The sequence below is a fragment of the Cheilinus undulatus genome, linkage group 12, assembly GCF_018320785.1.
Source record: "Cheilinus undulatus linkage group 12, ASM1832078v1, whole genome shotgun sequence".
Taxonomy (NCBI): Eukaryota; Metazoa; Chordata; class Actinopteri; order Labriformes; family Labridae; genus Cheilinus; species Cheilinus undulatus.
The window spans coordinates 26,426,910-26,571,088 of record NC_054876.1 but is presented as its reverse complement, the minus strand read 5'-3'; the positions used below and the strand labels follow the sequence as shown (position 1 = coordinate 26,571,088).

The 144,179-nt window shown below is 38.2% G+C and overlaps 1 protein-coding gene across 4 annotated transcripts; it reads left to right on the top strand.

Moving 5' to 3' along the window:
* The first annotated feature begins 28,432 nt into the window (after window positions 1–28,432).
* gabrg2 (gamma-aminobutyric acid type A receptor subunit gamma2) lies at window positions 28,433–108,897 on the top strand. Of its 4 annotated transcripts, none has more exons than XM_041802138.1 (10): window positions 28,433–28,859; window positions 44,447–44,586; window positions 54,024–54,091; window positions 56,832–57,052; window positions 60,209–60,291; window positions 62,296–62,433; window positions 92,817–92,969; window positions 98,064–98,269; window positions 101,049–101,072; window positions 103,709–108,897. In XM_041802138.1, the coding sequence occupies exons 1-10, from the start codon at window positions 28,744–28,746 to the stop codon at window positions 103,985–103,987; spliced, it is 1,428 nt and encodes a 475-aa protein (XP_041658072.1). In that variant the 5' UTR covers window positions 28,433–28,743; the 3' UTR covers window positions 103,988–108,897. The 4 variants fall into 4 exon arrangements, with proteins under 4 accessions (XP_041658072.1, XP_041658071.1, XP_041658074.1 ...); XM_041802137.1 differs by having other exon boundaries at window positions 103,706–108,897; XM_041802140.1 differs by lacking the exon at window positions 101,049–101,072.
* Window positions 108,898–144,179: the final 35,282 nt, after the last annotated feature.

Below are 144,179 nucleotides of genomic sequence, written 5' to 3'. Positions count from 1 at the left end.
CACTGGGGGCCCCTGCAAACAAGTATATCATGCATAACACATATTTCTAGATCAATAGAGAGTTTGTTCATACATTTGTTTCTTACTGAATGATGAAAAACTCTTACAGAAATTATGTAACACGCATGCACACAAATCAGAAATTACTACACACTGCAGGCCGACCACATTAGTCCTCATTCGTTCTGCTGTAAGTAAGAAAAATGAGGGTGCCACAGCAAATGAATTACTCAAACCTTCAATGTGTGAAGCCCAAATTGACCTTTACATGGCACCTATCAAAGGGGTGCATTGTATAATTGAAAATCTTTAAAATATAAATGGACACTGAATCTCATCAACTTTCTATCAACAGGATGGCACTCATGTAGCGTCTCTGGGGTTTGAGCTCAGACCAGCTCTTTGGCATCCCAGGTTTTTGTACTTTGCCCAAAAAATTGATAATTTCCCTATCAATTACTCCCCCACTGAACACAGGCTCACTCTGCCCACCTACTTCCTCTTTGGCCAGGAGACTTTAGAGTGTCAGTTTTTGGCTGAATTACTCCTCTTTGTGCTAGAATTGCTAACAGCTGCAAAATAAGTTAAATGAATCACTCCCTCTTTTTCTAAAATATGGTGCCCATCCATTATCTTCAACATTATAGGAAATTCCAATTATGGATTTTTACAACCCTTTTTCAGATTATTACCACCGTTTCCTCTCAAAGTTTCCTGTTGGTCTATTTTTTACCCTAAAGCAAACAAAACCATCAGCAACACGCTTTTTTCTCTATAGCTGTGTTTTTTTATGCCTGAAATTGCTGCTTTCAGGTTTGGTGTCAGACAAGTTGGGTAATGGCACACTGTCAATATAGCCCTTCTTTAACAGCAGAAATTCTTGGGTTGTACTGTGTTAAACATTACAAGGCTCACTATGTGACTGTCAGAACAGTTTTTTTCCTTTTTTTGAACCAAAACAAACTGTCTTTGTATGCGTCTCCTTCATTGCTCAGATCCCCTCTTCACTCCTGTCTCCACACTTCCTCCTGCTCTCTTCCTGAGAGATGGACGGCAGCAGATAAGTGCAAAACTGTTTTAAAACGATTCAGCGATACATTTCAATTGGAAATATGCATTTCAAAGTTGCTTCTGTTGTTATCTGTCTTTTTAGACCACAGGAATATTTTCTTTGGTTTTGAAGGTCTGTTTGTTCGCTCTGAAGTGTACTCATTTGACTAATCGCCACCATTGTGCATCATGCAGCATCCCCAGGTAAGCAGGTCTGTCTTGCCACATTTGGTGGTAGGGCTGATGTTTGGAAACATCAGGAAAGGTCATGAAAAGGTCATGAAAAACGATATACTTAGGCCTCTAAATGACACATTAAAAAGCTGAATCAATCAGTGCCATCAGTGTGAACACAGAGGAGAGGACAACAAACCAAGGTGGAGTTTGATTTAGTGTTAAATAGTGTTAAAAAGTGTTAAATATTTTACAATAGGACAAAGCTAAAACAACACTTAAAAATCTGAGGTAAGATGGGTCTCCTCTGGCAAACAATGCAGACTCAATCTCATGGCAAGGCAATGCATACTGATGAAGAATAAGCATTATGTGTCCTTTAGGAAAACCTAAAGTCACAGTGGATAACTTCACTCATGGTGCAAATGTGTCACACATCAAACACAACAAAAATCCACCAGAAACATGAGTAAAAGAATCCTAGTAAGAATAACTTTCCAACAGGCAGCATCCAAACACATCTAAAACCATATAAAATGCATATAAACACTCTGCCCAAGGGCATGATGGGAAACTTTGCCCACACATACCTCCAGATTTGAAATCACAGTGGGCAGGGCTTAGATCACTTGACTCTTTGGAACTGAACAAAGACTGATAGAGAACTGAAGGCCATTTTACTCAGAATGGAGTTAAGATTTCACATTTTTAGAGTTAAAATCAACTTCTAAATGTTTAATATGAGATAAAACACTCCAGTTTTTGCTGTTTACAACAGCTGTTTGGGGATGTGTTGTGGAATCATTCTCTTGTTATGCACTATTTGGTCAACAGAGGTGGAAAAAGAGTGTTGTTCTCAAGTAAAAGCACAGTTACTATGATTAAAATTTATTTAAGTAGAAGTAAAATAACTGATTTCAAAATTTACTCAAAAAGTATATTAAAAAAACATCTTAATTACAGTGATTTGAGTAATTGTAATTAGTAACTTTCTACCTCTGGTTTGTATGACCTTTTATTATTCACCACCACAGCAGAGACATGAAAATCTGCCCGGGGGTCAAACACTAGAGAGAGAATCATGACTAATCTTTGAACAAATCGAGCGACTCCTCCCAAGGCTGTTCACTGTTGATGGGCCAACTTTGAGAAAACGGGGACGATGCTCAAGGCTGTTTTATGGGGATATAGGCCCACTTTGGGTTAAGAGCATTTATGAAATTAAACCCATTAAAGCCTCAGGGTTATTCTAGGATAGCATGGCAGAGTCACACCCCTCCCACTCCCTTCCTTATTTGACTTGAGAGCAGCTGAGGAAACGGGATGCTGATCACATAGTCATGACTGTCTGGATTTTAGCTTTGGGGTTTACTTGTTCATGTTCATAAATATTAATTGGACTGTCCAATATGATTAGAGTCTGGATGTCCTCTCGCAGTTTAATATTATGGTTACTCACAACTGAAATTAGCATATGATTCAGAGTGTAATAATAATGGAAAGATTACACAGATTAGCTGTTCCTACCTCATGGCAGCATGAAAAGTGTGCTGGATATAAACGTTTGTGGTATTTTGATGTCATTCAAGATAGAGAATAAGAATTTATAACATTATCTAAGTTTAATAATATAATTTTATGATTAGTGGTGTTTAACATTGGCTTGACCTTGATATATGAACAAGTTTTAAAAAAGGACAACAAATGCTTGATAATTTTTAACAAAAGCACTGATACTGTGGATAAAAAGGGCAACGATTTTAATACTGTAAATTTGAAGCTAGAAAGAAATATGGCATGCAGAGGAGCAATAAATTTGAGACATAACTGGCTTTCATATTTGATGTGAAACTCTTTTATATGTATCTTTAAATTCATTTGTAACAGAAGAGGAAGATATGTAAGTAAAATATATTACAACAACCAGTTAATATTATTTCATTGCATTGGAAGCAGCATTACTATCTGCATTTAAACCTTAAAGGGATACTTCAACATTTTGGCAAATTCGTCCATTGCCATAATTCCTATAGGCTTAGTAATAGGTTCGTTACCTTCAGGCTTCAGGAGTAAATTGTATACGGTGCTTAGGAGGAACTTTATCCAATGCCCATTTTGTATTTATTTCCATTTATATTTATTTTTTGTATTTATTTTTTGAATTTTATTTTTGTTTTTATTTTTACTTTTATTTATTTATTTATTTTTAATTTTGGCAGGTTTGGTCCTCCATACACACCTGCCACAGGGTAGGTGTCCAAATAAAATGCAGCCTGGTGCAGCCCATAATGATAACAAACTGCAAGGACAATCACTCTTGGACTTTAATGTGTTGATGGTTTAAGTTCAATTTAAGACCGCGATCTGAAAGGAATGATGTTCCTAGAAAACTCAACCTAAGAACGTGGTCTTTGTAATCATTTTTACAGCAAGAAAGACCAGCAAGAGAAAAGCTGACGATGAAGATGGCCCCCCATCTACAGAACATATGGGGATGGAAACAAAAAAAAAAACACGTCCCTGAGAGGGAACCGCCGAGGAAGAAATGTCGCCCTGGCCCTAAAAAGAAGAGTTCATCAAACACTGGTACCCCACCAGAGGAAAAAGACCATGCCACCCTCAAGAAGAACCGGTGCATGGTTAACAGAATGTTCAAAACAAGAAGACGGCCAACACTTGTTCAGAGAGGTCTACAGAGATGATGAACTCCATGATTCAACTGTGGTCCTCTTCTTCATCTTCTTCTGCTTCTTCATATGTGTGACCAAGGTTTAATTAAACATTTGAACACAGTTTAATACCTGTAACTAAATGAATATTTGTATTCCAGTGGCAGATTTTGAAGAAAAGTACTCCTAGCTAAAAAAGATCGGACAAGGTTTCGGATTGGTTTATGATGGATTCTGTAAAGAAGATTGCGTACCAGTAAGTATCTCGAACATATTTTAACTGCCCCACATACACAGTTTTTGTGGCCAGGAATCTATGCATATTTCTAACAATATATGAAAATTACAGTGATGACAACGGCTTACTTTGGATACTAAAACTAAAAATATGGTGGCCATTCTTACTTCTGTAATAGAGACACCTGCTGTCCTGGTTAGGGCTATGCAAAACAACTATGTGTCTTTTAGGTGGCCATGAAATGCATTCATCTTAAGCCATCAGAAGTCCAAGAAGAGGGAAAAGTAAGTAAACTCATCTTGTATCAAAACTGGCACTGCTGTCTGTTAATTGCACTTATCTTAAACATCCATATTTCTCTTTCAATGACCACACTGACAGCTTATTTTATATTTGCTTTGTGTTTCTCTATTCCCGAGCCATGAATGTACCTGAAGAGTTTGCTGTCATGGGGCTTTTTGAAGAGGTAGTAATGGTAATGGAACGACCAACTCCATGTAATGACCTCCTGACCTACCTCAAGAGCTGCACTGGTATTTTGAAGGAAGACGAAGTGAAGGTACTGAGACTGGACATTACATTTTAAGTCATTCTTTCCGTGCAAATCGTGATTTATTCATAGAATTTTATTAGATTGTTCAAATACGCAAGAAAACAGTTTTTCTAATTAAATACAAGCATAAAAAGAAGTGTGCCTCTCTCTTCTTCTCATGACCCTGCCCCAGGATAATTGACTTTGGCTGTGGGACATCCCAAAAGAAGACAACTGTCTATTCTTACAGTGGTATGACATCTATGCTTGAGCAGTGATGACTTCTGTTAGCTTTACACTCATATTTGAACACAGCTCTCACTTTCTTCTGTTTTTCTTTGTCCTCTAGGCCCCCGCTCACTCGCCCCACCTGAGTGACATTCATACGGATTCAGACTGTGCCATAAGTCTGACATTTGTAAACCCCGGCGTGTGTGAACATACGAGGGCCTGTCGAGTGCTGCTTGCAGTGTTTATTTGCATTTCTGTCCAAAAAGCACTTTGGGCAGCCCATGCTATTTATATTGTTCAATATTAAAAAAAAATGACCTGATATGTGTTTAAAGCATATTGTTGTTATCTGACAGATTAACACATGGGGACTTGCATTTTACAGAAATAACAGAAATGTTGGTCAAGCTTATCCAATGGGTAACGGCTTCAGAGTGGTCTTGAGTTGAAATATTGAAACCCTTTGAACAGAGCACAGATCTTTTTCCTGGAATTCATCAAGCAATGTAACACAAACTCCAAATTTTTACCCCTTTCTATTAAAACATGCTTGACTTATGAAAAGTTGGTTGTCGGTGCAGAGGCTAATCTTCAAAACCTGTCAAAATAAAACAATCAAGGTTACTTTTGTGAACTTAAGAGCACTCCCAAAGCAAAATCCAGCAAACTAAATTTCCATCAAATGCATTGCTTCAAGCCTGAGGCACGCCATTTCTTGCTTAAATTAGACACAAAGCATGTTTCAGCTCCCCATAGGAGCAAATGGCCTTGGGTTAGTCAGCAGGCATGGAGAAAACTCCCACTAATCTAGAGCACATTTTGCTGTTTTATAAACAAAGCACTCCTGGTAAACTCTGTGATGTGTCAGAGGAGCCTCAGTTTGAAATCTGTAGTAATTCCTGATGTGATCTCGTATTATCAGGAGGGCTCTGTCAGCGAGGGCTCTTATTTATTTACACTTCCAGCTGGCTCTCGCTTTCATTTTTTTCAGGTGTGATCGTTGCTGCTGGCAAGATCTCCTGTTTTTCATATCTTAAAAACCACAGGCACTTTGCTTGCTGTTCCTCCAAGCATGATCCCAGCAGTGCACTTCACCTCTGGTAGCTCTGCGGGTGGTATTTTTTATTTTTCTAGCTTAAGGAGCCCAGGGATTTGAACTTGTAGAGACATATAACACAGGGTTATTGCTCTGCTGTCCAGGTTGGCACTGAGGCCCCCACCAGGCCCTCTAAAGACCACTGTTCAGAGGAGCACAGAGGGATAAGTTTCTACTGACTCCCCGCTGAGAAGTCGAGAGGGATAAAAAATAAAGACGACCTGCATTTATCAGGTATACAGGCAATTTTCATGGCACAGAAATACAGCTGGGAACAGACAAACTGGAGGGATTTCTAAATTCTGTAGGCTATATAATACAGTTAAAGCCTACAAAGAGAAACAGCAATGGCACCTGAAGACATATATTATATTTAGAGTATTGGAAATTACATATGTCCCAACTGGAATTGTGCCCTTAGCTGTATGGAGCATTTTAATGTCCTTCATTTTTGTTTGATGGGAAGGAGCCTTACATTTGCTTCAATCTCAGCAATCTAAAATAATCTGATGTTATATCTTTAAAAATCCACCTGACCAGGTCAACTATCCACTCACTACCAATCAGCATCAACAGGACAGGTATTTTGGACAGGTGGACATGCTTTGTGGCCTCTCTTTTCTCACCTGTTCTACATTCAGAGTGGGTGTTATGGTTTGATTGGTGCTAAATTAACTAGTGATGCTCCATTGAACATTCTATGCTGCATTAATGCTGTGAGAAAATGATTCATAAAGCCACAACATACATTTTAAGGGATTATTGTGAAAAAGAAAAACTGACTGACTGACTGACTATGCAGGTGTCTGTTGAAACAAAACAAATGTGTTGGCTTCTCATTTGTACTTAATGACTATGCCAACACTTTCTTGTGGTGTTAATGTCTTAAAACCAGGCATCTGTATTCAAACACTCTGGTTATGAAATAAAATAAACAGCGGGATACTTTGAATCCCATGTTATTGTTGAATAAAGGTTTTGATGGTCACCAGAGGATTTTCTTCTCTCAAACTGGCCCCGGGGTACTGACACGGAAAGCAACTTTTTATATTCAGTCTCTCTTAGGTGACTGTGGAAACAAACTGATGCTATTATCTGTTAGGTTTCCATGGCTGGTAATACACATGCAAACAAGCAAGAAAAGGAAACAGCAGGCGCTGATCTGAATCATCAATAGAAATGAGTTGGACTGATGTGAAAATGTGCAAAAAAAACCATACCAGTTCCCCCCAAAATAATGATGGATAACAATTTCGATGTCAGTGTGCAAACATAATTTGAACAAAATGAGATTTTCTTTATTAATATGTGAAAGATTTGGGTAAACAGTTAAACAGTTAACCAATTAAACCAATGTCAATGAAGATGGAGTCATGGTAAGGTTTCTCTTGTTTACTGAAACTTCATCTACATTAACATAACGGTGAAACGTGCAAATAAAGATATAGACATTCAGTTTTTTCTATGTTAAACAAGAAGTGCATCTCACATGTAGATGAAACAAAACTACAAATTACACAAATTCTAACAACACCTCATAAAATAAATTGTCTAACATCTCTGTAACTTGAAATACTCAGCTTTGTCTTGTCTTCTGCCTCTCATCAAATTGTTCCCAGCTAAGTATGAAAATTTGGTGCAACTGTCAACTGATTCCCCAACAAGTGAGGCCCGCCCAGGAAAGTTAAGTAAGCCAATCCACGACAGTTAGGAAATCCAACCCCTGAAAGTGATGAATGCCACTAGGCAGGACAGTAAAATAGCTGGCACCCTACTAGTGATGAGTAAAGTGGCTCTTTTCAGTGATCCAGATTATTTGGCTCAGCTCAGCAAAAAGAGCCAGCTCTTTCAGCTCCCAAATGGCTCTTTATTCGGGTACAAGTTTGGCTTTATTTGACCTGCCAATTTTAGCAATGTCACAACATATGACTGATATTTTGGCAGGTATTTACTCCAACTATGCTCAATTTTTAAAATTGATGAAAATATCATGTAATTATTTTTCAGAATGTGTTGTCTCCCCAAAACACCTAGCAGATCAGATGAAATCTGCTCATTGGCTGGGCTGTATGACACGCCTGAAAAACATGTTACACGATCAAACAGTAATCCTTAATGCATGGTGTGCCTGTGATGGAGGACAAAAGATCAGCAATACTTATCAATCAAATAACACACAGACACACACACTCTATCTAAAAATAAAATTGGTAATAGTAATAATGATATGAAATGGCTCTCAAATGGGATCCGGCCTTTATCCTTCACATAGAAGAGCTGGCTCTTTGAACCACACCTTTTACTTCTTTCCTGTTTTCCTTCGTTATGATGCAGTTGTGGCAACTCAAAGTCCTGGGCTGGTCTAAACTGAACTGTAATAGTATGTTGGATGAGTGAATAGAACATGGACATAGTTTCAGTGATGTCACTTGTTGGTTTCTGAAGCTATGTTGTGAAGCCTAATGATCATGGTCACTATCATGTAGGTGCCGACTCAACCAAACTTTGTCATTCTTGTAACAAAGCTAGTAACAGAGCTTATTTAGATTTTTGGAGAGGCTTTCATTTTTCATTGCCTCTCTCATTCTAGCGATAAAATCTCAGTTGTTCAAACCTTTACAGTTTTACATGGGAAAATTACAAGCACACAGTGCAATATAAGAGGTTTACAGGTAGTTTGTCTGTTTTTGCAGATACAATTTTAGAAATTCTCTGCTGATAAATTTTACATATATTTAAATATATATATATATATATATATATATATATATATATATATATATATATAATTTATTTTAAATTCATTTTTAAATGTAGTGTCTAGAGCTAAGAACAGGAGTGTCAGCATATTTAGACATTTTTCAGAGAGTTGAGGGTATGCCATTCCTAGCTAATACTATCCTCTTCATCATAGCCGAAATGGTAAAATGAGAGCCCACCCCCACCCCTTCCTCAACCATGAGCACAACAAGGCTGAATAAATAATCATCTGTCGTTGTGAGTAACCAATATGCCTGCTCTGCACAATGGGACAGAGTGCTATGGCCTTGGGTTGAATAAGATGTTATGTAAGCATCCTGATGGAGGCGCAGAAAGGAGTGATGAGCTTTGGATAAAGCCATCTCCTACGCAGTGAATTTAAATCAAAGGCATTAAAAACCACTGAGGTGTGTGAAGATGTACTGTGCTGATTAGGTGAGGAAAGGCCCCATATTCATAAAAATAAAACGGCTGTGCTGAATTTGAGATTTTTCTTTCTTCTGTGCTCCTTTTGAATGTCATCGTAAAGTGAAAGTGATGTGTTGCTCCACCCCAGGAAAATAATGTTTCAAGTGAGAGCCACAGGAATGCTTTCATCTGTATTCCTCTCAGGTAACACTGTATAATGATAAACAGTTTTTCATAGCTGATATTATAAAGTCATTTTGTTTGGTCTGTTTCTGCTGCTCATAGTAATCTCATGGTGTGTCTTATTCATTCTCATTTTCCTATAGTTATTGCCTATTCCAGTTGGCATTTTCCATAACACAGCAATGCTGCAGAAACATAACAAATGTGCAGCTGGGCTCTGCTCTCCATGTGCACTGGTAAGAGTCTTGAAATAATACTGAAGTGAGACATGAAAAATATTCCTTCGAATTTGCTGGCTATTTTCTTAATGACTCAGGTGGCATGCTCACCATCTGAAGGATTGCTGAATGGATAGAGGAGCAGCCTGCAGAAATTGGCTGGAAATGAACTTAATGCCCTTCTCTGTCCGCATTTTTTTTTTTCTTTGAGGGTATTTTTGTTTTAAGTGATGTTCTTTTGTGCCATTTTGTCAACCATATAAGTAGATATCATTTGATTTGATAATGTTTATTTTGCCAATAAAGTGTTTTTTATGCTTTCAAATTAAACAGGCAGTGATATAGTAAGATGGCAGTTTGCAAAGAGGCAGTGCCTTTGCATATTCAAACAAATATGAACATGTATTGTAAAGTAACCTGCTTTACCCTTCACTAATCTCACAACTAATCTGCTGCTGCCCTTAATTCATTTATGTACTTATATATTTAGGATATACTTCACCTTCACTGATTTTTCCGGATTATCTTGTCTTTGATTTTCCCTTAAAAAATTTCAATTGGACCTTAAATGAACAATCTCAGTTTCAGTGAGGTGAAAGGCCTGATAAAGTCGCTGAATATAACACGAGTGAGAAAAAAAATTACCCACACTGACAATGGGGCATTGAATGAGGGCAATAAAATGTTAACTGATGTTGAAAATGTTCAAGACTGGCTGTAGAATGTAGGTTTTAGATGACCCCTCTCAGACGGTTACTGTGAGACGCCATCTCTACTGGAAAAGAAGTGCGGTTATCGGCTGGTACAACGTATTTGTTCATTTTATTTCAACTTTATTCATAAACAGCATCTGGCAGTTACATTCATGATATAACTACATCACAGACTAAGCAGCATTTCATAAAATAGAACAAAAGGTCAGAGGCATAACCCAGGGGTAAATTAAGTACAGAACCATTTTGGAAGAAGATAACATGAATGGTAGCTCACTTTAGTTTTGTTCGCTTTAGCTACAGCTAACACTGACCAGGAGGTCAGTGCCGTTTAGTTTTGCTGCTTAATTCACTGCACCAGCCAAGTTTGTAAGAGGAGGGACCCACTTTTCATTCATTGTATGTTAAATATTATCAATAATAGTAATAAGGGCGCAGCTGAGATTCGCTGTTACTGTTAACTCCCATACACCGATTGGCTCACCTGTTTGTAAGGGTATTGCAGTATTTTATTATCATATAGCACTTCTTGCAAACCTCATGTGTCATGTCCGTCTTGTGCCTTGCTTGCATTCCTAATGTCCTTCCCCTGGTGCTGCCATATTGGTTGTACTAACATTCTCCTGCTCTAACATCACCTCTGCTGACTTCACTGGACAAACAGTTGTCCAAACAATTGAATTTATTTTTCATTATCATAGACTTCAGTTCATTTTAGCGATTTATTTGAAAAAAATCAATACTTGGTGGATGAGATGATACGATATATGACCAGACAAAATATAGCGTTACTATGCTGTATCGATATTTTTTCCCCCACCCCTACCTGTTTATGTCACAGACTGGTCAGAGGAGTAATTTCAGTGAGCTGATTGATCCAGCGCATTTTTAAGTCTTGTATCTGAGGTCAGAGGAAACTGTAATGTTAAATATTTCACTGGACTAAAGTCCTGTTAGGCTGGAAACAGCTCCAGCTGTGTGAGTAGTGCTTTTACGCTCACATGGACATGTCGGGCTGCCTGCTGCCAGTCAGCCAACAAGCACTGGCAACAGACAGATATGAGAAGATGACAAACATCAGGTGGTGTAGAAAGAAGGGCATTTTTGTTCCTCTGTCTGCCTTAAAACTCGGCACCAGCGAGTGTTTTGATGTGTGTTGGTTGGAACAAATCTTTGCAAAAATATCTGCTGCAATTTCGCGCTATGAAATTATGTTGTAGGAAGCTTGCATTGACTTGCTACAGGTTTGAAAAAATAAATATTTTGTGTGAATAATTTGCATGAAAGAAATTGCATCTTGAGTGTAAGGACCTAAAGTTTATAAACTGGAGTTTATATTTTGTAGGCTGTTTAATTTAATTACCCTAAAACCCCCCTTAGCCTCCTCCATGTCAGGATGGTTTGACCCACACTGGCACATGCCTGTCAAATCACTGTATTCACAATCACTTCATTCATAAATGGGTCTGTGTTTTTTTTTTTTTTTTGTGAAGAGATGTTTATAACTAAGTTCATGATTTCAGTTTGAGAAGAGGTCTTCATTATGATCTCAAAAAGGGGCACTAAGCTGTCTTTTATATAATGACTTAATAATTTTTTACAGGTTTTTAGTTCTTTCTAGTTATGTGTTTTTATTTTCAAATATTTCCAGAGAGACTGCTGCAACTGAGCAGTGCTTTGCCCACTTATGGGTTTAAATGTTTTAATGCCTGTCAACTCAGCTGTTTTCACTATGAGTTTGAATATCCACATTTAGTGATGAGAAGATCTGCCATGAATTTAGTCATGCATTAACATTTAAAATGTTTGAAAAAATCTAATATTTATCATTTGAAAGTGTTTATCAGTTAAAAAGTTTGATAAATCAGACGGCTGTCACAGCGCTGCTGTTTAATGTCTTTTTTTTTGGCCAAAAAAGCTTTGGCTGTTTAGGGGTACTTGGCTGAAAAAATACTTCACAGGGGGTTTATCACTGAAAAAACATTGAGAACCACTGGTCTAGCACATGCTTCATGCTCTGTTGAGGGCCATATTTCATTTAATTTAAAGGATTTTTGGGGGGCCAATTAAAAATGGGCTGCGGGCCATAGTTTGAACCCCCCTGTCCTAACCTAACCGAAAGCTTAATCCAATTTTATTTTGAAAGTTTAAGTGTGTATTTTGTTCTTACAAGAACAGTCTGCGAGAGGGGGCTACATCCTCTCAAAATGTTTGAGATTCCACAAATGCTGAAAAATTATGAATGATTAAACAGTTTTTTTTCCAAAGGGTGAAGAGCAGCAATCGGAGCAAAAAGCATGCCACACACTAACATATTCCAATCTCAACACTAAGAGTGTAGACTCTAAAAACTGAAAATCTGCTAAATTTCTTGCAGAAAAATATACATTTAGAGTAAACAAACAAGTGGGCCTACAGGCAGAAAGGTTTTGGACTATTTTTTACTGATTGTTCACACTGATCGTGATTGTTCTAATTTTAATTTTGGTTTGTCCGAAATAAATAAAATAAATTAAGAAAAAAAAAAAACTGTAGAAGGGAATAAAATGCAGGTAAAGTAATGGAGATGGTGTAAACATGGCCTATACATAATACATGTATGAGCTGGAAGTGAGTAAAAATCAATTGGCTGTATTTGTCACGCTTTCTTCTCCAGTCAGTTTGCTTCCTGACTGATTATTGTTAACATATTGGACTTCTCTGGGCTTCCCCCAAAATAACAGGATATTGGATCTTAAATATTGAACCTCCTCAACATTTGGGATTTGAAAATGATGCAGCTTTAATATTATTCCAAGCAGATCCTATCATTCTTATCACACTCAAAACCACAGCAAAATCTGGCAAGAGAATCATAAGAACATTGGCATTGGGGCCTCTTTGCTTATTTTGGTCAGAAGGGGGAATCAGGTCCAAAATAGACCCTATTATCTATAGTGTGAGCTTCCTTTTATATTCTTAACTGGTCTCATGGGACTGTCCCCTTAATTAAAGTGGTTTCTATCAGCTATAGGCTCTTGGTTCTCAACTGGTGGGCTGGGACCCAAAGCTGGTCTTATTTTTTTTTTTCTTTGGCAGCATTGTTTGTTCCATCTTAAGTCCAATTCTCAATTTTTCATCAAAACCTTTGTTTTGATTTAAAAAGTTTGGAGGTGGTGGTGGGTCTTGACTCTAGGTCAATCGAAACCACTGCTATAGGCTAACGAGCTTTATTTTAAATTTATCTGTCATTAAACTATATTAGACTCATTAAGACTATTCTAAAGTTCTGACAAAATAAAACCCACCTTTCTGAATAGGGACAAGATGATTGGGCTCTTAAGCAGCCTTTAACTTGTCTTTGTGCTGCCTTGAACTTAAAATTACCATAAGCACTTATAGAGAATAGCCTCATTTGTGAACTATCAGGGTTTTTTGAGGGGCAAGAGGTGAATGTGTTTGTTTTTGACAATATAGTCACCTTCTCCAAATTGGTGGTCTGAAAGAAACTGTTGTGTGATGATGCAGGGATTGACTTTTTGATATTTTTTTGGAAACTACATCCTACGGAAACAAAGAGGCTTTAGAAATGAATAAACACACTCCTGAGAGTTAAACCCTGAAATGATCTTAAAACGCTCTGCATAAAACAGTATCCCCCCATTTTACAATACTCCTATTTTGGCATTTTTCCCCCTCATATGTAATCAGTAGTATCTGCATCAGTGACTTTGGGCACAATTGTGCTTTGTGTTTGGTAAAGCCTTGACCCTGAAGAGAACATAAAAGCCTCCAAAATAATACCAGAGCTGAAAGCAGAAACTCCCTGTGATCTACCTTTGGGAGTGGAGATTATACCTGCTTAACGTCAAGCAGACCAAATACCCTATAAAGAGGCTACAAAGTCAGCCAGCTAAATTTCCCCCTTACTCACAGTGGAGAGGTTGGATGCTGGCAGGCGCCCTGCATGCTACAGCTCAGAAGCAAGAGCAAGCCTCATGGAAAGCAGACGATGGAGCTAGACTGTAACAGGCTTAGAGCAAACGGCAGTTCGAACTAATCCTAATGGTTTGTTCAATCTGTATACAGTGGGTGGGTTACTGGATCAGAACAGTTTAGAAAGTGCAAGATGCATTGTCTCTGAACTTCCTGTGACCTCAGTAGTATGCATTCAAAAATTTAATGGAATCACAGATGTTTTCATACATCTTCAATGCAATCATCGGCTAAAATACATTTCAGTCAGCACCACTTTGTCAAGACACACACATAATTTGCAGTTTGCAGTTATGAAATTGCTGTTATTTATATTTGGTAGAGTGGCTGTTCTGGGATCCCCCTTCCCTTCCACAAGCCTATGTGGAAAGCATCATGCAGGAACAGCACATGTTCTTGCTCCTCCTGTGCAAAGAAAGCCAGAGACAGGGAAAGAAGCTGCAATTGAAGAGAAGCTGGGAGGGAGGAAGGTTGCAAAAGCTGCTTGCAGAGGGGGCAGCAAAGTATAGCCAGGCTAGAGCAGATTAGATGTGGAAGCATGAGAGCCACATCTAACTTGCTTTTTTAAATTTTTGTTAGGTTGCAGCCTAATGCTGTAATCATTTATATTCATTTTTTTCTCTCATCCATCTACACTCATAATTAAAATAAAGAAATGTCTTTTAATTTTGGGTATTTTTGAACTGTTTGCAAATTATATTAGATACTCATTATTACATAATTATATTACACATAAAACACTGAAATATCACAATATTCAGACCCTTTATTCAGTACCTAGTTGAAGCATCTTTGGCAGCAATTACAGCCTTGAGTCTTTTTGAATGGTCACATATTACGTTAAAATACACTTTATTCAGGCTTTTCTAACAAACATATGTACACCTGGTCTATCCACAATCCCCCCAGGAATCTGAAAAATCCCCCCACCCTCATACTTCACCTTTCAGAAAATGTATGCTAAAAGAAGCCGTTCTCAGATTTTCCCCTCATGTTGTCATGTGGGGAGTCAGCACCACCTCCAGGTTCAGTTGGCCCTCCCCACTTTGAAGAGGATCCCCCCCCGGGATCCTGGACCCCAGGTTTGGAACCGATGCATTAAGCCACATCATTTCCTGAGAGGGGTGTAGTCAGGGGCGGAGTCAGACAGCTCATTATCATTTAAAGCGACAGACACAGAAACTGCTTGTTCTGAGCAGGGCTGAAACAGAGGGTTTTTTTAGACATACAAAAGCCCAATACTGGAACTTTTTTTTTTTCCAACAAACTTTGCAGGCATGTTTTGGGGACCTCTGAGACCAACATAAACTTGTCTTAAAAAGGGTCAAATATGTGACCTTTAAAGGGATACTTCAACATTTTGGCAAATTCGCTCATTGCCATAATTCCTATAGTCTTAGTGATAGGTTTGTTTCCTTTAGTCGTTGGTGCAAGCTGTTTCTAGATCTGGGGGGACCGTTAAACCAGCTGCACCGCTAACGCGATGTTAACAAATGGAATTTTTGCTTTCCCTCATCAAACTCATCAAATACACAATCCAACAACTCCAAAATGCTCTTGTGGACAAGTTGTGACCTGCACATTCACAACGCTATGAAATAATAACATAGTATTATGTAACATTACGACACATGAAGCAAATACTGGGAACTATTTCTTGAGAGAACCACTGGGCGGAGTGACACAGTACAGCAGCCATGTCTGGAGTGTAGTTCCGGCTTTGCATTTAGCTTTAAAACATCTCCATCTCGTAATGTTCCATGATTATTTCATAGTGTGGTGATTGTGCAGGTCACAACTTGTCCACGAGAGTGTTTTGGAGTTGTTGGATTGTGTATTTGATGAGTTTGATGAGGGAAAGCAAAAATTCCATTTGTTAACATCGCGTTAGCGGTGCAGCTGGTTTAACGGTCCCCCCAGATCTAGAAACAGCTTGCACCAACGACTAAAGGAAACAAACCTATCACTAAGACTATAGGAATTATGGCAATGAGCGAATTTGCCAAAATGTTGAAGTATCCCTTTAAAGGTCACATATTTGACCCTTTTTAAGACAAGTTTATGTTGGTCTCAGAGGTCCCCAAAACATGCCTGCAAAGTTTGTTGGAAAAAAAAAAAGTTCCAGTATTGGGCTTTTGTATGTGTATGTACTAAGATTATAGGAATTATGGAAATGAGCGAATTTGCCAAAATGTTGAATTATCCCTTTAATATGATGGAGCAAGCTTCGCATACCTTCATTGGGAGATTTTCTGCCACTCTTCTCCAAAAAAACCATGTCCAATTAATTTAATGTACTACGGGTGAACCCCAATCAAGGTGTAGAAACATCTCAGCAACAATCAAGTGGAATTAGGAGGCACCTGAGCTATAAGTGTTGTCACAAAGGGTCTGAATACTTAATGGGATATTTCAGTATTTTCTTTTTAATAACTGAGGGCAGGTGGCCAAGTGCTTTATGGAAATGGGATGGACGCCACTTGACCTGTTGAAAGTTATATAACAACTATTCTAAATATGAGTAAATATTTTTTTTTTAAAGTACTTTATAAATGATGTCTATCAGACTGCCCAAACAAACTCTTATTCAAAAATTTAATTACATTTTCTATAAATAGAATTTTCCAAAATTTCCAATTCAAAAATAATCTTTATGGTTATAACTCTGATTACTGAAAGCCTTTCCCTTCCAGATTCCTGGAGGAATTGTCTTACTGTGAATATAAAGTATATTTATATGCAGTCCATGGGGAAAATAACAACGTAATAAACAACATTTTTATATTTCTATGACAGAAAAATACTGCCTTACACTAAATACAACATTCTGCCTAACTGCACCTTCCTTGGCCTAGAATATTACTCCCCCATCACATCTGCCTGCTAACGGATTAATTTCCTTCTAATGCCCATATTTAAAGTGAGATCCACCTACGGTCCAAACACAATCCAAAGAGTTTGTCAGGTTAAATGCAAACAGCACGAGGGTAAAAACCTGTTAAGGCATGCCATCATCCCTGAGAGAGAAGTGATTGATTTTGTGGTGTGTACCCCCTTCAGGTTGATGGAGCTGAATGCCCACAGATCTGAAACACTGCAGCTGGCTATTCATAACAAGACTGCTGTCGTACCTAGTAGAAAGACAATAGCTGTGTTTTCCTTACCAATGATAACACTGTGTTTTTAAGATGCAAACTACCAGCCTCTAGGGAGGCAAGAAGGCCCAATTGGGGGGATTTTGTAACTAAAATTAGTCCAAAGTAATGTCTTAGTTGACATTGTCCAACAATGTCTAATGATTGAATATATGAGACTTAAATATATATCTACAGATAAAGCCAGCTTGCTAATGTAATGTTGTAGAAACTTTGTTTTTCTATTTTAAATTAAAAAAAAAAAAAGTTCCAAGGTCAGTTGACATATTCATAGCAACTGGCATGCACAAGGATCCAAAAATTACCAAAGATGCTGCAGTATACATGCCAGGCTAGTAGCTGGCAGTGTGACTGTGTAATGAAACAGGATGCACACTTCCCTCCATGGAGTGGTGAGGCATAAACATGCATAAAATGGCTTACATATGAATGTTTGTATAGATGGATGTTGAGGCAGGTTTTCTGCTTCAGGTAACCCTAAACTACAGAGCGAGTAATACCGGGAGTGAGCATCATTGCAAGAAAGATGTTGTTGTTGTTGTCCACCTTCTCACGCACGGCTTTGGCTGGAACCATGATGTGCATGTTTGAAGGTCAGAGGGAATTCTGTGATACCAGTTAACATTGCGACATTCTGGAATTCATATTCAATACGACTTTTTTTTCAGGCACCAAAAAAATTGTGTGAACAAACAGTCATGATGCAGAAAAGGCTTACATTTACGCTGCAGGCTTACTGCTCAATTCTGATATTTTCTAAGATCTGTTTTTTTTTTGTTTGTTTTTTTAGTGGAATTCCAAAAGATCAGATACGTATATGATTTAGAACCTCATATAAAAGTTGCTTTAATCTGATTCAAAAAGATCAGATTCAACATGACATGTACTGTTCACGCTGTCAAAAAAAATCAGATAAGAGTCACGTGAGAACAAAATAAAATCAGATTTGGCCACTTTTAACTGCAGTGTGAATGTAGCCAAAAGGTTGCCGCTGTCAGATGAAACTGTCATGTAAACATGGCCTTAGTGTAGGACCAATGCTGTTAGTGTAATGGACAGCTGGTTGTAAACAGACATAGGGCAGCTCTGATCTACTGCTGTAACTCCCAGTGCCCCAGGTCACTGTGGGGCAGTGTCACTTCTTGTCCATGTTTTTTTAAGACCTGCTGATTGAGGACTTGTACAGAATGTGGGCATTCACAGCAGTGGAAGGGCTGTTATCAGTAGTCCATGAGGGACAAGGCACTGCTCTGAGGTGACTGTGGCTCAGTATGTATAGTTGGTCTCACAATCAGAAGGTTGTAAGTTTGATGCCCAGCTCCAGTCAGAGGACACTTAACCCCAATTTGCTCCCACTGCTTTGTAGGTGGTGTGTAATTGGGCAGTGATGCATTTGATTGGGATTAGGCCTATTCTCCAGCAAACTCCTTCAATAGTGTGTAACTGTAGAGTGAATGGATAGAAAGGGTATAAGGGGGCAGGTGTAACTTGTGGTGTAAATGTGCTTTGAGTGGTCAGACAACTAGAAAAGTGCTATACAAGCTCAAGTCCATTTACCTTTTAGTCCATTACTCTGACATCTTACTGGTGATGCCAGTGACAGTGTAACTTTTTTGGATTCTGGCACTACTGTGCTCGTCTTATCTGCACCAGTTCAGCACAGCATGTTTTAAACTCTTTACTAAGGTTCCACCTTTCTCCACCAAAAATTACACCTGAATGAAACAAACCAGACCAAGCTGGTTGCTCATGGGAACAGAAGACTATGCTTGTCAGGTCGCCGAGGGAGGACATTGCAATTGAGGTCCAGACTCTTGTGCCCAGGCATAGTTGCATTGTTAATCACCTCTGGTTTCCTATCCAGCTCCAAGTTCTGTATCTCTTGGTTTTCTTATGTTGTAGTGCAGTGACTGAAACTCAAAGATTTGGGGTTTGTCTAACTTGCACCCTAGGGTTAGCTATAAATTGACTGAATGCTAGCCTTGGCATTAGTGACTTACATTTTACAATCAAATTACTTATCTAATATGTTGTTTTACTTAAGAATGGGGTTGTCCAAATACTTCCTGGATTTCCAGAACCAGGTATTTTCTGGTGCTAATCAAGTAAGAGGTATTAAATAGTCTCATGTGTCAGATTTGATATGTTTATATGGTTTGCAAATCTGAAATAAAGCAATACGTATGAGATTAGCATCTGATCCTCTCAACCTGAGCACAAGCTGTGTGAATCTGGTGATTAGGGTTCAACAAGAACAGCCTGGTAATACAGCTGACAAAATGTAAGGGAAACCCTTTTTGGTATTTCACATAACAGTGAATAAATATCCTCAGAGATTTTGGTCCCATTTGTAGTCGTCATTAAATCAGAAAAAAAAAAAAAAAAACCACACACACACAAAAATGACGAAGCAGGGTATGAAAGGAGCAATAATTTCTCAATGGAGTCAAATAAAGACAGATCTTTTCAAAAGACTGAGTTATATAACAGGCAAGAAGATTAAAAAATAGTCTTTTGGCCTGAGAGCTTATAGGAGACAAGATAGAAAGCAGTCCTCTTAATTTTTAGTTGTGGTTTAAAAATGTAAGAAATCTTGTGCTGCAGAGAGTGCTTTCACATGGTCATACCCTCACTTTCTGTAAGGAGGGGTGTGTTTGCAGATTGGTGAGCTTAATAAACACACACCTGGCCACAGCATACTTTTATTTTAGATTTTTAGTCACCGCTGCAGAAAGAAATCTTTCTTGAACCTATTCCAAAATGTGTTGTGTATGTTTTTTTTTTTCCATCTGCTTTTTGGATTTTCCTTCTGATGTTACATCACTTTGGTCCGAATGCCAGATTTCTTCTCATATCCAATAGTGCTTACAGTAGATCATTCTGCTCCCACAGCTTGATGCTAACAGAGTGGGGCTGTGACAGCATATGTGTGGGCTGGAAAACTGGGATGATAGTGGAACTGGGCATCTGTGTGCTCAATGATGCCATTATAGAAGACTATACCTCCCCCATCTCTCATCTAAAGGTGACACAACCTATCATCACAGCCCGGCTCACACATGCCACCCTACTTGCAGAGAGAATAGGTGCCATAAAAGATGAAATTATTATTGAATTGTGTGTTTTTTTCAGATGAAGTGTCACTAAACTTGGACCTCACATGCCAGTGCTGCCATTACCCAAAATGTATCTTTTTCTTTTTGATCACCAGTCTCCTTTCAAACACTGCTGTTGTTTATATGGTGTTTTTTCTGATAATATACTAAATATATTTTGACATGCATTTCTGCTTTTGTATAATTTCTATGTGAGACAAATGTTAAGGGACCAAATAAAATTAATTGAATAGAAAAAAGTGACTATTTAGCTGAATCTTGATAATAAACACACACACACACACGCCCCCACACACACCCACACACACGGAGATAAACAGGTTTGCAGGTAAGTCAGTTTATGGAGCCCAGGTGCATCCATGATATGGGAATCTGCCAGTTTGGCCCAAAATTGCACCATGACTATTGAACCAGGTGAATTTAACCTGACAGTTCTTGCTCTCTCTTGGTAAGTGTTCAAGTGTGTGTATGTGCCTGGCATAAAGTATAAAATTGAGGCTCTTTAACTGGCTGATACATACAGTGCCTTTAAAAAGTATTCACCCCATTGGAAGCTTTCCCCTTTAATTGATTTTATGAATCAATCATGGTCAATAAAATTTGACTTTTTGAGCAAAAAAAAAAAAAAAAAAAAAAAGAAAAAAAGAAAAAGCTCTTTAATGTCAAAATGAAAACAGATTTCTACAAAGTAATGTAAATTGAACAAAGATATGTCATGTTAAATGAGTGGCTGCATAAATGTTCACCCTCTTCATGTCAGTATTTAGTAAATGCACCTTTGGCTGCAATCACAGCATTGAGCCTGTGTAGAAAGGTCCCAGTCAGGCTTGTACATCTGGACACTGCAATTTTACTCCATTCTTCTTTGTAAAACTGTTCAAGCTCTGTCAGGTTGTCTGGGGATTGGGTGTAAACAGGCCTTTTCAAGTCCAGCCATAAATTCTCTAGTGGATTGAGGTCTGGGCTTTGATTTGGCATTCACCTTGTTGTCTTTAAACCATTACTGTGTATCCTTCTCTGTATGCTTGGGGTCATTGTCTTTCTTGAAAATAAATAATCTCCCAAACTGTAGTTCTCTTGTAGACTGAATTGTGTTGTCTTCCAGGGTTTTCTTCTAATTTGCCACATTCATTTTGCTCCCTACATTTGCAAGCCTTCCATGGCCAGCTTGCCAAGAAGCATCCCCACAGCATGGTGCTTCCAACACCATGCTTACATTGTGTCTTGTCTTATGGCCTAAAAGCACCATTTTGATATCATCAAGCAAAACTTTCTTCCACTTGACCATGGAGTCTCCCAAATGCCTTTTGGTGAACTCTAGATTTAATTTGAGATTGCCTCAATCACAGCTTTCTCTTTGCCACTCTCCCATAAAGCTTTGACTGGTGAACTGGGGCAACAGTTGTATGCAGTCTATGCAGTCTGCTGAAGTTTGTAACTCCCTCAGAGTTGTCATCACTCTCACTAGTCCTTCTTGCACAGTCTTTCAGTCTGTGAGGACAGCCTAATCTAGGCAGATTTACACATGTGCCATTTTCCTTCCATTTCTTGATGATGGATTTAACTGCACTCCGTGGAATGTTCAGTGCCTTATCATTTTTTTATCCATCCCCTGACTTATTCTTTTCAATAACCTTTTCCCTTGCTTAGAGTGTTCTTTTGTCTTCATGGTGTAATGGTGGCCAGGAATACTGATTTACCAGTGACTTGACCTTCCAGACACAGGTGTCTTTATACAGCAATCACTTGAGATATGTTCACTGCACTCAGATTATCCCCATTTCACTAATTCTGAGACTACTTGCACCAGTTGGCTGGACCTCTGATGAATTAGGTCAGTCACTTTTAAGGGGGTGAAAATTTTTCAGTCATTGATTTTACCTTACATATTTTTGTTTAATTGCCATTAATTTATAGAAATTAGTTTTCTCTTCGCCAAATTTTTTAATCGAAAAAAAAAAAAAAAAGCCAAATCATGTTGACCATGATTTTTTAATAAAATCAATAAAAGGGTAAAACATCCAAGGGATGAAGGCTTTTTATAGACACCGTACAGTTTAGTTTGATAAGATATTAAGAAAAAAAACATATATAGTAGATGTAAGTAAATATGGAGTCACATAATGTAATAGCAAATAAGTAAACAAACAACTACTACATTATCCTTTCATTCATATATCCAGATCTCAATAAACTGTGTATGTCTCTCTCTAACAAAGCACATCCACATGGGTTAATTAACTGTTACATTTTAGCAGCCATTGGAAGCATTAGCATTTATCTAAATTACCTCTTCCATCTCAGCCAGATCAATACCGCGCCCACCACTAACCGCAATCTCTGATGCTGACGTATGGGTCATGACCTGCATGGCTGGACTCTCTGACAGCTGTGGTGACATGGCTGCAGGGAAGAGAGAGATATCTTGCCCTAGGGACTAAATGATACTTCCCTAGTGTTTGTGTGTGTGTGTGTGTGTGTGTGTTTGTGCCTGTGTTTATACAGGTTTAATTTACAGTACAGGATAAATAAGGGCTAAATTTCCATTTCCAAAGCTATAGGGATATAAATATTTAATAAGGATGTGAGTGCAGCACTAATTACCTTCTGCAGTTAATTGAGCAAATAATAGCAGTGTTTCAAGTGTTGTTTTGAAAGTATTTTTGCTATAATAATCTTAATTGATACTTGCACAGTGTCCATTTTCCTCTGACATCATGCACATGTTTGGAAGCTAAATGCTGCCAATAATGTGCAGCTGTGTACTAGTTTGGATATTGCATTAAAACATGGAATCAGATGAATTGTTATAGAGTTATCAGCACCAGAAAAGACAGCAGAAATTGGAAAATCAAAGCTCACTTTGGACATAAAAACTAAATAAATTATCACACTTAATTAGGCAAGGTTGGACAAAAGCCAATGTAGCATTTAACCACTTTTCTTTGAACATTACTGTCTACTCGTGTTAAACTATTCAACTAGGGAAAAACAGAAATTCTGAACGAATGAGGATTTTTGCACACTAACAGTACTTCAAGCTTTGATTTGCTTAAAAGCCAAAGTAAGTTCATATGACTAAGCCGTTGGAAGCAAAGGGATAACCAAATGTGTGCTTTTTTCCTGGAAATATTTGATTTTCTTTCAAATTCTTCAAATCCAAATCTTTTTGGCTGCTCTGCTACGGACAGTCTTATTGCTATTTATATAATATCACTTTTTTTTTTTTTTTTTCTGACATCACACACAGGGTTGGACGCTTAAAATACCTTTGTAATAATATTCTATCATATAAAATGGTTTTTCGTAATGTGATCTCATATAAATCTATGAGGAATCTGAAAAATTGTTATCATTTCAGTACTTTCTGATGTATCAGCTCTTTTAAAGGCAAAGTAAAGTAAAAATTTGGTTGTCCTTTGGAACTTATGCTGAGAACAACAGTTTATTACCCTTTACCTAAGACAAAAGCTAATGTGACAGGAAAATTCACCCACTCACCAGCTAATGTCACTGTCGAATAGCGTGAAGTTTGTCTCAATACACTTAACTGCAGTTAACTCCAATATTCACAGCTCTAAGTTCTTTCTACATGGTTGTGTTGTCCCGAATCTTGTGCGGCCATTTTACAGTGACAACAGTAACTGCAACCTTTTCTTCTTTCCTTACGTTTTTAACGTTTTAATGTGGCTGGGCATTCTGGCTCTTTTTAGTGATCAGATCATTTAGCTCCGACCACCACAAAGGGTCTCAAATGGTTCTACAAGTGAGTACCAGTTTGGCTTCATTTGACCTGCCAAATTTAGCAATGCTTTGACACATTATTGATATTTGTGCTGGTGTTTTACTCCAATTCTGCTTATTTTTTTTTAATAAATGAAAATATCATGCAATTATTTTTCAAAATATACTCTCACCTGAAAATACATTGTGGGCCAGATGAAATCTGCTCACTGGATGGGCTTTATGACACACCTGATTTAAAACATTGTTAGACCATTAAGCTTGTGTACCTAATGTGTGGTGTGCCTGTGGAAGGGATAGAGTGGGGAAAAGATCATCCCTACTGAATAATTAAATAATACACAGACAACAAAAGAAATATAACAACAACAACAACAACAACAATAATAATAATAATAATAATAATAATAATAATAATAATAATAGGACCGGATTCAGATCTATTGTTAATGTACAAGAGCTGGCTCTCTGTATCAGCTTGTCCCTCGAACTACACATCACTAGGTTGTTGTCAGCTATTCATCCTACTAGCTAACACTATCTGCTGCAATACTACATCACCCAAAACATTTTGGGGGTTGTTTAGGCTTGGAAGTGTCCATTGTTGGAAATGTGATCATTGAAAGTTTTTGAGTGTGCCAGTAGAAGAGTGCATTCTCACCTTGATCTCAGTGTGTTTACTCTTTGTGCACTTATGCACTCAAAATATTCAGTGTTTAGTAGAAAAGCAGGCTTGCCCACAGATTTGACTGGGCCCCTAAAAAACCTAGAAAATGGGCCCTACCCAGCTGTAATTTATTGATGATTTCAATGTGTGTTTGAATACGCAGAGGAACATGCACACAAGCAGAACTTCAAGCAGAACTTGGAGTTGGTTGAGCACCAAGTTCACTTGATATTATTTAGCTGTTGATAGAAAAATAAGTTAGCAAATATCGTTTTTTTTTTTTTTTTCATTAAGTACTGCTTGTGGTTTCTCCTGAATTTTACCATGTTGGTCTTTTTGGCTGCTTTGCAATTGACAAGCAATAAGATAAAATACTAGTCAGAGTAACTTTGTTTCAGAAACATGTAACAATTCAAGTGATTACCATGAAAGAGACAGATCCACATAAGAAAATGATGTACATAGTACTGTACAAACTGGATGTAGAAGTTCATATAAAATATAACAACAACCCTCCTCTCTCTATCTCTACTTTATTCAGGAGTGTATGCCAGTTAACTTTGCTTTGAGGAGTGCTGCATGGCTGATGAAGCATCCATCAATTTCCCTAAGATGATTAACCTGCACCAAGCCTCACTTGCCTCTAATAAACACAGGAGGGTGTTTTCAAATCAGACACACCTCATCCTCCTCGTGTGTCACACTCAGGCGGCAACAGCTGCAATCAACTCTGATTGTTGCGGTAAATTCTGAATAACTTAAGTTTAAAAACAGAAACAAGACAATGGTTGCGTATCATATTGGGTGAGTGACTTTATGAGACCCCTGTGATGTAAGAAAATGGTGAAACATTACTGCGGCCTCATGGGACCATTGAAGTGGTAGTGCAGAATGTTGGTTACATGTATGCCTGTGGAATAAACATTCAGAGGGGAATTTGGGCTAATGCACCATGACAAGACGATGTCTCTGCAGGCACCTGCTTGTTTTCACTGCACCTGCTGCTCTCTCTGCTATGTGCTTGCTGTTTCCTTCCTTCTGCTTTTGTGCTTGTGTTGATTTTAAATAAATCATTTTCATCAATTAACTGCATTTCTGTGTTTACTTGTTTGTTTTTGTTGTGTGTCAATGGAGGAAAAATGTCTTTATCATGACAAAATAAACAAACATAATATTTAAAAGATAAGTTTGGACAAGTGAACACTGTATGCTGTTTGCTCAGAAACGTGACTTTCGTCTCAGCTTATTAACCCTCACATCACAAGCAAGAAGCATATCCAAATAAGAACCGCTTAAGTTACACTGAAAATCACAGTGTAAGATCATAGTCCAAATAAGAAAATTCTAGGAAGAATATGGCTTGTTTTGCCTCCTAATTTTGTTTTAGTTTATTCTAACACACTCTGCTAATACACGACTGATGATGTCAAACAGCTGCTTCCATGCGTACATCTTAACAACAGCCTTGATGATCTTCAAAACCTGAAAACTTAATAAACTTAGCAGATCTGAAGACCTCCTGGTTCAAAACACAAGACAGAAAATGCTGCTAATAACACGTGACCTACTTTACTCATATCACTTACGTCACATACACAGCCCTCAAACGGCACTAACAAGCACTGGTTTTAATTAGATTTATCAATTTTTCTCTTTTTTCTTACTGCTGTATTATGAGGTAAGCCAAAAGAGATTTTAAAACCACCATTAAAGCTCTATGCCTGGGGGAAAAAAGAGAGGGAAAAAGAGAGGCGAGCGGAGGAGATGAGAGAGAGGGAGGGAGAAAGAAGGGTGTAACAGCAGTATAAAAGTAATTTATAAGACAGTGTGGGACAGGTTACCATTTTGTATTTCAGATTATGAACACATATTTTTCTCCTCAAACTTCCCCTCAAGGAGTCCTTGGAAGTAAGTTACAGCCCACCACCAAAGCAGGAGAATTAGCATACTTACATAAGGATATCAGAACGGGAACCAGAGCACCAAAGGACAACAGAGTCCACAGGATACTAGCCCCTGGATTGTTTTCAAAATTTGACAAAAGACTAAGAAAGCCATATGTACTTTGTATGACTCTATCTGATATTCATAATTATGATACAGTGCGTCCTGTTCTGTAGTTTTTACAGTGTTTGTGATATTTTATGTCTGCTACCTTAGCCAGGCCTTTGCTTCTTCTGTTCGGCTTTTATCCCCCCTGACTTTGCTTTATGCTAAAAAAAAAAAAAAAAAAAAAAAAAAAAAACACATTACACTGTTATGTAAAAAAATGTTTAAGACAGAGCACAACATAATGATTTAGACAAATATTTTGAAGCTTTCCTTTAAATCCTATAATGTACATAATAAAGGTTAAACATTAGATGTTTTAATAATGTGAAGTAGCTATATCAGACAGGTGGGAATGGACTGATATATGTGGACAATGCAGTTTCTAAACTTGCAGATTTAAAATAATGATAATAATACTATTACTGTTATATCCTGCAGTAACTGACACTAATGTACAATAATACATTACCATTTGGCATAATAGGAGATGCATAATTGACAGTATTTTATTTGTTATTTACCTATTATTTACTGTTTGGAATTGCTGTCAATATAACACCTTTATGTCTTGATATATTATGTAAATGTAAAAGCTGCATCTTCTGGTGCTAACATTTGAATTGAAAAATTTATTGAGAATAAAAAAAAAAAACATAATTGGCTTCATTCAGTCAAACTGTCAAACATACAGAACAGTCAACTAAACAGATTCCTGATCTCCATTTTGAGGATGACAGCATTTCTTTAAATATTTACAGTTTAATCAGCTGTGCTGTGTGAGCAACTCATCCTGTGATTTAAGCAGCAGCATGCTGTCTGGAGCTGTCCTTGGTGCTGATTGGTGGTTTGTAATGCAGATGAAACTAATAGAGCTGTCCAAGGTGCTGAAAGCGTGACTGGACTGGACTCATGGCTGCAGCTCATTTAGGATTCAAAATGGATCTGTGTGGCATTGAGAAACACACAAACAGCAACACTGGCTACTCTCGAAAAGATTTACATAATCACTTATAAAGTTTCTTACTTTACTCTAAGTAGAAAAAGTGTGGTCACTCACACTACATTAAATAGTGGCTCTGCTTCTTATTAGCCTGTAAAGTACCCCAGAGTGTCACCTTGGATCTCATTTTCTTAGATACTGCACTGAATTCTGTTAATTGCTCTCTCGCATTGATTTCTAGTAATAATTGAAGTTTCAGGCACACCAGTGCCCAGCTCCTCAAGCTATTAAATCACATTTTATAGGCTATGAACAAAAATCACGTGGTGCACAACGAGAGTGTGCTGCGAAAATGAAATTCACAATTTCTTTATTGTAGCACCAAGCTAAGTATTTTCCCTAATATTCTATGCTCCCCTGCTTCCGCTCGGTGAAACCACGCATGTGTTGATCCGTGCTGCTGCAACGTGCATCAGTTCCTCTCTGACCCCAGCGCTAATCTGCATTCAGACTGAGGCTCCACTGCTTTTCTCAGCTGCTCGGTTTCACTGTAGCTTATTACGGGGGGGCTTTGCCGTCTGAAGCAGTTTTTAGGGCCCTGCTAGGCTGTCAATTCGGTAAGAGAGACGCCAGAAACGAACGAGCGATACGAAATCAAGCTTTCGACACGCATCGATTTTGTTTTGGCTGATTTCACTCCACCGCACGTCCGCCTCGGGTCTAGATTTGCAGACCCGCTACTGCTAACGTGCGTAATGTATCGTACAGAGGAAACACAGTAAATAGACGGACACGTCCATCTGCAATAAAGAGGAAACGAAGATGGTGATGATGGCTTCACCAAATTTAGCCTACAAAAGCTCGACAGCAATGGCGAAGCCTTCTCTCCCTCTGAAGCTGTTTCTCTGGGTGTTTATCGTCGTTAACCTGCCTACAAGGTAAGAAATGACCGCCTGATGTTTCAGCTGAAAAGAATATATGCTGGCTCTCTCTGTTACCATTTTTCTTATTTTAACATATCCTTTCGCGTTGCCTCCCATAATGGCAACACAACCCCGCTTTCAGTGTGCTCATGAAAGGTTATATTGCCATAAGGAATTTAATTTTAGAAAGCGATGTAGTTTAGCTTAATAGGACATATTATTCAGATTCGACGGGGAAGTGTGATATAGCCAAAATATTTTCACATAGCCACAGCGACAAATGCATCGCACAACTGGGAGAATCCGTGTATGTTTCCCACAAGAAACAAAGGCGATGGATACATTAATACAACATATTCAGGGGTTACGTTGTTGAATATCGAGCATTTTCAGTGATGAAACATCCTAGTGTGTCACACAATCTGTCCCGTGTTAGAAATAGCATAGTTGCAAGCTAATTTGCTTGAAGCTAAAGCTACACTGAGTCTGTGCTAAGCTATCTTTAAGGATCAGGTCTATTCTAGGAGCCAAAGCCTCTTTATTGAACGTGTCGTATGTGGCAGAAGCCGAACATTCAAACAGTCGTTTATGTTAAAGCCAACTTGAGCATGAATGAGGGTAGGTTTTATCCCACGTATTGGAAATAAAAAAGCATTTCAAAATGGCAGACAATCACAAAGAGGATACAAGTGTAAAGGCACAATAAGGACAAGAATAACACATATGGACTGATTCTCGTCTGCGCGAGCATGCAGGCTACAGGGCTGCCATTTCAGCTTAACGTGAGGTAAAGATGTGAGTTTGTTTAGAGAAGCTGTTTGGTTGTCCCTGTCAAGACGACATTACACCCGAGTTCTTAGATAAGAATAGTCAAGAAGGGGACGGATGGTTAGGCTCTTCTTGCCGCTTTCGTCTTGTGCTGCTGGAGGGTGAAAAATGGAGGCAGATAAATCAGTCGACGTTCAATCACCGTCATGCTCATGGCAACCACAGGGCTCCCTGCCCAGCCTACATAGTCAGGCCTGTGCATCTCTTAATTATATGCACAAGTAGTGCTCACAATATGCCTGAGTAAACATCACTTCTTGTCCCTTTAAATCCAGGGTTAAGTATATTGACGGGCATTGGATTTTAGAAGTTGTGAGTGACACAAAAAAGCTGTGTTGGATTATGTTGGTGACATTTCAGTGCTTCTTAAGTAATAACAACAAAGCAAATTATGAGTTTTAAGAATAAGTAAAGTAAGTGGAGGTAATATGTTGCTCAAACCTATAAAAGCATAAATTCTGTCAGATTATCACTTTAAAGTCCAAAATAGGCTATCAAATACAACAATTAAAAGACAGCCATTGCTTTTTAAATTTTATTAAAGTAATTGTGATTCCTGTATGGGACCCCTTACATAAGACATTTCTCAAGGCCTCTGGCATGGTTTCTGTGATGGTTGCTGCTTTCTGACTCATTGTGACACTATGTGTGGTGATGTCTGATGTCTATCAACATACATTAACCCCTGTGCATGGTCTAATCACTGCTTCACATCAGAATTCTAACCACATACCAGTCTGGCTTAACACCCTTGAGTGTGGAGGAACTTTATTGTTGGCCAGGATGAAGGGTTCATATGTAGGCCCAAAATAAGTTAAGGATGACGTGGTGTCATGGGGATATTTTTTTAAGAATCACCAAGGGGTATTAGTTGCTATTTTTTGAACTTTGTAAAGATGAAATACATTTCCTTCACATGGCAGCTGGCAGCAAGACGGTGTTGAGTGAGATATGTCCCTCAGCAACCTAACAAACAAACTACCCCTTTACAAACAACTGAAGTAAACATGCATTACAGTACATCTTGCCAAAAACATACACCTACTCACTTAGATGCATTTGACATTGTATTTCATTCAACAGAATATAAAGTGATTTGGATTTAACCTATCATTGTTTAAACCTCTAAACCAGAGAAAATTGTATGGTTGATTGGCTTATATGTTTGCATGCTAGCAAATAAAGGCTATTCACATGGTACATGAAATTAAGATGTTACTTTATGTTAGTTTAAAACAAAACTTGCTACTGTCGAGTATGTAGGACATTTTTCACAGAAAAAAAGTATGGTTTTGCTTTGTTAGAGTACACTTTGCCACTTGTTGCATTCCATACATTCCCATCCATCTCATTAAAGGACATTGTCACTAAGTGAGTGACATTCATTTAAAAATCTATCCCTTTAAATGGGATTCCTACTGTGCACTGGACTCAATGAAGCCATCATAGAGTGTCTGTCTCTCATTACCACTTATAATGAGCTAGAAATGTGCAATTTTGACAACCTGTCAATGTGTCATGTATCCCATCATGATTTTCATGTATATTTGCATTGTAGAATAAAAAAAAAATGTAGCTGATATCACACAGATGCCAATCCTTTCACTTCCAGCGTTGATTTAAGACACTGTGACAAGCCAGTGTAAGACGGCAAAGCACATTGCTACCTTTCGCTTGTTATATCTGTCAAATATCTCAGAGGGGGTAATAAGGTTTCAGATTCATGAGAAAGATTTTGGGAGGTGTGGATTAATAAATAGTAGTTAATATCTTTATTCAGTGACTCTGTAGTTATTAAAAAACGTAAAGAGTCATGGCTACATAACCTGCCCCAGTCATTGTCCTGTAGAAAAATCTTTTCACTAAGGTCATCTTTGGTGTCTCAGCCCCTTTTTATTTCTAATTTTAAAAAGTGGATAAATATAGAACTTTTTTGACTGCCCTCCCTCCAAAAAGGTTCATTGTTTTCTATTTTAAGGAAACAGGTCCACAAAAGGTGAATCTAGGATACTTTTAAAACTAGTTTGAAAATGTTTTCTTTGTGGTTGAATGCCTTGCACTCCTCTCTCATTAAAATATTGCATTGCATTTGGACACATTGACATATCCTGCACATAAAAGGCTAATAAAATGGTTTAAAGCCAGCCCATTTACATTATATTTGAAAGCTCATGCTACCATAAAACTTTACAACACAGAATTGGCCCTTGTTATCACTGTTTCATTGGTTCGGCAATTAGTCTGGTGTTGTCAGTTGTCTTAATGAGTTGAGAATGTTCATTGTATCTGTTAAGGGCTTGTTTACATCATATTCAAGGCAAACATTTCGGTCACATTTGACAGTGTAGACCGACTTTAAATAGTCAACAAACTTTTGATTGATCTATCTTAATAAAAAAAATATTGGCAGCTACTGAGTAATGTTACTTCTGCATACCATGGTGAGAAAAATCTGTGTGCTTGTTTTTAGACTGACCAAGTGGGGCCTGTATAGGCCAGGCTAACATAGGCCAGGTATGTTTTGTATTAGAGAGCCATAGGATGTTAATTACTAGTAAATCAACTGATCAATTACATAAGATGTTAAATGAATACTGTCTGGTAATTAGTCAAACATTGCTACTGTGGTGTATTCTTGCTTCATTAATGGTAGTCCTTGTGAGAAGAGGATTGCAGAAAAAAAAAACAGGATGTGCAGGAGTGGTTTGTTGTGTTGTTGCCATGGGTGCAGGACCAATTACATGTGAATAATCAGCATGTGGGTTCATTAGAGTCTGGTTCCTTTATTAGCTTCAATTTCAAACATGCAAAGATAATAGCTCAAGGGAACTTGTTGTGGATGCTAATGGTAGGCACATGGCTGTTTTCTTTGCTGATGCTGCTTTAGTTGCCTTCCTTAGATATTCTTTTGAACAAGTTAAGCTGTAGTGAAGGGACCGTCCTCTGCTGCTTTACAAGTAATCTGAGATCTATTTAATATTGTGGACAGGTTCTGACTGCTGCATAAAGAGGGTGCTTTATGATGAAGGTGCAATGAGAGAAGGGTTAGAATGGATGAAACTCACAGGTTGTCCTCAATGTGAAGAGTTGTGAACACACTTCTTAACTCTTGACTCTCCCTCATTAAATACACTGGCGGACATACATATGCATGAAAAACAAACACTAATACGCATGAACACAGAGCGGCATGCACACACAAACACATCGGAGAAGACGTCTCTGAAGATCTTCAGGTACTAAATTAGCAGGCAAAACATCAGATCTGCCTGCAGTGGAGAACACATGGCTCTTCCTTTGATGTGCTCATCTTTGGAGCATTTCCAAACACACAGATATATACTCTGCAAGATGAATATAGATGATAGCATTGCAGCAACCCCAAAAACACCAGAGTTCTCACACATCTCTCCCCCTTGTTTATCATAACCCATATATCCAACCACAGCCTATCTTAGTGTTAATCTACTCATCTATCTGCTTATCTATCTGTGGATTACCGTCCAAATTATTAGTCTTATGCATTTACGTATCAATATCCATTCTTCAGTGCATCAACCCATCCATCTATACATCCTTCTATCTACCAATAAGAATATAGCTGTCCACATATGCATCTATGTTTCTATCAAACCATTCATCTTCCAGTCTGTCACTTCATAGACATGTTATGGCTCAGGCCATAATATGTCTCACGGCTCAGGCTCGTTCTGTATAAAGCTGAATGAATGACTGGAGCCGTCTACTTCACTGCTGACTCTGTGCATGTCTACCTGCCTTGTGGAGATACTGATAATATTTTGTAAAATTCTCGTAGTTCTCCTAGTTAATACTGTATTTATACCAGAGCCAAATTTGCCCCATGGATAGTAATAAATGCCAGGAAGTTCTAGTTTAGTATGAAAAGTAAGAATGCACGATATTGGATTTTTGCAGATATCCGATATGCCGATATTGTAAAACGCATTTTGGCCGATATCGATACCAATATTTACTTACATTTTTTTTTACGGTAAAAAACACCAATTCCATCCTGTACTACAATTTATATATATTTATTTTTTTATCAGAAATGAAGGATTTTTATCAGAAATGAAGGATGTATAGTTTTTTTGTTTTTTTTTTCAAATACAGCCATACATTAATGAAAAACTTACAGTGCTTCATGTATTTTTAACAGGACAGCCAAAGTCATCTGCATCTTTAAGAGTAGTAAAAAGTAACCTGCTGACACTGTCAGCAGGTTACTTTGTTATCAAAAGCGGCTGCAATTGCGGCTGCTGAGTGAGCACTCCTGTGAGTGTAGGAGAGGCTTTTTAAGAGTGAAATCCTCATCTTTCCACTGAGGCAGTGAGGCTCAACATACTAACAGGATGAACACTTGATGTCCATATATCTGTGGTGAAGCTAATATGTTTAGCTTTAACGAGGAGCTTCTCTACGTGACTGGAAACAAAGATTTGCAGTTCAGGTAAGGCTACGAGCACCTGCTAGGTATAACATATCAGGGCTTTAAATGCATCATTAGCTGGTGGAAGCCCGTATATTCCACCATGCTGAAAGGCTGATTATAAAGAGCTGTAAATTCAATGATTTTCCTGTTCAGCTCCTTACCTTTGGCTGGTCGCTGCTTTATTTTTTAGCTTTGTCGAATGACTTTAGTAGAGGCTGCTGGCAAGTTTTCCCTGGCACGAAGTTTTGTCATTCTTTATCTTAAGAAAGTCCTTGTAGTGATCAGGGTGACGTTTTTTTAGATGCAAAATTAAACTGGTGGTGTTAAAGGTGTGCTCCTCCTCGCATCACATGTACTTTACAAGCAATGCAAACAGCTACTTTGCTGTCTTGTTCCCACACCTCAAACTTCTTCTACACAGCCGACATGTTATGTTTAGTTGTTGGCGAACATCCGGTGTCATCGCGTGTGTTTAATTATGATGTCACATTATCGGCCGTAAAGATCAGTGTAAACTTTATTATCGGCTGATACTGATAATTATCTTTGTTAGCTATTATCTGCTGATACCGATATACTGCCGATAATATCATGCATCCCTAATAAAAAGTTCAGAAGAAGTACCAAAATTTCAGAGTATTGTGCAACACTAGTACACTTGTTAGGTAGCAAGTATACTAGTGTACTGTGCAACACTAGTACACTTGCTACCTAACAAGGTATTGTTCGATGTTCATCCAGCTATGAATTAATGCATCACTCATCAATCCTTCTGTCTTTCCATAGTTCTATCATCTGCATCAACCTGGCCACCTTGAGTCCATCTATTTAAATACTGTTCATCTATCTGTCCATCTTTCTCTCTGTCCATTATGTCAGTGCTAGATGATGCTCTCTAGATATTTTTTTCATAACACCCAGTTAGTCATATCTAAAATGGTGCACTTGAGTAAATAATAAAGATTTAAAGTTTAAGGCGCCAGTGTTCTAGTGGAGATGGATGCCACTTATTGGCACTTAATGCAGCCCAAGGCAGAGTGCTGGTCAAAACATTCGTTCTCACACCCAGCAGCTGAACATGAGAAAGCTATCAGGGCTTCTGTTCTTGTGCTTTACCATGGAAACAGTGTCTTCTTTTCTCACAATCTCTGATTCTTTATTATTTCATTCAGACCCATCTTTTTTCTCTCATTGCTCCACAGCCTTTTTTGAAAGCTCACAAATGTTTCAAGGTTGCATCTGAACTCTACTTTTTTAATGGTAACTGGAGGTTGCATAATTTATCAAAAGCGCTGACAGCTTGAAGCTCTGACAGTGCTTAAAAAACTGGTACATCTCTGTTTTTGATTCTGTCTATCAAGCTATCACTTTCCCAATTTGTTCCTGTCTTATTTCTGAAGCTTTGTGCAGTGAAACAAATCTGTTTTTAATGAAAGAGCCTTAAATGTTAGCTTTCTATTATCAGAGGTTCAACTTCAATGTAATTACTAAATTAGGCGTGTATGCATGTGCATAAATGAAAGATGGCACAAACAGCCAAGACAGCAGGAGATATGAATATATGCTTGATTGCACTTTCCCTATTTAGAAGGGGGGCGTTTTTATGCATCAGAAAATCAGCTCTCTCTAGAGAGCACAAATTTACACTGGTGGGTTTCAGTAAAAGATAATGGGTAATGCAAGGAGGATGTTGATTATATAGTGTATCCTGTGTTCTAAAGAAATCTTGATCATTAGCATAAAACATCAGAGTTTGTACAGAAATAGAGACGAAAAGACGGCATGTTTTAATTTCTAAGGGGTGGTTTAGCTATTTATAAAAAGTTGAACTTAACCTTCCATAAGGTTCTGCAGCAGAGACCTTTTACGTGACATGAGGCAAGCAAGGCTGGGTAAAATTACTTTGGTGTTTAGTGGTACCTTGCAAATCAGAGTTTTTCCTCTAAACATTTATGTTTTTATTTTAAAATATATTTAGATATTTAAAACATTTTAATAAGAAAAAATAGATAGCTTTAAAGACATATTCCATATAGGGGTTGGGAAAACTTCAGTATCACAGCTTTTGCTATGCGAGATGCATAAGATGATGGAACATCAAATATAAACTACATGGAAGTTGTCATCATGCTCTCTTATTAGATTTGATTCTACCATTGTCTCTGAACACTTTTCCCACACAGCAGGAAGCTCGATCCCCTGCCCATCCAGGAAACTCTCTGGATCCGTTATCTGGCAGTGGTTCAGATCTCAATAGAAAGATGTCAAACTAAACAGTAATTTTTGAAATACGTTGCAAGATTATGCTGAGATTAAGACAGCAGTTGACAGTCGACATGGCCCTAGTAAGTGTTGTTTAAAAGCCAGGATTTAAAAATCTCATAAAGATACTTGATCCAAAGTATAATTTTCCTGCGTGTAATTTTTTTTTTTCTTTGCTGAAAACTCCCTTCTAGAGTTTTACATGTCAGTAAGAGAAAAGCTGGAAAAGTTCGTTTATCACAGTATTACTTTTAGGCCTCATCGCTCAGCCCTAATTCCATATGTACTGTATGAATAAAACCACAAAGGTTTTAGCGGAGGGCATGTTTTGAAAAAAAAAAAAAAAAAAAAATATATATATATATATATATATATATATATATATATATATAATTTTATATCAAGTGGGCTAACATGACAATCAAGCCTAGGAAGTCCAGGAGTATCTCAGTATCCAGGGGGAAGATTGTTGAAAGGTAGTTTTGTGTAGATGAAGAATAAATACTGTCGATTAAGGAGAAGCCAGTAAAGAGCTTAGGGAGATGTTACAATGAAGACCTTAATGACAGTGAACAGGTGGAGCAGTTTAGAAAAGATGTAGTGGAGGGATTAGGGAGGATTGATAAATCAGGGCTCCCAGGGAGGTTGAAGTTATGGTGTTTGCAGTTTGGGCTGTTTCCTAGACTGATGTGGCCCATGTCAGTTTATGAGATACCAATATCGAAGATAGGGAAGCTGGAGAGAGTAATTAACTCATATGTAAAGAAGTGGTTGGGCGTTCCTCTGTGTCTTGGCAGTGTGGCACTATATGGCAAAGAGATACTCCAACTCCCGATCACTAGCTTGGAAGAAGAGTTCAAGTGCTCAAAGGTTAGGGCAGAGTTGCTGTTAGAAGGGAGCAAAGATAGAATAGTTAGCAGTGTTGTTCCAAATCCAACTAAAGGAAGGAAATGGAGCCCAAGACAGGCAGTAGAGGAGGCAGAGGCAGCTCTTAGACAGGCTGAGATTGTAGGCAATGTCCAGATAGGCCGGGGCTCAGGCTAAGCAGGGACAGTGGATGAACTGGGAGAGTGTAGAGAAGAGGAAGCTGAGTCGGAGAGACCTATGGAGTCTGGAAGATAGGCGGATCAAATTCCTGCTAGGGTCCACCTATGACGTCCTACCATCACCCCAGAACCTAAAGTGCTGGGTTGACGGGGACCCATCATGTCCTTTGTGCTCCGAGACAGCAACCTTGAGGCACATTTTAGCAGGATGTAAGATCAGTCTGTCACAAGGTAGATATACATAGAGACATGACGGGGTTTTGAAAAGTCTAGCAGCAGGAATTGAAAACAGAATGCGACAGGTGAATGCAGGACAGAATCAGGGAACAAGTACGGTTCAGTTTGTCCAAGAAGGACAGAAGGTTAAAGGAGGCAGGTTTTTAGGAAGATACCAGTTAGGCCAGTTAAAGGATGCTAAGGACTGGGAGATGCAGGTAGATTTAGGAGGGAAACTTGTTGTACCACAGGAAATAGTTTGCACCAATCGGAGGCCTGACAGTGCTATGGTCTACCAGTCAGCGTGTAGTTTATTTTATAGAGCTGATGGTTCCGTGGGAGGATTCTGTGGAAGAGGCCAATGAAAGGAAGAAGCTGAGATATGCAGAGTTAGGAGCAGAAGCTGACCAGCAAGGATGGAAAGTTAGGACTCGTCCAGTAGAAGTGGGATGTAGAGGGTTTGTAGCGAGATCAGCTGTTTCATTACTTGGAGAGCTCAGAGTGCAGGGACAGAATTTGTGAAAGACAGTTAAGGAGATGTCAGATGATGCAGCTCAGGCCAGCCAGTGGATTTGGATGAGGAGGAGTAATGCCAGCTGGGGCAAATGAAGGTTGAAGGTTGACGAAACCCCTTAACTTCTCTATCTGTTAGTTTTGCTTAATCTGCTCTCTTCTCTCTCTTCCCTCATGAAAATGTTGCCGGGGTGTGTGTTAGCCCACGACAGCGTACCACACCCTTAGCCCTGCCTTCCAGACCCTATTGCTAAACTTGCTCTCTCTCTCTCTCTCTATTCTAATCTGTCTCATTCACCCTTTTTTTACTCTTAGTTATGTGTAATGTCTGTACTATAACTGTTGCACTGTAATCATGAGTGGTGTTAAGGAAGGTAGAATCGGCATTGCCACTACCTGGAGCTTGCATGTACGGAGCCTGGGTCTGTTGTAGGTGGCATGTTGTTGAGGCTGTGTGTTCCATGTGGTACGATAGGTAAGATGATGTCTCCGTGCTGGCATGGTGGGTGGTGAGGGCTGGCATGGAGAGGGGTGAGGGCTGGCATGGAGGGGGGTGGCTCTGGGATGCTGGAGATCACTGTTCAGCCCTCTGGAGGTGTCGTGGGACTAACTGGACGAAACACTGATGAAGGAGGGCTCCCACTTGACAATCCTGGTGAAGTGCGGGTTTCCTACTACCCATCGGTCTGCACGGTTGACTTGTGGAGGCAAACAGTAATGGATTAGGGATTTCTTCACTGAGCGCTGATCCTCTTTATAGGGCACAAGTATCGCGTTTTATTCAGTATCAATGGCAAGGTTAGAAGTTAAAGCTAAGGGTGTTTGCAGACATTTATTTTCCCTACTTAATACCCATTTCAACTGCATTTGACTGACTATTCTGAAGAATAGAATATACTTACTAAACAATCAGATTCATCACCGGGTCATTAAGTCAGCAGGTATGATATGAGTCTGATATGCTGTGTAGACTGAAGCAAACATTAGCAGCTAGCTCTGCCAGCCTTCATTCCTTCATTTTGCAGATTGATATTGTGATTTGAAATGTGGCCTGTTTTCACTTCAGTTGAGTAATTATTTGTGACTATAACCCTCAACAGACTAAGTACCTGTCAAAAACCTACCATACTGTGCTGTTCCTATAACATATCAACCACTAAGCTTCTCATGTTTATGTCCAGTGAAGTGCTGGAGCGCTCTGGCGAGAAGACAGTGGCCATTAGCTGAAGCCACTGTGGCTACTAGTGGGAGGCTTCGTTACAGTTTTAGGCCAGTGACTAAGCCTTTTCCCTTTCATAGAAAACTTAATTGTCTTAATTGTCTAATTGTCTTTATTTACAGACATGTTTACATTTTCTCTTATTTTTGTCCTGTGACTTGTTTTGTGCCATTAAGAGAAAGGTCTCATCAAACTTTTAGTCCTCCTTAGTGCAAAAAAAGTGTTAGAGATCTAGAAGCTAATCTCAGGCACCGATTGTGTAATGAACCGCTCAGTCAATCAATAAATCAAACATTAATTACAGACAGAAACTGCCACTGTTAGTACAAACCTTCTCTCTTATAGCATTGTGCTCGTGCTTAGTCTCTGACATGCATTCATTTGCCCTCACACTTTCTCATTCCAGCGCATGCTTCCATTTTCTGCTCACCTTTCAATTCTGAAGGTGATGTATTGTGAGAATACCTCAAAGTTTGTTTCAAGTGTGTTATTTACCAAGATCAAGCAAGTCTCTTAAAAACAAGAGCAACATTTACAGCTCTGTCAGTGTGGTATTTGTGGTCAGGGGCTCTTGAGACATCATTATCCTTTTCGTTTTTGAGGTTTGAGGGGAAGTAAACTCAATAGATTGGCTTTTCTGCCCTCATAAAAAAAACTCACTCTAAAATACCACAAACTGTTTCTACATCAAGTTTTTCAACTTTGCCATTATGTAGTTTATTTATTCTTTCTGTTAGATTAGTAAAAATAGAACTTCAGAAGTGCTTAAGCTGTTACTGAAGGTGTGTTTGGAGGTGAAAAATAACTATACAACCAGGACTGCACAGCTAGACTATATGTTATCGATCTTTTTATTTTGTATTTTCATAATAACCATAGTGAGAAATGGCTGGAAGACCTTGAAATTATTTTTTAAAGGTCCATTGTATGGAATTTCCTACACTAAAATGTCTACAATGAAGATAACTATTCTTGTTTTACATTTATAGTTGTAGTTTTTATCTCACTTTACTTCGCCAAAGAATTTCTCCACATCTATAACTGTAAGGGTTCATGTTTTGTCATGGAGATTTCTGTTACAGAGCTGCTCTAATACACATCAAATGTTTAGCATTGCTGTGGAAATGCTGTAACATAAAACACTGCGTAAGTAGATATAAACAGCTACTTTAAGCTGACAGTCTGTAGCTGTAGATTACCCATGTTTTGTGCTGATTACTTAATAATATTAATAATAATAATAATAATAATAATAATAATAATAACAATAGTAACTTTATATAGCACTTTTAAAAAAAAGGGTTTACAAAGTGCTTTGACATGCAGAAAAACAAATCAGCAGAACCCAACGAGATAAAGACAGCAAAACATTAACATAAGAGAACACTCAAGGTAAGATAACCAAAACAAGATCAAACCCCAGGCTGTTACATTATTACTGAGGCAACATGAGACATTTTTAGAACTAAAAATCCAAAGAAATCATATGAGTTTTGATATCCTATAACATCATCAGAACTGAGAAACCTAAGACGTCATTAGAATAAGACATCCTGAGATATCACAAGAAGTAAGATATCACCAACACCCAACCACAAACACATGAGACCAAGGGGACTGGAGTTTTAAAAGGCAAATAAAAAAGAAGCAATAAGAACTATAAACAATACGAGAGGCAAAATTGTAAAGGAAAAATAAATGTAAAAGAAAAAGTCTGAGGAAGGAAAATGCTAAAATGATACAAGCATCAAGAGGGTAAAAGCAAAAACCAGTAAGAACTGCCTAAATAAAAACTCAAGATAACGGATATAGGAAATGAAAAAGATAAGAACACAAATAAGAAGAGTAAAATATATTAAAACAAGCTAAAGATCAGAAGTGGGAATGAAATAGTAATAAGAATAATAATAACAGTAAAACAGCAAAAGTAGTAGTAATGGTAATAATAATAAAAGTAGAGATTAAAAGGCAGAAAGATTAATAAAGGAATAAAAAGGAGCAGAAAATAACGTTACATAAAAGCAAGTCTATATCCATGAGATTTAAGAAGTGATCTAAAAGCAGTGACTGTTTCTGCTAGTCGTACCTCCTCGGGTAGGTCATTCCAAAGTTGAGGGGCCCTGACAGAAAAGGCCCTGTCATCTTTAGTTACAAGTCTCGACTTTGGATCGACCAGGAGGCCCCCACCCAAGGATCTCAGGGTGTGGGCTGGCTCACAGAGGGTTAAAAGTTCTGTCACATATATTGAAGCCACACCCTTTGGTGCTTTAAAAGTAATAAGTTAAATCTTAAAATCAATTCTAAAACTAACTGGAATCCAGTGTAAAGATGGTAAAATTGGGGTGATGTGATGTCATCTGTTAAAACCAGTTAGAAGCCTAGCTGCTGCATTCTGGACAAGGTGGAGGCAAGAAAAAGATTTTTGGGTAAAACTTTTTCCATGTCTGACTTGTCTTGAACAACAGTTAACTCTCTGCTATTGGCTGCATGTTGTCCCCCCTGTGAACTTCAACTCCATCTCCCCATCCCTGACGATTATTTTGGTCTTAGTGAACATTTCCAAGGTACGTAAAGATTAGCAGAGACACACTGCTCAGCTCCGAACACCTTCACAGATGACTCGTTATTTTAAATCAAAAAGTCTGTGAAATGAAAACTGATTTCCATAAAGTGTATTGACAAACAAACAGTCAACCATTGTTTTACACTTATTATATAATGAGGGAGAAAAGCTGTTAAATGTGGCCTTGCTGGATAACACTGCAAGTGTTACTAAATACTACTAATTTCCCTCTCCTAGAATGGCAAAGGTAAAACAACATAAGTGAAATATACTAGTGCACTGCTTTGTATCTCATTACCCTCAAAACTGCAAAGCATTATGGAAAAGTTCATTCAAAACGCATAAGTATGTATTTGTCACACTGATAAGTACCAGTGTTGATCATAACATCTGCTTTTCTTTTTCTGTTATGTTCATAATGATCTTGACTCCTTGAAGACAAGCAGAAGAAGTCAAGTGACAATGTGCAAATACTAGAGGTTCATTTAAGGTAGTTATCCTTTACTGGATGGCTCTCTTCAAACATGTTGGTTAAATTACAGGTATAATTTTTACTCCAAAACACTACTACCATATTGAGCTTGCAGAAAAAAAAACAGGAGGCCCAATGGGCCAAAATGGGAGTTTCATCAGAACTCTTTTAGTGCAAAAGAAAACCCCTTAAAAACCTTAGGGCCCACTGGCAGGCCAGCAGATTTTTTTTTAGTTATTTACAAAGTGACTGTTATAAGTCTACCACATGTTATTCACAACCAGAAAGCTCTGATTCTCAGGATTCTGACCAAGTAAACTAGGGGTGTTAGAAATTATCATTACACTAAAATATTGCAATGTTTCATGGCACAGTATTTTTTTCAATATTCTAGAAGGCTGTATTGATGTTTTATTGAATAATCATTTTCCATGTTAATGCTGTATTTTTTGATGCAATAAAACCTCCAACCACTAGCTGGCAGCAGGCATCCCGCTGTTTGATTCTCCCCTCTGCTCAGTTTAGACAACGAGATCACTCAAGCCTTCTGGCCTGAGTGAGCCATTCCCTCGTGCCTATCTAGCAGAGTGATTTCTGCTGCATTCAGAGTGGATGTGTGGATTTATTTTGGCTTCCAAAAACATTAATGGCAGAGCAGACTTGGACAAGAGTCAGGCTGTTTGCAAGATATGCCACGCCAGGGTAGAATACTCCCACACACGATAAATCTGCAAGCTCACAGTTAGACATCATAATGATAGCACAGTGGACAGCTAACGTGAAACGAGTGGATGACTCTCAACTAACTCTGGAACTAGGCAGTGTGTTGAAGCTACCACTAGCCTCTACTCATGCAACCAAATCTCACAGTCAATACTTTGTTTTATATGTAAAGACCTTAGCGTTGTTAGGAATGAAAGTGTCATTTTATACTATATCAAATAAATCTTAATATATTGTATTGGCACCCCTGTGTCATATTGTGATACATATTGTTTCACCAGATTCTTGCCAATACACAGCCCTAATAATCACTGCAGAATAAAACCAACACAGTAGCCACATTTAATGCATTTGTTAGGCTGTGAACAAACAGTAATAAAAGTGATTCAGCTCACCATTAGAGGCTCTCCTGTACTATCCTGATCATAATATTCTATCAAAAACAGTCCTGTTGCATCAGGAAGAGTCCCCACAATCTAGTCGCAGTCTGTTTTTTTTGCCCAAAAGCATGACGACATCCACCAAGATCCATGGACCGGTTTTGTATGATTTCAAATTTACTCCTGTTGTTCTCAATAGTCCACTGTATTTGCTGCAATAATGTCTTTTCCAGGCAATGATTAACACTGCTATATAGAAAAATGTTTACCAACCTTGATCCTTTTTGGAATCTCCAATTTGAAAACACCTTATCTTTTTCTCATAAAACAGCTGTAAAACACTAATTTTCTGTTCTATTGTTATCAGCTTTGAACCTGAACTAGCTAAGACTTTATGCTTCAGTCCAGCTGAGATGTACCAGTAGCAGCTACAGCAAATCTGATAGTTTGGGAACGAAATCCAGGGTGTTACTTTGCTAATGACAACTTGTTTGTGCTTGTACAAATGGTTTAAACATCGCATTGAATTTATTTTGGTTATTCCTGGATAGGCATTTTTGTCTAATATTACCCAGAATTTTAAGGGGTTGCATACGTTTAAAGTAGTTTTTGAATATTATTATTTTCATTATACATGTCTTTGTTTGCAAATGACTATCTGAAAATATCACACCCTACAGGAATTAAGTTTTCTGTTGCAAAAATAAACTACACTTTAGACACAGTATGACTAAAGTAGCTTTGCTAGGTGATGAAAAGTTCTGGTAATATCCCCAAATTCATCCCCCGACTCTGTCATTTATGTTGGTCTATCTCTACATCATTCTCTGCAGAGAAAGATTAGCAGAGTAAGAGAGAGAGAGAGAGACAATTTGTGCTTTAAAAGGAATTATTGATTTAATGCTTTCCTCCATCTTCTCCCTGCAGCACCTTCCAGACTGATGATGATGATGAGGTGTCCAACAAGACGTGGGTGCTGACTCCAAAAGTGTATGAGAGTGACGTCACGCACATCCTGAACAGCTTACTAGATGGATATGACAACAAGCTCAGACCTGACATCGGAGGTGGGTGCTGATTTTTCACAGATGAGCTGATTTGTCAAAGAAATATATATCAAGGTTAAGGAGCCAAATCAAATGCATAAGCTCCAGGAGAAACATTGCTCCTACTTTTAACAGGAAAATGGCTTGGGCCTACAAACATGTTTATATGTGTTCAAGACAGATAGTCCATGACATAGCAATGCTATTGAGCCGGACACTTGTAAATGCATGTAGACCAACCCCAAGGTATACAGCAATTCCTACAGGCATAATTCTCAATGGTGTCACTATGAAATGATTCAAAAGAACTGCTCTCTTAGAAATCACTTCTCCTTTTTTGGAGCAACAATAAAGCCACAATCAGGGATAGTGCATATTGAAGCACTTTCGGGAAGCAAGAGGAGACACTTTCACACTCTAAACACACACACTTTGTTACTCTTTTAGTGCACTTGAAAGCAAAAGGTTTCCTTTACATAAAGAAAAAGAGAGACATCAGCATTAGAGGAGCTGAGAAAACAATCTTGTCTATTTTATGAGTGATGACAATGGTCTGTGTCATTATTGTTTAAAAGGATTTTATATGCATATAGGTTACATCTGTATCGAAACAAAAAAAAGATTTAGTTATGGCAGTTTTTGAAGTGAACATGGAGTTTAAGTGAGGATTCTGTTGACTGTTAAAAAGATTTTACACTAAGGAATCTGTTTTTCTCTGAACTCTAGATTGGCAGCTTTAGATCCCTTCCTCCAAAGTCTAAATGTCATAAAACTGAATTTTTAAATGACAACAAAAAACATTTTGAATCAGTCAGAAAGCAAGCCACTTTGCACCAACACACTAAAAGGTGTAGGCGCTGCCTCTTGTGTGTAATCTTGCCTTTGATGGTTTAGCACATTGCTGTTGCAGAGAATGAGTCTCACCTGTTGCTAACAATCAATTTCATTAGCCACTGTTGATAAGACAATCATTAAACATGTATGGATGCCTGTTTAAATGCTATTCAGTAGAATTCCCTGTTAAAGGAATAATGAATCCTACATGATATATGTGTGCTGAAGTAGGAAAATGATTCATTGTGGTAAATCCACTTCTTTCAATTTCTCAAAGCTTGGACTTCAAACTGACTTGTGAGTCTGACCTTTGCCTCACCAGGTGGTTGCTAGTAATAACATTGGTCCTTCCACCTGATACATTTTCAAATGTCTCTGCTCCAAATTGCAATATGATAAGAAATAATGACTTTTTAATGGCATGAAATGAAAATGGTGGTGCAGCTGGAGCTGGTTTTTCTGCTCATACTTACTGTGTTTGGACTGTAGAAATTGAACCCGGAGAGGCTTCAACATTCACAGAATTCACAGTTTATTATTACTGCCCACTGGGCCATACAAAGTGTCCTTGTGTGTCTGCCATTTAGAATGTGTGTTTTGTTGTGTTTTGACAGACTGCCAGGCTGACTTTTAAGTACATGTTTATGAACATGTATGTGTTATGGCCTTGATAGCTGTCCGTCATTGCCCTGCAGAAAGCCTCGTCTTGCCAATGTGAGAGCTAGACAAGTAGCTTACTGCTTTCACTTTGACAGACAGCTGGGCAGGCCTTCCTTGTCTACACAAGTGCACATATATCCCAAAGCCTGTCATGTCCATCGGCAAGAGCAGAACAGGGAGATATTCAGTACCCTTGAAAACTTGATTCATGGGGCAGTATTGTACTGAAAACTAGCTGTAGTCAGTATCTGTCACATACTCCTAAGGAATAATAAAGATATGCTCTTCTATAGGATAGCAGTAGATTGCTTTTTCAGTCACTGTAGGGGCACTGAGAAGTGCTGCATTAATGCTGCAAACAGCAAGACTACATTTAGAAAATCCCCCATTTTAATCTGTCTGTGTCACAGAGTTACAGTTGAGTCATTTTACATTCTTCCTTGCTTTCCTGGAGGTGGCTTTGTGTATTATAGAGGAGGTCAAAAACTGAAGAGGGAAACAGATTGAAGAGGGAAATGAAATATGCAACCTGCAACTACAAAAATAGCAACAAAGGGCTCCTTCTGGCTCAGAAGACACCAAAACATTTTTTTTATCTACCAAAACAGTAAAACTAATTTATCATTCTCTCAACATTGCCTGTATAGGTGGGAGAAAATATTGATGAGACAACATATTGTAATTCTGACTTGTGCAATCCGAATGTTGATGTGCTGATGCCAACACCAATGCTTTAACTTTAAAAAGATCCTTTGTTAATTTGATTTGTTGCATTGAGACTTCATGACAACTCAAGGTGGCGCCATTGAGACAAATCAGCTTACTGTAAGTGGAAGTTAAATGTCTACAGATTAAGCAGGATTTAAAAACAAGAAGAATATGTAGAAATGGAACTCCTGGGTTTCCATGATTATAAAAACAAGATAACCGTGACCAAATAATAACTAGTGGTATACTGATAAACTAATCTGGATTGGTTCACTGATCTGTATGTCGAAGATCTGAGTGCATCAGCCTTACCCCGAATTTCCATATACAGCGTGCACGCCACACACTGAAGCGCCACGGGTTTGCTCTGACCGAAAGGCAAGCGACCTCATCCACTGGAAGCGAGTATACAGCACTGCACTGCGGCGCGCAAGCCCTGATCAGCAGGAAGAAATCACAGGAGAACTGCGAGTTCACGCAGGAATAGCATGTCAATAGTGGACTATTTTACCTTTTGGGGTTAATTTATCATCCTTTCCAGTATAAGTCCATGATATTATTGCTTCCACCATTGAGTGAGTACATTAGGAAGTTAAAAGGTTGATGTTTGCTTGAAGGATCTGTGATTTTATGCAAAATTCTTTGGCTAAATATCCCCAAAAGTTAACTTTTTCTCGTCAATGGCGCTATGTAGCTCTGTGACCCAGTGACCTCTCGGTGACCCTTTGCTCTCGCTGCAGGATGAGACGTAATGTTGATAAAGTGATGATTTACGATTGGGAGTCAATGCATTGTGTTTTATTTTGAAAGAACCGGATGTTCTACTCTTGCGACTTCCATGGTTGGTGCTTTCTGAATGACAGTGAATTTACGAGGTTTGGCAGCAGATGGCATGGAAATAGACCTGCAGCGTATCTGAAATGAAGCGGAGCGGAGTGCTGCTCCAGGCACACGCCGCTGCTGGTCTGGAGCGCCAGCTAAGGAAATGCTCTGATAGACTAGAGAGGGAGCGAAGTGCTCTGCAGTTCATGCTGCATGCTGTATATGGAAATTCGGGGTTAGAGCACTGGATTGGTAAAAATGGAACATGAGTTGGTCTAACTACCGGTTTTAACATTAAAGATCAGTTCACCAAGGTCCTGCAGATTGTTATCCTAGCTCGTTTTGCCATGCTTTAGTTCAGCGTCTCCAAACTTGTATGACTCAAGTGACCTTTTACCTTTAAACAAGAGTTACTTTAGCCATAGGTGCTTGCTAGGTAGCTGGATGTGTTGCACTGATCATAGCCATAATATCTTACTGTTACATTTCTCTCCCTCAGAAATCAAGTCATGTGGACTTAATATGACTGAAGGATGACTTTCAAAATGTCTCCCTGTCTGTACACTTTGGAGGAAATCAATTAAGTACAACAGCAGCGCATAAATCTCACCTGTTGAGATGGCAGAGATAAAGTTTAGCTAAGATGCTAACACTAAATGTAGCACAGACCTAAATATTAAAAAAAATTTTTTTACTTGGGGAAGTCTTGAGTTATGACGGTATCCACAGCCTGTTTCTTTCCTGGGGTTTACAACCATAACGTGTTGTTCAGAATGATTGATTTGGTGACGTAATCGATATGTTTGAGCCCATGGATGTGATATTAGAGAGAGGATTTCATGGCACTGGTGATCAATTCAACAAAGAAAACAAACAAGAACAGTCAGATACAGAGCAAGTGGAGATAACGATGTCTGAGCGATATGTAGACTTAATATTTACAATCAGAAGAAATATGAAAGAAGAAAATATAGTTTTAGCCATGGAAAGTCACTGTTCTGTCACCGTGTTTATCCAAATCTCCTTTAATTGTTGAATTAGCTTTAGTTTGTGCTTTTTGAGCAAATTCAATATTTTGTTTGATATTTAGTTTTACTGTTATCAGGATTTTCAAAGCCAGTAACAGCTCATTTTTATATTCTTCTCCCAACCCACTGTCAAAGTGAGACACCTGGGCAGGTGTGTGTGGTGAAAACTGATAACTTGTGATAACTACATATTTTACATATTTTCTTTTTGATCCTTTAGCTACATAGAGCAGCACCGGTGAAATTAGCTTTTTTTTTAATTTATTTTGTTCTCTGCAGTTTGGAACATACATTTTCACTAACCTTCACTATTTCCATGAAAGGAGGAGTTAATGTTCTTCTTTATCAGCAGCGTCTTTACCCCCTGGTGCAACAATAAAGCAATAATTCCTCACTTCCTAAACACAAATATTGCAATTTGCTATAACTGGGAAAAAAACACTGAGCCTTAGGATCAACTGCAGGGGTTGCACCACATTCTGCTTTAAATAATGACTAATAAATAGACTGCACTCATGGCCCTAGATGAAAGCAAATCAGTAAACCAGTTACTCCCAGCTACTTTCATGGTTCATCCATATACTGAACACGTCTCGTGAAGGGCATCATCTGTATTCTCAAGACTTCAGAAGTGGGCTTGTGCTATAAAATCACCAGCAGCTCAGATCTGCTGCTTTGAGCCGCAGCTTCAACCCAGAGAGCTGCGGCATAGCTGGGCGGCCGGCTGCCACCGTCTTAACCATCATCTTCAAACGTGCTATGATCTCGCTCTCTCAGCGTTGGTCTTCCAGCTGCTGCCAAGTTACACAGCTACAGAGGGGTTATAATTAGCTAGCTATACTGTCATCTGATCCACCAACCAATCAACCCAGCAACCGCACCAAGGCAGAGAGAAGTTTCTCCTCAGCTTCTCAGAGAAATGCTGTGGATTTAGATTCTTTGCTGATTGTGCCACAGTCTCTCTTTGAAGTCCATTGTGATGCTCATTTAATTTTAATGCCCCTGGAGTCTACTGTATGTATGAAATCCAAGCAAATAGGACAGAGACAGTGAGAGAGAAGGGAGAGGGGGGGAAGGGAATCTGAAAATCCTTCAGTCTACATTCGTACTGCATCCATGGCACTGATCAAGGTTATTGCCTTCCAGAATATAAATACATTTTTTAGCATCACACATGCGAAAGGCGGTGTTAAGGGTATACAGTCACTTTAGCAGATCTAATTTATTCGTGTTGATGCATATGGTGTGTGTCTACAAGCAGATTCAACCAGATTTTTTACCAGGGTGCCTGGGCGGGCTTATTGGCATGTTTAATGTTGTCTCTGAAAGCTAGTTAAAAAAATTGCAAAGCCACTTTATGTTCACTGGCATCTTGGAATAATAATTCTTTGGCATCTTTGTGTGCATTTATGAAACACATCCACCTTCCAGTTGGCTGTGCAAAATAAGACACATTTTGTAATTAATCAACATTTACTTTTATGCCATGCCCATACTCAGTAGGTGATTTAACTAATAATCCAGTCCAGGATTACTGACTTTATACATCACATACTTTGCCAAAATAAATTCTAACTATGCCAGTTCAATAATACACTGGTTTTCATTAACACCTGCTGTTAAATGAATGACCATAAGCAAAAACTGTAGAGTTGATATTCATTATAGAACACTCTACCTGCCCTTGCAGTGTGTGTGCGTGTGTGTGTGTGGGTGTGGGTGTGTGTGTGTGTGTGTGTGTGTGTGGGGGGGGGGGGTTTCATGCATTTTAAAGTGTATGTGGGGTTAAGGTTGCAATGCACATTCATGTATGCCTGTGAGTGACATGAAAAATGGATGCAAACTTGCAGTCACTCTCTCTGTCCATCTCTTGCTCTTATCCCAGCTCCCATATCAAGCCTGGAGGGCGGTAAAGTCCTAACCTGACTTTCAGATATGATGTCTAGTCATCCATAAACATACACATTAGAGAACAGAGTGTCAAAGCTGATTCATGCTGGCTTAAATGATCTGACAGAATACAGACATCCCTCTGACACCAAGATGTCAATTTTCTTCAGCCATTCTTTGCCAGTTTATTTGCCATTTACTTGTGTAGAATGGCCAAATTGCTTCATTTATGGTGGTGGAAATGTGATCGACTACAGAGATTATTAAAATACAACAGATTTTACTTGTGTTTCTTGAGTAGAGAGAATTGTCAATCATTGTCAATGTGGGCTCCTTCACTAAATATCTATTTAGCAAAGGAGCCCACACTGAACGACAGACAAGAAAGACTAATGATGCTGGAGAGGACACGTACTGTATGAATTCTGGTAAATAGGTCAGGAGTAAGGTCATAAATGCTCACACAGTGCATGGTTCCCTGATACAGACAAGAAGCTTTTTTAAGATAGAATTGGCTCTTAAGACTCTGATGATAGTGTTTAGATTTCTGTTATGTATCTACGAAATGGTAAAATCCTACTAATTTAATGCAGTGATGATACTGGAAAATGGGTACATTTGATTTAAGTGAATTAAAGAAGATTATGCTCAAATAGAGTGAATGTCCTTAGATTTTCTGGAGACCTCGAGGAAAGTGGAGAATTGAAAACAAAACTGTCACTGGCCTATCCAACAGATAATCAAAAACTTAATGATTAGGGATGAAATAGTTACCATTTTAAATAATAACTGTAAAAACATTTCTCTGTGGTTATTATATTCAAATTTTAATGATTATTTGAACATTAGTGGTAACAGCTCTTTAATTAGCTGCCCAGACAGCATGTTATGTGGGCTTGTTTACTGAGGTGAATTGGAAAAGAAGTAAAAAAAAAAATCCTAGAAGTTGAAATGAATTGTTAAAAATTTATTACTTAGCATGAAGTATAACATCATTCAGAGTGACTGCTTTCAACTCTAACTGACCAATGACTGATATCATATATTATTTAAACATAATAGTGTGTGTGATAATAATGTTTTTGAGACTGCATCAACAGCAGTGGCATCAGTGTTTGGTCTGTGCATTTTTCTTTTGTTTCCAGTCTCTGAGTCACACATAATCCTCTCATGTGACAACATGCGTGCGTTTTGCTGCATGTCTCCGCATAAACAAGTTCTCTCTCTGAAAATTGTATTTTTCTCTTTTTTCTGGCTCACTCTATCATTGTGATGTTTGTGATCTAAGTGCAAAGCCACTGATGTGCCACTTAGCCTCTGGCAAAACACACTAAATGCACTTGGCAGTGGGTTGAGTTGTACCTGCATGCTATTCATTAGTGGATCAGGTGCAAAAGGTGAAAGCCAGCGCTATTAGCGCAGTTCAAAAAATAGTGAATCTGCCTTTAAGTTTGCAGCACATCGAGTATTTCATGTTTGCTTTTTTCTGCAGTAGAAATAGATCTTAAATAGGGCTCCAATGAAGAACCAATAAAAAAATCAACTATTTAAAGTGTTGGTAACTAATCTGATTTTTTATTTATTGTGTAGCTATTATTACATTATTTGTCATGGTGAGCTGTTCATGTTACATACAAACAGATGGGAGAAATGTTGAATATCAGTTGGTCAGCTTAAGATCAACTGTGCTGCTGTATGAATAAACTTTACTTTCATGTAGGGGTGGGGGATATGGAAAAAAAAATCATATCACAATTTTTTTATGGCCAGATTACAATCTTGAGTTTATCATGATTTTTTTTCATTAAATTTCTAAAACAAATTTGCAAGTTAGTGACCAGAAAAAACAACTTTTTCTCTGATTTGTCTGTATTTCTTCTGCACCATCCTGTTGGCCAATGCATTATATTTATGTGTATGTGTTTGTGTGTGTATGTGTGTGTGTATATATATATACAGTGCTTAACATATTTATTAGACCACCCTAACCCTAACCAAAGTAAGGTTTATGCCACAGCTGCCCTAAATTAACATCATTGGTTATTACCAAAACCATTTTTATGTTTCTGCAATGGTTAATACACCAATATGTAGAAGCTCTTTAACCCAAATGATATTTTTAATGCTAAAATATAATTATTGTTGTTATCCATGAATTTTCAAATCTACTGATTTACAATAAAACTGAAAAAATAGTAAAGCACATTAATATTTCTTGATTAATATGTCAAATTATAGTTATTTACTTGCATTCCTGAAGAGAAAAATGAGTTTTAGTGGTTGAATGTTATGCTTGATTAATTTCTGACTTCTCCGAGAAGCCCAGTGAGCCGGCTCAAATTTGGGGGAATTCAGTTTGAAATCCCTCATTCCTGTTCAAAATGGTAAAATGTGGAGAGCTCACTGAAAATGAAAGAGTCCACATTAAAGCACTTTAAGATGCTGGATGGTCTTTGAGACAAATATGACAGGTGGTCTAATAAATTTGTTAAGCACTGTATATGTAGAGGTCTTATCCCACAATATATTTAAGTTCCAAACATTTATTTTGCTGCATTCTGATCTGTTCTGTCTTCTGGAACCAACTTCTAAATTTTCTGCACCACTTTAAAATTATTATGTGTCTTCGTCTGTGTTTTAAAATCTACTTTACTGTTTATTAAGCACATTTTGACACTTTTATTTGCATTTTAAAGTATATGGTCTTTAAAAGAATTCCTGCAACTGCAGCTTTTAACAAGTAACCAGTCCATCCAGTATGCAATTTAACATCGCATTTACTTCAGCCTTGTTTACAGACTTGCCAAATAAAGAAAATATAAATATGACACACATTTTGAGACATGTGGTTATGCAGTTAAGTAGTGACTGTATGTTATTTTAATGCAATTTTGACTTTTATTTAAAAAAGGTTGTGTATACGCTAATTTACTGCTCTGAAATAGGCTGTGATAAGCAGCGACATAAACGTGTGACACTGGCACCTGCCTGCTGCTTACAATGAAGGAGAGAAGAGGAAAGGCAGGATTACGTGCTGCAGCAGTGTGAATGCAGGCCAGAGAAATGCATGTAAATCAATGATTTTACTGTTTAAAAAATTTTCTTATTCATCAACAACTGCTTTTCAGTGGCAGATGTTTGAAAATAAAATCGTAGACAGAATTTAAGTTTTGTTTCAAGGTAAAAAACCTGGAGGGATGAAAGTGTTAGTGGTAAGCTGTTGGACATAGCAAATCCAGAGCAAAAAAGATAAGGAGCTATAGTATGCAAATGAAGCACTATGCTTGCTATCTTCCCTGATTTCATAAACTCTGTGCAAGAGTTGATTGGCTTATTTAACATATTCCACTTGTGTCTCTAGTGTGAATTAGAACTTTAACAGTATAGAGATTATTTCCCCCTTCTCTGTCATTGATTGTTAAAACATTACCAAAATTAATAAACAATCTTTTAGTACTTGTGTGTCTGCAAATGCACTGATAACATTTAAATAGATTTTCTTTTGCTTCTTTGCAGTTAAACCAACGGTGATCCACACGGACATGTTCGTGAACAGCATCGGCCCAGTAAATGCCATCAATATGGTGAGTCATACACTAACATGCTGTCAGCGTATCATCATTGTTTTTGATAATCAGGTTGAAATTACAGGAGGAGAAGTTATCCCTTGATGTGTGTAAGGCAATGCCTCCATCCTCAGTGAGGTGAGTGTACGATGATCCAGAGAAAAGCAGGAGCTGGCAGGGATTCACTATCTTGCTCAAGCACACTTCAGCAGGGCAGAGGCTTGCTGTCAGGGTGGATTGGTCGGTCCACGTAATCACTACGCCGCCCCACTGCCCTTGAAGTGTGGCAACACAAGAGAGGTGTCAATCAGCTGCTAAACTACTGCACTGGCCTTTGCACCGCTGTGGAATAATGTAGCCTATCTGATGCATCTGTTAGCATACAAGAGTTATTCTTTTAAAATAATTCTTATTAAGAGTTGGCTATTTGTGATGTTGGAGAAACAAGCCAGATCTTCAAGCAACATATTTGGAAATGTCTGTGCATGTTGGCATGAAACGAAATGCTTCTGCTTTGTTGTTGCCAAGAATTCTATCAGTTACAATCTGAGGTGAAAATTATGCACGTTTTTAGGCATTGCTATGAGAGATATTTAGATAAAAAATTTTAAAGGCTGATGTTTTAACAACTTGGTACAATTCATTATCCATTATATCTCAAATTTATTTTTGATCAATCAAACAACAACATCATACCTCGTAAGTTACACGCATGCAACATGCTTGATATTTCTGGCTTTTACGTTGCTTTAAAATGAATTGAAAAGTAACTATTTTATTTTTTAAGATCCTTAAAAGCTTATCAAGTTGGCAGAGCCAAGTCTGTGAAGCATTAGATATGTTACGTTTTCAGCATGCACATCGATTTCTGCCAGTATGAGTGGGAGAACTGGATATTTCTACAGTGTTGGCTTCCAGAAACCATGCCAGTGCCTTCCTTATAAGCACACGAACTATTTTAAGGGAGGAATATGAATTTCTGCTCAGACATTCAGATTTAAAGCCGTTGCATAATGTTGTTTTTGTCTAATAATGCTTATGTTGCTTAAATGCACATGCATTCTGCCTTGCAAACTGAAGAATGGTGTAAGATTTGTATTTACTTTGCTGCAGTGACATCCAAAATAGGTCAAAGAGGTCATCTTGAAGTGCAGAGTTAAACAAAATGTAATACGAGTGAAAGCAGGGTAAAAAAATCTCACATCAGCTTGTTAAATGTGTCATTGTTTGCTGGTGCATATTCCCGCTGTGAACCCACTTGTATAGCAATTGTGCAGAGCAGTCTGCTCTGCATGGTGGTGGCGTTCCATTTCACTAAGTCTTGGCTAAAACATCCACCCACAATAACTGAAGTGACAGCAAAGATGGAGAATTAGCACTGTTGGTATCAGTAAGAAAACGTGTGTTTGTGCTCGCACTAGGGAGTCTGCTTACATTGGCATGTGTGGTTACATGAGACGATAAATGACTGCGTCACATTCATATGTAATCAAAGTAACTGGGCTATTGCTTTCACTCTGTGACAATACAAATGCAGTGGGGTTCGTCAATTTTCCAAGGAGCATCTAGCAATGAACACAACTTTTAATTTTTAATTGTGCGTTAGGAATCTTTGAAAGTCATATGAGAGGGGGAGAGGTGGAACAGAATGTTTCTGGAGAAGAAACAGAATCATAAATTAATGCTGCGCTGAGGCGAACAGTTAGATGAATTGAAGGTAGTGTGTTTCTGTGAAAGATCCAAGAGTGTGTAAAGGTTAAAGAACAAAAAGTTGATGTTTATCTCACTCAGTAAAGCCCAGATGAGAATCCTAAGGCCTTCAATCTTTCTCTCATCGTTACATTTGAACTGTCAATCAGTGTTTTCTAGAAAAAAAGGATGGATGCTGCAAGGATGGGAAGCTGGCTGCTGAAAATGTTGTTTTTCAAATCTCGTTTGGGACTCTTTGGCATGGATTTAAGCTTTATTGTTGGGCTAAGCTTTGTCAGGAAGTTAATGCCTCTATGCCCTCTTGCACACAAATCCCCTGATTTTTTTCTCTCCTCTGCTGTACTCCACTTTGAACCGCAGGGCTCAACCATCCCAAATAACAAAATAAATAAGAAAGACTGATAGCTTTCTCTCACTCTCTGCCTTTATTCTTCCTGTTTCACACTAGACCGCATATCACCTTTTAGCTCTTAGTTCTCCAACTCTGCCTAGGCATCTATAGCCTGTTTTCATCCCTCATATGTACGTTTAGTGCAGCTCTCACAGGGGCTGAATAGCAGACAGAAGGTTTTGTCAAGCTCAGGACAAAGTGCTGCCAAGGCAGCGGGTTATGAGGTTAGATAATAAGTGAGCCAAACAAGGGGAATTATTAATTGCCCCGTTGAACATTTAATTTTCAGGTTGAGGGCGCCAAGACGGTCTTTTTCAACTGAACTCTTTAGCAGGGACAAAGGGACTTGTTGGCCTGAATAGACACCATCTTGTCTGAGGAAAATGTGCCTGAAAATGTGTTACAGCATTTAGTTTCATTTGGCATAGGCAGAAGAAACAGAGGAGTGCTTTTGCAGCCCACAGCGAATCTGATCTCATTGCATTTCACTGTTCAAAGCCACACATGGTTGACAGCACTGGTAGCAAACAAAAATGTTTGCAAGGTTTTTTCCTCACAAACAGAGACTTTAATATCATGTGTTTCTTTCAGCTTTAAAACTGAAGTTAAACATAACCAATCTGCTGAATCAAGTTTTTTTTCTGAATATTTACTCAGGAATACACCATCGACATCTTCTTTGCTCAGACTTGGTACGACAGAAGGTTAAAATTCAACAGCACGATGAAGGTTCTGCGTCTCAACAGCAACATGGTCGGGAAGATTTGGATCCCAGACACTTTTTTCCGCAACTCCAAGAAGGCCGATGCCCACTGGATTACCACACCCAATCGAATGCTTCGGATCTGGAATGATGGTCGGATACTATACACTCTCAGGTAAACAGACAGGAAGACATTTAATGACTCATAGATATTAGAACTGACACAGATAAATCTTATAATTCTCTGATTCACTCTGTGATTGATTACCAGGCGGGGAGTTTTGTATTAGTGACTATGATTTTATTCTAAAATGGGATTTTTAAATAATCTGTTATAAATCTCAGTGCTATGTAGCACAAAATCCTTTTATACTTGAGGAATTCAAACTGAATTAAATAAGCAATATTCATTCAGCTGAAAAAACAAACAGTCAAACAAACGCAGGCTAACAATAAAAATATCCACCACAATTAGCCGTTTAGGTTTGTTTAAGTACCCAGCACTTTACCGCTGATCAGTATAAATGATTCATTGCACTGATAATCCAGAAAAAGGCCCCAAGCCATTTTAAATTCCAGCATTTTAAATTTGATATTAATTAGCCTGCAGAAACCCTGTCCCACTGGATGAGACAGAAAGTTGTCAGTGAAAGGGGAACACTGCCCTCAACAGATGTTTTTAGGCTATCCTTCATGAATTATCCATCTTAAGGGGAGCATTCTTGATTTCCTTACTGCAGGTATTCATTAGTCTGATTATCTGTTTTGCTTGAGCAGATATTTTCTTTAGACAGATGTGAACAGAATGGCTTTAGGAATATTGCCAGATTTTCTAATTTCTCATTCTTTCTTTGAGAGTCAAAAAATGATAAAATGATTGGTTAAGTAATCACATGACTGAATGATATTTGTAATTATACAAAAATTCCTTCTGAGCATGTAATCTAATTTGTCAAGAAGCGATAAGAGCACAACAGCTCTGGGACTTTATAGCGTGTGCTCTGAATACCTTAAACTAACATACTAACAGCAATCTGTCCTTCTAGATCAGTGGTTCTCAGCTGGTTCTCACCACAGTCTCTTAAGTGACAAATCATCACCCAAATGTACCTACATCAACTTATTTTACATATTTTACTCAATTTTCCCATGATAATGTGTACATTTTTCATCTTTTCCAAATATCTTGAGGAATTGCCTTGTTTTTATGAGAAAATCAGCAATGTTAACCCAAGAAAAGGAGAGAAATTAATTTCAATATTGCAGAAACATGGAAATTTGCTTCAGAATTATGGGAAAACAGAGTAATATAAAACAGTGATCCCCAGCTGATATGTTGGGACCCAGTGGGTCGTGAACATGTGTCAGGAAAATAATGTGGCAAAAAAGTCTATGTATGGAAGCCCTAATTGGATATATGTTTGTTGATGACCAGTTAATTTCAGTATTGTCCCAAGATTTCTACTTTTTAAAAATCTCTCTTTTTCCTGGATAACAAAGCTGGTTGTTCCAAAATAACCATGAAATTCCCAGAGAAATGACCAAAGGTCCATGCTGTCTTAGGAGAATAATGTAAAAAACATATATGTACTTCTGTTATGATGTGATGTACGTTGTGCTCCATTTCGGGTCCAAACTCTTACTTTTTATATTGAATGAATTTGAAAGGCTGAAAATTTTAACAAATTTGTTTCGCAATATCTCTTACTAGTTCACAGGCTATTTTTTTGCCATTTTGTCAATAATCTTCTTTTGACTCTACAAATCACTCAGAAAATGTTTAACATGCTCATGTTTGGTATCATTTTTGGGTATCAAAGATGTTTTTACAGTTTTAACTATTAAGTAAACAATTACAAGGGGAATAAAATTACATGGATTGCATTTTTGCAAAATGAATGATGAGCAGATGGTAAAAATATCATTTTTTTTCTGTAAAAAAAGAAGTGAAATGCCCAAGTTATGAAGAATTTACTAGTGTCGGTCTTGTACAGCATGGAACACTGTACTCCATTTGTAAATGAAATTTTTAAATTGAATTCAAATGATTGTATTTCCTGTTTTGATTGACCTATTGACATCAAATGATGCAATATGCAGCTTTGTTTTCATGCTATCATGTGCCAAAAATAGTGCATAATTACCTCACGTCTGCGTGACTGTGGGGGTGTTGGGTCCTGATACCCAAGCCGTTGAGAACCACTGATATAAAATGTAAGAGTGTATGTCCACCAGTGCTTCGGTACTTTATGGACTTTTTGCCACTATTATTTTCAGGCACAAATTCGTTACCTGCTGAAAGCAGTTCCACAACCCGCTTTTGAGTCCCGAGCCACCAGTTGAGAACCACTGGTCTAGATTAACGCAGCTGGTATTAATAAAATAACAAATTAAAAAAATAGAAGGAGTGTCTTAACAGGGAGAAGTTCAAGAGTGCAAGAAAGTCTCTGTTTTGCATGGCAACAATCCAGTCCTTGTCAAGCTGCAAAGGGGAAAAATACATAATTAAACAGAATTATTACCTAGTGCAATCTCTTACTGTTTTATGTCCTGTGTAGAGCTGCTGAATTAAAACAACAAAAATTTGAAATTGCACTGTTTTACTAAATAACAGCATGATTATGTCTGGACCTTGGACCAGCCTCATAAAACACTGCTAATATTTACTCTCCAACAGCACTGATGTTGTTTTATCATACAATACTTTAAAAAAAGACTTTAAAATTTGTAAATATAAGAGTATATGCAAGTGAGTTATTAATTATGCTTATTACCATGTTTAGTGTGAGATCATAAATACTGCAGACATTTACACTGACACCACAGTATATCTTCAGTGGTAATAGCAGAGACAGTGAACTCCTCTGGACTCAATCAAGCCGTGATGGATGTTCTTCTATGCAGAACACTACCCCTCCACTTCATTAATTTGTTAAGGAACTCAGAATGTAACCACTGGTTAATTAGGATGACCGCTGTGATTGGGAGGACAATGATACATGACAATGGCGCGTGTGCACGGATGGGTAAAGTCGTTTAAGGTCATTCTCTCATTAAGGGGAAGTTTAATGACTTTGCCTTCAGAGTCCCTCAGGTGTGAAAAGAAGAAGAAGGGCATATTGGTGTGAAAAACATCAATTTAGATGAGTGAAATTTAATTAATAACTCCTTCTGTCAATACTGATAAGGTTAGAGGTTCAGTCAGGTCTATTTGACCCAGTCATGCATGTTTATTGTTATTTTTTAATAAACTGAGATGTCACTTAGGATTTGTTTTTACACTTACCCATTCTACTAAGGCAACTGAGATGTAAATATTGTGTCCCTGCAGGTTGACAATCGACGCTGAGTGCCAGCTTAAACTGAACAACTTCCCAATGGATGAGCACTCATGTCCCCTGGAGTTTTCAAGCTGTAAGTTTTGGCCATATGGTGACGCCCCACCGTCTTCCCCCTCCCTCTCTTCCTCTCTTTCATCTCAAACACACACAAACACAGACACTCTGGTGATATAAAGCAACATATGAGCCTAACAAAGACATCACATTGGGAATAATTATGCAACAGGCAGTGTTAAAGCATTCATGCTATAGTTTTTTTTAGAATTCCCTTTGGGGCAATGTAATCTTCTGCAAACATTCATGTCATGTTTATCCTAAACAAATTTATGCATGTATGCGAAGTATGTGTAGAATACCATAGCCACATGTAGCTTCAATGCTATATCGGTCTAAATAAAGCTCACTTTGGTTATGAAAATGTGTCTATGTGTGGCAAAATGAAAGACGTGAACAAAAACATTTATAAAACCATTCATTCACTCATTCATGCTATGCTCTGACATTCAGCAAAGGCCTTTAATAATAGATATCTCATTGCTAATGCGACCAAAGGCAAAGCACTGATTGATTCTCCTGCGCTTTGTCAATACTGCTCCAAAAGACATTTCAAAAAGTGACACAAGTCCAAATGAGTCAGTCCCTCTGTGTGCTGGCTGGTTGGGGGGTAAGTTATGCTAATGAGGCCTCTATGGATCTACAGAGAAATGCACCATGGGATACTCTCCAGAGAGAATGCTTCTTAAATAGCTCCAGAGCAACAAGAAAAGAGAAACAGAGGGGGTAGCAGGCCTAAAAATGGAACAGAGGCAATCATTTAAATTTGATGAAAGCCGTGGATGTTTGAAGAACTTTGAACATTGCCTGATGTACAGCACATGAGCTCTATCTCAAAAGGCAGCAGGCGGAGCAGCAAATTTATCACGCGGCATATTTTTTCAGCACGTGCCACAAGGATTCAGAGAACTGAAGGTCTCTAGTGCAAACCTCTTTTGTTCCTTGAATTGACTGAGGTCAAACAGGTTTCCATCAAACTCTGTTAAGACAAGGGACATGTGATACATTACCCAGAAAATGTTTGGATACAGACAGCACAACTACTTCCAAAGTGAATTTATGACATTAGCTTCCTGACAGGACACTTGAATCAATAATAGGTCCAGGCTGTAATGTAAGTCTGTCTCACTGTAAACCGGCAGAAAGGATAGATCCTTCCATTCCATTCCCCTTTAAGGTTTAGCATTACTGGATGTCTGGGAGCACTTTAGTCATAAAGCCACTTAAAGTTTGCACTGAGGAAGTTTCATGTGCATTATTCAAGCCAGTCTGTCCCTCACCAGCTGCACAGGGTTCATCACTACACAGAACTAGACTGAAACTGAAGGAGCTGACGATCATTACATTCAGACTTTAACACCCGAACCGGGAAATATCTAGCCTTGTTCATTCACAGGAGCAGGAGGCTGGACCCCTATTGATTTTCTTTTAGTCTTAAAGAAGGTCAACTATCGCTATTTTCTAATCTAGACAAAAAAACTCAATGCTAACAAATACGATTTGATTATAATAATGCATCTGCCCGTCTAAGTGAATTACTATCATACAAGTAATACTGTTAATATGAATCCTACAACCAGAGAGCAGCCTTGTGAGGTAATAAAATTACTAAACTGATAGCCAGCATTGAATCAATTTAGTATTGTTGCTTTTAAGTCAGATCAGTGCGGCAGAAAAAGATATTTCCTCCTCACAGATGGACTGGATAATTTTTCATCGTGTCATGTTGGAGACTGTTATGTAATACTTCGTTAATGAAGCAGTTTATCTGCAAACTAGTGGACTTTGCTGGTGTATGTATTACTTTTACAGAAAACAGAAAGTTCTCTATGGTTTTGTTTAAAAAAAAGAGATATATTTCAATATAATTTTATACTTCAAGAAGATTTTTTCTAAAAGAGAGTAATGTTAGTCTTTGAACATTATGACAGGCATTTTTCACCCATCATTGTCCTCTATTCTCCTTTCCTCTTCAAAATAAGCTTGAACAAATCCTGTGTAACTCCATCATTTCCTTTTTCAGATGGCTACCCAAGGGAGGAGATTGTATACAAGTGGAAGAGGAGCTCAGTTGAGGTTGGGGACATTCGCTCCTGGAGGCTCTACCAGTTCTCCTTCGTGGGCCTGAGGAACACCTCAGAGATTGTCAGGACTGTCTCAGGTAAGAACACAAGCTGTTTTTTTTTTTGTGTTGTTTTTTTTTTTTTTTTTACTATTCAGGCTCTTTTGTATAAAAAAAAAACTTTCCCTTAGTCTGTACACACATGCTCTTCACTAGTGACATCCTGTGTTTGTCATTGCTTGTGTTTTTTCAATCATGTGTGAAGTGTTCTGAGGAACACATGACTGCTGCAGCCAAATACGGCCTGCGCAACACTCATGCAGTGCATGATAGATTTAATCTGACGGAGGAAACAGCATGCAGATAGCATGGCCATAATGTGATGATAAAGTTGAATTTCATGAATGAAAATCTAAGTGGGAATATTATTATAGTCAGGCTGAACCATGAACTCCTCTGATTGTAAATGCTAAATGTGATTGGTTTTATTTTGCCTATGGAGTGCAGTTTCTGACTACAAATCAAAACCTTCCTGTTAAGGCTTTTGAAGGAGTGACTGTATAATATTTGAATGACAAAAATCTGCGTCATCAAATGGGGTGCATTTGGAAAAATATATTTTTGAGGACCAGGCTGGCAAAAGAGACATCAAGTGGCACAAATCCCTCACCTGGTAGACCATATCTGCAAATGTTCTTCAAGTCTCAAATTAACAGCACTCTAATTCTCCACATAAAATGTTTAAAGCAAACACTATTGCCAAGATAACAGAAATGTTTGTATTTTTTTATGTTAGTGTTGGATGTATGTGTATAAATTGGGCATTAGTCTAGCTAATGCTGGCTTGATTTCATTCATGTGATATAGGAATGTTTGTTTAAGAAGAAAACAGTTGATTTCACTACTAACATTATTGCCAAGATAGCTATGCTTGCATGCACACATTTGTTAATGTGTCTTTATACTTATGAGATGTTCTTGAGTAATACATATAATGCTTTGCAAATAAATTATATTTTTGCACTTCTTAGTGGTGTAACTCCAAAAAACTGTTGCTGAGATTAACTCCTGCCAGAGGATAATTCATTCTCATTAGAGCAGCTGCATTATCCACAGTAAATGACTGACCCTTTATAATAAGGCTCTATTGTACCAGTAAAAGACCCATTATAAATCCTACTGTAAGAACACTTTAAAAGACATACAGCCCTTTTGGCTTTTATTTGGATAAAACCTGAAGCGATATAAATACTTTAAATGGAAAAGCAGATGAACATCCTCTATAAACATCAGGGTGAAGGTGGCAGTCTTTTCTCTTTATGCTTCAACCCAATCTCCTTTTATTATAAGTTATCCTATTCATTCTAATCTCTCTGTTATGTGCATATTGATCAGCAGTGAATGGATGTTTTTTGGCTGTGCTTCATCTGTTTGGCAGATACTGTGGGCTGGAAGGCTACTGAAGTAAAGTTATTGTATCAGACATTTACAGAAGGGTCATTATTCTTACTGTGATTTGCAGCTCAGCATGACTAGTCATTTAGTGTATTGCTTTCCTTTCACATTAAAAGCCTGTTTAGTGAGAGGCACAATCTTTAGCCAGTTGAAAAGGGAGTAGCAGAGTGAAAGATGTGTGAATTCAGCTTTTGTTGTGTTTTAAGGTATATTGTTTACAGTATCTCAGGAACCATAAGATGCATATGTATGGAGTAAACTGTGATTTGAAGCTTATCGTATTATCAATTTACAGCCGGCTCCTGGCATTTATATCCCTTCCAGAACAATTAGAATCCAGACATAAAGTGTGGTGTTTATTCAGAACATTCATACTAAAAATTTGTGATTTTACGTGCTGTTCCAATGCTTCGAAGCGTGTGTTGAGTAATATAGTAAGTGTTTCCACGATGTACGTACCAAGGCTTGTATTGTTTCACATGAGTGATGTCATTGGTGACATCTGAAGCCTCACTGCCTGGTTGTACCATGTGATCGGTTCAGCAAGTGGTTCAGATCTTTGCGCTGAGGTTTGACAGCAATATAAATCCCACGGGTTCCATCAAAAATGTGTGGTTATGAGAGGAGATTTTTGGGTAGTTTTGAGTTTGTATATTTTGGTTAGTTTGGTGAGTTTGACGGTTAAACCAATGCCATTTCCCAAAAGTGACACAGAACACGGATATTACCCCTACTGCCTTCAATATATATTATATGACGCCCATGTTTATTATGATAATACATGCATATAATATAGCATAGTCATTATAAACTTACTAGAAAATACACTTTATTGATATAAACAAATTATAGTCATACATCTTTTTCATTATTCAAAGTAATTCCCAAACAGCTGATACCGACACATAATACAGTGTATCACAGAACACGTGGTAAAGATCACAGCTGCCTGTTTTATACACTTTGGCCTGCAGGTGGTTTTGTGTGCACATGAAGCCTCGAGACATGAACCCTTTTCTTAACCGATTTGCTGGAAAGCTTCATGAAGCTTCATGAAGCTTCATCTCATCATCACTACTAAAAATCTACATTGCTAAATTCTTGATATTATGACTATGAAAACCTTCACAGTGTTGCTATCTGTCATCCATTTTGACACCAGAAGTAAAAGACAACCACTTCCTGTTAGCCTGTTGGTAAAAGTTTCTTCTTCTGTTTTTTTCTTGCTGGTATCAACCAATGAGGGCCAGCCAAAGATCAACAAGAGTCAAGATAGTTATCTGCCTAGTTTGAAATGTTGGCAAAATAGTCCTCTATGGCCCAAATAATGAAAAGAAGACATTTGCGCTCCTAAAATGGAATTCATGCACATTTTACGCACTGTAATATCACGTGTGCAAAATGTCAATTGGTTTTGTGTTTGCATACTTTCATTTCTTCTCTTGATGGCAAAAGGAAACAAACGCTGATATGAAAAGGCTTGGTCGTTGTTGAGCTGGGTGTGATTTATATAAAGTTCTGGGATTAATTATCCGTTTAGTTATTTTCCTGGTCCTTCTGGTTATATAACTTTTGTTACATTCATCTGATTTCACCGTAGCACACATATTCTGGTAGTCAAAGTGAAAAGAGTGAAAAGATCAATGTCTATAGTGGTGTAAAGATTATCTGATAGGGATCGGTTAACCAACCTTGACGTCAGCGGTCCAAGTGCATTGGTCTGCGGAGCCCTGGATCGGTAAAAATGCAGCACGAACCGATCTTTGGACTGGTTTTAATGTTATAGATTGGTCAATTGAGGCTCGGCTGCTTGTTTTCATAGCCCGTTCTGCCATGTTCTGGTTCAGCGTCTGTAATCTCGTGCGACCCGCTGTGACCTTTTAACTTTAAATGAGAGTTCTGTTCACCAGGGTGCTCGCTAGGTAGCTTGATGTGTTTCATCGGTCGTCACCTAAACGTCTTCCAGTTACAGTTCTGCACCTCAGGAAAAAGTCATGTGGACTATATGAAGGAAGGAAAACTTTAGAAATGTCTGCCTGTTTAAGAGAAAAGCTATTAAGAACTACGGCAGCTCATGAATCTCACCTGTTATTTTAATGAATCGTCAGTGAATTGAGTCGTAGTCTGTGCATCGAGAATCAAATCGAATTGTCTTGAGAAGGAGAGATTCACATCCCTGTAACTCTATTATAATCAAAGGGGTTGAGATTCTGCAGGCATGAAAATTCAGACAGACCAAAAATATCAAAACCTGGCTTAGGGTTCCAAGGTTTGAAGCTCCTATGAGTGACTTTCGGTATATGTGTTGATTTTGCCTTCTTGTCTCTTTACTTATTTTTTCCTGTACATGTGTAGACCTTCTAACCATCAGATGTCTCAGTCATAAAGAATATTTGTTGTGGGAAAGGCATCTCTTAGTAAATAGTGTGCCACTTTACTGACACCTACCTCACAGCAGCTGTTTCAGGCATTAATAATGACTACACAGAGGAGTCTAAGTTGTACTTGCAGCCTTGTTGGTTATTTATTTCATATAGAGTCATTCATATTAATTTTAGTCTGTTTCATAACCAACTAAAACCCCCTCATAGGAGTTTTAAGCATAAACCCCCCAGAATACAGGTTTTAAGATTAGAAAGATCACAGTACAATTTGAATGTGGTTACATAAATGAGAATTTAATTCTCAGTTTTCATGGGTGGCTAACAACCCAGGCAGGAGCCAAAACACACAGAAACACGCTTGTATGCACTGGAACACATCATAGCCATGGGAGTATCTGAGTTCACCCAGTCGTTCTATAATTCGCCCCAATTCTACAGAGTGTCACTTCAACGTAAGGCTCACACGCTCAGGGAGGCAGGGGGGTTTTGGCGTGTACATGTGCGTTGTGCAACCAAACGCTTGAACTGCTCTGTTGCAAGGTGATTAAAAAAAAGAAAAAAAACAAAATGTTCTTTTTTGTTTTAATCAAAACAGTTTTCAAGAGACAACATGAAAAGGCAATCTGCGTAGGAGGATGAGCTGGAGTGGAGAATTCGCAGCATCCTCTCTCTCTCTCTCTTTCTCTCTCTCTGATCTGGTTTGTTATTCCCACCAACAGCCATCTGCTCTCTTGTCAGAGCAGAGAACCTTGACTGTGGCTAAGAGACCTCTTGTCTCATTTTGCAGTCAGTTTGGGTATCTGACCTGCTTCGTGATTCATGAACACAACATCTGTCTCAAAAAGCAGTCAGTTAGGGCCTTATAATTACACAGTCATCTCAAGTACCTGTCTTGTAGTTGGTAGCTGGTGTGCTGGAAATGCATAAATATTTCTTAAAAATGCTGTGTCATTATTGGCTCCTATTTTTTTGTGTGCAAACATTCTAAGTCCTAAAAACAAGTTTTACTGGTGATTCAGACTATTCTGGTTTACCACCTCATTCAATTGACATTTTGCTTTGTGTCTATTTGTTTATGACTTTTTGTAACCACAAATTTCTCCAAGGTAACAGGAAGCTAACAAACTTCACAGCACTACAACTAAGGCTGTCACTTACCTGATTTTTAAACTTCAGTAGTTTTTCCACTCAATTATCTAGACCAATGATTCTCAACGTGGGGGTCAGGACCCCCTTCGGGGTTGCAAGACACTGAGAGGGGGTTGCCAGATGCCTTCCAGTAAACAAAGAATATTTTAAGATGATTTCAAATTGTATATATCTGACCCATTTTTACACAGATATTTGCACAACATTAGCTAAATGTGAAACAAGAATATGTTAATTTTGTGAGATTAATGCTGAAATCAAAGTAATGTTTAAAAAACCCTTAAAATATAAATATGCACATGACTATTCTTGAATTTGCACAGCTTTGTTCAACTGGGCTTCAACTACCTTCAGGTACAGTGGGGGTCCCCACTCTCTGGCACGTTTATTTTTGGGTCATGGGCTGAAAAGTTAATTTTGCCCTCAAAGTGCGCAATATTGATGCATTTAAGTAAAAAAATGTCAGAATTTTTCTCCCAGGGTAGTATGCCCCCTTAGACAGTTGGGATACCCCACCATAGTCTCCTAAAATCCTGTGGAAAGCACTCCTTAAATATGGTTCTAATAAAGAGTAAACATTTTCTATACCCGTTTTGATATTACAGCAACAACATCAGAAGACCAGGGCACCAAATATGGGACAATTTCATGTCTTTAGTTACCAGAAACTGCAGGCAAACTCCTGCAGACTGTCAATACATGCAATTAGTCAGCCATCTTTCAGTAGCAAACACACCCAGTGTATGTGTGCTGTTAAGACAGTGCTCACTCTCTGTTGCTTGAGGCAGCAGCTTTTGGTCAAAATATAAAGGATCAGAAGCTGCTGTACTTTTCTATACTATTATTGTTACAATAATTCAGTTTATATCATTTTAAAATGTGTCATTGAAAAACCGCAAGATACTTATAATCCTGCATTTAGTAAATAAACATGTTTGCAATGCATTTGCAATTCTGCTTTTAAATTTCATTGCTGAGTTTATCTAACTGATGTCAAATATTTATTACATTTTATCCTGCATCATCCATGTTATAATCGAATGATTCTTTTGCTGTTATCCACATTAAATTAAGTAGTATTGAACTATAAAGGGTGCATCCTTATAAAAAAGTGACATGCATATTGTTCAGGTTATGTTTTTTGTATGAAAAAAAGCTTAAACAGTAATAGGAAACATAAAGTATTAGTACACTGACCTAAGAATTATGTTTGGAACAACATTTTATTCCGTGTAGAGTGCAGAGCTTTGCGACTGTCCTCCAACCGGGCGACCCTAGGGGCCAAACTCTCCTTCTGCTGTGTACATCTCTGCATTGTCCACAAGCAAGACTTTGAATCCCTGCCAGCTAAAGGCTTCTGTGTCTTTGCCCTGCCCCTTCAAGGCTAAACTTAGATACAGTTATTCTTTTAAACAACTCTTTTTAGTTCAAGCGCTATGCTGCATCACCATCAGTTAAAGCGGGTCAGATGAGGCAACAGAGGGATTTGTAACAGTAAGCGAAGCAGACAGGTGAATTGGCCTGATCCTGACGACTGAGGCAAGTAGTCAGAAGAGGAGCTTCTCTTTCATAGCTTGAGACAAGGCAGTGTCTCTTAGGGTTAGCTTATCTCAGTCGTGCTCTTCCAAATTAACACATCTGTGCTCATACACAATGAGTTTTTTTTTTTTAATGAAATGAAAATGGATAGAATAGAAAATATTCCACGAATAAAGAATGATTTAGAGATATTGTCAGTAAAGGGGGCTGGGGCAGTGAGTGGCCATCTGCTGCCTTGATCCAGTGGCGCTGTAGTTTTTTATAAAGGCGATGTCTGTTTTTATTTGTTCTCTCCTTCCTCCCTCAGCCTGTGTCCAAAGGCTTGCTCTCTTAACATGTCACTTCACATCAGGACTGCCTGCACTGCCTGGAAGCCTATACCTGAACTTCCAAATACACACACAACACACATTTTCATCCAATCACACAATCTCAGAGATAGACTTTATATACAGTACATATATATATATATATATATATATATATATATATATATATACAGTACATATATATATATATATATATAAAATCACATTCACCTCTCCATGACAAGTGAGGAGAGCAGCAGACAGAATGTGGAAAAGCTAAAAGAGACAGAGAGGAGGTGAATGTGGGACAGCAGAGGCACTAGGTACACAGCTGATGCTTCTGTGAAGTTAACCCCTCTGTGACTTGGTTTAGCTTGATGCTTGGAGCTGTGTTCTCACCCATCTGCCAGGCTGGAGTTCAGGGATGATCATCAGAGTGCAGACAAGGGCAGAGAGGAAAAAAAAGGGAGAACAGAGAAGGGGCATACACAAAATAGAAGCAGGCAAGGAGGTAAAAATGATGAAAAATGAGACCAATTTTACATTACAGAGAGGGCTAGTGAGGCTCTTAGCAAAATGTTTGGATTTAATGTATATGGGTCTATATTTTTGTGAATGTTTAACTATGTAAGACAACTTAATGAGCTTCAGTTGGTAGTTAACGTCACTAGCAGGATTCAAATGGTTGGAAAACTACAGGAAATTTTAAAAATGCTTTGTAGAGTTATAAGTGATTATTCATTATGTAAAAAAAATGTAGTGGCTTGAATTAAAAAAAGAATTACAAGATCAATAATTGGAATACAGAGGAATATACAGAGAAGCAATATTTATAGCTAAAAAAAATGAAGCCAATGTGGAAGTGCAAATAAATTGGATTTTGTAAGGATTCTCATGATGCTGGCTACAAAAGCCCTGGCTGTAAAATACACACCCATGCAGCAGAAATAAATATGTTCACAGCCCGGTTAAAAAAGAATAGCTCATGTTATGATTGGCTCACACTGTACATGGGATGGTTCTCTTTTAGAATTTAGTCTTGATTTAATTATAGGGGTATGCTGGCAGTAGGCCTGCTTCAGCTGCACCTCTTTGCCCATTATCCTGTTGACTGAGAATAGGGCTGAGTAGTCAATTGAAATGTAGATTAAATTACAATATGTTCTACTGCAATTTTCAAATCACAACATTTCTTAAACCTGAAATGTATGTCAAAATGAGTTTACTCATTAGCAGGGAGCAACAAGCAGACACATGAGTCTGGCTTGGGTCTTGAGGAGCTGGGACATCTAATGTTGCATTGACATGAAATATATATTGGATGTTATCAACTAGATTTGACTCATACTGCCATTTGTGGCCAATAATCCCCCTTTGAGTAAACACATTAGACCTCTAGACAACACAAGCAGGGACTGGCAGTCGACCAGTGTTACCCAGCAGACCAATCATAGAGCTTGCAGACTGCAAGATAGTTACATTTTTGAGGATGTGCACTTTGGCTACTTGGACTACAAGGACCCACAGCATATGCTAGGGTGTGGATTTGACTCAGAAACACTAATCAGGCATTGTATGAGACAGTATTTTCAAAACAGCGACCTCCATTGATGGGCTTCAAAATCCACTTCAGAAACCACAGGATGACATCACTAAGACTTGGTCATTTTTATATACACGATCAAATAAGGACTAATAAGTTTCCATCTTAAAATATTAGGATACAGAAGCAGGAAAACACCATTTATCTTCATAGCACTATTTTCTGCTCAGTCTTAGCAAAGCATTTAAAACCTAGTTGATCGGTTAACTTGTGACAAAGAAAAACGGTCTTTGCATGCTAACAATTTACATTCTTTGCATTATTTGACATTTTATTTCTACATTATTTGACATTGAACTTTTTTCCAGAATGGATAAGTTTGTGATCATCAAATCAATCTTCAATCAAAATTAATACTTTTGCATATTGCAGGTATTTGGTGGATAAAAAGGAGGTAACATGGGCATATTGTGATGGTAACACCAAGATAAAGAAGAAAATGGATGATTTGTCTTTTTGTCTGATGCCACAGTCACTTTATGCATTTGCATGAACTTTCAGATGTTATCACAAAGATCTATCTGTAGTCATTAACCATCCTCCTAGAATAGAAGAGTATTAAATGACCTAAGAGCAAGCATATAGGCAAGGACCTTTTCTCTAAGCATTGTGGGAATTGATTCTGGTTTTGTAACCAGCTTCACTTTTCCAGTTTGTACTGTTAAGTAAGACATGAGATGGTTGATTTTCTTTCCTCTTAGTGGAGCACAAATGGACGCCCCATGCATCAGGAGGTGCAACATATCTGTGTGCCTCAGTGTTCAGAGTGCTTCGGCCTGCGCCCATGTCCATGAATTAATGCATGCTCCTGTGTGTCCATTTGCCTGCATGCACATTTCAGCGTGCTCTTTGCTGGATCCAGTCTTTTTTTATGTATTGAAAGCTATTCTTAGAGTGACCTTCCAAAAGCCATGGCGTGCAGCCCTGTTGTCTGTGTGCGCCGGCCTGTATGATTCAGTTTGAGTGGAGAAAGCCCAGGGACACATCAGTGGCCCTCTCCCGATTACGGAGCTCCACAGTTTGCAGATGAGTCTTTGATGTGGCGAATCTGGAGGCAGTGTGTTTGAAAGGAAGTGACCCGACGAGCGGAAACAGTCAGCGAAACAAATACACGAAGACTCATGCTTGTCATAAATTTTCATATACAGTATATATATATAAACTTCTCATGTAAGCACAGTCACTCTCTGACAAGCCAAAGGATTTCCCTTATAGCATGGCAGAGTGCCGTTTTGCTATCTTTAGGCACTCTAGGCTATGGATGGAGACTTAGACCATAATTTAATCCTTAGCTGCACTCCTACTCACTCTTACAACTAGAATTGATACAATCCTGCTGCAGCAACATGAACAGAAGGGAAAGAATCAGAAGAAAGACATTATTTTTCATCAATAAAGTGGAGCTTTCTCTTCTCCATCCTCTCTGCTGTCCTGAAAATGAGCCTTACAGACAGATGAACATCAAGAGTTTGGTAAAGAATGACAAAATGTTCAATTTTTTAATACTTTTATTTATAGCTGCCTTGTTTACATATTTATTCTGAAGCTTGTTTGCAACTTTTTGCAATACATATACCAAGTATTAGATGTCCAAGACGTCTACTTTTGTTGACATGGAGATGAAATAGGTACCAATATTGTTTGATTTCTTGAGTATTATATTGAATTTCAGAATTCCAGTGTCGGGACAGTCCTAGTCAGAAGTAAGGATTAGTTGAGTTCACAGATACTGTTTTTGTGATGTTATTGCACTGCCAAATAGAAACACTGTTCCTTTAAGTAAATCCACTCAAAAGAGGACTGGGACATGCGTGTGGCAATATTGTCTCAGTGTCAGGAGGTTTGTGAAAGCCCCAAATGGCACTGTGGTAACCGTCACATCAAATAAAACGTTTGATAGAAATCCAAAGCAAATTAAAGGGGAAAAATGCTATCAAATCCCTCGGAATACAAGAAGAATGCTGCTACAGAGACAAGGACGCTTGTCACCACCTGCCTGGTTTAATCAAGAAAAAGATGGAGGGAGACAAAAAGCAATAACAGCAAAATGCCAATACTTTTTTTATTGTTACGGAGACATTATATCCCTGATCAAATGAAACACCTGTGAACGCCAGGGCATATTGTGTGAAATTGTTCTGGTTTGCATGAATTATTTTGATGAGTAACTCTTCATCTTCAGAATGATCCACCATGTAAAGAGGGATATGTAGATACATACAGAGTAGGAAATTGTCCAAATATTAATTCTATGGCAGCATCATAAGTCCTCTGTAATCTTTGTATCATGTATTTCACAGATGCTCTGATTTTAATGCATTGAATCCAAACCAGCTCATAATCAAAGGGAATAGTACACCAGATGCAATGGTATATTGAGATTTAGCACAGTCTGTACATATTAGGTTATTTATGACTTAATGCTGTACACAAAAACAGTAATTTAACCCTTAGTGGGGTAAGGAACCATACATTGTCACTTTGGTTGACTTCCTCCATGGCCTCCCGCCAACTCTCTGTGATACATTAGAAGCAGTGTGATTGGCCCCAAACAATCAGAGGAGATCAGTCAATGTCACAGAAAGTGACATCACACCATCAGACCAATCACAAATGGCCAAGGGTGTCTAAAACGTTCTGTTTCCTCCAAAACTAAAGAAAAAAATAAAAAATAAAAAACGCAGTTTTACATCTCTTTTGGTCCCAGGCAAATGGCCCTAACATCATAACTAACCACAATAAGTCAATGAAACTCAAACACCATAAAGATGAGTAGTAGAGCTAAATGTCATGGTAGGTTTTGTTTATGTAAGATTCTAAGCAATTACAGAAATTTTAGCTTAAAAACTAAAGGAACCATGTCTGGACATATGCCCCTTTAGGGTTGTAAAATGTTGTCTATATTAAAACATATGGATAACTCATCTAGCCACCACGCTAAGGGTATTTTCTTGACAAAAAACTTATTAAAATGTAGGATAACAGGACTCTTTAGTGCAGTTGTACGTTTCCACTGGTTTGGAAAAGTTTAAAGAGTGATCCAGTGGTAAACTTGACAAAGTTTTATAACATTTTATAACATTATAAGAGTTTTATTATTATAATTATGTGGTCTATATCTTTTTTTTTTTTTTTTTTTTTTACTGTGAGCCTTATATTTGCATCATTAATTTAGACATTTATTTTTTCATGTTGTCTGGTGGAATTATAAAGAAAATAAGTGGTATAAATAGTAAAATATATGTGATTTTAGTAAGTTTTACAACCGTGTAACAATTTTATTAAACTTTCATGCTGTAAATCAGTTCTTAAATTGTGAGCCTCATCACTGCTAAAATTCACCTAGTTATTTAATATTTGGGATTATTTTAGTTTTCCTATTGAAATTATAAGATAAAACTGGCGGTATCACCATTACTTGTATAGTATTCTTGTCATGTATTTCCTCTAAAAGAGGTCAAAATCTAAAGGCAACCTCACCATGCCTTGTTTAGAAAATTTTGTATTAAATGACTCTTTTAATGTGTAAGTAAAAACTAATTTGACTCTATGTGTTTATTATTAACATTTAAATATGCAAACACTCTGTTTTATTTTTTACCATAAACAGGCGAGGAACCATATGATCACTTAGTTGACCTTGATTTTCATATTTCAGTGAGTGTCCTATAAAGGGTTAAACAAAGCAAAATTACCTTGAAGCTGTTTTCCAGATGACTTTCACCCCTTTTTTTGTGAAAAAAAAAAAAAATGTAGAAGTATAACAGAAACAGTACATGCTGAGTAGAGGACCTCTGTTGGTATTTAAGTAACTGTCTCTAATCACTTTCTTCCTTCACCCCCTTCTCTCTGTCCATCTGTGTTTTCTCCCCCTTGCATCTGGTTGATAATTGTGATGGGCAGGAGTAGGAGGACAAATGCTCAGATTCAACCAAAATCTTCCTTTTGTGAAGTTAAATACCAATTTATGCTCCTCCCCATTGACTCTACCTGTCCTCAATGCAGACATACCATCCCACTTTATACTAACGGCGTTCATATTCAGTGTCTGCTCCATTCATCCCCCACACAGCTCATGGAAAGAGATGTTCACATATTTTGTGCCTGGTGTATTCTTGTGCCCTATTTTCTCCCTTCCTTGCTGATCTCTCTCTGTCTTTCTTGTTTGACAGTCTAATAAGGCAGTAATTAAAACCTGAAAACAGGGACTGTTGAAAGGCAATAGGAGAAGACATTGTTTGAGAAAATAACGCTCCCCTTCAACCACCCCCTGCATATAAAAGAGCGCCTGTGGTGCAAAGAAGTGGAGGTCATATTTAGAGAAATAGATTTTCTTTGCTTTCTTTGTGGTATGTCAGATCGACACTCCTCACTCTGTTGTGGATGGATTTTTGCTCCTCTTTTTAGGGGCCACAACAAAAAGTACACAGGAATAGATTAAGGGCAGTGACTGAAGGTCAAAAAACAGAGTACTACACTATGTGAAAGAGAAGACGCCCCACATAGCTCAACTTAAATCAAAGAGCAGAGGTTACTTAAGTTGATTCTATCGCCTTTTTTTATCTTGTTGATGATCACAAACTCATTCATAGCACAAGTGTAGTTATGAAACGAGTTCAGGATGATAAACTAGGGCACTTGAATATATTGACTACAACATTAAAGCCATCTAATTTGCAAAAGAGAGAAGGATGGGGAGAGCCGGTGGACGTAAACAAGCGAGGCTGTTGTTCGCTCTTGTTTTTTGGTTGAGTTGCCAGTAGACAAAGATGGAGGCCGTGGGGCGGAGAGATGCAAGGGTATAAGAAAATTAAGAAACTGAGAGAGGGAAAAAGATGTTCAGCCAGTTCTATACAGGTCACTGCTGCTTTAGTGATGCAGTTTGTTAAGGTTTGTGTTATTGACTTTTTCTTGTGCCGCTGTTATTTGGAAACAATATTCTCATATTAGAGTTAGCTAGAGTTCTGAACACACTGGTCACAGGTCTCTCTCTACCTCATATTTCCTGTGTCTTGTTGGTTGTCCCATATTAATAAGGCCAAGAGCCCCAAAAATAATTTTAATAAGCATAGCAGGCTTCTAAGGTCTCTGATAATATTTTACAACTTTTCAGTTTAATTTTATCTGTGTTGAAGTATAGTTTAATATATAGTGTATAGTTATACTGTATAATGTATAGTTTAGTATAATTTTTAAGTTTTAGAGATACGTTATAGCTGCCAATACCACAAACAAAAAAAAATGAACACAGCTATGTGAGGTCAGCTGATAATGACGCTCATACTGATCATAGTTTGAACTTTGTTATAGCAGCTGGTTTATCTGTGGGTTTTTCTGACTATTATGAAGTTAACTTGGACCTCACATGGGTGTCAGGTGAGAAGTAAACTCAATCTGAACTCTTGCATTCATGACCTTAGTGAAGAGAAAGAACAAATCTATCATCTCTTAGTATACCAGAATCACTAAAAGTAAAATTACTGTGACAGTTTAGCTGTTAGATAAATCTTACGAAGGTTAGTTTAAAGTAGAATGACAACAAAACATGTCATTCAACAACAAAAATGTGTGCTAATTCCAAAATAACACGTTTAGGAAATTGCCTTGGAAATGTAGGCAAAACACTAAAATGTAAAAATAAGTTAAAGAAAAGTTCAAAATACATTGATACAAGAATACATTAGGGGATAAGAGAAAGTAAACTCATCTTAACAACATAGTCAAACATCAGTAGTGATACATTCTTTGTATTTTTAAAGGTTTTTTTTTTTCCTTTATTAGAAAGATAGGAAAGTAGATCACACTAGGTATCCGAGATGAATGCAGCTGCATGATGGCTCATGATTTTTTTTGTCCATAACTGACAGAAAGCTTAATTGTGTTGAACGCATGGAAGCGTTTTTAGTACAGTTAATTACATGAGCATCTGAAGAGCAAACATGCAATTCTTAACAATACACAATCATTCTGTAATTGTTTTTTTTATGTTTGATAAATGACTGATAAAATCTCAAAGTGCACAAATAGGATTGCTGTAGTTTGTTGAATTGGGCTCCACGCTGAGCTCTGCATACACACCCATACTTCAACAGTTTCCTCTTGATGAATCACAGCGAGCTGACATTAATGCTAAAATCAGTTCAGAGTTGATTCTACTCAGTGGAGTAATTGTTCTTAGGGCCAAGCCCTCATTGCTCAATAAAGACTTCTAAAGTTATATGTGAGGGTCCTAGCTATTCTTCTCACTCAGCTTATTGGCCTTGTGTAATATTCTGCAGCCTAGGGCTTCAAAGTAATTAACTACAAGAAGTAAGAATAGAGCAGGGGTGGAACAGTCTGTTTTTGGTGGGTTAATATGTTTCATAAGAGGCAAAAACTCCAGACTTCAAACAAAGCAGAGTACGCAGTGTTAAAAACATCAACATGAAAGTGTACAGCATATTTCCTGAATCAGGAAAGCCTTTGATACATTTCAGTCTGTTTTTATGTTATTGAGGTTATAAAACAAAGGTCAATCAATATTGTCATTATGCTGTATGTGCTTATATTTGCATATTATGCTAATAGATCATAGTTTTTATAACTATCAGAGGCCTATTATTAGTAATTCTAGCAACAGCCGCACTGAAATCTAATTCCAAACTGCCTCAGCTGTGAATACGTTTCCTTCAATGAATCTCCTCATGAATCTGTATGAGAGGATGCTTTGTTAATATTCATGCTGGGACAATGCTTGAAGTTTAGTGCAAGCAGCATATTTGCACTGGGGAAAATGTTTTCTTTAAAAGAACAGGCTATTTTCTGAGTGTGTTTGGCAAATCTTAGTGGTTATGAAGCTACTCAAAGAAACTGTTTCGTTTGAGCATATGGACGCATACATCAGAGCTGATTTTGGGTATTTCAGTTAATATGTAGAATCTGATTAATTAGATTTGAAAGCTTAAAACCAGAGATCCAAAACTCTAATCTGTAAAAGCACAAGGCCATGGGCAGTGGACGTCGTGGCTTATCCATCAAATTTAAATTAAATTGCATTGCTGTCATTGTAAAGTCCAGTAGATTGGGCCAATCGAATAAAAATATCCCAGGGATATCTGATTTTACAGTTTCTAAAGTTTAGAATTAAATAAACTTGAACTTTCAAAATAAAATAGAGGAAATGTTAACTTAATCCTCTAAGTTTATGTGTAGCTCAATTATCAGTTTAATCAATCCCAACCACATGACTGCATCTCAGTGAGATAAAAATGTTATAAATAAAAATACTATGATGATTAAAAGTCTGAATGATCTGAACCCACACATTGTCAAAGTACTGTTTTTCCTGCTGTAGTGATTGTAAAGGAGCTGTGGGTGTGGAAGTAACTTTTAATGTGTCAGTGATAATCTGTTACAAGTGCACAACATTTATTGGAAGCTTTTGTGACAGGAGACTTTTGACATCTTTTTTCAGTGAACAGTCAAGGCAAAAGACATTTTTCATGCTTAAGGTCAACCTCAAGTTCTTTACAAAAACACTGCAGACCTGCAAAACTATGAAGGCCAGGCTTTAATGAAAAATGGCTTTAACTGAATCACTATTTCATAGCATTACTAAAAATAATTTAATTCAACAGAGTATTGAGAACAACTGCATCTGACTGTCATCTGTCTCCTTCCTTTTATTAGACATAAAGAGTCCACGCTTTACTAAAGCAGAGCAATATTAGATGGAATCTCAATATGGAATACTGCAATTTACAAGTTGCAGAAGGCGCAATAATTAGCCTGAAATTTGTGTCAAAATACCAGTTTTATACATTTATTTTGCTGCAGAGATTTTATTCTCTATGTGTTTTATTCAGATTAGTTTGCAAAAATTCTTCTTCTCCTGAAATTTATAGATGTATTTCTTAATCAAAGTGAAATTGACATAAAATGACCATTCTTCAATACAAAAGTTCATATCAAATTGCATGAGAAAAATTAATTTCAATTAGGTTTTTTCCCCAAAATCTCAACATGTATTTTCTAGGCATATGCACATAAATCAAAGCAATCATCTGTATGGCATATGTATAGCTTTTGGGTTAACTATTGGTGTAAATCACAAAGTTTCTTTAACATATGCAAATGCTTACTTTTTCATCCTTTAACATCAGGTGCCCCTAGCTCTCCAAGATGTTCCATAAAATTGCCATAATTACAACGAGCCTGTTTAAAAAAGTTCCCTTACTTATTCAGTTATCACTACAGGTGAGAGTGTAGGAGAGTGAATAATATCTGCAGCATAAGCTACACATCAAAATAAACATTTTAACCACCACCAGGTGTCTCAAAGATGATGGTGTGCACTTATGTTTTGACTATTTTTTGATGTGATTGAGTGAATGATGGATCGTTACAGCCATGGTTTTAATGGTAGTCTTTCATCACTGTCTTTGTATCTTAATCTCTATCCCCATTGCTCTTTTTTATCATGATTTAACTACATCCTCTTAATGAGCAACTTCTTTTTCCTGTAAAGAAAGCACAAGTAGTGTCGTGCCTGTTTACTGAAGATAAGTCCTGTCACCTGGCCAAAACTGAAAAACAAAATAAGTCAAACGCTGATGTATTAAACATGGGGTGAGGAGCGTGAGTTACATTTTAGGACATGGAGCTTATGTAATGAGTGAGAATCACAACTGTGAGCGTGCAAACAAGAAATAATGAAGCCATTTTTAGACAAGGTATGCTGGAACAAATGGATAAAAATGAAGTGAGACGGAAAGAGAGAAGAGAGGATTGTGAATGTGTCAGCACTGTTTTTCATTACGGGGTGTGATGGAAACAGAGACAATGATGGAGTTCAGGGGGTTTTAGCATTTCTGTAATAAAACAAAACTGTTCCTCTGGGGACAGGAAGACGAAAAGGACTGTTTGGGGAGTAAAATAAGGGAAAAGGTAAAAAATTGAGACTTCTGCAATTTCGGATAGGTTGAAATAGCAACTGTCTGAATGGTAGTAATTCTGGTGTAATTTGATTGTGCATTTTTTGTATAATGCATCACTAATGAACAACTAAAACCAGGCCACAAGGTAGGGCTGTGCAATTAATTGAAAATTAGACAGGTTAAATATGGCCTGCTGCAATTTTTAAATCGCAGAAGTTGCAATATTTCTTTAACCTGAAGTTTGAGTCAAAATACCAGTTTAAAACGTTTTAATGCAGCAGAGATGTCATGCATTACATGTCATGCAATCATTCAAGACACATTTTTTAGAATAGTCTACAAAAAATCCTACTTTCTTCATTTTTGTACATTTTTCGAAAAAATACGAAGAGGATGACAAAACAATGATAATTCTCTAAAGGCAATATTGATATGTTCACATAAGTTCCACCCGATCAAAGTTCCTTTCTGAATGAAGGAAATCCTAAGAAAACAACCACATCCTTGTATTGTGTAACGGTGCCACACATGTATTAAAAAAAAAGCAGCTGGGAGTTATGGGGAGTGGCTTTGTAATAGCAATGTTAAAGCAATATTTTTTGTTTTATTTACACACCATTTAGAGGTGGAATTGTTTTCTGATTTCTGGAAAGTTTGTGCATCATAAAAACTGGAGCTCACCTCCATCAGCTCTCGCAGAAAATAGCTTAATCAATATTTATGCCGTGCTAAGGTCATGTGATGCTGGCTATGCAGCAGCAGACCCATATTCAAACATGTGATTACAGCCTTTCGAAATAGTAATTAAACCCTTGATTCATCAATAATTGATTCTAAAAGCAGCCTGTGACACATCTCCTGTAGTGTCTAGTATCTTATATGAGCACAGAGAAATACTTTAAAGAGAGCTTACTTTGATCGGGGATCTTGGAGCATGTGTATCATCTCATCCAAATACGTTTCCTTGTGGGCGTGTTTCAACAAAGTCCAGTTGTTTTCCAGCTCTGTCATTCACTCTTACAAGCATGAAGCAATGGAACCCATTTAACTCAGGTGTGGCATCATTCCCAGCTCTGACGTCTGACTTCTGATGTTAATGGAACGCAGCAGAAGTCCCCGAATGTTGACTCGGCGCAACTTTTTTAAAGAAAATCTGAACGTATTTATGATTTTTTCATGGCACCAGTTTCAAACCAGTATACCCGAGAAGTCCTCTGAGAGGTATCAAGGACAATCAGAGCTGGGTTGTGGCATGCAAAATGAGACAGACACGCCGCCAGTAATAGCAACAAAATGTTCTGTTCCTAAAAGGTGTCAAATTGTGTGTTAATGTGTGTATGAAGCTCATGATTATAATTGGACCCTTCTCCTCTTAAACAAAGTTTCTCCTTAAATCTTCTTCAAAAATCCTTAAATAACTGTTAGAAAAACAGTATTGGCAGTTACTTACAACCTGTCATAAATCCTCTAAACAGCCTCGCTCTCAATAATTTGAGAGCTATTAGTGTGTCTGAGGGAGGGATAATAATCTGTCTCCGTCGCATTCACTACAACGTTAACAACAAGGCAATCAAACTCTGCAGCCTCCTGTCTGCTGTTTAATCATGCTGCTGTGTTGCCGCAGTTACTCACCATGACAATGCTGTGCCTTGTTTGCCGTGACATCATCTCGCCACCCGCTGCCGGCTAGGGGAATCAGCGGTAGCCTGTGGAGATAAAAAATGCAAAAGAAACTAGTTAATCACTCGCTCGTAGCCCCGAGTCATGTCACAGAAAGTGGTGACTTAACATTTCTCTGTAAGTATTGTTGACCCTGGCAAGCAGCCGTGGCATCACCCAGGTCATTAGCGGAGCTCCTGTCTCACTCGCACAAACACACATGCACAGAGGCAACCCTGCTGTCACCTCTGATACAGATGACCCCTGACAGGAGAGGAGCTCAGTGAGACAGCCTGTCAGCCACTCTGCTATGTGTCTGGCTCGTCTCCCTTCAGCGGACATCCAGCATGTGCCTCAGGTCTCTCCTGCCCGTCCATATCCACGGCAATTTACAGTCTGGCTGCCAGCACAATCATATTCTCATGTGACAGATTTTTTTTTTTTTTCTCTGGGTCAGCAGTCTTGAATAACCATGTTTCATTCCTACGATCTCCCCTGTGGCTTTTCTGCAATAATGTTCAGCCATATTCCCTCATGCAGGTTCACAAATACAGAGTATTAAAACAATTTCTGTACTCTAACAATAATAAAACATCCATCTTTCCCTTATATATTCACCTAAAAGAAGGCCCATACTGCAAGATTGATCTTTTCTCCCCGCCTCTTCTGCTGTGCATGTGCGTCTCTAATTCTGTTGAATGTGTTGTCTCTGTGGCTTTTAACAACAAAGCATGGCTGTTTTCTGATGAACGATCATCCCCGCCAAGTTTTTTATTGCTTTCTGTAGATTACATCAGCTTGTAGTAAATCGCTTTTGCCAGGGAAACGTGTGATCCTAATAAAAATACTTCAAACCGTATCTCTGTACAAACAATAGTCTTGAGCTGTTGTCTGCATAGTTTTTCCACTCCCAGCTGTCATCTGCATTTTTCATTCATGAATTATAAACAGAAAGAGACAAATTGATTTGATTGCAATGTAATTATAGCAGTAGGAAGATAAGATTTTAGGGAATTTGGACTTATTAGGAATTTTAGAGCAGCCGTTCACTAGTGAAGTAAACACAAAGTTAAACTAATGATTATGATGAGGTTAGGTTGGAATCTGCCAAAGAATCACACCATATGTGGGCACTGTATGAAAGATGAGAAAGGCTTGAGATCACCTCATTGTGTTGACAGCTTTGTTTTAATATATATAGATTCATCCATAGTGGTAACAGCCATAGAGAAAGGAGGGCTTTCTGTAGACCCTGTGAAGATGGAGTGTGAACAATCTTGTGAATGCATCCTCATCCGTTGGCGTTGACAGATGGGGAGCTGTAGCTGAGGTTAGTCTGAGGGCTCCTATTAAAAGGAAGGCAGCCACAAAGGCTTGGAAGCTTTGATATTCCAGCTGCAGTGTCATGAAATACAGAGATTTATTTTCCCACATGCATGCATACGCACACATGGGAACATGTCTTCTTGTTGAAAGAACAGCTATAACAAGATAACAGCAGAATTAATCTTGGCAAGTTCAAAAGATTGTGGTGTAAACACTATGGACAGCTATGGTGCTAAAGAGCGATTTCAACATGGTCAACACTTTGTGCATCAGAGTTTGACACCGGCAACTCTTAACACTTATTTATGCTCCTCTATGTATGTACAAAGATCATTGTGTTACAAATGACACAACCATCACTGCCCATGTACTCATGCCTGTCTGTTACACTGGGCAGAAAAACTGTTCCACTAAAGGTCACTGTTACACAGACTTCAGCATCTCCTTAGATGTTGTCCCATCTGTCCTCCGCCCAGGTGAGCTATCATATACACTCACTGGCCATTTAGTTTTTTACCCTTTGCTGGTACCCTCATTTTGCCTTTAGAGCTGCCAGAATTTTTTGTGCCATAGTTTCAACAAGGTGTTGGAAACATTCCTCAGAGATTTTGGTCCATATTGACATGATAACATCTCATAGTTACTGCAGATTTGTCAGCTGCGCATCCATGATTCAAATCTTCCACCCTCTCACCACATCCCAAAGATGCTCTGTTGGATTGAGTTCTTCTAACTGTAAAAGCCATTGGAGACCAGTGGACTCATTGTCATGTTCAAGAAACCAGTTTGAGATGATTTGAGCTTTGTGACATGGTGCATTATCCTGCTGGAAGTGACCATCAGAAGATGGGTACACTGTGGTCAGCAACAATGCTCAGGTAGGCTGTGGCATTTAAACAATGCCCAATTGGTTCTAAGGGGCCCAAAGTGTTCCAGAAAATATCTCCCACGCTATAACACCACCAGCAGCCTGAACTGTTGATACAAGGCAGGATTGATCCATGCTTTCCTATTGTTTACACCAAATCCTGGCCCTACCATCTGACACTTGTTCTGCACTACACTTGTTCTGCATTCAGAAGTGGTATTCTGCAGACCTTGGTTGTAGCAGGTGGTTAGTTGAGTTACTGTTGCCTTTCTATCATCTCAAACCAGTCTGCCCATTCTCCTCTGACTTCCGACATCAACAAGGCGTTTTCATCCACCAACTGCAGTTTCTGAAAAACTCAGACCAGCCTGCCTGGCACCAACAACCATGCCATGTTCAAAGTCTCTTAAATCCCCTTTCTTCCTCATTCAGATGCTCGGTTTGAACTTCAGAAAGTCACCTTGACCATGTCTACATGCCTAAATGCATAGAGTTGCTGACATGTGATTGGCTGATTAGCTATTAGTTTCAACATAACAAGCAACTAAAGTGGCTGGTGAGTGCATATTTTTAGTTTCTAACAACTCACAAAATTCAGCAGTGCATCCTCAGAAAGTTCAAGTAAACCTTTGCTATTTTTCAATCCTTTAACCAGAGGCTAGTGTAGAGGCTGAGCACTCAACTGTAACCTTTGATGGGCTGTGTGTCATAAAGGAGTGGTCAAGCAAGATGCAGAGAGAGAGAGAGAGAGAGAGAGAGGGCTATGAAAAGGAGGAGAATGGGGAATCACAATTACTGGTACATGTAAAACCATTTGGCCTACATCACTTGGGGTTTGAAGCTGCCCTCCCCTAAGACATGACGACCACCTGTACCATCCTGCATGCCTTAAGCTTGCCCCGTGTGTCAGTAGGTGAGCACTGCTTGCGCCCTGGATGCATAGGGTTACACATTATGTGAGGGAAAGCAATCAGCTTGAATTTACATTGTGCCACAAGTATGGAGTCCAGATCGAGTTTGAAAGCTTTGAGGGGCAAGTAGCTACAGGTTATGTCTCATTTTGACATATGTAGCCTATGTGACTGATGTCAGTATCTGCATAGAAACATACAAACCTTTCTTCTATTCTGTCATCACACCAGTGCTAAGAGGTTTCAAAAAACTTGAAGCAGACCTTTTTTATAGCCCTGACTGAGCTGAGCTGGAATGGTAATACACAAGTGCCTGTTGTGATTTAATGTTGAGGAAAAAGTATTAAGCAGCTTCATTAAAAATGGACACTTTTCTTCTACATTGTGGTCTTTTTGGAAAATGTTTAAACCACAGATAAACTTATTCAAAAGCCATTATTGGATAATGTTTAGAAGTTATGTTAAAATGTGTCCTGCAAGTTGCTTTAAAGACCCTGTAAAGTAAAAATAAATCTGTATTTACATTTTTCATATGATAGATCACTGTGTTATGAACCCCCAGGTCAAATTTCAGTCAAATAAAGCATCTTCAAGTTTATAAAATTTAGCTTCAAATCCTGGAAAAGGAGGCATCTGCTCCAGGATGGTTTGGGTGTGTCTGTTGAATGAGCTGAAGCCACGCCCACTCAGGAAGAACATGATCCTCTCAGGTTTTAAAAATGTTACAATCTGAATGGAGGAAAGCACTCACACCATTATCCTGTGTCTTAATCTTTTGTCGACCTTAGAAGAAAAGACAAAGTCTGTTCAAATCTCTGTTATGATGCTTTAAGTGATCCATAGACCACTGTGACAACAGACTGTACTGAGATGAACTGCTCTGTGACTTTAGATTGTGACAAACTGTGATGAAGAGTGGCTTATAGATAAGTTGAATGAGTTAAACAAACCCTCATACAGTAAGCATGAGCAGCTATCTTTTAAATAGAACCACAGATAAAGACAAATACAGGCAGCGTATTCTGCAGCATTAACCCCCTCACTCATGGTGTCATACTTGGAAAAATACTTTTCCCTAAAAACATGAACCAATAAACAAAACATGCATAGCTATAACTTTGCAATGAAACATGAACATTATAGAAGGGTACAAGAGTTAAATCCTTTGCACAAAATGAACCAGAAGTCCCTGCTCCAGGTGACTGCTTCCTTCCACAATATTGTAGTGTTAGAGGGGCGGGGTCGTTCCCTACTGTGGGCTCATGACATCGTGAGCCCCCATATTGGCCCCGCCCACATGAAACCAAGCCAGGAAAGAGGTGAAACGGCCTAAATCCTGAATTCAGTCACATGTAGATCTCAGTGTTTTCACATGTTTACAGCAACCATATTCCAACATATCTGGAGTGTTGAGACAAAAACTTTGGATTTCACTTTACAGGGTCTTTAAAAAATATACAAACTCGTTGTGACTGGTTGTACTTGAGGTTTCTGACATTTAACAAGAAGGTTTTTTCTTGCCAGTGATGCCAAAAGCTTCCACATGGTGCATTTATGTGTGGTGTCTTTTAATGATAGATTATAGAGTATATTCCAGTTCTGACCTACATGTAGTCTCATTACATAACTTCTGTTATGATTATGCTCTATACCAGAGGTGTCAAACTCAAGGCCCGGGGGCCAAATCTGGCCCGTAGTACAGTTACACCTGGCCCGAAGATCACATCCTATTCTTATTATGACTGGCCCTAAAATATGAGGTCTGCAGATTTCCTCCAGTATAAAAATGTAAACCTTACCTTGATCAAATATCCTAAGTCATAAAAATGTGAAAAAAATAAAGAGTGAAATAATGAGATAAAAAGAAATGTGTGAAAAGAAAATAGTTTGTGTTTTCATTTCATATTTTCAATTTTGCATAGCACAATTATGACTTCAATCTATTATTATTTTAGCCTTTTACATTTATTATTTTGACTTTTTTGTCATTGACCTATAAGTATGATGCAAAACACTGCTGAACAACAGAGGAATTGATCCTTTAAGATTCACTCTGGCAAGCTATCAAGAAAAAAAGAACAAAATGCAAACCAAACTATATAGTATAGTTTCAAAGTCCACTAATTATGTCGAGACTTCGTATTTGCAGCACAGAAGTATGAGCTCCCTATAGGGTAATATTGGGAAATCCCAGCCAAACACTTAAACCAGAGATGGAACTGGAAACCATTTTGTTTTGAAAGGAATCAGGAAGTCATTATCAAACTGATGCATTACTACAGAGCTATAATGGCAGGTGGCCTGATACAGATACATCAGCCTGCCAGGATGGAGGGCACCGGTCGATAACACCTCCTCAAAGTGTCTTCCTGGCAAGCACTGCGGCCTATAATGAAACCTGCAAACAGAGGAAGAGAGAAGGGTCTTACACCAGCCGACCTCACCCCTGTGGTGGAAATCCCATTATCATTAAGAGTCCGAGGTAATGTGAAAAAGGCTTTGAGCTGCTGACCAAGCTGGAAGAAGTGTATTAACCGGCAGTTTCTCAGCTGTCAGGGGTCCCAGATTTGGGCCCCTGCTAATGTGATGTTAATAAAAACCAAATGGTGGGCTGTGGGACCCCTGAGAGCAGCCTTCATGCCTCTAGTATTCGTATAAACCAAAGTGGCACGCTGTAATATACCTACACCTGCCGGCATCAGCAGAAAACATGCACGTGTGATATGAACAGTTATGGTCGTGCTGCCAGGGTTATTGCACTTGGTTTATTTAACGATGTTATCAATGGCCGGGTGAGCAGAGGTGCATGCTGGGATGAATCACAAAGCTTGGTACCTATCCAAACACTACGAGGACTCATTCCCACAGAGCACACATGTTCACAGACATAATAAACACTGACAGTCTCATCTCTTTGCGTCTCTGTCTCTCATTAGCACACAAATATACAGATGTTAGCTGTTTTTCACTAAACTGCAGTATGTGTTGTGCACCCTTTCTCATGAGGAACATTATTAGCCAGCTGTTCAGTCCCCAGCTGCTGAGACTGTTCTGTGTGCTGTGGGTGCTAAAACACACACTCTTGCTCAAACACACACACACAGACAGTGCAGAGTGAGGCTGATAGAGAGTAGCTTTGTGCCCCGCAGGTTACAAGCCATAGTGAGAGGCCAGGGGAGGTTTCTGACACTGTTAACAGTCTGATGTTAATCAATTAGCAGACAACTGACTGAGCTGGAGCCTGCCATGAACTGCCATTACACCCAAAGACACTGACAGACAGGTACATAGGTAGACAGCTACACGGGACCAACACTATTGGCAAGAGTTACTGCTTCATCAAGTGACCATGCATGTCCTTGTCTATTCCTGTCTCTCTATTTACTTCTTTTACCATTAGAGCTAAATAATTTTGGAAAATAATCTACTTTCATTTTTTTGTTTTTACAATAATGCAATTTATGATCTCATTTTAAGTATTTTTCAACAAACAAAAGTAATTAATACCTCTGTTATAGTCAACACAATAGTAGATAGATTAAACATGAACAGTTTTTTTCTGTAAGCTAGGCATGTCAGGATGAAATAATATTATGCATGAATAGATATGAATTTCTTTTCTATTTATCTACTTCAATCACAGTAGTGTATCAACTGATTTGTGTAACTTGCAGTCTTGTAAGCAACCATCATGACAATATTAAGTTCTGCCAAACAAGTGCCTATAAAAGAGTATTCAGCCCCTGGATGTTCCTACCCTTTTACTGATTTTATAAATCAGTCATGGTCAACATAATTTGGCTTTTTTTTTTTTTTTTTTTTACAAAAATAAAATTACAGAAAAACTCTTTATGGTCAAATTGAAACCACATTTCTACAAAGTAATGTCAAATAAATACAATTATATAACATAAAATAAATGACTGCATAAATATTCACCCTCTTCAAAGTGACTGACCTAATTCAACAGAGGACCAGCCAGTTGGTCAGAGGTGTCAAACTCAAGGCCCGGGGGCCAAATCCGGCCCGTAGTACAGTTACACCTGGCCCACAAGATCATATCCTATTCTTATTATGACTGGCCCTAAAATATGAGGTCTGCAGATTTCCTCCAGTATAAAAATGTAAACCTTACCTTGATCAAATATCCTAAGTCATAAAAATGTGAAAAAAATAAAGAGTAAAATAATGAGATGAAAGAAAATGTGTGAAAAAAAAATAATTTCTGTTTTCAATTATGATTATTTTAGCCTTTTACATCACATTTATTATTTTGACTTTTAATCTTGTATTTTGACCATTTTTAATTTATTATTTTAATATTTTGTCTCATATTTTAACTTCGTCAATTTATTATTTTTACTTTTTATCTAATATTTTGAGCTTTCAATTTATTTTATTGCCTTTTTATCTCATATTTAGACCTTTTCAATTCATTATTTCTACCTTTATCTCATATTTTGACCTTTTTGGTGCACCCTTATTAAATTTTAAGTCATATTTTTGTCTTTAAAAACAGGATTGTGACTTTCTTTTTTATATATTTGCCTTTTAAAAGCATTATTTTAACATCTAATTTTGTGTTTTTAACTTTTGAACTACTAACTTTGACTTTTTGAGCTCAGATTATGAACCTTTTTACTAATCATTTTGACTTTTTAAATTTTAAAATCATTTATCATCAGTGCTAGTTTTTTTGCCCATAATTTATTACTGGTGAAAATGAGGCTAACAGTTTGTTTAAATGTGGACCCTGTTAGGGCCTCAGGTTAGACCTTAATTCAGAATCCGGCCCCTTCTGTGACTGAGTTTGACACCCCTGCAGTTAGTGCTAGGAGTTTCACAATTAGTGAAATGAGGATCGTCTGATGGCAGTGGATGTGTCTCAAGTGGTATAAAGACACCTGTGTCTGGAAGCCACAGGTTAATCAGTATTCCTGGCTACCATTTCACCGTGAAGACAAAAGAACACCCTTAAGAAACTCAGACAAAAGTGTAAGTAAGGGGATAGAAACCAAAGCATTTCCAAGGTACTGAACATTCTCCAGAGTTCAGTTAAATCCATCATCACAAAATGGAAGGAATACGGCACATGTATAAATCTGCTAAGATCAGGCCGTCCTCACAAATTGAGAGATAGTGCAAGAAGGAGACTAGTGAGAGAGGCCACCAAGATGCCGTTGACTATTCTGCAGGAGTTACAAGCTTCAGCAGCTAAGATAGGAGCAACTCCGCATTCAACAACTGTTGAACAACTGTTGAAGTTCTTCAACAAGCTTTATGGGAGAGTTGAAAAAAGAAAGTCACTGTTGAAGAAAACTCGACTAAAGTTCAACAAAAGGCATGAGGGAGACTCCATGGTCAAGTGGAAGAAAGTTCTTTAGTCTAATGAGACCAAAATAGTGCCTTTTGTCCGTCAGACAAGACGCTTTGTTTGGTGGACCCCAAACACTGCACATCACCACAAACACACCATACCCACTCTCATAGTGGTGGCAGCATCATGTTGAGGGGAAACTTCTCAGCAGCTAGCCCTGGAATGCCTGTAAGGGTAGAGGGTAAAATGAATGCAGCAAAGTAAAGGAAAATCCTGAAGGACAATCTTACTCATTCTACAAGAGGACTATAGCTGGAAGGAGATTTCTTTTCCAGCAAGACAATGACCCGAAGCATACAGTGAAAGTTATGCAGAAATGGTTTAAAGACAATAAGGGGAATGTTCTGACGTGACGAGTCAAACCTCAGACCTCTATCCAATAGAGAATTTGTGGCTGGACTTGAAGGGGCTTTTCACACCTGATCCCTTTGCAGAGAAGTATTGCAAAGAAGACTGGAGTAAAATTAAGTCCAGATGTGTAAGCCCGATATAGACCACAGTGCTGTGATTGCAGCAAACCGTGCATCTACTGAATACTGACTTGAAGGGGCTGAATATTTATGGAGTCACTTATTTTACATTATATATTTTTATTTTATTCACATTACTTTGTGGAAATCTGTTTTTACTTTGACATTAAAGAGGATTTTTTTGTCAAAAAAGCTAAATTATATTGACTTCGATTGATTTCTTAAATCAATGAAGATGTAAAACATCCAAGGGAGGGAATGCTTTTTATAATTGTGTTGAATGTAATGTTGATATCATTCTCATTTTGATTAAGACGGACATCTATAAAATCAGGCAAATAAGGATTTTTGCAAACTATTTTTACAAAATGACACATAAATGTTAGCATGATTTGTCGAGCGTAAATATGTATTAAAATGGTATTTTGACCTGCATTTCAAATTACAGTATTATTGAACCTTCTGCAAATTAAAAATAGCAGTAGGCTATATTGCAGTTTAATTAAAATTTCAATTAATTCCTCTGCCTTATTTCCAATCCATATTCCTTGCAAGGGTTAAAGATGAAAGATTGCTTGCAGTGCGGGAAAGCTGCAAGTGTGTGTGCATGTGTATTTGCATGTGTGCTTCGTATGCAGTTTAAACAGGCAGGCCAGATGAGCCATATTGCCTGGGTCAGGTCTATCTGGGCTCAGCTAACCTCAACCTCGTAACACCTAACATCTGCCAGGGTCAGACAGGCAGCCCATGGAAGGCTCATCATCAGCTGGATGCTGGTGCTCATGTTCCAGCTAACTACTGGCAGTAGAGGAAGCTTTGTGTTCATGTGAGTGTGTGTTTCTGTGTGTGTCCAAGCCAGTCCAGCTCCAGCTCCCTGAATCCTTTCGTTTTGTTTTAGATCTCCAGTTGCCTCAGGCAGACAAGCAATGTGGAGTTTGGTTACACAACATTATGTATTGATTAGCCTGTGATTTAGCAGTTTGTTTAAGCATAGCCTTGTGTTTCTGTGTTGTTTTTAATCAAAGTGAGTTAATGCAAGTTTATTAAATACATTGAGCTTACTTTCCAGCTGACATGGTGTGTTTTTTAGCCTTGTCACTTAACTACGTGCTAGATTATTTTTTCCGTTTCCTGTTTGAACTGTGACCATACAAACAGGACTTCTCGCTATCCAGCATTACATTATGTGTTCCTTGTTTCACATTTACACTTTAGCAGTAACTTTTTTTCATTCAACACTTGACTTATACCCCGTATACACAAGCTAGACTTCAAAAGGAACACTGAAAAGAAAACACATCACCCCTGCTTTTGCAGACATGCTTTGGTTACCAGTAATAAAAATCAATTTTGAAGGTCCTATTACTCATTTTTGAAGCCGTAAAGCTCCTGTAGGATTTTTAGCTGGTCATGAAACAGACTGAAATTCAGACTGATACCTCTTTATGACCTACAAAGTAAACAGGAGCCTTTGTGACAACATTAATAATCTCTATATAGTTGTTTTTAATGATTGTACCTATTGCCATGGGGCAGCTGTCAGATTATGTTAGCTGCTGCACACTGCAGCAGCAACCATCGGCCACATCTGCTAGAGCAAATATTTTCAGTGGGTTCTACCTATGACAGTTAAGAGATTCTTCATTAGAGAATAAATTCCTGCACATACACAGGACAAGATCAGCAGAAAGAGTGCAGGTGCTCTCTCCATGGGGCACTGAAATTGATACGAGCTTTACATCAGAATAGATGTGCTTATTTTATACTCAGACCTCATATCCATGTCCTCTTCAAAGTTAACTTTCTCAGTTCTACAATAGTCTCTGGTTTCACAAAAATTCACTTTAGTAGAATAGAGTAAAATAGGTACTTTATTGTCATTGCATTTAAGACCACAGTGAAACTTTATTGCATTCCCATACAGTAGACTTATATGGAGATAAATGTAGCTTCACAGACAGACAAATAGTTATTGTGCCTCCTGATCCCCTCCCTGGGGAGGTCTTCCAGGAATGTCTAACTGGAGGGAGACCCCAGGGTAGACCCGGGACTTGCTGGCGGGATTATATATCTCATTTGGCCTGGGAATGCCTCCGAATCCACCAGAAAGAGCTGGAAAACGTTGCTGGGGAGAGAGATGTCTGAGTGGATCTGCTTGGCCTGCTGCCACCACGACCTGACCCGTGTGGTTTTGGTTTAGCCTGATGATACCTTTTTGCTTTGTCAAGTCTCAAACTTGCTTTAAGTGACCTTCTTTTTACTATGTTGATGATTTCACTGGTTTATGCCTTCTCCTAATTGTTATTCTTGTACATTATATTCGACTGCCTCTTTCTGTATTACTCCTTAATCATGCATATTTGTATTAAAGCAGATACTAATCCATCTGCATTAACTCTAGGTCAGCTCTATGTTTTTCAATTTGTAAAAATGGATTAAAATTGATTTCACTGTGATTTTATCATAGACATCACTTTGTCCTAACAATTTTGTTCTTTTTTCTTTCTTCTCTCTCCAGGAGACTACGTGGTGCTGACTGTCTTCTTTGACCTGAGCAGGAGGATGGGTTACTTCACCATTCAGACCTACATCCCATGCACCCTGATTGTTGTCCTCTCTTGGGTCTCATTCTGGATCAACAAGGATGCTGTCCCTGCCAGGACATCATTAGGTAAAAAGAATCTTTAAAGTAACTTCTGCTGAAGGATTCCGATCATCTGTAGTCACTGCAGCAAGTAAGCAATTAGAAAGAAAATAAGGGAGGCGTTTATGCCAATATCTGCCAATTGCATTCTCGGTTTTCCCCTTTTTGATATCATATGTCCTTTAATCAAGCCTTAGCAGAGTATTTTCTATTTCTAGCCATTCATACCAGCAGCCCATCTAGCCCAAGCAAACATACGCTGCCGTTGTATCAGCAAGGTTCATTAGCTATCATGGCCTTAATTACTCCCTGCTGTGAAACCCATCAACAACCCCATGGTGGTCATTTCTCTCCTTTTTGCTTCCACCATCCTTCTTCCTCCTGTTTTCTTCCTCAGAGATGGGGCAGCTGCACAAGAATCAAGTCCATCTTGATTAGAAAAGCCTATCTTGCCACATATGTTTTCATGCATGCCTTAATGAGGCATTAATTATGCAATACAGCAGGGAAGATGTGGATATGCAGCCTCAGCACAATAATAAAGTGGGTGGCCTCTTCACTGCATGCAACAAAAGGGCACAGGATGAAAAAAGAGAGCAAATGTGAAGATTTCAAGGAAATGTGTCAACTTTTGAACTTGCCCTTGGCGTCTAGTGGACATCCTCAAAAGTTCACTCCCAATGCACTTACATATTCCTTAGTCAGCTCTCCTTAAGGCTCTAAATCCCGTCCTCAAGTTCATGTGATGTGATCATTAGCGAGCATAACTGAATGTAAAGCAATCCCTGCAGGGAGAAACCCTCATTCTACTTCACTATCATCATTTCTTCCTCCATCATCAATCTCTCTAAAAATAGCTTTTGTTTACTCCTCAGCTCCAGACATGATTTGCAGCAGAAATAAAAGCACTATTAATTCCCCTCTAAATATATACCAGGAGTCAAATATCTTAATTTCCTTTGAAAGATGATGCAGGAGGTACGGGAAAGCCAGGTGGTTAGGAAGCGGATTAATGCGGATGACATAATTCTTAATCCTTCAATGCCATCCAGAAATATATCAATTCACTCACAATACTGCTGTGTTAATCTTGGTGCAGACTGATGTCTTTCAGTTCATGGTAAATTTAGACATAAATAATCGCCTTCATAAAACTCCCCCCCTACATGTTGGGTCTATTCAATGGAAAGAGGCGATCTTTTAAGCAGCCTGTTTGTTGATGTTTGGGGGTTGTGCAACGCCATTGCTAATCTGTTGTATCTGTGTACTTAAACGCATTTTCTGGGCATGTGCCATCACTTCGCCTCCATCTGCATCATCATTAAAGACAGACAGAGTGATTAAAGGGGGGAGGTTACCAGATAAAAGAGTGTAGTATGCTGATGTAATGGTCACTAAACCAGTAAAGCATATGGATCAAGGGGACAGTAGAACAGCTGGTCACATCTCCTTTATGCCTTTTGACTGTTTAGAGCTTGCAATGACAAAACAGAATGAATATTCTCTTTGCATTCCATAAAATGTCACATTTATTGCTAAACTAATTTTTTTTTTTCCACAGCTAAAGCTTATCTTAAAGGAGCAGATTAAATTTTTTTTTGTTGTTATTTTGCTGTATTTTTCACACCTTCATCCATATGCCCCTTTAGATATTAATTTTTATCATTACTGTTATTTTCCTGAAGTTTAAAGGGGGAAAAAAGACAAATACAAATAAAAAATGGGGAGCAGATGTGTCCCTGGTTTACATTATGTGAGTGGGTAGCAATATAAGAAAAATGTGTAACACAGTAAAAAACTTGAAGAAGAACTTTAGAAAAGATTAAAAAATATCAACAAGAGTTTGAATCCACCAGCTGGACTTAAATTTCATTAAGCTTTATTCATCTTGTTGTGAAGAGGCATATTAGTGACATAAATTACATCTGGGGCTGTCAAAATAATGTGTTGATTTTTATGAATTAATCACAGAAAAAAATAAAGCATTAGAAAATTAATAGATTAATCACACAATACATCACTGAGATATGACTCTGCACAGTAATTGTGTTAATATGAAAAAAAAAAAAAAAAAAAAAAAAACAGGCTGTTGAGGCTTTTAGTTTTATTGCTTTGTGTATCCAAGTCCACACATTTAAAAAGAGAATCTCAAACTGTGCTCACATATGTCCAAACTCTAAATGGACTGATTAAGGGGCAATCTTTTTGATTAATGTTTTACTGTCCAAATGTCATTCTGCAGATGCTTTTGTTCAAAGCAAAGGACATCTGAGACATAGACAGGTGTAGCTCAGTCTCCTGTACCAGACTCAGTGATGTATACCACTGAGCTATCAAGCCACTATTGTAAATGTAAATACACAATTTATAATCTACTGCTGAGCCTGTTGTAAATAAGAATCACATCATTCTGGATTCTCTAGGCTACTGTACATCATTACTAACTTCATTCTCCACTGACAGGAACTCAAATTAAATTCCATTCAGTTAAAAAAAATCTTTATTTGTCCCCATTTAAATATATGAACCAAGCTGTACAATTAGATCACAAAATTGAACGCCAAGAATGGATGTTGTGCAAAGAGAGAAAGATTCCAACTGTAAATGAAAAGAATGGGGTAATGTGAAATAGACAAATACTGAGTAAACAGGTTGTAATGCAATAAAATAAAATATAAATCTGTCAAAGATATAAACAAAAGTATATGAAGTGGACTGAGTGAAAAAGGAAAAAGATGCATTTGTGCAAAAAGGACAGAGTTACAGCTGTGACTGTTGAGTGACCATCAGAGTAAGTAAGAGATATCCTGGACACTCAGAACAACTTTTTTTTCCCCAAAATTTCCAAACTGCACATAAGAAAGGTTCACTTTACAGTAAAATATACCAAAATCAGGCATGCTTTTTATAATAATAAAAGGCAAAAACCTGAATCACATGCATCTCACCTTATCTTAAATCTGCAGTGATTTTGTCAATGTAAGTCATAACTTTTTTTGTCTTTAGGTCATTTTATGGGTATCTGTTTTGTGCAGGGTTGTGAAGCTGTCATCAGTCCAAGGGTTGGGATGTAAGGGAAAACTTTTAGGGACCAGGAGATATGTCTCTCACCTCCCTTCTCTCTCTCTTTTTATAAAAGACACCAAGTTTAACATGTGCGTCTTTATGAGACGATAAAGAGATTTGTTGAAGTTTATTTGTTGATCAATGAAAACAGTTAACAGCTAAACTGTTAACGAGGATAGAGGCTGTGAGGACAGAGTGGAGAGGCAGAAAGTCTCCTACATCAATCAAAAGAACAAAACACTGAATGTACCATCATGTCTGTGCAGAGGTTTTGGTGTGTTTCCAGCTTCTTTAGAGCTTGACTGCTCCCTTTCCATCACTGCTCTGTTACAGTAACAAGACACAGACACTCGCTCTCATGTAGTCACCCATGAGAGCGAGTGTTTGTCTCTCTCTCTCTCTACATTTATGACATCTATGGGTTTAATTAAAACACATATACTTTTATATTTTCTGTAGTTTTGCATGTAAAAATAACAGATATTGTTTCGTTTAAAGGAGTCATTCCCAAAGTCTTGTTCAGAACCCACAGGTGTGAGATTTTTTTGACGTTGACAAGTGAGTTTTCAAAATTTCTTTGCTACAGTATTTAATGAGACATTTATATCTACAGTACACATTATGGAGGATCTACCAGCCACTGGGTGGGAAAAGAGCTAGAGTCACAGGCATGCTTAGCTGTAAAAAAAGAGAAACACATTGTTCCAGGCCAGATGGCTACTGAGGGCCCAAGGGGCCACACATGCAAAGAAAGAATATTTGATGGTAATAAAGTGGAACCTTCTAGGCTGGTAAGGCAGAAAGCACCAGGTCAGGACCAGATTTAGTCTGGAATTACTGTTGCAGCACTGGCCATCAGCTTGACCAACCAACAAAGATGAGGGTGGTGCAGAAGGCAGACTTGATAAGCTATAACGTCTGAGCATCTAAAGTGTTGGGTCATGATAACTCTTACCCTCTAAAAAGTGGGTCACCATAAGAAGTTTGGGAAACACTGGTTTTAAGTGTGTGGTATCAGAAAAAAGTACTAACGGATAAAATTTGGGGAATAGGGCTGGAGTAGGAGTTGGTAAAAAATATCGATTAATCGATGCATCGCAATATTTCCCCCCTCAATTCAGTATCGATTCAGCAAATCCTCTGAATTGATTCACCTCCTGGCCAGTGGGGGTCACTGTGCATGTGATTCGCATTGTATGGACGGAGGCCACACTCGACCAAACAACAACCAACCATAACCATGTTATGAGAAGCTTATCACATTTTCCAAGAGGAAAGAAATATTATTAAAGTTTACATGCACTTTACTTTTCAGTGTTTATACAGAACTGTCATGTTTTTTACTTGTGTTCTCTTTATGCACAAATAAGTTATTATTGTGCACATTTTTATTTTCAGATGTTTTATTGCTAAAAAATGTGAGGTGACCTACCACATATGTTCACATGGGCATGAAAATAATTATTAAAAATCGTCAACAGGTCATTTGTGTATTTCTACTTCTTACTGAATCAACATCAAAGCATTTAAATCAATATCGAATCGATATCGAATTGAATCGCAACTTAAAGAATCGAAATTGAATGGAATCGTGAGGTTCTTAGCAATACCCAGCCCTAGGCTGGAGACCTAAAGGTAAGCCACCAAATCAGAGTAAATAAATTTGGGAGGTAACACTAAATGAGGTGAAGCATAAAGTACGATTACAATTTTTAAAGTTAGGAATGCAAACAAAAAATACTGTAATATAGTAAGTCTGTAAACAATGCTTCATGTTATTGATGTGTGGGATTCCTTGTGATTAATTAGCTATAAGACTGAAAGTAAACTACTTTATAAAGTGCTTGACAGCACTAGTTCAATAACTGTTTTGCCAGAACAATACTACAAATTAAGTAAATTAGAGCTGTATTTTCAGTTGTTTTTGGGATATGATGGTAAAAAAAAGTCCTTAAGTTTTATGCTGCATTGCATAAAAGCTTCATTATTAAATTTTATTTGATCTTGATTCAAAGCGAATCTAATGATCTCTGTTGTCTCTGATTTCATTACTAGGTATCACTACTGTGCTGACCATGACCACGCTGAGTACCATTGCCAGGAAATCCCTTCCAAAAGTGTCCTATGTGACCGCCATGGACCTTTTTGTGTCCGTCTGCTTCATCTTTGTCTTTGCTGCACTCATAGAGTATGGCACACTGCACTACTTTGTCAGCAACAGGAAGCCGAGTGCCAAAAAGGACAAGAAGAAGAAAAACCCGGTGAGTGTCTTTCTGAAACTGCCATCAGATGAATTTACATACAGAAATGATAATGATTAGTGTACTAAAGTATATCTGTGTCTTCCATCTCTTGGGTGATGACATTATCCTCTATATAGGTGAAAGATCAAGTTCTTCCTACACACTCTCTGCCCCTCCCCCGCTGCATTACAGTACTTAGATAAGCCTTGGGGGGAAAAAAAGCTACACTCTTTAGCCTCCCTAAGGGAGCATCTTCCCGGGGGTCACTACGTCAAATTACTCAATGAGTGAGGCATGTAACTCCAACCTTTTCATAATCCACCGCACATCTGTTATGGTTGTAATTTAGACCAGTGTCACATGACAAGTGTGTAGGGCCATGTTAGCCTCATGTAAGGTTTAAATCCATCAAGAGATAAAGGCTTGGTTGAAGGGCTATGGTGCCTCTACAGATATGTAAGCACTTAAAAAGCTGAATAAATTTACCTAGATGGGAGGCATGACACCTCACAATATCAAGAGATGAGCTGGTTTATGGATCTTGAAATTAGAATTGTTTAAGAAAATCGGTGCTTAATATATTTTTAGTATGTATTTCTAAATAAAGCCAGTGCAACCAGCATGTATCAAAGGGGTAGAAGTACCCTCCATTGGTTAATAGACTCCTGTTTTGAAGCTATCGCTCCTGGTTAAATTTAGTTTGTTTTTTTTAACCAAAGTTAATCATGTTTTGACATCTTTATAAATTGATCCTCAATAGGGTCCTACATTTTAAAATGAACATTATCTGTGTTGAAGAAATGTGGAAATTAGTGGTTGAATACTCATGCGACATATGTTTCTGGACTCATCCTTCTGGCCATGTGAAAAAAATGCAAGTTTTAGGTAATTTGCATTGGATTCAATTTTGAATTAATGAATTTTTATCCATTATTTTTTCCCTTTTTTTTTTTTTTTTTTTTACACATTCTAAGCTTGTGATATTGTCACAGTTGCCACATAATTGGAAATCATCTGTTATGCTATTTTTGGTGGCTCTAAGATCATGATTTATAACCTTTAACTTCCCTCTGCTTAATTTAACACAAGTATTGAATTGTAATTTTGATCGGTCACTCTGGTCTTTGTATCTCTAACTTGGGTTTTAGTCATGGTTCTGTTACTGATTCAGTTGTACATGAATGAGTAGTATAAAAGGAAGTATAATGCCTGATCACCATCTCAGAGGGCCTGTACTTGGTTTTCAACACTACTTTCCTGCATGCACAAATGAGTAAGTATGGAAGAAAGGAAGTCTTTGCTGACCAGGTCTACAGCGTAAATTCTTTCTGATGTCATTCTGAATCATTAGAAGTGGACATGGAGGGAAAAGAGCACTTTTCAAGCTTCTTTTACTTCATGTTAGCTGTTTGGTTCAACAGGAATTAAAAAAAAAAACTGCAGTTCTGTATTAGAAGTATTATCCTGTCAGCAAATCTTCAGTTTAACTGACTTAGCACAAAAAGTAAGGAAATTCGTATTTGGTGAATTATTTATTTGTTGTAACAATTCTGCCTTGAAATAAATGTTATACTGTTGGAAATCGTGTTTATTTGCCTTTTAAATGGTGCCACATTTGTAAGAAACATGCGTTTGTGGGATAAGCAGCAGAGCTTAGTATGTGGGTTGCACCTGTGAAATATTTGCCAGATCTTCTCTGCCATTGCCAAACAGCTTATTTTGCTGTTGCTATTGACTCTATTTTGAGCTTCTGGTACCCTCACGTCCTGACAATCAGATACCTGATTTGCACCTGATTCTCAGTCTCAATGCAGAGAGATATCGAGATGAGATTCTGCAACTAGTAGCAATCCTTTATCTCCCCAGTCTGGTACTGAACTTTATCTATCCTCCAAGATGGCTCGCTCCCACAGAGCGGGTTTACAGAGACTACCTCCAGAATTTGGGAGTGGAGAGGACAGAATGGCCTGCCAGCAGTCCTGATCTCAACCCCATTGAACACTTGTGGGATCAGCTTGGGTGTGCTGTTCGTGCCAGAGTGACCAACACAACCACGTTGGCTGACTTGTGACAAATGCTGGTTGAAGAATGGGATGTCATCCCACAGCAGTGTGTGACCAGGCTGGTGACCATCATGAGGAGGAGGTGCCAGGCTGTTGTGACTGTGTATGGTTCTTCCACACGCTACTGAGACTCCTGTTTGTTAAATGAATAAATTGTTTAATTGCCAATATGTCTTGTTTCTTCAGACTTCAATCCATCAAACAAGAGTCAATGGCAGAACAAGCTGTTTGGCATTGGCAAAGAAGATTTTGAAATTTTTTTCCATGGGTGCAAGCCACATGTTTTTTTCTTTCTTTTACAACATCTGCTGAATTTGAAGTTCTGTGTAAGACAAATGTTCTAACCTAATGTGAACAATTTTTTTCATTCACAGAGAGTATTTGAGCTCAGCAGTTTGGATTGTGTGCATTACTGTCTTAAGCTTTGCAATATGTATGCACTGTAATATTTTTCCTAAGGTGTTGCTGGTGTAAGAAGCATGTGAGATACATATATATATCCCACCATGCATCTCCCCTTGTCTCTGTTTGTAACATGTATGTCTCTCTACAGTATATTTCTTCTCTTTCCATTTTACTTTAAACAGAACTGCTTGTAACTCTCACACATTCTCTTGTGTTACTGTTTTCTTTTCTTTTTATGGATGTTTTTTGTTCTCTGTTTACATGTATTCTTTGTTTTTTGTTACTCTCTTCCAACTCCACATATTCTTTGTTTCCTGTCTGGACAAAAGCTCCTCCGGCTCTTTTCCTCAAAGGTATATTGCCTGTGTCTGACTGCATGTGTCTGATGCATTTTGGCTCTTTGAGCCTGAGCACCTCACTGCTTTTCTGTTTGTTCTCTAGCAGACACGCCTCTTTCTATTCCTGTTTTATCTACCTGCATTCCCTTATTAGTTACCAAATAGGTACCAGGGATAACATAAAAAAGGGGCACTCTACAGTGCACAGTGCGGAGGCAGCCAGCCAGACAGAGTTAAGCCGTTTATAAAAAAAATTAAAATAAGAATCCTACACATCCCATGTCCAGAGGAATGTATAAGTCCAGGCCCAGTGTGGACTCATTCTGGCTCCCTCTGTCCTGTTTCACTCTTTGTTGTTGTTGTTGTTGTAACCACAGTGAACTAGCAGCTGCTGCAATAGCTTCCTCTTCTGTCCCTTCCTCCTGCCAGTAAATCTATACCTGTGTGTTTGTTGGGCTTCTCAACCTGACGCTTCCTACAGAGTCAGCAGAGCCTTAACAGACTGAAACAGACAACCCCTGCACTGTGTTGAGTCTAATTATACTTGGAGGTCCATTCAGAAGATTAGCACATGCTAATCTTTAAACACCCAAAAAGCATCCAGGGTGGGCGGGAGCAAGCAAAGATCTAAATTTAACTAAGAGGGAAGATAATGTGCTTTTCCACATAGAGGTCACTCATACTTAGAAGTTTATTTTTATTTAGTTTTTACTAAAAGGTCAGATTAGTTAGAATTTCAACCATCACATGAGGCTAAATGTGCAGCAAAAAAATCCACCTGCAGTATTCAAACACTTGCATTAAATATTTAGTTTAAGCCAGATAAGCAGGGGATCCTCCACTAATGGTCCAGACTGTTTCAGGCTCTCTTTTCCTCTGAGAGGTTGTCTACTTTCAGCCGGTTAAAGTTGCCGATGCCACTGTGTTGTTTTCTTTGTTGTTTTCTTTTTTATTATTTCTGCTAACACCAACTCAGCACAGCCCAGCTTGACCAGGCCATGCGGCAGGATGCTCTAAATGCTCCTTCTGCTTGAGCTTTCCACTGCGCTTTCCTCCAGTGCAACCAATCCCCTTTGAGAACAGAGTCATAACCTGCTTCCGCTAATCCCCTCATTAACTCAACATACTGTCCGCTCAATAAGGACAAAAATGCTGAAACTAACCCCCACCCATGTCGTTTTGTTTGTGGTTATGTATCGTTTTCAAAGGGACAGCAGGTTTGTGCACTAGTGCTGTGCAAGACCAGAAGTTATAGGGAATGATCAGTCCAATCAAGTTTAAGTATTTTAAGCTTGTCTGAGGATGCATGCTTACTGCAGATAATGTTATGTTCCAGCTAAAACTGCAATGACCTAATTTTTTTGTAGCAAGCATGCGTATTGTAGAAACACAGAAATGGGGGCAAAAACATTCAAGTGGAAAGAAGGGGGGAGAGTATCCTGATTCATTACATTTGTTTCAGTTTAAATACAACTAGTGTGTCATACTTGTGCATATTTCTAGTGCAAGCACAGTCTGTTTTGATAATTATTCCTATGTTACAAAGAGAAAACATTAAGAACAACTTAAATGGCGGCTACTGGCAGTTTTCTGAGGGAAAGCGGGGATGTGAAATTATTAGAAGCTGAACTCTGGAGCATGCTCGACTCACTGTGTCTTCTTTAAATGATGAGCTAGACACCCTAGTTTATCAGCAAGGTCAAGGGATGTTCCATGGCTGCCAAAGGCGAGGGGGAAAGCATTTAATCTGCCAAACAGCCTGAGTTCCAATTTGTGCAAAGGTGCTATGGTTTTTAAAGATAAAAGCTGATGAAAATGTCGCAATGAAACTCTAATTGTCTCCCTTTTAAAATGACAGGGCCACAGACTCACTGATGTCACTGTCCTATTTTAGGAAGACTCACAAATGAAAGGCATGTGCCCTCCAGTGGTGAGCACAGTTTGCAAAGGAGATTTATTTTAACCCATTTAGTGAAAGAGCGAGTGGGCTGGAGAAATACTGAGCTGTGTGCTGCACATCTGCCAACACATGCTCCTCCCTAAGCCTGGCTTTATGATGCATCATAAGCCAGTTACAACATATCTTGAAAATGTATTTCCGGTTGAAAAAAAAAAAGCTTACAAGTCATTTCGTTGAGTCACTGAGCATTAAAACATTTTAAAACACTCTGCTTAAGCTAATGTTTCAGAATGTTTTCACAAAATTTGGCAATGTTTTGCAAAAGCAGCAGCATAATCTAGATTAAAAATTAAGAAGCATTGCCCACCACTATCTTTATATCCCTGAGAAGAAAAGCCATGTGGACCACTTCACTAAAAAAGATGCAGTTGCCTCAGCAGCCAGCTTGACTCCAGCCCTAAGGTGTAATTGTCATCATTGGTTTCCACGGGGACTGACCCTTGTCACTATAATCCTCACTAATTACAACCACAGTTAGTAGTTATGGGTCTATAAGTATTTCTTCAACATTAAAAGGACCCATTGCCTAGTTGAAGGTTTAAATTACTTTGTGCTGACTAATGACAGAAAATAAAGTGTCAGACAGACGACAGCGTAAATTAGCTCCCCTGTTATGTCACTAAGCTCTTGTTAATGGCACTCCAAGGCTTTGACTGCTAACTGTACCTTTTTTTTGTCCTGTCAAAAGCAGACACCCACGGTAGACATCCGCCCACGCTCGGCCACAGCCATCCAGATGAACAACGCCACACACATGCAGGAGCGGGACGAGGAGTATGGTTACGAGTGTCTGGACGGGAAGGACTGCACCAGCTTCTTCTGCTGTTTCGAAGACTGCCGCTCAGGAGCGTGGCGGCATGGGAGGTTGCACATTCGTATCGCAAAGATAGACTCGTACGCACGCATCTTCTTCCCCACCGCATTCGGTCTCTTCAACCTGGTTTACTGGGTCTCCTATCTCTATCTCTAGGTCTGGCTGTGTCTCCAGCCTTATCACACAGCTTCTTATGTTCTACATTATGCTCTGTGCCAGCAAGGGACATACTAAAGGAGGGGACCCACTGCAACACAAGATGATTTGATTTGAAGCATTTCCTTTAAATCTTCAGTTTTAATCTCTAAGTCATGAAAACTCTGACAGACACTGCAAATGTTGTAGCACTACACTTAACTGGTATGAGGAGGTTTATAGATGTGTTGTGGATACATTGATTGTGTGAGAAATCTACGAGAATCTTAGTTGTGTTTTAAGATTTGACATATTTTTGGATTTCCTTATTTCTCTGATGTTTTTTTTTATTGTATTATTATTATTATTAGGAGAAATGCATTCCTTCCACTGTAAAAAGTTGAAACAAATCACAGCAAACATCTTTATGAAAAATATAAAAGACATTTATTGTCTTATTATTTATTTTCACTTTTTTTCTCTTGCTTCGCATCCTAAAACACTAAATCTGAAGCACTTTAATAGAGCGATGTTAGACAGACACATTACAGTTCATTTGGATGATTTATTTTTAATCCATTTAGCTCCAGCATTGGCACAATTGAACATTTTCTACGTGTGGTCAGAGAGAGACAGAGAGGATGCTGTTTATGAACAATGCTCAGCTGTACAGACACTGTATATATTTTACTATTACATAGTGGTTTACATTTATTGCATGCACCTTTCAGGCCAAAAATCAACATGTTTTATGGTCTTCTGTTGTTGGTTATGGAAACTACAAAAAAGAGCACTGTTGATTATCATTCAGGATTTAGATATACTTTTTTTTTCTAGGAAAATTGGAAAACCACACAAGGAAAAAAAGTGCCCAATTCGTCTTTTTAAGTTGTGAAATCATCTTTGCATACAAGTGGGCGGGACAGATGATATCAGGCCAGACAACTGCTTTAATCATTTTCCTCACAGCCATTAGCCTACTGTATAGACAATGCTGACCTCTCACCCCCTCCTCCACGAGCTGTTAAAAGCAAGCATTTACATAATGACACACTGCTGTTGTTCTTTTTTGTTATGCAAGCTTTTAACAGGGAAAACGTATTTTAAAAAGTTGCATTCTCTGTACTGGAAAAAAAAATTGTTTGCCCTTTTGCATTAGCAGAGTGATAACTACCGCTGTTTTTGCCTTTGAGGAACAGGAATACAAACTAATCCACTCCTTAATGCAAATGTCAATATAGACACCTGTAAGGGATTTGTCAATCTCACTGGGTTCTCTGTGTCATTCTGCTATTAAGACATTAAAAAACACACAAAATGCACAAATTAGTTTGGGCCTGCATTTAAACAACAGTGTAAAAGTCTTGTTTTCAAGGGATTAGTATTACCTGGGGACCTCTCATCAATTGTGATAGTTATACAAGGTTCCCTGTGTTCTTAATCATGTGTGGCATATTTCAGGTTACACAGGTCCTCTGATTAAGCAATCCAGTCTGAATCACCAACTCACTAACTTAGGGCCAGTGTTCCTATATGCTTTAAAAATCAAGACTTTTAAACACTTAAGAACAATTAATACTACTTTTTGCACAGCTGAATTTTCTGATTTAATGTTCTTTCTATAAAATGTCAAATTGCATACGACAAATACATTTTTTGGCCATAAACGCCCAAATTTGATGACTTCTGGCACATTTACGGCCTCTAGTCCATCAATATGCCATATACTGATATTTATCATAAGACACTTAAGCAGGTGTACCAAGCTGATTCTGAAGAGTTACACCTTTAAAAAGCAAATAAATACTTTTTAAACCAGCTAAAACAACAGTGGGCTCCATGGATTTTTTAACTTGGCAACCTGGTAGCCTAGATGTTCGAGAACTGGACTAATGTTTTTCAACACTACAGAGTTTTTTTTTTTAATCACAGTGAGCCAGATAAACTCAAAGAGAGATCTGAAAATTCCCCCCAGGAAATTTAGAACATCCAACACCATGGCCCTTTTTACATGACGTTTTCAAGTGAAAACACAAAACTTTTGTTGTATTTTGGCTGCCTGTCTACACAAGAACAGTGTTTTGGGTAGACCATAATGTCAACTGGAATGACTCCCAGTCAACATACTCTTGAAATATACCCGTCTTGTAGTTAAGAGTCACTCAAAGCAACAATTCCACCTCATTGTCGACCCATACAATTGCTTATGTGCTTGCCATCTTTGATGTTTACACTATAGTACTTAGGCTACAAGGAAGGAAGGGTCTTTACGCATGTGTGCGCTTTGGCTATTGCAAAATTACACCGCCAGCTATTGGCCTGGCATGTATACTACAATGTTTTCGGTGTTTCCTGCGGTCTTGTACGCTGGGAGATTGGTTTCAAAACATTGCTGTCTACATGTGGAACTAGTAGAAAATGAAGACGGAAAATGAAGCAGAACGTTTTTGTGTAAACATGGCCTAAATTTATTGAATTCTGGAGATTATATATGCAACAATTTCTGGAGGTAAAAATCATAAGGCCTTAAATTCAAATGTGCAATTTAAGACAATTTAAGACTTTTCAAGAAACTGCAGGAACCCTGTGGGACGGTTTGTTTATTTTTGCATTTTTTTCTGCATCTTTCTTATGTTGTCACATTGGTAGCTCCTCCCAGAGTATGTGTAAGTTACACAAATGCAATAACAGCTGGAAAAGATAAAGTGGGCTGCACTGCCATTTTGAGTGGAATTTAAAAAACAAGTGTGCAGCTGCTTAATTATCGCTGCTGGCATGCAGTGCTTCAATATTTTAAATCAGAAATATCACTAAATGTGAGGAAACTTCACTTATCCAGTGCTAATGAGCCGCCCCAAACATTGACACCACAAATTCAACAATTATCAACAATCATCAGAGGACTCCAGGTCAAACAAATCCTGTGAAACTAATGCTTAAGAATGCCTGTGTGAGGAAACTGATTGACTGGGTGGTCAAAATCCATTTTTTAAATTAGTTTTTACATCTTTCCCATTAAAATAATCCCCTAAAGAGGGCAGAGAACACAGCAGAAGCATTTGAATGGTTATTGTGTAGGATAACATGTAACACAGCTGATAAACAGCCCCTCACAGATGAACTCGGACGGACACCAGTATGCAACAAACAGAGGCCGTGCTTCAGTAAAGTTTGTCTTTATGTACATAAACTAGAAAAGGAAGAAAACACTCGTCCAGCCCTTGAGATTTTGTATGAGGGTCTATATTTTGTAATTTCAGCATTGTTATAGTATATCATCATACTTATTGTATTATGCTGGACTGACCTTATAGAAAATGTTTTGGGGTAATGGGGTATTTATTTATTTATTCATTAATGGTATTTATTTATTTATTTTATTGAAAAAAAAAGTATTTTATGTTCATATAGCCCCTAAAAAGAAACACAGAATGCTGTCACTTATATCAATGCTACATTTTTGTTAGTGTGTCTATGAAGCTTGAGCCTATTTATCTTGTGTTTTCTATGTTGTGATCGATGTATACACTAATCTCACACAGGCCTGTCTCACTGTTATATCTGTTGAGCTGCAACATCATCTATGGTGCGGCTTCTGAATAGTAGAGCTGACTATTTTCAGGAGGGGAAAAACAAAAAAAAATTGTACCCGAGCCACCAGAGGATGAACATTTTTTACCTCTGAGTGACCTATTTCCACTTTTTCACTGCCACAGGTTTCCATCGGTCTATTTCATCATCCAAAGCATCATCAGTGATGGTAAAGACGTATGCATTCACCAGATTTTCTCATGTTCCCTGAACTTCTTTACCTTTTGTATTTAACGGTGGTCCTGTTGTGTTCTGAAGCTGCTACTTAGTAGTCTGAAACCTGTCTTCAGTGTGCACATAGTCTATCTCTGTCATCATTAGGGACGTAAGTGTGTCGATAGCAATGTAGGCAGGTCATCATCAGTGTTCAGTAGCTTGCAGAAATGTTCAAGAGTGATTACATCTTATAAAGTGCCAAACTGACACACATGCAATAGAGAATACTAAAGTGTATTATCATTTGTGAATCCACTTCTACTGCTTTGTGCAAACATGCAACATATTTGAAAAATGTGGGAGGGGGGGTTTCTTGGAGAAAATGCTGCATAGGAATGTTAGCTGACATCCCCTTGGTTATTGTAATATAGCTTGTTTTGTTTTGTTTTTTTTTCACATTATAGAACCAAAAAAGAACAATGTCCAAATGTAGACCAGACTTTTAAAAATACTGTAGTGAACTCAGACTTTTATGATTTTGATTTTTTTTTATTTCTTTTTCTTTTAAACATTGGTGCAAAATAAACATACTAAGAGTTTTTTTCCATAATGCTCTAAGCTTGTTTATAGTTTGTTTACTATATTTTTACTGCACTCTACTGTCAATGCAAAGATTTAAAGTGAATGAAAGTTGATAGAAAATGTTTTTATTCAGTAGTGTGCATGATTATATATTTTTTTTTTAGTCTGACAGATGTTTTAAAAAATTTGATCCGATTCACAGCATTTTTTCATCCAGTTTAAGTCTTTTGCTTGCATTGCCATGCATTTTTATTCAAACTGTACTTATTTCTGACTAAGTGATACTTTATTTACTTTGGGACCCACAAATGAGACTTAAACGTGAACAGCACATGTAGATATTTTCTATTGTTATGTATTTTGTCAAACTACAGAAAACAAAACAAACGCACTGAAACAACAAAACTCAGTAATCGAGAACAAAATGAATTTCATATGATCCTCATACATACAGTATGTTAGTTGTTTGCCATCTATGTATATTTGAGTATTGTATAAAAGGGGCACTGATCCATTCTGTTAGGGTCTGCATAATATATTAAACATGTACTGGAAAAAATCCTTTTCATAAGGAAATTGCACATAGCTGTGGAATTTTACAATAAAATGGTTGCATTTATCAAAGTTTGAAGTTCCATCATTATTTATTATGTCTTTATTTTCCTGGCAGTAGTTGTAGGAGTCTTTCAATCTTCATTGCTTTTTCTCTAAGAACAATCAGCTACCGTGTCTGTGTCATATATAGGTTGTACTGTATGCAGGGGCGTAGCTAGGGATTTAGGGCCCCCAGAAAGAATATTACACAGGGCTCCCCTTAGCTGGCTATTTTTTTACAAATATCTTTGCATTTTGATTTATTTTTTTTAACAATCATTTCCCAATTTATGAGCAATATTTTTACTATGGTTAAATTGAATGTACTTGCATTATTTTGCAGTGCTGGACTACACCTGCCTGGGTAATCAGTACCCTTTTTCCCCTCTGTGCTACGCCTATTACTGTATGTATAGGATTACTGAAGTAGTAGCAAAAACATTTGAAAAAAAAACTTTTCTCTGTAGATTTTTGGAACTCCTTTTTTTGGTTCTTTCATGTGTATTAAGTATTGTATATTTTACACATACAGGCCTTCAAAACAGGATTACATGTGCCATACACTGTGCAATTTTCAAACGGCTCTTTAACACTATAGTAGCAGTAATGCGGGGTATTAAAGAATAGCCACGGTATTGCTTAAATTAATGTTATTAACACAGTGCAGTGTGATGAGTGAAAATTTGTCATACATTTCTTTAGAAAATGTGTCTTTTTCTACCAGCAGCACCACTGACTGTGTTGAAGATGCTTGAGAAGTGATGACAGAACTCCTGATAATGATGTCAGGCTAAGTCGCGTGAATATACACTACCACTCAAAAGTTTGGGATCACTTGGAATTTTCTTGTTTTCCACAGAAGAACTCATGAAATGACTGTGAATAGGAAATACAGCAAATGAACTGGACATGCTGACATTGTCAGGGTTAGAAATACTGATTTTAATGAGAAATGATCTTTAAACTTTGCCTTCATAGAAAAAAACACCGTTGGCAGTAATTACAGCCCTGCAGACCCTAGGCATTCTAGCGGTCAATTTTTCAAGGTAATCTGATGAGATTTCACCCCATGCTTCCTGGAGAATATCCCACAAGATAGATTGGCTTGATGGAGTCTTCTTCCATACCGGTTAAACAGCTCAATAGGGTTCAGATCTGAAGACTGTGCTGGCCACTTCACTACAGTCAGAATTCTGGCTGACTGCTTCTTCTTTTAATATTTTGTAGACATTTTGGAGGTGAGGTTCGGGTCATTATCCTGTTGTAGGATAAAATTGGCTCCAAGCAAGTGCTGTCCAAAGGGTATGACATGGTACTGCAAAATCTTGTGATAGCTGTCCTTCCCCAAGGGCCCTTCCACTCTGTACAAATCTCCTATTCTACCACCTCCTAAGCCCCCCAGGCCATCATGCTACCTCCACCTTGCTTGACTGATGGTTTTAAGCACTATTCTTGCATCTTTTCATTTGTTCTGCATCTCATCAATGTTCTTCTGTTTGATCCAAAGACCTCAAACTTGGACTCATCCATGAACAACCCCTTCTTCTGGTCCTCCAGTGTCCAGTCTTATCGCTTCCTTATTAGGAAAATGTTTTTTAGCTGTGCAACATGATTAACTTGGATTAGCAGCCATACTAGGAGACTGATGCAGAGGACTGACAGTTGCTCTTAACTGTTTGTGAACTGCATAAAAATGTTTTTATTGGGAAAAAAAGAAATGCGCCAGAGATCCCAAACTCTTGAGCGGTAGTGTACAGTGCTTAACAAATTTATTAGACCACCCTAACCCTAACCAAAGTAAGGTTTATGCCACAGCTGCCCTAAATCAACAGCATTGGTAATTACCAAAATCATTTTTTATGTTTCTGCAATGGTTAATACACCAAGATGTAGAAGCTCTTTTACCCAAATGATATTTTTTATGCTAAAATATTTGTATATTATTATTATTATTTTAATATTATTTATAAATTTACTGATTTACAAAAAAATAAAAAAAATAGTAAAGCACATTAATATTTCTTGATTAACATGTCAAATTATAGTTATTTACCTGGATTCCTGAACAGAAAAAATAGTTTTAGTGGTTGGATGTTATGCTTGATTAATTTCTGACTTCTCCGAGAAGCCCAGTGAGCCAGCTCAAATTTGGGTGAATTCAGTTTGAAATCCCTCATTCCTGTTCAAAATGGCAAAACGTGAAGAGCTCACTGAAAATGAAAGAGTCCGCATTAAAGCACCTCATGATGCTGGATGGTCTTTGAGACAAATATGACAGGTGGTCTGATAAATTTTTCAAGCACTGTATATCTGTGCATTGATAGTAGTGTGCCATGGCCTGGCAGAGCTCTAGCACAGTGCTCTGGTCCTCTCTGAAGTCAAACTGATAAACTTGGACCCCTGGTTGTAAAGTGATCTACAGAAATGTGAATTTGAAAAGACTTTAATCCTTCTTTCTGGTCAAAGATCAGTGATCAGAAATGAAAGGTTTATTAATACCCACGGGTGATGCGTCCTTTTATAAGCTTCCTGTATAAAACAATCTCGCAACATGATTTTTTTTTTTTACATTAAAGGGAGCGTGTCTGTGTGGTAGAGGAGAAGAAAAAGACAAACTCAATTTGATCCTCTCTCCTAATGTTGCACCTGTAGTGGCTCACACTCTGCTTGCTGTGGTTACACATGCACCTCACGTTATATAATGTGTTTTTTAAACACCTAGCAGTAATAACATATACCCCAGTAAAATCTGGGGAGGGCATGATGGTATTAAAAAGTGAATCCTGCCCAATCTTACTTTATAGGGCACTCACTGACATACTTGGAAATTCAAACTTTAAATCCTAGAAATTTACTGGTAGACTTTTTTTTTTTTTTTTTTTTTTTTTTTACTTCTGTCACTTTTATTTATATTTTTTCATTCTTCTGGTGAAAATCAAGGTCACCAAAGACCATTTATAGTTCCTTGTCCATTTGTGGTAAAAAAAAAAAAGAAAAAAAAAAGAAAATCCATAAATTGTATGCATATTAGGATGTTAATAATTGAAAATAAACACATATAGAGTCTAATAAATATTTACTTGCATATTAAAAATTTATTAAAACAAAATATGTTTTTTACAGAACATGGTGAGGTTGCCCTTGAATTCTGACCTCTTATGGAAGCAAGATGTGACTAACTACAGAATTTTGTATAAGTAATGGTGGTTCCACCAGTTTTATCTTATAATCCCAACATGAAACCAAAAAAAATCAAAATGATAAATAAGTAGGGGAGACTGGGGCTTGTTGTCACATGGGTAAGTTGTCACGTTGCAATTATCTTCCCCACCAGAGGGCGCAACTAAAAAGTGGAACACTAGTTTTTTTCTGACACATGGTCAGGTGTCATGTCCTGTCTGAGAAGAGAGTAGCACATTGTGAGCTTAGGTGAGCATCGATTAACCATTGTGCACAACCCAAAGTAAAAAATATCATCTTGATAGATTTCAAAATAACCATCTTTCAGATAAAGATCCTAACAGTTATACATGTGAACTTGTAAGAAGAGAGATAAAGGCATCCTGTCATAACTCAGTCATTGTTCTGTTGTAAGCTAACTTTAAGTAAGAGCTACCTTTAGCAAATATGGTAGTTTGGGGCAACATGTCTCAGCCATTTGGGGGTGAGTTGTCACATGTGACAACTCACCCCAGAAGAACAAGTTTGAAATAGGGTTTACATTAAAACAGAGGGTCTGCTTATCAGCAGCTGTCGTAATGACATTTTGACTTTATTTTTACAGAAAAAGGGTGGTTTAGAATAAAAAAATAAATAAAAAAAAACAGAACATGGCAGTGCAGCACCTGATGTGATGCTGAGGGCAGTGAGGCAAGTGACCTTAGCTCATAAATCAATCAGGAGTACTGCAAATGACTTTAATGTCAACTACCGTACCTTGGCTCTGTACTGCAAGACATTCACCCCAGCCGAAATAAAGAGTCAGACAGCTGTCCCAACTACAGTGGTTGGGTACAAATCACCACGGCAGGTTTTTAGTGCAGAGTTGGAGCTGCAGCCTGAGAAGTATCTTATGAGATCAGCTGACATCTATTCTGGTTTGTCTCCAACTGAGGTGAGAAAGCTGGCTTATGAATTTGCAGTGGCACAGGATCTGCAATTTCCACAAGGTTGGGCTGACAAAGAAGACGCCAGCAGTGATTGGTTTACAGGCTTCTCAAAGTGGCACCCTTCGCTCTCTCTCAGAAAACCAGAGGCAACTAGCCTCGCCAGAGCTAGTGCCTTTAACAAGGAGAATGTCAAGTCTTTTTTTGACAATCTGGAGAAAGTGTTCACCAGACATTCCCTGGGACCAGAAGATATCTAGAACATGGATGAAAATGATGTGACAACGGTACAGAAACCAAACAGATTGGTAGCCAAGCGTGGGTTCAAACAGGTGAGGTCACTGACATCTGGTGAAAGGGGTACCTGGTGACGCTTGTGCAGTCTCAGATACAGGGAACAGTATACCCCCCTACTTCATATTCCCTCGGGTGCACTTTCGTGATCACTTCATCAACGATGGGCCGCCTGGCAGCAAAGGAGGAGCAAATCCCACAAGGTGGATGAAAGAACCTCACTTTGTTCATTTCCTCAAGCATTTTGTGGAACATGCCAAGTGCTCAACAGAGAAGCCCTGCTTACTCCTCCTGGATAACCACTGCTCATATCTTTCAATTGATGGGCTGAATTTTGCCAAAGAAAATGGCATCATTGTGTTGTCTTTCCCACCCCACTGCTCACACAGGCTGCAGCCTTTGGACAGAAGTGTTTATGGGCGCTTAAAAAGCATGTAAACTCTGTCTCTGACTCCTGGATGAGGAACAACCCAGGTAAAAGAATCACCATCTATGACATCCCCGGGACTGTGGCAATTGCTTATCCTCTGGCTGCAATCCCACTGAATATTTAGGCCGGCTTTCGGGTGACAGGGGTTCAACCTTACAACAGGGATGTTTTCTTGGAGACAGAATTTGCACCATCTTATGTCTCAGACTGGCCCTATCAAGACCCAGCACTACCAGGCTGAAGCACCAACCCAGTTGTTCCAGGCTCTGACAGTAACCCATCCTCTCCAGGCCCAAGCACCAACCAAGCTATTCCAGGCCCTAGCAAGCCAGCCATCACCTCACCCTTTCGTAGAGTGAGGTCCTCCACCTCCACCCCCACCAACACATTAACTCCAGAGGATATTAGGCCTTACCCAAAAGCTGGTCCAAAAAAAAGAAGTTCACCAACAGAGAAATAATAGAAAAACTGCTATCCCCACTGACACATCTGTGAAGGAGGCACTTGAAGCTGAAAGGCAGGCACAAGGGAAAAAAAAAGGCTATTCAAAAAGAAATGCAAGGCAACCAAATCCAAAATCCCAAAGAAGCAAGGCACAGGGAAGAAACAGAGGGCAGGTACAAAAAGAAAAACTCCAATTGATTCCTCATCAGAAGAGGATGAGTCCCTGTGCCTGGTCTGTGTAGAGCCATTTGGAAACAGCTGACCAGGAGAAACCTGGGTACAATGTATACTATGCAAAGGATGGGCCAATGAAGAGTCCACCCCTGGGAAATCAGTCTACGTATGCCAGAACTGCGATTTGGATTAAAAGTCTGACTAGCGAGGAAATTTGTTTGTCAGGTTTTGTTTGAGTTTTTATGAATGGATCTTCAAGTTGTTGCTGGAACTATAGCCTCATTTCAGGACTGTTGTAAAAAATACATAACTAACCAATGCTTTCTTTTTTGTAGTTCAGTTAGGTCTGTTATTTTAAGAAAAGTAAAACAGGTATTTGAGGCTGAGAGCCAGACATAACAGCAGTTCCTAAAGACTTCAGTCCAGTGCATTTTGCCTAATATTTTGAGTGAAAGTTTGTTCAATGGCCATATTCAATGACTTTTTCGAGCTCAATGATAAACATTTTCTGTGCCTGACTTCAATGTTCACTTTCAAGTAAAAAAAGAACAATAACAATAATTTTGTCCATGTTTTATTGGTTGCAAAATCCATTGTGACATCTTATCCCATATAGTGAGACAACTTACCTGATGATGGGGCAACATGTCACATGTTGACACCCTCTATTTGATTGCCTATAACTCTGCATTGGCATGAGATATCAAAGTGACATGAATGCAAAATATATACTTGAGATTTTGGTCTTTTGTCTGGTACACATGTTTTTTAATCTGATGGATTGATTCCAAGAGTGTGAAAAGTGTGACAACAAGCCCCAGTCTCCCCTAAGTGAATTTTAGCAGTGATGAGGTTCACAATAAAAATAAGAACTGATTTATGCCATGTAAGCCAGTATTGGATGGATACCTAGTATCGGCTGATACCAAAAACTCTAGTTTCAGAACTGGGAAGAAAAAAAATATCATTGGAACATTTTTTTCTTTTATTTCTTCTTTTTTGTTACAAAAACTATTGTATCCATTAATGTTGAGAGTAACTGGTGTATTAACGGTTATTTCAACAAAAGATTGACCTTTCAAACATTTATAGGACAGTTTGTTTGAAGTTCAGATTGCTTCATTCCCAGCAGCACAGCTGGATGTTGCACTTTAGATGTGATGGAAATCCAGCTGTTTGGGACTGGTGTATGCTTCATATAACTGAATGGTTTCTGTTATTGCATGAGCATTAATCAAAAGTTAAACTAGCAAATCAAAAGTAGAAGTAGGTAAGCACATTCACCTGTATCTTGAACTAGAGAGTTGATATTTACAATTGTCAAAGTTATAATTGTTGGTAGTAAACAGTTAGTTTGATCTGTTTTATGTGGGTTCTTCAGTTGGTGAACAGCAGATTTTTTTTTTTTAGCTTTACCACTGAATGTATAAATGTATTAGTTCTAAATCCAAAGTCAGAACATAAGTGTTATTGTAATAGGGTACATTTTTTAGTTTGAGTTGTGACTGAACAAGCTGTGGTGTAAGTAGAAAACTAAAAACATATGATCCAGTTTCATTGCCTTTCGATCAGCTGTCCTGGTTTCATGTTTAAAAAAAACCTTCTCCTTCCCCTGAAACACATTAGATAGTCCCTCCTTCATCTTAGCCAGGTTGCCAGATTTACAAGTCAATCCTTACCAATCATCTTGATAAGTTGTCAAGAATTAAAGTGCAGATACTCTACAGCCAGGGCAACCTAAATCTCTTAAGTTAGTTCAGATTTTACAGGATGCTAGATGTTACATTCAATAATTGCCAATTACACGGTGTAATATCGAGACTTTACTTTGCATTCCTGTTGTAAACTACTCATTTAGGTGATAACCTCCCTTTGGGGAAACAGCTAAGAACTTTAGCCGCAGCATGACATAATTTTCTCAGAAACATATTTCCATTTAATAGGCCAGTTTTGAACAGAAATATCCTGCTCTAGTATTGCCCTGTGACTCCTCCTTCCAGAAAAGTGCATCTAAAAACACAGCAGCAATTGGTTGATGGACCCCAGTGCTGGCACCTCTCTCCACTGGGCAGGGTGGCAGCTGCAGAGGACAGCCAGCGAATCCCTCTGATTATTACACAACCGTCTGCAGTGTACCACCGCAGCGCACCGTCATCGTTGGCCCTTTCATCAGCTGAGGTACAAGCTCCTCAGTGAGTGCAGAGCGGGGAGTGCAGGGACTCCTGCATGAATAATGCAGTTTGTGCATGGCTCCCTTTTTTAGGACTTTACCCTTATGCCTTTCATCACTCAGTGCAATGAGATATCCACAGTATAAATATATTCTGACTCATGTTTTCTTTCCTCTTTTGACAGACAAAAACAGTAAACAGTAATATTGTCAGCTGGATGCTGACAAGTAGCAGATACTGAACATGTTTGCTTGCAAACAGTGAACCACAGAGGAGATGTTTTCTAAAACTCCTCCACACTGAGCACGGTGGCTCCTTTTTTATGTGTATTATTTCTATATATGCGTACAGTATGGATTATGTTACAGGCAGTAATGCAGTCCATGAAGAAGTTGGTATACTCTTGATTCATTTATTCTTTATTGAGTAAACTCTTTATTCAGAGGCAGGTATACACTATGGCAGTGGCTCTCAAATGGTGTGGAAAGGCACACTGGTGTGCCTTGAGCCAAGCCTTGGTGTGCCGTAGCAATTTGTACAACCATACATAATTACTGCAACTACAAAATAACTCAAGGTGAGTCAGGACCACTTTTTCAAGAAACACACATTATTTGTGGTCATAAATAGTTTTTCTTCATTGGCACTTGTAATTTTGCACTTATTGCTGTTATTCATATGTGGCTGCTCTGTGAAGGAGGAGCTGGGGTGGAGGCTTGTAGTAAGAGAGGGAGCAGCAAAGCATAGCCAGGTTAGAGCAGTCTAAGTATGGCAGCATGAGTGCAAATAGCCAATAGTGTGCTTAAAAGCAAATCAGTTGGCTGTCAGCTGATGAGGTCTCACATGAGATCAGCTGATCTCAATTATATAGCTGTGCTTGACTTCGTGGCCTTCCTGAAATAATACTATATTCTCCATTTACTGTAACATGTTTTAAATAGGCAATTTTGAAAAGATATGAATTTGGTGTGCCTTGAAATTTTGGTTTGATTTTAGGTATGCCTTGGGCAAAAAAGGTTGAAAATCACTGCACTATGGTGACTAAAAAATAAGTTTGCATACTCTGTACACCCAGGAAAACCCTGCACTACACCACTGGCTACAGGTTCATATGTACAGTACCTATAAAAAGTATTCACCCCCTTGGATGTTTTACACTTTTATTGATTTTATAAATAAATCATGGTCAATATAATTTACATTTTTTGACACAAATATTAAAACAAACTCATTAATGTCAAAGTGAAAATAGATTTCTTCAAAGTAATGTTGATTCAATAAAAAACTTGTAATGTTAATTAAGTGACTGCATAAATAACAGCATTCTTACACTCCCTACAGCTGAATGGTTAATGCACACAAAGTTCTATGTCCATCCATTTTCTAGGGGGCTGGAGTCTATGCCAGAAGTCTTTGGACGAGAGGTGGGGTACAACCTGGACTGGTCGCTAGTCAACTGCAGGGCTAACATCCAGAAACAAAAAACCAGGCACACTCACACTCACACATACAGTCCATTTAGAGTAATGAGACTAATTAACCTACCAAGCATGTCTTTGGTGGTGCCAAAAAGAACCCATGCATGCACGGGGAGAACATGAAAACAGAAACGCCCTGACTTGAATCTGAACTAGGAACTTTCTTGCTGTAAGGCAAGGGTGTCCAAACTTTTCCACTGAGGGCCACATACAGAAATATACAAGAATGGTGGGGCCACTATCACATCCCTCACCGTGAGGGTATTTAAAACCAATAAAACCAATCTAATGTAGGTTAGGATATGCAAAGTTACTGAGCAGGCCTAAATGGCTAGATAACTGCTAACAAGGCAAATAGAAAATCATTTTTGGGACTTTGGGGAGGCCAATCAGATTTCAGAGAACCTTGTTTGGCCCCAGCTACCACTAACTCCACCCCTTGAATGTTACTGGTTCTGCTATTTGTTGCTGTAATCCATCAGAAAGTTATAAATAAAGATATTGTTATTGTTTTGGTTGCAAGTGTGTTCACTATTTACAGTGTTGTCCGAATTTAGTCATAAAAAATCACATAAATAAATTTCATCGAAATGTTTGTTTACTGATTTTTACATTGTAGTATGGCCTTGTGCTGAAGCTACGAAGTTCAAGCACAATTTTAATGTTCAAATATGGGCCATTTTTAATTTTATACCAAGAATTTGCTGAGGGCCAATCAAAAATGGCCTGTGGGCTGCATTTGGCCCCAGGCCATATTTTGGACACCCCTGCTATAAGGCAATGGCGCAAAACACTGTGTCACTGTGCAGCCCTGTACCTCTATATATTACTTAAAAAAAACTGAAATCATAATTAATCTTAATATGTATAAGCCTCAATTAAGATATTTTAAGTAAGACTTCTATATATTACTTAATATAACATTTTGTCCACCTACTGGGCAACAAAGAGGGCACTTCATCATTTTTTTCTGACTTACAGGGGTACCAGCAGGCACTTTGTCAAATTTGGCACAGTTAAAGGGGATCCTGGATGACTCTTTGTCCAATATTATCCACTTACATGGCGCCCTAAAGGGCACTTCATCATTTAAAAGTGCACTTTCACTGTTTTTGTTCAAATATTAGCACACCAGTGTGGGGCAATCACAAGCCCACATCCCCAGTCTACCAGTGGGGTATAGGCTGATCAGAAGCAGAGTAGCAGGAAATCCTATTTGATTAATGTTGAGTTAACAAATTGGTTTCAGTGTAGGCAACTTTTCTGGGGTAAATAGTTGGATCAACTTACTTTAGTTAAGCTAACTGAAGTATATGTTTCTATTGGAAACATTTTCTTGCAGCATTTGATTTTTAGCTATGAGCATGTTATATCAACTAAATGGAGCAAGGTGAAGTACCAAGTTGGACCCCTCAGCTCATAAATCTTAATTATTTAATGTTGGGCTCTAACATTCGGTTTTACAGTGTATCTACTGGTGCAATGAAGCAGGTGACACTACTTTTTATCTGCTTGTTGCCATCATATTTTCATAATGATTCTTCCTATTTGAAGTCAAGCAGCAGAAGTTTAGGGGTCGTATAAATCTGGAGTGCACCTAACTCTGCTGACATCGCTACACCACTGGACACCAGCCTGATGTGAAAACATGAAGCCCCCCCAGAGATGGTGAGACTGATGTACACTGTTTGTTCTTTGTATAAGCAGGAGTGACATATTTGGACCGATTAGAGATGTGGACAGTGGACAGAGCTCTGCAGCACATAAATGACTAAAGGGTAATGTTTAATTAACCCACAGTAGATATACAGACGCCTCTGTGAGCACATCTCATTCATGACACAGCAGGAATAAAAGGAACAATGAGTCAAAAGCCAAAGAGGGAATTAAACCAGTAGTACAAGTATAATGAAAAATAAGGATGGTGTCCAGCTCTCAGTTATTACAGTGATGGTTACTGTATGACTTTGTTATCAAATCAAAGATGCGATTATGCAACTCACCTACATGAAAGTGAAGTTGAAAGTCCAACACGGATTTCTTCAGACATGTCAAAAAGAAATGTGATTTCTGTGCAGCCTTTGATGATAACCCCTCTTTTCATAATGTTTAATAAAGAGCATTACTACTGAAGATAAGCACGCTGCTACATCAATACCCCACAGACTTCATTAGAGATGACATTTAGTGACTTCTGAACTGTTCAATCAATCATGCACGATGTAAAATGTCAGCCATAAAATAATTTGACCTTTCTCTTTAATTTAGTCTCTGCCCCCCTGTGTCACTGCGGCCTGCTCTGAGTGTCCTCAATGTGATTCAAGGTATTTCACATTTGCATGTGCAATTTCTCTGATGTTTCCACCAGTGTTTACAATCATATTTAACAGGCGCGCATCCCTCTGCTTGGTTCTCTGAATCCCTCATTAACAGCTCAAAAATAATCTGCTCGGGCTCAGTGAAAGTGTGCGCGGGGTAACAGAGGGATGGTTGCGTAATGGCTTCCTTTAGCCAAAACAGTCGGAATAAACAGGGATTAATTACCAGGGCTTACTGTCAAGATACTCTACAATCAGCACAAGCACAGCATCAGGATGGAAGTGGAACTCTATGGGCAATCATCCTCCATCTATGAGTTTGTCATTTCTGACCAGTGGTGGGTAGAGTACACAGTTCCAATACTCAAGTAAAAGTACTGTTACTTAACTATAATAATTACTCAAGTAGAAGTAAAAGTACTCAAAAAATAAGTACTCGAGTAAGAATAAATAAGTACCTTTTTAAAAGACTTCTCAAGTAGTGAGTAACTACATGAGTATCTTCATTTTGTGTAATTTATTAAAACGTATTGCATTACAACATATTATTCAGGGGTAGTAACATAAACTGCACATTGTCAAATAAAGTAGCATAACTTGCCATAAGTAAAAGAAATAAAAATCTTAATACATAAAGCAGCAGTCAAATTTTGTTTGTTAATCACAGTTATGGGATGAAAAATTTTATATAATGAGAAAAAAAACAGACTATCTCTCATAATAGGTTTGATATTTCTACATGATGATTTATATCTCACATACATGAATTTGTACCTTGCAGTTCTTACTTTTTAATAACATTATATTCATTTTATCATGTGTTAATCATTTTTGGCTCATATTTATGAAATTAATCTTATGAACTGGCCTCATTCTGACTTTTTGCTCCAATTTATGTATCTTTATCCTGATAATCACTCATCAAATTTGACCCACTAGCCCCACGTTATAACCCCATTATAACCACTGATATCAGAGATATGCCACACACACGATAATAATCACCTACGACGTAACGTTAAATAATGCCATGTAAAATCATATTTATGGCAGAGTTCATAGGCGGTTGGATGCGACATCATTTATTTTGTGTCTTTGCAGTCTGAAAATTAAAACAGAGATTTGAACTTATACGTTTAGCTAACTAGCAGTGCGGTCGTTAGCTTGTTTAGCTTACCGTAACGTGCTTTCTTAGATTTGACGTGCTATTGTTGAAGCTTGAGATTTCCACCTTTTTAGGTGGACACGGTAGGCAGCGCATTATGTGGCTGTTTTTCCTCGCCGTTTGAAAGGCAAAGATGTTGGACCAGGGATAAACATGCTCCTCTGAAGGAGACACAGGTATTACATCTTCAGCCAATATCTCCAACTGTTGATAGTTAAGGGGGAGGGGTTACTCCTCCATTTACTCTGTGGTGCTGAGGATTTTACCTCACGCTGCTGTAAGAGCTCAGATGCGTGTAAAAAAAATACTAATGAAAATAAATTATAGACAAGTAAAAGTAGCGACCAGTGTATTGCCCTGTGTAACCGAGTAGAAGTATCATTTTTTAATTACAAATGTAACGGAGTAGGAGTAAAGAGTACTGTGCTCAATAACTACTCTCAGAAATAGGATTAAAAAAAAAAACTCAAGTACATCTACTAGAGTAAATGTAACACGTTACTATCCACCTCTGTTTCTGACATAGTGAAAACATTTTCTTTATGGCTTACATCTGCATGAAAGTTTCTAATGGTTTTAATCAAACCCAACTAATCATAGTAAAATGTCCCAAATCTTATAATGCTTTTTAATATCTCAAAAAGGCTAATAGAACCAGCCAGGATGAGTGCGTTTCAGGAAGGACAAATGCAGACAGCATTGGACAAAGTACACAACTTCCTTATCAGTCACATGTAGTTAAAATACAGGTGTAGCTGCTATTGAAAATACTGAAGGATTCAAAATACTTTAAAATAAATCTTAAACAATGATTTTTAAAAATCATATTCCCATAATAACTCTTATGCACAGTAAAGGATACAAATCATTCATGGGCTGACAGTATGACCATGGATGCTCAGCTAGAGAATCATCATTTTCTGCATCATCATAATCACTGCTACATGAACTGCTTGGTCCAGTCACTGGTTAATCAGTATTCCTGGCTACCATTACACCATGAAGACACAAGAACACTCCAAGCAACTTAAAAGGGTTATTGAAATGTATATGACAGAGGATGGATTTTTCCATAGAAGAATGGAGTTAAATTGCAGTGTCAAGATGAGACCTATCCACGCAGACTCAGTGCTGTGATTGCAGCCAAAGATAAAACACTGACTTAAAGGGGATGAATATATCCAATCATTTATTTTACCCTACATACATTTTAAATTGTCATTACTCTGTAGAAATCTGTTTTCACTTGACATTACGTTCAATAAGTTCAGTGATTTTTTTCTTTGACATTACAATTACTAAGCCATAAACAAGAGTTAAAGAAGTCTGTGGCTTCTAGCTCTTTTATCAATGTGTGGCACCTTTACGCATGACAAAGATGTGAGTGTTGTGGATGTTTATTCCTTTATTTCAGGAAGAAACTTTATCAAGATGGTGCTTAAGTGGACAAATTATTATATCGCCATTTCTTTAATTAAACACAATGTCTGTTATTCTGAATATTTAACATGGATTGTCAGAATCTGTGTGGGATGCGGGCAGGGTTGGGCACACCTGTTGTGGGTGCAGGCAGGACTGGACGACACACACTGCGTGAGCGGCTGGTAATGGTCAGAAATCCAGCAGGAGCAGGATTAAGGAAAGAGTCCTCCACAGGGCTCTAATTCAGAATTCAGTCTAGAATTAACTTCAAGAAATTTTGAAGTTGTTTTTCTAGCATATCATTAACTAAACCTTATTGCATACAAATGATGGCATTACATGCATCCAAGCAAGTATGTCTCCATGTTAATACAATCCATATACTGTAGTGTTATTTTTTATCTGCTATGTTGTTTGGTTGACATAGTTTATACCCTAGCTTGTAGTCATAAAACATTAAGGATGCACTTGTATGGAAATTCTTCTTCAATTTTTGTGGTAAACCCCACAGTTGATGAAACACTTGCACACAACATGAATCCCTCATGTGGAATAGTAAATAAATAGGGCATTGTGTTTTTAACATTACAAAAGAAACAAACAAAGAAAAAAAGGCACGAAAAAAACCCTTAAGTTTGTGCATGTGGTAAGGTGGTGGCTTGCTAATATTGATTGGCAGGGAAAGCTGTTGGAAGAGTAATACCATCCCAAAACGTAGCCTTAAATGCCATCTAGGTGTTTATTTTTCAAAGAGAGTCCCTGTTGTGTTTTCAGGTTTAAACAGACCTTTATTCAAAGCTGCTAATTGAGCCTCTTGTGACTCAGAGTAAAGGAAAACAAGCCATACTGGAGGAACTCTTATCTTTAGAAATGCCACTAAAATTAACCACAGTGTGCAGGGGCAGATTTTGTCAGAGTGTAGTGGAAATGTTACTCACAAGAGAGTTAGAATTACCTTTATTTTTCAGCTCAGATCTGACCAGCACAAAACAGTCTCACATCTACCGCATTTGAATGCAGAGCGAGACTTGACACAGTGTGACATCCTTGCACAATGTGTTTCTGTAGCCATGGTACATTTAGCAGGAAGTGAATGTGCCATAAAACCCAGGCTTTATCTGCAACACAAGGTCAATGACCCTTGATTCTTAAAGCAGCAGGCTGTTGGCTTCCAGCAGACCTTAAGAAAAATTAATTTTTGCCATAAATCCCAATTTCCTGCAGCTTTGTAGATGTATTTAAAGACTGGATTTTATTTACAGGTTGATTTTTACTTCATCTTCACTGTGAGGAGTTGAAAAATGATTATGTAACAGTCTCATATGAATTCTGGTGCCTATAGATGACGGTAAAAGAAATCAAGACCATCAGCAGGAAGACTGACTTCTAAAATGTTATTTCTAACGCGTCACTTGTGTGACCATCAAAGCTATGTAGATTTTCTCCAGCAAAAGTTTTCAGAGGGAAACACTTATCCAAGTTAAAAGCAGGAGACAGTTACTGAAACTTAGTGAGCAGATACAGGACATGATCAGCAAAGACATAAAACATACTGCTTTGTCGACAGGAACTGTCAGAGTCCACACTAAATGGAAATTTCTTACAGTTCTTGTAGAGGAAATATAACACTAATAGTCAGGGATGGCTGAAAAAAAGGGCTAGTAAGGCCAAGCTCTTCTTTTCTTATACAATCAAGACAAGGGAATTCTTATTCATTTAACTCAAAACTGATTGTTTTAATTTTTGCTGGAGCCCAAAATTGCAAGACCACCCATAAGGGGAAATAAGTGGGAAAGCTTTCAGGGGCCCAGACAAATTTTGGGCCCATGGAGATCAGCAAAATCATGGTCTATTGTAAAGGTAAGCTGTGATAACAACTAAATAATAACCACTCTTATCAGAGCAACAAATATATTTTTATGTATTGATGCCCAATTTTACCCTCAAAAATGTAAACCCCTTTTCTTAAAACAGAATTAAAATGGGTTAAAAGTGGCAAGAATAGGTTAACAGAGGCAAAACATAGGTGGGACAAGAAAAAAAAGGTTAAATATTGGCAAAAAATGCAGAAAAAAAAATGTAAAAGTGGTCATAAGTGGCAAAAATGGTCATAACTAATAGTGTAACAGATTTAAAATGGGCAAAATGGGCATGGAAGTGACGAAAAAGGGTTAGTCGTAGCAAAAAAATGGGTCAACAGAGACAGTGATAGGCAAAAACTGGGCAGAAAAAGTGATGATGGGATGGGTTAAAGTTGGAAAAATGGGTGGACATAGTGGTGAAATTGGATTTTGAAAGTAGAAACAATGGGTGAAACATTGCAAAAAAAGAAGTGGGAGTGGGGGGGTTTAAATTTCTCAAAATTATGAAAAAGGGCAATAATAGGAGAAAGCTGTTATAAGAGATTAAAAAATGGTACTATATCCATAAAGTCCATTCGGTGGGTTTGTCAAAACTAAATCTGTGGGTTGGCCTGGTGACAGGTGTCAGTGAATGTCCTCTTGATATGCTGATAAGAAAACAATCCTCTGAATTTTGACCAGTGACACAACTGTAGCTCAACATAGGTGCAAAGAAACTAACTTAGCAACACTTAACACAGGAGAGGGTCTATTTTTACTTAAGTTAAGTAAAATAGAACATTTACTGAGATAAAACTTCTGCTTATCCAGCCCTTTAAAGACAATTTCCATCATTAGTTAGTATCAAGCTAATGGAGTAAGATGTGCATCCCAGTCCCTCTGGTGCAACGAAGTCAACTGCTGAAAAAACAAGGGCATGGACACCCAGTCAAGAATGACCAAGAGAACAGATGGGTACCAAAAAGCAAATAACCATGAGCAAAATAAAACCAGTTATGTCTTTGCAATTCTGACTGGATACAAATATTTTTAGACACAATTAGAACGCAGATAAATACAGACTGGAAGAAACACAGTAGTCAAGTGAGAAAATTTGCATGTGTTAATTATAAGGCATCAAAACCAGAGCAGCTACTGTGCAAAACCTTCTTTCACTGTACAAAGAGGCATGCTGGCATCTGTCGAGCTCAGAACACTTTCCATAGCTACATTTACATGTAGAGACACAGTAAAGGAAAACTTTGGATTTGTTGCCGAGCGGAGCCTGGCACCCTGCAGGCAACAGCACCAGAGGTGAGAACAAGGACTGCACTTCATCCTGAGAAGAAATATACCAAACTCCCACACCCTCTAAAGTTATCACCTTCATCTCTCTCCTCATCCCTCCGAGGTGTAACTTTCAGAGTCACACTTTTACCGGCAGTCAGAAAAATGTGCAACACCTTTTTTAAGCAGCCTAATCCAAGTAGGATAGTGAGCATTTTACAGTAATATAAAGTACTCCCTTTTCCTTTAGAACATGCCATGCTTTGCTCCTGCATTCATCTTTCTCTCTCTTTGTTACCTCTCTATTTATTCTATTTTTATCCCCCTCTGCGTTATGCTGTTGCTATTTGCTGATACAGTTGAGCTACTTTCCCCCTGGGGATGATTAAAGATTCATCACATCTGAAGCGTGAGGTGAAGGTGAAGTTGTTAAGTCGTTGAGTTGAAGACTTCACTGTAGCATGTTCTGTCAGAAAAAAAGGTCTTTTAAGGTCTGTGCTTTGTCAAGGAAGCCTCAGGTGGTGGTGGTGACACAGAAAAACACTGGGGAGAGGAAGGCAGGCTAACATGCATTTCATTTCAAATGATAACTTATAGATGACTTTCTGTCTGGCTACTCTAACAGTGTTTCCATAACTGTATAGAAAGCAGTCTAAGATTTAAAGGGAATTATGATCATTGTCTAGAAGTTAAGGGCATCGGTCCTGCTATTTCCATTTGAAATCAATAATAAGAATGATGCAGCTGCAAGTTGAAGTAGCTGTCATGATACCCCCCCCATCTCTTCAATGCTCATGCAATATTTTTCATTAAAAATCTGGATTTATTACATGACTTTTCAATATAATCATGCTATTAAAAAAGTGTTAGCTAAGCTTAACTTCTAAACATTGCCTTTAATACGATGCATAAACTTGGACAACTGTACATTTTAAAATACTAGATTTTCAACAATGAAAGCCCCATTGTCTCAAATTTATTTCCCCTTTTTCTCTTCAGTAGATGGAATTTTCAAAATTTTGCCCTAATTTTTGTCAACTTAGATTTGAGCAGATTTGCTTTACAAAATAAAAGCCACATTTTTTTCCCATGTTCAGTTCTTTAAATGTCTTTTTTAAAAATCAGTTTATTTAAATTTCAAAGACAAACAGACACAAAGCACAAGCACAAAACAGAACATCACAGTACAAAACAATACATGTATACAACATAAAGACATTTTGCCAGAGTACAGTTTAGCTTGCATCAATATAATAGCTTGTTCAGGAAATCATGATCATTATTTCTTACAGGGGTTTTCTGCCTTCTTAAGTATACTATGGACCATGACCGTCTTTAGGCTTTTTTTTTTTTTTTTTTTTAAGCGGTCGGGGTGCATCAAGAAGTGATTTTTTAAAATCAAATTAAATAATCTTTCATGATCAATTAACCATCGCAATTAACGATTGAAATTCTAAGATTAATCTCAATTCAAAATTTTAATCTTGGGGCACAGATGGCCTGTTGGTTAGGTTGCAACCCAGGTTCAAGTTCAGCCCCAAAATAATGTGGCATTTGGCCTTTAAAATAATTTTGGAATCAAAGTAATTTGATTAAATAACTAATCATTTGAATCAAATTAATTATTTAATCTATTTCAATATACTGAGAATGTTCATTTATTAAGATGTAATTAATTTATATTTGAATTACTTCAACCAATTATTAAATAATTTAGAAATTGAATTCAATTATACAAGCCTTACCTCATTCTTTACCTTACTGTTAAAGTTAACATGTAGATTTGTCTACCAAGTAATCTAAGCCACATTATCTGGGATCTATTGCTTATGTCTACCCATTTGATCGAGGAATATACAGTATTTTCTTTATTCTTGAAAATGCCCTTGGTAAGGAAACATCACCACTTCACTCTCATGATTATTTCTCCTTTATCAGGAATGCTAATGATCATCAACACAGTGAATGTGTGAAATAACTTGCTGACAAATAGTTTCAAGACAGTGTAATTAGAATATGTGGGTAAGCTGAAGTCAAAGGTGACATATTTTACCCTTTGAAGACAAGTTTATATTGTTCTCAGAGGTCCGCATAACATGCCTGTGAAGTGTATTGCTGAAAAACACTCCAGTATTTGATTTTTGTATGTCTAAAAACCCCTCTGTTTCAGCCCTGCTCAGAACGAGCCGTTTCTGTGACTGTGGCTTTAAATGGAAATTAGTAGTCTGACTCCGCCCCTGACCGCACCCCTCTCAGGAAATGGATGCAGCACTCGTGATGTTACTGACACTTTTTTTCCCCAAAGTTTAGACTGGGATTTGAATCATCAATCTCCCAGACCGTAGTCAGCAGGGTAACCTGAGCTATCCAGCATCACAGCTGTCAGCTGAGTGGATCAGTAGAGGAGGGCAGAACTTTCCTCCAAGTGGGGGAAAGTTCTGCCCTCAACAAAACCTGGGGGTGGGTGCTTACGCCCCTGGTGAGGTCACTAGATGTAAAATCTGAGAATGGCTTGGTTTAGTGCACATTTTCTGAAAGGTGAAGAAAGAGAGAGGGAGAGGGAATGGATTTTTCTGGTACTTGTGGATTGTGGACAGGCCAGGGACACATATTTGTGTTAGAAAAGCCTGAAAAAGTGATTTTTGCATAACATGTCCCCTTTAAATTTATGAACCCTGAGTTGTCCAGTGAGCAAGACCTTACTCTGGGCCATAGGACAACCAGTAGCTGTGCCATGTTTAGCATGTTCTGTAGTGTTTTATTGTTTCACTTATGAACTACAAGCATGCAACCAGTCTAGTGGAAGGGAAATTTCCCTTCAAAAACTTTCTTTTCCAGTTTACCCTCTTATCTTAAAAATCTAATTCAAGCTTCAAATGACTTGTAGCTATGTTGTTTGTTGTGCCACACATAAGTTCTGTACATAGATCACAGATCACACAGATCTAAATGCTTGTTATATGTGCTTAAATAAGGTGTGTTTTTCTACCACCTCTTCTCCCAGCTTTATATGAATGGTATAAATGTGCATTTTTGTGTGTTTACTAATTCTAGCGAAAACTCATCACTCTAGCAATTAGTTCTCCCCGTTTTCAGGGTTGTACTTCCAGCATGGCACTTTAGGTTTTTAGATGAAGTGTGACACTAGTGAGTTCATTGACAGTTCAAGACATGATTCAAAATTAATGTGATATCAGTAAGTGTCTTTAAATCTCATAAGAAGAATAAAATTAAGCTTTAAGACAAAAAAAAAAAAAGACATCCGAGCAACTCTGAGGTTATTGACAACACATTAAAAATACATCTGGGTATTAAAGAGGTTTTAGAAGTTTTAAAATGGCAGTCAGACCTACCACAGTCCCATCAGAAGTTTTTATGCCTTTACTTTGCCTGCACTTTCAAAAGATAAGAAGCAATGGAGTGGAAAACTAAAAGTCATTTGACTTCTTTTGTAGTGAATAATCCTACTTTCCCTCTCCTTCTCAGAGCCTCTAGGACCCTGCGTGCCTCCTCTGCTTCTTTTTAGCATGCTGACCCTGCAGGGAGAGAAAGCTGCAGGTGTAGAGATGTTTTAAATCTCTAATCTCTCCCAGTGACTGGCTTCTTCAGTGTGACTAAATCTGTGAAATTAGAACACTGTGTTGCTTTGGGTTAGTGTGCAGATAAGGCTGCAGTCTGCCTGCTGTTGATTATAACAGCCTTAAAAAGTTTGGAGGCATTCTTTATTCACAAACTACTTTGCATTCCCTTTAAAAACATGTTTTATAGCTATGATAAAAGATTTAAGAGTTTTCCCTGTGATTTCAAATTATCTTCTCTTTACTTGCAGCGCAGACACATTAGCCCTCGGTCTCCCCTGTGGGGCAGCCACCTGTTCCAGTGTTTTATTTCATCCAGGCTCGCTGGTCTTGCAGGCATCACAAATTTGTCTTCCTATGAAACAGCATCATATTTTTGTTCCCTCACTATTTATGTGTCATTGATATTTATGAGTAACAAAATAAGACAGGGTAAAATAGTGCGCCCATGCTCCTCATATCATTGTTTTCTCACCATTGAGCGACTATAACACGTAATCAAAGCCTGATAAGTCAAGCCAATACCATTACCAGGCCTGTTTCACAGTTTGGTTCAGAGATGAACTGTAGCAATGAGCTCTGACAGGATTGATGGAGCGTGCAGACAGGAGTGACACAATGTTATACACATTTCCTTTCTGCAACACAACTGAATTACCTTGTAGTCGATATAAATTGCTGGGGAGAGTCAAATGTACTGTGACAGTGAGACATTTTGAGAGGTATTTATTTATGCCAACTCATACCCGAAAATAAACAGCACACAGGACAGTGATAAGAGCGCTGTTCACAAATACAGGAAGGGATATGATGCACTGACCCAATCCTTTTCCATCCTCCAGGATGTGAAGCTTTATGACAAGCCTACAGAAAAGGTGATGCTTGAGTAGCTTGTCTGCTAGTGTTCTGAATCATTTTAAAACCCTATTCACACCAATTTCAACAATCAATACGACAATCAGTATCCACAAAAAGGGTCTGAAGAAGGTAATAGTCAACTTCTTTGCAGGGAGAATATATGCTGTCTGGCAGCAGTCCCAAAACTTATTGCACCACAGACCGGTTAGACAACAAAATTTAATGGGCCGGACATCAATCTATTTGGAATAAAAGTGCTTAAATAAAATGATGCAAACAACATAAAAACAAAGTGTTGAAAAAAATTCAACTCATCACAATGTTGAATCACTAGAGCCACGTGCCTTTTCCTCTGCAACGAGACGGTCCCATCTAGGGATGATGGGAGAAAATTAAATCTGAAGTGGGTTTGTTTCTTTCTCATTTTAGCTAGCTTGTGGACTTAATTGTTTCGTATAACTTGAGTAAGATGTGAAAAGGTATAGATGGATGACATGATGCAGAAGAGATTCCAGTCATTTATCAAATAAAGATGGCCCGGTTCTTGAAGAACCGCATTTTCAGTTTGAGATTTTTTTTTTTTTTAAATTCAACTTTATTCATTAACAAAATCTGGCAGTTACATTCATGTCATGACCACACTGCAGACATTAAAGACTAAGAACCATTTTATAAATGAAACAAAGAAAAAGATCAAGGTCTAATCTAAGATTAAGTTATGTATAGACCCATTTTAGAATAAGATACAGAACAGTGGCTCACTTTAGCTTTGTTGGCTTTAGCTAAAGCTACTGTGACTACAGAAGCTAAGTAATAAATGTTTATACATAAGCAAATGTAGATATGTTAGCTTTAGCAATGTGAGCTGTAGAAAAAATAGCTAAAGCTAATGTGGCTACATAGATAACGTGCCTGTGTAGCTAACATAGCTGCTCTGTGAGCTTAGCTTTAGCTACATTAGCTACCTTCCTAGCAGCTACATAAGCTACATAGCTCCATTGGCAAACAGCTTTAGCAAACATAGCTAGAGTGAACTCAGCTATGCAGACAATGTTCATACATAGCTTATGTAGCTGCTTTGTGAGCTTAGCTTTAGTTCCATTTGCTATGTAGCTCTTTTAGCTATGTAGCTCCATTATCTATGTATCTTATGTATGTAACAGAGATATGTAAGCTACTGTAGCAATAAAACGTGATAATAACTTAATATTATCAATAAACCTCGTAGAAGAATAGGACACAACCGCTAACGTGGATTGGTTATTTAATAACCAATAAAATATTGTAATTATTAATTAATCAAGACCTTTAATTTAACAAATACATTAACTGTAAATCAATCTCATTTCTAAAGGGAATGAGTCCTCATAACAGGGACTCCATTTCTCACAGCTTAATAAAGATGATTTCACAATAAAAGCCTCCATTACTAATAATCATTGAAGACTTTTGTTTTGAAGCAAAACATGAGGAAATCGAGGTCTCACAAATGGAGAGAGACATAACTTTATACAACTCAGAAAATGAGATATAAGAAATACATGAAGAGTTGGATGAGAAAATGAATTTAAGACTTTTTAACTCTAAAATGTCTTCCTGTCATGACATAAATGTGACTGATTGTCTGGTGGCTTAAAAAGGAGAGTTGTTACATAGCATAGTAACTGATTCCTCCATTCAGTTTGGAGCATTTTTGAAAATTGTAGAGGATCCTGTTTCTCGTGAGTGGGTGTGGCTTCGGCTCATTCAACCAACACCCCCACACCATCCTAGAGTAGATGTTGTTGCATCATTGCTAATTACTTAGAAGCTTGATTCTATAAACTTAGAGAAGTTTGTTAGGAATGAAATTTGACCTGGTGAACCTAAAAAACAGATTTTTTTTTTTATTACTTTACAGGGATTTTAAGGATAATGCTGAACATAAATACTTGTCTAAAGAGGTATTTAGCCTTTCATTGGGTTAAACTGATCACAGAATGGCTTGCACTCCTGTTAATATCTACAACTCATGTGTGGAAAGTTCAAAAATGGTTAAAAACAAGGGCAATGATAACACAAATATAACTCTTAACACTGAAGCTCTATGGACTTTATAGCCTGTCTAAACTTTACAGGAGTCTTTAAATATCAGAGAATTTGACATGAAACTAGCCCTCAAACTTCCCATTTCATCTGACAAGATATCAGCAGACATGATTTTAAATTTATATCTTTTTGCTACCATGTATGGCAGTATCTTCTTTAGTCTGAGGAAGTTCAAAAGTGGAAACTCATGCCAGAAAAACAGTACAAAAACTATTTGGACTCTTAAAAAAAAACAGAAAAATGCAAAACAAGCCTTAGAGCATATGGGAATATAAACACTGGCATGATGTGATGATGAAACATGCTGTGACAGGAGGAGCATGAAAGATATGTTGAAACCCAACCCCATACACATGAAAGTGACACACTTACTGAAACACGTGCACCCAAACACAAAAAGTCTACTGCTTGTCTAACAGGACCTTCGGCAGCTGCCTTTTCTCATCTATCAGCTGAGTAGATGACCTGTCAGGTCCACTTTTAGTTCAGGGGGCGGTCACACAAAGAGCTGTCAGAAAGCACTGCCACAATGTTTTAATTTGGATGTGTTCACAACTTCACTGCATCATACATCTGCCAAAAGCAGGGGGAAAAGCACAATGTTTGGGTCGAAAGTTATTTTAGGAACAACTTGTCAACATCATGGCCGGACCCATTTCGAGTTGCTGAATCTACGGAGAGCTAACCCTTCAGTGAACCAAATTATTTTACAAATGTCCACGCTGTGAATTTGAATATTTCTACATGAGTGGCTTTATCCACGTCTATACTCCCAAATGTGTTTGCATGAATCAGGAACTGGGCCGTTGGAGAGCACATCTTGACCACCCTGCCCTTGACACTATCTCTCTTCATTTGACTGCCTCTGCCTGGGGCCGCCCGAGGCGATGTCGCTCCAGCGTCAGACCTGTCTAGTTGAGAAAACTGGATCCCTCTCTCCTGCCATGGGGCTGAAGACCTGTGGTTGCGTGCCTTATATATCTCTTCCAGTGGTTGTTCACTCGCCCCTAGTCCCAGTGACTCAGCCAAGCTCATAGCTGAGTCACTCACATAGGGGTACATGGGCAAAACACAGGCACAAACATACTCTAACTGCATGTTACATATTTTGGGATATAGATCAAACATGATCTGTATATGACTTCATTTTTTTACATGTGTCTGGTTGTATGAATGGCATTTCTCATCTTTGGTAATATTTTTGGAGGTGAGGAGAACTCTAGAAGAACATATCATTAGTGTTAAGCTCCCGTTTATTGATTCCCTCATTTGTCGTTCGTTTGTCTTGGCTCAGGCCACACTGGCTCCAGGCTCTGACCAGACTTTTCTCAAAAATCCTTCCTCTAGGGTTTTATGGAAGTTCCTGGGGCATTTTAAAGCCAGTAGAGATAAATAATCCCTCCAACATGTGTGTTTGCCTCCAGGTTACCCTTATGGCAGGAAGTTCCAACACCTCCTAATGAATGGACCCCTCCAGGTACTCTCCTCTTCCGCAGTGCAGGCCATGCCACCTGATTCTCTCCAGTCTAAAGGAAAAGTTCAACCCCTTCAATGTCTGAGCTCCCACCAAGTGAAGAAAACTAATTGGATTCCTTGTATCTTTGATCTCAGCCTTTTCCTTGGACAAGATAGTCATGTCCTTGCAAGAACAAAGAGATTGCCAGTTGCTCCTTAACTAGTATGGGATTTGCAGATCTCATCCAGTGCCAAAAGTCTGACAACTGGATAATCCTTTTTAGGTGCCAGATCTTCTAGAAGGCTGGATAAATCTAACTCCTAGAAACTAGGAACACAGCTCTGACTCTGCAAGTACCCAGAAAGAAAAAAAGCAATTTTTGCAAGTAAATCAATGACTGGTCTTTGGCTTAAGATGCTGTGATATTAGGTCCACTTATAAATCAGTCCAAAAACTACAAAGGCTTGATCTCAAACAGCTGTGCTGTCACCAAAGTAACTAATTACATTACTCACCTCAGGTCTGTCTACAGAATTGACCTATGGCTAAGTCCTGCCCTCAAACGCGATGAGCCAATCACAGTGCGTATAGCCACACCAATACACTTGGACATCGGCTGCCTGGGCGTCCATTGAAATGAATAGGAGAAAGTCAGTTTTCGTCCGGTTTTATGAGTTTTTTTTGAGATTTAAAGTTTAAAAATGGTCAAATGGTGTTCATGGAGTACATGCGACTCCAACACAAGGTATCCTGAGAGGCTGGGTGACAGAGTGTATTTTTAACCCTTTCCTAAGTCACATCTAAACTGAGAAAAGTGTCTTCTTTGGATAAAGTTGCACAATAGACCACAACATCAACTCGGCGTGAATAAAATTAACACGGATGTCTACATCTGTTCTTAGGTAAGCCAACATCGTCTTTGAGGCTACATATTGTCACTTTGCTGGAAAGAAATATAGTTATCTTTAACATCTCTAACATTAGCTAAAGTTAGCCTAACGTTAGCTCCTAGCTGCATTGTTTGTTGTGTCACGTTGTTTGTTGGGAGTTCATTGGCATTGTTTGTTCTAGTTTTTATTCTTTGGTGATCGTACATCATCGTTAGCTGTTGTCCAAAGGGCTATGGTTAAACTAACATTAACTTCTGGAGCTTAGCTTCATTTACTTATCTGTAATAGCCGAGATAACAAAGGATTTGTTAAATTTTGGCTTGTAACTGAAGCCTTTTATCGACCTTCTTGACAATAAAATTATTAATATATCCCCCCAATGTGTAGTTTAGACCCTTTTGGTGACTTCTAGATGATATGTGATCTTTCTGTCTCCAGAAATCATTAATTGCCTCCTGTGAAATGTCTCATACTGTGACAACTGCAATAGCGTCTGTCACTGAATGTTCATCGTTTGTCCAAGTGAGTGGAGGGGGCGTGGCTTAGCCATAGGCCAATTGGCTGGATCTCTGACAAACCCAGAAAATAGGCCCTCGCCAGTTATCATTTGTTGATAGTATCAGTGCACCCCCCAACTCTTTCACCAGATTTGGCATTATTATTAGCCACTTTTAGTTGATTTTGCACAGTTTTTGACCACTTTTGCCTCTTTTTACCCACTTTGCTACTTTGAACCAATGTTTGCTACATTTTAACCAATTTTTCATCACTTTCTTTCACTTCCCATTTGTGACACTCAAAACTTTTTTCCCACTTTATCCTATTTTTGCAACTTTGAAACTGTGGTTTCACCATGTTTCCTTCCATTTTTGCCACTTTTAACAATTTTTTGCCACTTTAAATGGCATGTTTTCTGCCAGTTTTTGACCCTTTTAACCATTTTTTTGCTACTTTCTGCCAATTGTTGCCTCTGTTTATTCATCGTTACCACTTTTAACCCCTTTGCTACATTTAATGCCCTTTGCCCGGTTTCACTATGCGTTTCATCCATTTTTGCCACTTCAAACTTACTTTTGCCTGCTGTAACCCCTTTTCCCATTTTTTCCTGCTGATTTTTAAAACCTTTACCCCATCTAGCCACTTTTCACCATTTTTTCTGCCTCTGTTAACCCATTTTGGCCACTTTAAACATATTTTTGCCATTTATAACCCATTCATCATTTTTAAAATCCTATTTCACCACCTTTTTTTTATCCCTTCATTAAAACATTTTTACAACTTCAAACATAGTTTGCCATGTTTAACCCACTGTAATTCTGTTTAAAAAGAAAGTGGTTTACATTTTTAAGAATGCTATGTACTATGGCATACATAGAAAAATTTGGTTGCTTTGATAGAGTGGTTATTATTAAAAAATATATATATATGGTTATCACAGCCGAACTTTACAGGGTGTGTAAAGTTATTAGACATGCTGGATGTTCTTTAGACACTTATTTTTTATTAACAGAAAGTGATGCTTTACATGCTCAAGGTTGACTACAGCATGCTAAAATGTATCGAAGCAAGTTCTGAATATCTTTGGCTGATTGTGATACAGACTGAGCATGTCCTGTCTGTATTGGTCCACCCTACATAGAATTAAACTACACTTTTAACAATATGACTGAGCTGTGTTAAAGCTAAGGTGGGTGTACTCTGGCAAGAACAAAGCAGAGAGTCAACCTCATGGCAAAGCTATGCATACTGATGATGTAAATGCACTATGCATCCTTTAGGAACACCTAAAGTCACAGGCAGAAATTCTAGCTCAGTGGATAACTGCACTCATTAAAAACAACAACACTTCCCCAGAAACATGACATATTAAATCTAGGCCTGTTCATATAAACGCGTTAACGCTCGTGATTAATCTGGAAAGCTTAACGTGTTAAAAAAATAGTAACGCAATTTAATCATATGACTAAGTCTGACCACAACTTCCTCCCGTAGTCCTCCTGCGTGGATGTTTACGTGTCGGGGTGAAAGGTTAAAGGCGGGTCAAACACAGCCAGCAGGGGTGAGTGAGGATTAATCACAGCGCAGTGATGTAATTAACTTGATTATTTTTTTTAATCAATTGACAGCACTAATTAAAACATATTAAAACCACACAGTAAACACTCTAACTAAGGGCTGATAGGGAACTTTGAGCACATAGCTCCTTAGATTTGAAATCCCAAAGGGCAGAGCTGAGATCAATCAACTCTTTACAGGGTTGAGCTAGAACTGGTGGATCAACTTTGTCATATGACTCCAACACTGACCATTTCCCTCAGAACTGAGTTAAAGTTAAACTTTGGGAGTAAAAATCAGCTTTGAAATTTTTAACACTGAGATACTAACACTCAAAAAGTACAGGGTACAGGGTATTGCACTCAAGTAAAAGTAGTAGTTACTTGGGTTTTAACTTACTTAATTAGAAGTATTGTGCTCAAAACATACAAGTACCCAAAACATAACTCAATTACAGTAGTTTAAGTAAATGTCATTAGTTACTTTCCACCCCTGACTAATGCTAAACATAGCTAGCATGCTATGTGCACCTACATTAACTTCTGAAGCTTGTGCTAGTGCCCTTGTTAGAGGGCATAAACAACATGCAAACAATATTTCATATATGTAAATAAATTAAGCCTGAGTGTTTATGGTGTATGCACTTATCGCTCTATTCTCACAGCAGAAATACGGTCTTTGTGATGACCACCAGGTACATTCCCGCCACCATTGGGGTCCAGCACTGCTTTGTAGTCATCAAATACGATACAACTTGGCCTACTTCCCATTTAACCAGGAGAGTAGCTCCTCATAAAAGTGCAACTACTGACACCTACTGGCCAGTATGAATGAAAAATAGCATGAGTGGGATTGAGGGGGCATTGCAGTCACCAAAACTGATAGACATTACTTCTGGGTATATCCTCATATACTGAAATGACAACACGTGCATGCCGGTATGGATTTAAGACCAATTCATACAGTCCATTAGCTTAGACAAACACGCTCATAACCATATAATAATTCATTGATTTCCTAATGAGCATGGCTGAGAAATGCTTTTTATCTTTATGATATAAGGGGCTTCTGTAGTACATCCTATGATAATGATTTAAACTTAATATGCATGCCTGCAAACTCAGACCATAGATAACACTCATACACTAACAGTAATATTCACAAACCCTGTCATGCATACTCACAAAGCACTGACGCATGCCTAAATCTATTATCCATGTGATGTTTAAATGTGGACTGGCATCTTCCAGGAATTTCCTGTCCTGCAATTTGGCCTGGCAGAGAAAGAGAGAGAGAGAGAGAGAGAGAGAGAGAAAGAACGATGAGGGGGAAGGCATCTGGAACATAGACTGCTTATATAAGAGCTTGATGGTCCTTTGATTTCCAAGCCTGCTATGTTGTGTAAATGTTAGCGTTTTAAATGTGGATGTGCTTGTGAGTGTGTGTCATTATGAACTTTTCCATATCCGGGGATGTTGCTGGATTCAAACATGGCTGTTACATCTTATATATCCTGGACAACATGTGTAGCTGTGTTGCCAGTTTTGATTTCATTCCAGCACAAATTTGATATTCTCTGCTGAGAAGAGAAATGAAATTCTGGATTTGTGTTGGCATTGTCCCCTCTCAGCATGGTTTACATGTTATCCAAGCACGAGCTTTTCTTTGGGGTTCCATTTTCTTTCTCCAAAACCAGGAAAATGGCTTAGGTGAATTTTAAACTCTTATTTTAATAGAATTGTGCCATGAAGAGCCTGTGTGTTGCCATAGAGTATATCCTGTAATAGACTGGCAGTGGCTTCATCACCTGAACAGCAAAATAATTTAAATGATGGATTGATGGATGTTATCACTGACCCTATGTTAAGTAATGTATCCGTTATGTCCAGGATTAGCATGAGCCTTAAGGGGATAGTGACCTTGCACTGTTTGAATTTCATTTTGTTCACCGATTTTCCTCTTTTTTTATTACAAATCTTGAAAATATGAAATTCTAAGGAAAGGGCCAGCAATGTCAACAAGTCACTTTCAATTTCCCCCTCATTCAGACCGCATTATCTTGAAGTCACTGTCACAGTCATGAGTGAAAAATACTGTCAGCTGTCTGATATAATCATTTATAAATATAAATGTCATCGTGGATGTCGGGACAAGTGCAGTCATTGAATTCGAACGGCTGTCTGAGTCAAGTCAGAGGATAAATCACATGCATTGACAGAGGGTCAAGGGTTTAAAGGGCTTTTTATTTAATTATTTGCTCTCCACCTAAAAATAAATCCAGCGAGTCTTTTGGCACTGGATGGCCTTTAGGAGTGCAGCATGGGAAGGCAGCATTGATTGATGATATTCCTTAACATGCAAATGTGAGTTTAATCAGATTTACTTTGATTCCTTATGCTGCCGTTAGATTGTATGCATTGTGCTCACAGCATTAAGGAGTATGACCTTCTCCTGAATATTTAGAAGATGAAAAAGAAGACAGAATGAACAGCAATGACTGATTTAATACTGTGAATTGTGTACCTAAGTGTGTAAATCTCCTGATGGATGAAAATATAATCTCACCAAGCTAACCAAACACTGTATCCAGACATGCATTGCATAACTCCAGAAACAATCAGGTGTGACTCAAGCATGACGTAGTTTAATTGAATAACATTAATGCCCTGCAGTTTGCCCATATGGTGTTTGTTTCTGATGTGAAACAGAGTGTTGAGTGCAGAATCCTACAGTGGCATGCAAAAACGGTTTGGGTTTTGAACTCTAGTCTTTTTCAAATGGCTGTTATGCCTCAACATGGATAATTATTAGTATTCTGAGAGATAACAATCCTGAGATAAATAAATCCAATCCCATCATCATGGAAGGTAGTTAAAAGCAAAAAAATAGAGGTGAGTGGACCATAGCCCCCCTTTTAGCTTTCAGCAGACAAGATAGGGCTTCCTTCAAAGTTTGCCCTGGCTCTAAATTTAGTCCAAATACATAAAAAATAGGGGTGTTAGAAAATATCAATACACTGATATATCGCGATATTTTGCGACACAATACTGTATCGATATTTGAAAATGCAGTATCAATATTTTTTTAATCAATGATTTACTTTGTTTATGCGGTAGTTTGTGGTGTAATTTCACCCCCTGACCACTAGTTGGTGGCAGGCACCACCAGCTAGCAGCAAGCAATTGACTCTTCTCTCTCTCTTTTCCTCTGCTTAGACAATGAGATCACGCAAGACTTCCGGTCCAAGTGAGCCGATGGTTCATGCCTACCCAGCTACCAAACGATGCAGCTTCTGCTGCATTCGTAGCGGATAAGTGGACTTATTTTGGCTTCCATAACATCAAAGATAGTACAGACTTATAAAGGAGCCAAGTTATTTGTAAGATATGCCCCACCAGAGTGAAATACTTAGACAACACCTGATACATCATGCTGATAGCTTAGTAGCTAACAGCTAACATGAAGGAGTCTCTGCTTTAATTCATCCCAAAGGTGTTCTATTGGGTTGAGGTCAGAACTCTGTGCAGGGCAGTCATGTTCATCCACACCAAACTCTCTCATCCATGTCTTTATGGACCTTGCTTTGTGCACTGGTGCATATTCATGTTGGAACAGGAAGGGGCCATCCACAAACTGTTCCCACAAAGTTGGGAGCATGGAATTGTCCAAAATCTCTTGGTATGGAACTAAGGGGCCAAGCCCAGCTCCTGAAAAACAACCTCACACCATAATCCCCACTCCACCAAACTTTACACTTGGCACAATACAGTCTGCCAAGTACCGTTCTCCTGGCAACTGCTGAACCCAGACTTGTCCATCAGATTGCCAGATGGAGAAGTGCCATTCATTACTCCAGAGAACGCGTCTCCACTGCTCTAGAGTCCAGTGGCGGCGTGCTTTACACCACTGCATCCGATGTAGGGATGGGAACCGGAAACCGGTTCCCGTTGAGAACCTGTTCCAATTGGCTCGATCCATCAACATCATTTACATTGAATCTTAACGATTCCCTTATCAATGCCTCACCTCCGCATGCCATGAAAAACAGGCCTCCATGTGACAGTCAGCTGAAAAGAGAAGCTGAGAAAATAAACATTTACTGGGCTACACAGTGTTTAAAAAACACATTAAACAAGCACTTGTCGGCGTGCATGCATACGCACAACGAGCGCACGCCTCTGCAGTGCTTCATCTAATCCTTTATCAAAATGCTTCAAGTCTAGAATACAACATGTTTATATGGAAACGTTTACAGGAGCGGGAGAAGTGAATTATTAAAGTAAAACAGGTTAAATCAGGGGAGGGGATCAAATGAAGTTTCTCTTTTTTCTCCCTCCCCTCCTCCCAGAGGATTAGAAGTGATAATCCAAATCTAATATCATAGAATCTGGGAATGTGAAGTAATGTTCAGTGTGCTTTCAAACAGAAAGAGATCGGAATTTACTATTATTTATGTCCACATTGTGCTGCAATGGGGAGATCCGTCCTGCCGAGTGTTTACTTTACAACGATCTTATAAAAAGTTACAGAATACTTTAGCGCATAAAATGACCAACAAGCAGCGAATAGTTTCATCTATACTTCACATTAAACAGGTAAAGATAAGTTTAAACGTTTTTAAAAACCCTCAGTGGTTTCTATTGTATCTGGCACGGCTGCAACAGGATGCAGCACTTGTGGGTATATGTAATAATTTGTCATCACTGATCTACAGGCAGAAAGAAAGATGAGAGCATTTTTAAACTCATGTTGTCTTAGATCACATTGGAGCCAGTGGAGCGCGTCTAACAGTTTGACTTTAGAGAAGAATTTACCGCGGTGCCAGAGCCATCCCTGTGCCATGCCAATCCATGGTGCGCGAGTATCTGTGCACCGGTCTATGCATGAGTGTTCGTCCTTTGCAAAACTGGCCAACATCATAAATATGAGTTCAGTCATCACTTTTAAAGCTCATTAATGTTCATTCACAGGCATTGGTGCTGTGGGTGGAAAAAAACACATATTCTCGAGGAATTTATCATTAATGTGCACTAATCCCACAACACTGTCTTCATGACGTTAATTAAAGCAACACCGTGGCTATTTTTAATATCCCAGGATACAGTATTACTGTATTACCACCCATTTCTAGTGAACAGTCACAAAAACAGACTGAAGTGGGCAAAAATGTGGCTTCATTTCTACAAAAATGACGCACACAGGGCAATTTGAAACATCTGTCAAACAGTGATGTCTAATGTATGACATGCATGTTTTTGCCCAATATCTGTTAATTTTATACACGAGTTTAATCTATTTGATACCGCTGGGGATCTGGAATCCAGAGAATAGTTTTATATTTATTTTAAGGTTTTGTCTATTAAAGAAAATGAGCCATAGTACTGTATTCTAATTCAAGTTCACAGATTAAAGATCTAGAGAGCAGTTTGTTTCAACTGAGACATTTCCAACAAAAAATAGATTTTTTTTCATATTTTAGCATGTTCTCCTCCCAAACACTTGATGTTTAACATTTTGAGCAATCCAAAAAGAAAATTCACAGGAAGGAATCGATAAGGGAATGGATAAAGAATTGAATCAATAAGAAGAATCTATAACAGCATCGACATCATTAAAATCTTATCAATTCCCATTCCTAATCCAACGCTTTGCATTGCACTTGGTGATGTATGGCTTGGATGCAGCTGCTCGGCCATGGAAACCCATTCCATGAAGCTCTCTATGCACTGTTCTTGAGCTAATCTGAAGGCCACATGAAGTTTGGAGGTCTGTAGCGATTGACTCTGCAGAAAGTTGGCGACCTCGCCTTCCATCACAGTATATCCGATATATCGATATTGGCACCCCTGTATTGGGCTATATATCGTATTGCCAGATTCTTGCCAATACACACAACAAATAAAAAACAACATTATATCCATAGTTTACTTTAGAGCTAAGTTCACAGCCCCAGAAATAAAGATTGCCCTGTAATATTAAAAACCTGTGGAAAAATCAGGTGTCTTACAGCAAGGATGGAGCAAGATGGCAGATGCAGAGTTTAGAATATGAAAGATGGCACGCCATTCTTCGTATTAAATCAGCGCCTGTCAAGTGACCAACTCAGTGAATAACCTCACTCTGCCAAAGGACATGATGGGAAAAGACCGACCTGCAGATTTGAAATGGCAGTGGGTGGAACCCACATCTTAGATCAACTGATTCTACAGAGTCAGTGAACCATCAACGCTTCTCTTAACTTTCTCTAACACTGAAGGTCGTTTCACTCATAATGCAGATTGAATTATACTTTTAGAGTTAAAATCACCTCTGAAATGATTAACACTGAGATTTCAACACTTCAGTTTTTGCTGTGTAGTTTCTATTAGGTTTCCAGACATCTGTAACGATGTGCACTTATTTGTATTGAACAATAAGTTGCATTATCCAAGGGAATTAAGGGAATATGGACATCAGTCACATACATAAGTGGAAACGAGGGCTCGTTAACATGCTGGTTCCACATTTCTGACTTATGCAATAAATGATAACTGTGAAATTTTCCCTCTTTAAATGTTATGTTGTGTTTGTTGTGTTGTATTTTGTTTGCATTTTGTATGAGCTGTGCTTTTGTGTTTGATGGCTTAAATGTGTAATCTTGTGTTTTTCAGGTGGTATATCTTGCAAAGACAGGACTTATCATTTTGGTTAGACAATAAAATACATTCTATTCCATTCTATCCTTTGCTCTGCTCTATTGTATTACACATGCAGCTGATCAAATGCACTGAAATATATATCAAAAATATATTCTCTTCATGTAATCAAAAAGAAAATAAATCAGAGCAATGAGAAAAAAGGACATCTGTGTGATGACAAAACACAGCCTGAAAGCAAGTATTTAAATCAAAGAGCAAAAGAGAAGACAACTAAACCATAAAAAGTTTGATGAAAATAGAATGAGCCAGCTGTTAAAACAAGTTTTGTCATGCACAATAAATGCGGATTAAACTTCAGCTCATATCTGCATCGCTTGAAACAACTGAAATGCACATTATGGACGATGTTACATAACAGAGGTTGCCATAACTCTGCTGAAAGTCATACAAAGTTGACTGAGCGTGCTTGCTCTCCTGCAAACTCTGTTTACATTCATCTAAGTCCACATTCACACCTGGAAGCTGCCAGTGCAGCCTGAGTTTGCTGCTGTTCACGAATGAACAACTCAGCCGGAATAGTTTGGACTTTGGTATCTC

Excerpts from the sequence above, each read along its gene's own strand:
- gabrg2 (XM_041802137.1), top strand. The coding sequence starts at position 28,744 with ATGGTGATGATGGCTTCACCAAATTTAGCCTACAAAAGCTCGACAGCA. Across the intron at positions 62,434-92,816 it reads GATTGTCAGGACTGTCTCAG|GAGACTACGTGGTGCTGACT; the intron begins GTAAGAACACAA and ends TTCTCTCTCCAG. Across the intron at positions 101,073-103,705 it reads TCCGGCTCTTTTCCTCAAAG|CAGACACCCACGGTAGACAT; the intron begins GTATATTGCCTG and ends TCCTGTCAAAAG.